Source organism: Muscardinus avellanarius, assembly GCF_963383645.1.
Source record: "Muscardinus avellanarius genome assembly, chromosome: 3".
Lineage (NCBI taxonomy): Eukaryota > Metazoa > Chordata > Mammalia > Rodentia > Gliridae > Muscardinus > Muscardinus avellanarius.
This window is the reverse complement of record NC_137788.1, coordinates 35,756,474-35,899,808: the sequence shown is the minus strand read 5'-3', so window position 1 is coordinate 35,899,808 and position 143,335 is coordinate 35,756,474. Positions and strand designations below refer to the sequence as shown.

The 143,335-nt window shown below is 46.1% G+C and overlaps 5 protein-coding genes across 5 annotated transcripts; 2 read left to right on the top strand and 3 right to left on the bottom strand.

Annotated features, from left to right (window-relative positions):
- Positions 1 to 39,295: 39,295 nt before the first annotated feature.
- Positions 39,296 to 57,268, bottom strand: ERMAP (erythroblast membrane associated protein (Scianna blood group); the record flags this gene model as incomplete). The annotated part of the gene is made up of 9 exons (XM_080691394.1): positions 39,296 to 40,008; positions 43,280 to 43,306; positions 43,785 to 43,811; positions 48,334 to 48,366; positions 49,560 to 49,592; positions 50,716 to 50,832; positions 54,726 to 55,007; positions 56,617 to 56,940; positions 57,184 to 57,268. The coding sequence occupies 9 exons, from the start codon at positions 57,266 to 57,268 to the stop codon at positions 39,296 to 39,298; spliced, it is 1,641 nt and encodes a 546-aa protein (XP_080547520.1).
- Positions 57,269 to 78,789: 21,521 nt separating this feature from the next.
- On the top strand, positions 78,790 to 86,020 carry SVBP (small vasohibin binding protein; the record flags this gene model as incomplete). Its single annotated transcript, XM_080692539.1, has 3 exons — positions 78,790 to 78,897; positions 79,382 to 79,582; positions 85,934 to 86,020. Exons 2-3 carry the CDS (start codon positions 79,469 to 79,471, stop codon positions 86,018 to 86,020), a joined length of 201 nt encoding a protein of 66 aa, XP_080548665.1. The 5' UTR covers positions 78,790 to 78,897; positions 79,382 to 79,468.
- Positions 86,021 to 91,639: 5,619 nt separating this feature from the next.
- Positions 91,640 to 102,602, bottom strand: TMEM269 (transmembrane protein 269; the record flags this gene model as incomplete). Its single annotated transcript, XM_080692686.1, has 5 exons — positions 102,520 to 102,602; positions 96,187 to 96,284; positions 95,463 to 95,606; positions 94,708 to 94,908; positions 91,640 to 91,761 (listed from the first exon to the last, which is right to left on the bottom strand). Exons 1-5 carry the CDS (start codon positions 102,558 to 102,560, stop codon positions 91,640 to 91,642), a joined length of 606 nt encoding a protein of 201 aa, XP_080548812.1. The 5' UTR covers positions 102,561 to 102,602.
- An 11,292-nt stretch (positions 102,603 to 113,894) lies between these two features.
- LOC308260059 (uncharacterized protein C1orf50 homolog) lies at positions 113,895 to 122,170 on the bottom strand (the record flags this gene model as incomplete). The annotated part of the gene is made up of 5 exons (XM_080691393.1): positions 113,895 to 114,077; positions 114,868 to 114,999; positions 117,192 to 117,278; positions 121,781 to 121,896; positions 122,107 to 122,170. 5 exons carry the CDS (start codon positions 122,168 to 122,170, stop codon positions 113,895 to 113,897), a joined length of 582 nt encoding a protein of 193 aa, XP_080547519.1.
- Positions 122,171 to 122,411: 241 nt separating this feature from the next.
- On the top strand, positions 122,412 to 143,082 carry P3H1 (prolyl 3-hydroxylase 1; the record flags this gene model as incomplete). The annotated part of the gene is made up of 15 exons (XM_080692298.1): positions 122,412 to 122,873; positions 128,981 to 129,133; positions 131,042 to 131,231; positions 131,450 to 131,581; positions 133,126 to 133,265; positions 135,325 to 135,414; positions 135,688 to 135,740; positions 135,910 to 136,031; positions 137,564 to 137,691; positions 137,841 to 137,936; positions 139,188 to 139,338; positions 141,474 to 141,591; positions 141,943 to 142,018; positions 142,431 to 142,571; positions 142,927 to 143,082. 15 exons carry the CDS (start codon positions 122,412 to 122,414, stop codon positions 143,080 to 143,082), a joined length of 2,208 nt encoding a protein of 735 aa, XP_080548424.1.
- Positions 143,083 to 143,335: the final 253 nt, after the last annotated feature.

The window sequence follows — 143,335 nt, the reverse complement described above, 5'->3', positions numbered from 1 at the left end:
TCATGGAGCTTACATTCTGTTGACTACAATAAGCACTCAACAAAATGTACAATACGATGTCAGATGATGATTTGCATTATGGGGGAAAAAGATAATCAATGGGTAGAGAGAGGATGCTGCATTGTGAGGGCCATGATGGAGGTAGTTTAAGGTAAGATCATTTGAAGACCTCCCTGAGGCATTGAAATCTGTACAAAAACTAGAATGAAGGGCAAATTACACACATATCTGGGTGAGGGGAGGGTGAAAGCCTTTTAGTTATTCAGAGATGCTAAGGCTGAACTATGTTTGGTGTATTAGAGGACCACCAGAGAGGAGGCCAGGCAGCTGGACCAGAGCAATTGTGTGTGTGTTGAGGGGTACTGGGGATTGAACCCAGAGAATTCTATCTCAAAGCTACACCCCCAACCCTGTTTTATTGTTTTATTTTGAAACAGGGACTCATTAGGTAGATGCTAGACTCACTACTTTCTGAGGCTATCCTCAAACCTGTGATCCTCATGTCTAAGCCTCCCAAGTATTTGGGGTTATAGGCATGCACCACCATGCCTGGTTTATATTTTTTATTTTGAAACAGGGACTTGCTGGGTTGTTGAGGCTGGTCTTGAACCTGTGATCCTCCTATCTCAATCTCCCAAGTACTGCAATTAATTACATGTGTGTACTGCTGCACCCTGCTGCCTTCTATTTTTGTCTTTGTAGTACTAGAGATTGATCCAGGGGCTTTCTACTGCTGAGCTACATCCCCAGCTCTTTTTTTTTCTTTAACAGGGTCTCACTAGGTTGCTGAGAGTTTCTCTGTGTCACTGAGGCTACCCTCAGAATCTGCAATCCTCCTGTCTCAGCTTCCCAAATACTGGGATTAAAGACATGTGCTGCCACATTTGACTTCTTCTATGGTTTTGAGCATTATATAATTCTATTTTCTTTTTTTGCATACAAACTATACTTATTATTTCTTTAGTAGTTTTACTTTGAGTTTGAATTACACATTTACAACTAATTCAAGTCTACTTTGTGTGAGTGTGTGTGTGTGTGTGTGTGTGTGTGTGTGTGTGTGTGTGGTACTGGGGGTCCTGGAAGCCCTTCTACCTCTGGGCTACACTCCCAGACCTATTTTATACTTTTTATTTGGAAACAGGGTCTCTTAAGCCAGCGCGGCTGGCTTCGAACCTGCACGATCCTCCTGTCTCCACCTCCCAAGCGTGGGGATTACAAGCGTGCACCACCACACCCGGCTCGAGTCTACTTTTAAATAACACTATATCACTTCATATATAGTATAAAATAGCAAAGTAGCAAAATATTTCTAATTCCTCTCATCCATTATATCATTGCCATCATTCGTTTCACATAAATATAAGCATATATATATATATATATATATATATATATGATTTTGAATGCATTGTTGCTACTTTTAGTTTGAAGAAACTATTGTGCTAGATCAATTAAGAATAAAACGTTAAAATCTTTTATTTTAACTTCACTTACCCTCTTCTAATGCTCTTTGCTTATGTAGATCCAGTTTTTGACTTGTTTCATTTTCCTTCTCTCCAGAGAACTTTTAAATTTCTTGCAAGGAAGATCTACTGGCAACACATCCTCTCACTATTGTCTTTATTTCCCTTTCCTCTTAAGTTTTGAAGAAAATGTTGCAGGATTCAGTATCCAGCAGATCCAATGCTGCTTGAAGGGACAGAAAAAGATGTTATTTGTAGCCTCTGGCAAGCACCCATTGGTAAATCTCAGTTCAGCCTTCAGGACTTTGAAACAAATCCTGCCATCATCCACAGAAAACCATTGAGTGACAATGCTCAGCCTGCTACTATACCTTAATAGAAACTGAATGCTTGACCATGGGCTACCAAGTTACTCTAATCCAGGCTACCTGTCATGAACTGGGTGTTGTCTGACTCATCAAGCCATAAAGTTGGGTGTGCACAATACTCCACTATCAGATGGAAGCCATGTGTGTGTTTGTGCCAGAGGAGGCCCTCACAGCAGAAGTGAACAACATGGGGAGACCCCACTGCCAGGGCCTCACTCCTGCCACACCGCCTTCTCTCTCCCAACATATGCCTCTTGCCTCATGGAGAGTTCCCTAGAGTGATTTGGGAGATGAAGAGAAGAAGTGGCTTTGATTTAAAGATAGTTCTTAGCCAGGCATGGTGGCACAACCTTGTAATCCCAGCGTTTAGGAGTCTGAGACAGGAGGATCGCACAGGTTCAAAGCCAACCTTGGCTACTTAGGCTCTCAGCAACTTAGGGAGACCCTGTTTCCAAATAAAGTATAAAACTGGTCTGGGAGCTGGGCATGGTGGCACATGCTTGTAATCCCCACGCTTGGGAGGCTGAAACAGGAGGATCGCACAGGTTCAAAGCCAACCTTGGCTACTTAGTGAGGATCTCAGTAACTTAGGGAGACCCTGTTTCCAAATAAAGTATAAAATTGGTCTTGGAGCCGGGCATGGTGCCACAGGCTTATAATCCCTGCACTTGGAAGGCTGAGACAGGAGTATCGTGCAGGTTCGAAGCCAGCCTCTGCTGGCTTAAGAGACTCTGCTTTTTAAAAAAGTGGTCTGGGAATATAGCCCAGAGGTTAAAAAAAAAAGCCCCCCCACAAAGCCCTTGGGTTCCACCCCCAGTACCTCAAAAAAAAAAAAAAAGGTTCTTTATGACATGCAACCAAAAGTGGACAGCTATAGCACTCTGGCTCCTATCTGCGACATCCTAAGGACAGTGATGAAAGGAAACCTTCCCAGTGGGCAGGACTTCAGGCAGTGCACCTAATTGTGTATTTTGTTTAAAAGGAGAGAGAGCCAGAAGTGCAATAATACAGGTACAGTGAATCATGGATTGTAGCCATTGGTTTGGATGGCTGGTCAGGGACCTGAAGATGATTGGAAAATTTGCAAAAAGAAATTTAGGGAAGAAGTATATGGAAAGACTTCTCTGAGTGGTAAAAGACATGAAAGATATTTGTGTCCCATGTGATCTTCACTAAGAAGAGACTTTTGATAACGTGTGAGTGGGATGGCCCATTTTGTAAATGCCAGTTAGCCTTGTTCTCCAGTCACCCCGTCATCCCCCGGTGGGCTTAGGAACAAAGTGGCCATGGTCGTAGGAGTGGCGGCTCTGCAGCACGGACTCTCTATCACCAAGTCTGGCCTGGCTGTAGCCACCTCTGAGTGCCCAATCTGCCAGCAACCGCTGAGTCCCATACTGAGCCCCTCAATGTGTACAAGTTCCTGCCACTGCCTGCAGAGAACTACAAGTGCAGAGGGATGGACAGCCGTCCTAAGCCCAAATAGAGCCACACGAGGGTTTGTGTTTGGCTGGGACAGTAGGTGTTTCCATCCTCACCCTCAGAAGAAGCCCTTCTCCCTTATCTAAGCACTGAGAAAGGAGTGTCATGGTGGGCTCTCTTCCCTCACTAGCCCCTTCCTCCAGAGAGGTAAGAGGAAAAGGGCCATGTTCTTGTGGCGTCTGCACGACTCCTCTTTTAGCTTTGTTACTGTTCTCCCACACTTCCTAAGCAGTTCTTAGCTTCCAATTGACCACATTAGATTTTCAGAGTGGGTGCAGTTTGTTATAGATAGCTTTCTGCCAGGCGTGGTGGCGCACGCTTGTAATCCCAGCACTTGGGAGGCTGAGACAGGAGGATTGCCCAGGTTCGAAGCCAGCCTCAGCTACTTAGTGAGGCTCTCAGCAACTTAGTGAGACCCTATTTCCAAATAAAGTATAAAAAAGGTCTGGGAGTATAGCCCGGAGGTAGAAAGCCCCTGGGTTCCACCCCAATACCCCCCCACACACACACACACAATAGATAGCTTTCCCCCATACAACCAAAGCAAAAGTGTAAGCAACTCTATTAAACAGAGTCTCAAGCCCACTTTCTCCCCACATGCACACACGTTCTCACTCTGGAACTCCCCTGTCCCACACCTTCTCTAGACAGTGCTGCATCCCACTGAGCGGCTGAAGTCATGGTTCTCTCTTCATCCCCATCTATTCCTGCCATCTGCAGTTTTGTGAGTACATCAATGCCTATTTGACTAGGTTTCTCACATGTTAGCAGAGTAATGGTGTGACTATTAGGTGTGACTCAGGACCAGGACCTATCCTGGGAGTCTTTCAACATACCTATCTTCATGCCAATAAACAGAAAATAAAAACTTTAAACCCAACCAGCCTCACACGGGGCAGCCTAGCCCTATCCAGTACTCAGCCCATTACTAAGGGCTCTATCTATGGTGGGCCATCATAACTTGAGCCTGGGCCAAAACCAAATTATAGTACCAATACCTTCCATCCAGTCTCTTCCTCAAGTCTGGTTGCTCTTTTGAAGCTACTGGACTGCTAACACCGCAGGGATCACCATAACAACAAAGAAGTTACCAGTAAGTGTTTGGTGAACTTGACATTTCCTCCTTACACTACAAACATACCAACCAAAATGCCTAAAAAACACTTTCTGTCTTCACTTTTCATTATTTATTCTCTGAGGTAATAAGTCCCTGACCAGGTCTTACAGGTTACTGAAGAAAGGCAGCTTTCTGGGCCATGGTGGTACACACCTATAATCTTAGTACTTGGGGGGCTGAGACAGGAGGATCATAGGTTTGAAGACAGCATGAGCATTGAAGTCAGATTCTCAGCAACCTAGCAAGACCTTGTTTCAAAACAAAAAATTAAGAGCCGGGCATGATGGTGCACGCTTGTAATCCCAGCATTCGGGAGGCTGAGACCGGAGGATCGCGGTTTGCGGACAGCCTCAGCTACTTGGTGAGACCCTCTGCAATTCAGTGAGACCAGTTTCAAAATAAAGAATAAAAAATAGGGCAGGGGTGTCGAATGCCCCTGGGATCCATTCCCAGACCCACAAAGTAAATACATAAATAAATAAAAATAATAAAACAAAAAGGATTGGGGGTATAGTTTGGAGGTAGAATGCCTCTGGGTTCAATCCCCAACACAAGAAAAACAAAAAACAAAAAAAGGAAAAGAAAAGAAAAAACAGATATCTCTGCCTTCAAAAATGTCATCATAGCCTGGCTTGGTGACACATGCTTGTAATCCCAGCATTTGGGAGGCTGAGACAGGAGGATCGCAGTTCGCGGACAGCCTCAGCTACTTAGTGAGGTCCTTTGCAACTCAGTGAGACCCTATTTCAAAATAAAGAATAAAAAATAGGGCTGGGGGGCATAGCTCAGAGGTAGAATGCCCCTGGGTTTCATCCCTAGTACTGAAAAAAAAAAGAATAAAAAATAGGGCTGGGGGTATAGCTTAGAGGTAGAATGCCCCTGGGTTTCAGCCCTAGTACTGAAAAAAAAAAAAGAATAAAAAATAGGGCTGGGGGTATAGCTTAGAGGTAGAATGCCCCTGGGTTTCAGCCCTAGTACTGAAAAAAAAAAAAGAATAAAAAATAGGGCTGGGGGTATAGCTTGGAAGTAGAATGCCCCTGGGTTCCCTAGTACCACAAAAAAAAAAAAAAAAAAAAAAAAAAGGAAAAAAAAAGAAAGAAAGAAAGAGAAAGAGAGAGAGGGAGAAAGGATGATCACAGGTTCACAGCTAGCCTCTACAACTTAGCAAAACCTCATTTCAAAATAAAAGAATAAAATAGAGCTTGGGAATATAGCTCAGAGGTAGAATGCCCCTGAATCCCAAACCCGGTACCAAAATAAAAGAGACACAGCTAAGTTATAGTGTAGTATTGCAATGCTTGCCCAAAAGCAAGTGTATATGTCAGCAATAAATGTGGAGTTTTAAAGAGCGGCAAGGTCGCCCACTGTAGTAGACATCTGTTTTTTTCCACCTGCTGTCCAATCACCATGTTCAAGGTGGAGCACTCCTTTCCTCCTCTCAGTCCCTATGTTTTTGGTGGAGTTACTCCACCCCAGGCTCCAGACGTCAACCTCTGATCCCAGTATTGACATCACCTTCCCCTGGCCTTCGGGATTAGTCTCAGGACAGACCTATGACCTAATCAGATCAATGAGATGCAATGGTTATTTTGTGCTTTATTATGCTATATATTTTGTTTTTAATACAGAATCTTGCTAAATTGCCAAGGCTGACCTTGAACCTGCAATCCTTCTGCATCAGCCTCCTGAGTAGCTGGGATTATAGGAGTGCTCCACCACCTGGGTTGCAATGATTCTTTTGTGGAAATAATTGAGATAGAGGTCATCACATCCAGCTTGTGCCACAAGCAGAAAGAAAGACTGTCTCTGAATGGAGCTAATATAGATAGATGGATCGACAGGAGGTAGGTTAGTGTCTGTAGCCACTATACCTGAAGCTGATTTTTCATTATATGCGATAACTAATTCTATTAAGCTGAAATTGACTGCCTAGCTATGAAATCAAGCTATAAGGTATATAAGCAAACTTCGATAACATTACTTAAAAAAATGTTATTTAATTGTCCCAGAGTCACCTGACTCTTCAGAGGATTGGTCAGCCATGGAGAGTGGGTACATGCATGGTGGTTAAGAGACAGGCAGACATGGATCAAGTTTATTCCAAGTTCTTAACCTTTTTGTGTTTCAGTTTCTTCACCTGTTAAATGCAGATAATAATAGTGTCAATGCAATCATTTTTATTTTATTTACTTTAGGAACTGAGGATTGAACCCAGGGGCATTGTATACTCCAACCCTATTTTATTTTTATTTTGAAATAGGGTCTTTCATTCAGTTTATGAAAATCTCACTGAGGCAGGAGCCTGGCTAGGTCCTTGGAGCTACTTTTGGCTAGAAGTCTAAAAATTAAAATAAAATAAGGCTTTTCTATAGCCATACCCCCTCAGATGTTAACAAGTAGACAGTTAAAACACAGAACAGGCTCCCTCAGATATATGCAAAGCTAGGTCTCCCTAGACCACTGGAGAGGTACAACCCAGAACCAGCCCCCTCAGATATAAACAAAGCAGAGTCCCCCTAGGCTGCTTGCAGACAAGACATAGAACTAAATATCACTACAACCATCCTGCTTCTGTTTCTCACTTATGCTAGGTGAAATAAATCTCATGTTTACCCCTTCCCTCTCAACAAATGTATAAAAACTTGTATGTTCAGTGTCGGGGCTCAGAACTGAAGCTTTGCTTACTGAGATTTCACTAGCGAATAAAGTAACCTGCTTCCCACTCCAGTCTCTGTCTCCTATCTTTGGTGACCTAGTTTCCTGCAATATCACTATATGCTAAGGCTATTCTTGAACTTGTGATCCTCCTATCTCAGTCTCTCAAGTACTAGGATTACAAGTGTGTGCCACCACACAAGGCTACCAGTGTAATTATTTTTCATGTGTGAGGAAAAATTCTGCAAATACAAAAATTACTTTCATTATCTTGGGTTTTGTTTCAGTTTTGTGTTACTGGGGATTGAACCCAGGGGCATTCTACCTCCTAATTAGCCTTTTTTATTTTTTGTTCTGAAACAAGGTTTTGCTAGATTGCTGAGGTTCTTGCAAAATTGCTGAGGCTGTCCTTGAACCTGTGATCCTCCTGTCTTAGCTTCCTAAGAACTGAGATTACAAGCATGCACCACCATGCTTGGCTTTGGGTTTTAAATCTATACTAGCCAGGTGTGGTGGCGCAACCTTGTAATCCCCGTGCTTGGGAGGCTGAGACAGGAGGATCGCACAGTTTCAAAGCCAGCCTCAGCTACTTAGTGAGGCTCTCAGCAACTTAGTGAGACCCTGTTTCCAAATAAAGTATAAAATAGGTCTGGGAGTATAGCCCGGAGGTAGAAAACCCCCTGGGTTTCACCCCCAGTACCACAAAAAATTAATTAGTTCATTAATACTAAATTTATTCATGAAAACTCAAAAATGATTTTTAAATCTTAAAAGTTCAATTTGTAAGACTACTATTATATTTATAAATATTTATATAAAATAATAACTAAGCTTAAAGGGACCTTTTATTATTATTAAAGTAATTCAGGTAGAATGATCTAAACTTATTAGACAAGCTTACTTATAAACTTATAAAAAGTAATTTCAGTAAGCATTTTATTTTATTTTATTTTATTTTGATGGTACTGGGGGTGAAACCCAGAGGCTTTCTACCTCCGGGCTATACCCCCAGACCTTTTTTTAATATTTTATTTGGAAACAGGGTCTCACTAAGTTGCTGAAAGCCTCACTAAGTAGCTGAGGCTGGCTTCGAACCTGTGTGATCCTCCTGTCTCAGCCTCCCAAGCATGGGGATTACAAGCGTGCGCCACCACGCCCGGCTTCAGTAAGCATTTTAAACTAATTTTTTGGAACTGGAGATTGAACCTGGCAGAATTCTACCTCCAAGCTACACCTCCAGCTCTATTTTTTATTCTTTATTTTGAAACAGGGTCTCACTAAGTTGCAGAGGGCCTCACTAAGTAGCTGAGGCTAGCCACAAATCTGCAATCCAGTCTCCCATATCCTGAGATTACAGATGTGCGTCACCACCACACCCGGTTTTTTTAATTTTTTATTTTTTTATAAGTGGAACATATTGAGAGTTGTGTACATTTACATTGTGCTTCATGCCCTTCCCCCTCCCTTCCCCTCCCCCCCATAGAGAGTGTCCAGGTTAATCATGTTGTATTTATGCTATTACACATATTCGTATGTAGCTCCTCCATTGAACAACCTCAGCTTTCTTCTTCTCCTATCCTTCCATTCAAGCTTTGCTGAGATTTCCCCTCCATCATCTGGAGTCCCTCTGGTATTACCACTACTCCCTAGCTTGGGCATATTAGAGAAAACATATGTCCCTTCTCTTTCTGTGCTTGACTAATCCCACTTAACATAATGTTCTCTAGTTCCTTCCATCTTCTTGCAAATGCTATTATTTTATTTTTCTTCATAACTGAATAGAATTCCATTGTGTGTATTTCCCATAATTTTGCAATCCACTCATCTGTTGATGGAGATCTAGGTTGGTTCCATATTTTGGCTATTACAAACTGTGCTGCTATGAACATGGGTATGCATATGTTAATGTAGTTCTCTGATTTCAACCCCTTTGGAAAGATACCCAGGAGTGGTATAGCCGGATCAAATGGTGGATCTATTCCCAGTTTTCTAAGGAATCTCCATACTGATCTCCATAGTGGCTGAACTACTTTGCACTCCCACCAACAGTGTAAAAGAGTTCCTCTTTCCTCACATCCTCACCAGCAATTGTTGTTTGATTTCTTTATGTTTGCCACTCTGATTGGTGTTAGATGGAATCTCAGTGTAGTTTTGATTTGCATCTCCCTGATGGCTAGTGATGTTGAACATCTTTTCATGTATCTATTGGCCATTTGTATCTCTTCTTTTGTGAAATGTCTATTCATTTCAGTTGCCCATTTCTTGATTTGGGTTGTTTTGCTAGTGTAGAGTCTTTTGAGCTCTTTGTATATTCTGGATATTAGTCCCCTATCAGAGTGGACCACACCCGGTTTAAATTAAAAAAAAATTTTAGGTACTGGGGATGGAACCCAGGGGCATTCTACGTCCAAGCGACACCCCCAGCCCTATTTTTTTTTTTATTATTCTTTAGTTTGAAACAGGTTCTCATGGAGTTGCAAAGAGCCTCACTAAGTAGCTACGGCTGTCTGCGAACCAGGATCCTCCTGTCTCAGCCTCCCAAATGCTGGGATGCTGGGATTACAAGTGTGCACCACCATGCCTGGTTTAAACTAAAATTTTAAATCTCATATCTCTCTCTCTCTCTCTCTCTCTCTCTCTCTCTCTCTCTCTCTCTCTCTCTCTCCTCCCTCTAATATTGCGGATTGAACCTAGAGGCAAATGCTTAGCTACACTGCAGCCTTTTATTTTCTAGTTTGAAACAGGTTTTACTAAGTTGCCGAGGCTGTCCTTGAACCCACGATCCTTCTGTCTCAGCTTCCCCAGGACTAGGATTACAGGCATGTGCCACTATGCTTGGTTCTCATATATTCTCTCTTTAATTGCGTGCTTATTTATTTGGGGGATGCTGAGGATTTAAGCCCGGGGCACTCTACCTCCAAGCTAAATCTTTATTTTTTTTAATTTGGAAATGGGGGTCTCACTAAGTTGCTGAGGCCACCCTTGAATCTGCAATTTTCCTATCTCAGCCTCCTAAATTCTGGGATTACAAGTGTGTACCACCATGCCTGGCTCCCTTTTTATTGGTATGTCTGGCCAGTCAGGTTTCCATCCCTAATAAGCAATTCCTTCCCAAGTACTCAAAATATACCTATACATACATATATATGCATATATATTTTGTATATCTGTATATATAACACATACAAATCTAGTTGGTCTAGCTATCAAATATTTCAATACTATTATAAGCTTAATCAAATTTCTTATACCTCTCAGTACTAATCTATCAAACTAGGCTGATCTATCAGATCTTTCAATATAACACATTATTTTAAAAATTACACTTTAAGTATGAAGCAATACACACAGTTAAACACAAAATGATTAATATGATAGGTTTATCATTTTTCTATTTAATTCTAAGTCTTTCCAGGTTTGCAAAACCCCTTAGACACTGAAGAAGTTCTAACATCTCCAGGGGGTTCAGATTACTGAGTCAACAATTCACATCCATGATAGAGTTTCCATCTCTGAGGGGCCAAGTTGAGGTGACTGGCTCAACAATTTCTGATTCTGATATAGTTTCCTTCTCGGGAAGGCTGAGGTTAATATCTTAAACAAGTTGAGGCTATTGGGTTGACAATTTATTAATACAATAAGGTCATTATCGTCAGAAATTTGACACTGGAGGGCAGGACATATGCTTTGCAAACTTTCAGGGTGACTCTACCTGAGCTACATGTGTTATAGCGAGCCCTTTTAGTCACCATGACAACAGGGAACTTCTACAGCATATCTTCCTCCTGGATTCAAATTACAGCCTTCTGCAATTCATCTGCTCAAAGTTTGCAACCTCACCCAGGCTGTAAGAAAGGAAACTTCTATCACAATTTGAGTGGATGTTTCAGCCCCTTAAGATATTTTAATGCAGTTCTTTTAAAAACTACTGAGGTCTTTCCATCTATCTTCTAAGATTCCGGTGCATACCTATCTCAAAACTTTAAACATTATACACTTAAATATATGCAATTCATTGTATATCAACTATACTAAATAAAACTGCCAAAATAAAGAACCCTTTAAAGATTTATTTCTCGATCATGCTCCATGTCCATTATGAATTGGCTAGGAGTATTATCATCTTTCTCACTCTGGGATTAGGACAGCACTAACTGGAACAGTCCTGATTGCCAAGGTGAGGAAAAAAGAGTGCATGACAAAGCACAGAGATTCTTAGAGCTCCCTACCCAGGAGTGGCAAGCCCATAACCAGCTTTGGGGGCTTTAGTCTGTGTTTTCTGAGTTTAACATAGCTATACACTAGATTTTTGGGGGGGGATACTGGGGATTGAATCCAGGTGTATTTTACCTCTGAGCTATACTGCCAGCCCTATTTTATTTTTGAAGCAGGGTCTCACTAGGTTGATGAGAGTCTCACTACTTGCTGTGATCCTCCTATCTCAGCCTCCCAAGTACTGAGATTACAGGCACCAGGGCTACACTAGATTTCCTTTTATTAGTATTTGCCTGTGATGTCGTGTGTGTGTGTGTGTGTGTGTGTGTGTGTGTGTGTGTGTGTGGTACTAGGGGTAGACCCTCCAGGCTATACTCCCAGACCTATTTTATATTTTATTTGGAAACAGGGTCTCACTAAGTTGCTGAGAGCCTCACTAAGTAGCTGAGGCTGGCTTCAATTACAAGCGTGCACCACCATGCCTGGCTTGTGATATCTTTTTAATCTTTTTATTTTTTATTTTTATTTTTTATTTTTATTTTTTATTTTTTGCAGGTCTGGGGATAGAACCCAGGGGTATTCAACCTCCAAGCTACACCCTCAGTCCAATTTTTTTTTTTTTTTTTTTTTTTTTTTTTTTTTGGTGTTACTGGGAGTGGAACCCAGGGGCTTTTCTCTGGGCTATACTCCCAAACCTATTTTATACTTTATTTGGAAACAAGGTCTAAGTTGCTGAAAGCCTTACTAAGTAGCTGAGGCTGGCTTCGAACCTGTGCAATCCTCCTGTCTCAGCCTCCCAAGCGCGGGGATTACAAGCCTGCACCACCACACCCGGCTTCCTTTTACTTTCAACACTTCTATGTGGTATAGTTTGGATCTTGAAAGCTCCCCCCGCCGCCCTCCAAAGGCTCATGTGTTTAGGACTGGTCCCCGGGATGGCACTATTGGGAGATGGTAGAACCCTTGAGGAGTAGAGCCTCACGGAAGGTCCTTAGGTCACAGGGGTATGCACTTGAAGGGGACTGTGGGGCCTTGGTCTCCCTCTTTCTCCCTTTGTTCCCCAGCTTTGGATATAAGTGATTTTGCCCCACCATGTACTGCTACCCTGGTGTTTCACCTTGCCACAGGAACAAGGGTTGAATTAGTCATGGATTAGAGCCTCCAAAACTGTTAGCAAAAATAAACCTGATAAGTCACTTGTGTTATAGTTACAGAAAGCTTATTCACACACCGTGTCCTTACATTGTGGGCATATCTCTTGTGAACAGCATGCAGCTGGATCTGGGTTGGCTTCACTGACTGATCTGAAAAACCTGAAAAACCTTTATCCGCGTGTAGTTCAAGTCCTTAACACACACACACACACACACACACACACACACACGATCATGAGAATGAATAAAAAAAATACATAGAAAGCTCTACAATACTTCATACTAATTAGTTGTGTGTGTGTGTGTGTGTGTGTATGTGAACCTTTACTATTTTATTTTATTTTATTTTATTTATTATTTATTTTAGCAGTACTGGGGATTGAACCCAGGGGCAGTCTACCTCTGAGCTACATCCCATACCTATGTTTTATTCTTTATTTGAAACAGGGTTTCTCTAAGTTACAGAGTACCTGACTAAGTAGCTGAGGCTGGCCACGAACCCAAATCCTTCTGTCTCAGCCTCCCAAGTACTGGGATTACAAACAAGCACCACCATGCCTGGCTCAACTTTACTTTTTTTTGGTAGCCATTTGCATAGAATACCTTTTCCATTCTTTCTTTCAGTTTATGTGTCTTTATACCTATAGAAATTCTCTCATAGACAGCATACAGTTTCATCTTTTACCAAGAAATATTTTAGCTATGCATAGTGGCACACACCTGTAATCCCAGTAGTTGGGAGGCAGAGACAGGAAGATTGTAAGTTCAAGGCCAGCCTCGGAATTTAGCAAGACACTGTTTCAAAATTAAAAATAAAATAGGGCTGGAAGTATATCTCAGAAGTAAAATGTTCCTGGATTCAATCCCCATAACAAGGAAGAAAGAAAGAAGAAAGAAAGAAAGAAGAAAGAGAGAGGAAGAAAGAAAGAAGAGAGAGAAAGAAATAAAAGAGAGAGGGAAAGGAAGGAACGAACGAACAAGAGGAGGAGGAAGAGGAGAAAACTTTTTAAAGAGAAGTTTTAGGTTCACAGAAAAATTGAGAGGAAAGTACAGATACATTTCCTATACCCCCTACTCCTATACTATATAACCACCTTCCTTATCAACATCCCTCCCCAGCGGGGTACATCTGTGATAAATGATGAACTACACTGATACACCATTATCACCCAGTCCATAATTTACCATAAGGTTCACTCTTGGTGGTATACATTCATGGGTTTGGATAAACGTAATGACATGTACCTACTACTAGTGTATCATACATAGTATTTACGCTAAAAATCCTCTGTGCTCCATATACTGATCCTTCCCTCCATTCTAACCTCTAGCAACTACTCACTTATTGTTGTAATTTTGCCTTTTCCAGAAGGTCATACAGTTGGTATCATTCAGTATGTATGCTTTTTAGATGGCTTCCTATACCTTATAATGTGCATATAAAGTTCTACCATGTCTTTTCATGAAAACTCATTTGTTATCAGCACTATTTGCCCTTTGTGTAGATGTACTATAATTTATTAATTCATCTACTGAAGGAGTTTAATTGCTCCAAACTTTGGCAATTATGATCAAAGTTGCTATTCACAGGTTTATGTGTAGACACATATCTTCAGTTTCTTTGGATAAACACCAGGGAGAATGATTTATGAGTGATATGCTAAAAGTGCATTTTTTTTTTTTTTTGTGGTACTGAGGGTGGAACCCAGAGGCTTTCTACCTCCGGGCTATACTCCCAGACCTATTTTCTATTTTATTTGGAAACAGGGTCTTACTAAGTTTCTGAGAGCCTCACTAAGTAGCTGAGGCTGGCTTCGAATCTGTGCAATCCTCCTGTCTCAGCCTCCCAAGTGCGGGGATTACAAGCGTGTGCCACCACGCCTGGCGTGTGCATGTTGTTTTTTAAGAAACCAAACTATCCTCTAAAATGGCGCAGCCATTTCACATTCCCAGTGGCAGTGAATAAGACTGCCTGTGTTGTTCCACATCCTTGCCAACATGGGGTGTTGTCAGTGTTTTGGATTTTGCCCAGTTTATTTTTGTTTTGTTTTGTTTTTTGGTGGTACTGGAGTTCCTGGAAGCCCTTCTACATCCAGGCTACACTCCCAGACCCATTTTATATTTTTATTTGGAAACAGGGTCTCTTAAGCCAGAGTGGCTGGCTTCGAACCTGCGCGATCCTCCTGTCTCCGCCTCCCAAGCGCGGGGATTACAAGCGTGCGCCACCATGCCCGGCAATTTTGCCCAGTTTAGAAGCTATTTAGTGGTATTACATTGTTTTAATTTATAATTCTCTAATGGGGAAGATTTTTTTTTTTTTTTTTGCAGGTCTGGGATGGACCCTAGGGGCATTTGACCATGGAGCTACACCCCCTGCCCTATTTTCATTTTCTTTATTTTGAAACAGGGTCTCACTACATTGCAGAGGGCCTCACTAAGTAGCTGAGGCTGTCTGCGAACCACAATCCTCTCATCTCAGCCTCCCGAATGCTGGGATTACAATGCGCCACCATGCCTGGTGATGTGGAAGATCTTTTCATGTTTATTTGCCATCCTTAGATCTTTAGCCCATTTTTTAATCTTTTTTTTTTTTTAAACTGGGGATTGAATCCAGGGGCATTCTACCTCTGAGCTATACCCCAGCCCTATTTTGTATTCTTTTTTTAAAATTTTTTATTAGTGCATTGTGGTCCTACATCTTAATGGGATACAAGATGGTGGAGACATACATGCACACATCACCCAATTAGCCCTTACCCAATTCCCGCCCCATTCCCTCCCCCTTCCTCCTTCTCATGTTTGGCTTAGTGATTGACTTTGATATGTTTGTTAAAGTACATCATGTGCATTAGAGAATTTCCCTCTTCCCCTCTCCCAGCCTCTATTTTTTATTTTAAAACAGGGTCTCAGAAAGTTGCAGAGGGCCTAAATTAGCTGAGGCTGGCCACAAACCTGTGATCCTCCTGTCTCAGCCTCCCAAGTACTGGGATTCCAAGCATAAGCCACAATGCCTGGCTCATGTTCATTTTTAAAATTTGAGTCTTCTTAAAAAGACTTCATTGTATTTCAGGTAGTCTTTCATAAAATGCATATTTATATACATTTTCTGTAAGTCTGTGGGTGGTCTCATTCTCTTGAACGTCTTCTTCCATAGAAAAGTTTTTAATGTTAATAAAGTCCAGTTAATGAGGTTTGTCTCACACACACACACACACACACACACACACACACACACACACACAGAGGAATAAATCAAGGGGCACTAAGCTATATCCTTATTCCCTTTAAAATATTATTTTGAGATAAGGTCTCATTAAGTTACCAAAATTGGTCTCAAACTTGAAATCCTCCTGCCTCAACCTCCCAAGTAGCTGGGATTATAGGCATACAGCACTGTGTCTGACTCAATTGTTTCTTTCATGGATTATGCCTTTAATGTTGTATCTAAAAGGTTATCATCAGCCAGGTGTGGTCGCACATGCTTGTAATCCCAGCATTTAGGAGGCTGAGACAGGAGGATCGCGGTTCACAGTTCGAGGCAGCCTCAGCTACTTAGTGAGGTCCTTTGCAACTCAGTGAGACCCTGTTTCAAAATAAAAAATAGGGCTGGGAGTGCCTCCCGGAGATAGAATGCCCCTGGTTTCCATCCCCAGTACCACACACACACACACACACACACACACACACACACACATACACACAAAAAAAGTAAAAGGTGATCATCATACCCAAGGCCACTTAAAATTTTCTGTTATCTAGCGGGGCATGGTGGCACAAGCTTGTAATCCCAGCATTCGGAAGGTTGAGACCTGAGTTCGTGGTCAGCCTTAGCTACTTAGTGAGGCTATCTGCAACTTAGACCCTGTTTCAAAATAAAGAATAAAAAATAGGGCAGGCGATGTAGCTCGGAGGTCAAATGCCTCTGGGTTCCATCCCCAAGACCCACAAAAAGAAAAAATAATTTCTATGTTATCTTGTAGGAGTTTTACAGTATTGTGTTTTACATTTATATCTCCAATGAGAGAGAGACAGAGAGAGAGAGAGAGAGAGAGAGAGAGAGAGAGAGAGAGAGAGAGAGAGAGAGAGAGAGATTGAGAATATTGAATCCAGAGGCACTCTACCACTGAGTTACACCCTATCCTTTTTTTAAGTTTTGAAACAGGGTCTTGTTAAGTTGCTGAGGCTGACCTCGAACCTGAAATTAGCCTGTCTCAGCCTCTCAAGAACTGGAATTACAGGCATGCACTATTGTGTCCATCCTCTGATTTGTTTTAAGTTAGTTTTTGTGAAATGTATAAGGCCTGTATCTAACTTAATTTTTTGTTTCCTTTTCTCTCTCTTCTTTTCTTGTTTTCTTCTCATGTGTATATCTAGTTGTCCCAGTACCATTTGTTAAGATGATTTTTTTCTCCAGTGTATATCCTTTCCTCTCTGACCAATATCGATTGACTATATTTAGGTAGATATATTTTGGGACTGTGTATTCTGTTCCATTGAACTATTTCCTATTTTTTCCTATTTTTTAAACTGTCTTGATTACTATAGCTTTATATTAAGTCTTGAATTTAAGTAGTGTCAGTCCTTCTTCAATATTGCATTCACTATATTCTTTCACCTATCCAAATAAACTTTAAAATTATTTTATCAATATCCACAAAATAACTTGCTTGGATTGGGATTTCATTCAATCTATACATCAAGTTGGGAAGAATTGACATCTTTACAATACTGAAGCTTCCTGCCCACAAAGATGTAGTATTAAAATCTCTCCGTTTATTTAGTTCCTCTTTGATTTCTTTTAAGAGAGTCTTGTAGGTTTCCTCATGTAGATCTTTTCCATATTTTGTAGACTTACACCTAACCATTTCTTCCATTTGAGGGATGCCAATGTAAATGGTATTTCCATTTTTTGTAGACTTACACCTAACCATTTCTTCCATTGAGGGATGCCAATGTAAATGGTATTGTGTTTTTTTATTATGATTATCATTATTATTATTTTGCTGTACTAGGGATGGAACCCAGGGGCATTCTACCTCCAAGCTACACCTCCAGACCTCTTTTTTATTCTTTATTTTGAAACAGAGTCTCACTGTGTTGCAAAGGGCTTCACTAAGTAGCTGAGGGTGTCCTCAAACCGCCATCCTCCTGTCTCAGCCTCCCAAATGCTGGGATTACAAGCATGCACTACCATGCCCAGCTGATATTGTGTTTTAAATTTCAAATTCCACTCATGTTGGTATGTAAGAAAATAATTGAGCAGAAGCATGGTGACACACACTTGTAATCCCAATACTTAAGAGGCTGAGACAGAAGAAGCACACATTTGACACAAGCCTCAGTTACTTAGTGAGGCTCTATGCAATGTAGCAAGGTCCTGTTTCAAAAATAAAGAATAAAAAGTAGGGCTGGGGAATAGCTTGGAGGTAGAATGCCCTGGGTTCAATCCCCAGTTCCGCCAAAAGAAAAACGATTAATTTTATAATCAAGTAACTTTGATATGATTGATATGTGTAGTTCCAAAATATAAATTTCTAAGCCAGGCATGGTGGCGCACACTTGTAATCCCAGCATTTGGGAGGCTGAGACTGGAGGAACATGGTTCGCAGACAGCATCAGCTACTTAGGTAAGGCACTTTGCAAGTCAGTGAGACCCTGTTTCAAAATAAAGAATAATGCCGGGCATGGTGGCGCACGCTGGTAATCCCCCACTTGGGAGGCGGAGACAGGAGGATCGCGCTGGTTCTTAGCCAGCCTTGCTGGCTTAAGAAACCCTGTTTCCACATAAAAAGGTAAAAAAATAGGTGTGGGAGTGTAGCCCGTGGGAGTGTATCCTGGAGGTAGAAGGGCTTCCAGGAACCCCAGTACCACCAAAAATAAAAATAAAATAAAAAGAAAGAAAGAATAAAAAATAGGGCTGGGGGCATAGCTCAGAGGTAGAATGCCACTGAGTTCCATCCCTGGTACCACCAAATTTTATATATATATATATATATATTTTTATACATTAACAGTTTTATATAATTTTAATGCTTTTAAATTCTACACCAGAAGCCGGGCGTGGTGGCGTACGCTTGTAATCCCCGTGCTTGGGAGGCTGAGACAGGAGGATTGCACAGGTTTGAAGCCAGCCTCAGCTACTTAGTGGGGCTCTGAGCAACTTAGTGAGACCCTGTTTTCAAATAAAATATAAAATAGGTCTGGGAGTATAGCCCGGAGGTAGAAAGCCTCTGGGTTTCACCCCCTGTACCACCAAAAATAAAAAATAAAAATAAATAAATAAATTCTACACCAGAATTTAAAGTGATTTATGTCATCATAATATTACAGTATTCTGTATTTGTCTACATATTTAGCTTCATAAGTGAGGTTATATTTTTGTGTTTCTGACTTTATCCTTCTGTTTCAACTCAAGGTCTCCCTTCAGCATATCTTGTAAATCTTGTCATGATAGTTAATCACTCAGCTTATATCTGGAAAGTCTTTGGGTTTTCTTCATTTTTGAAGAACAGTTTTGCCATGTAGTATTCTTGTTTGGGTGGGGGGTTTTATTCTTTTTTCAGCATTTTGAATATATTATTGTGTGCTTTTCCGGACTGTAAGGTTTCTGCTGAGAAATTCTCTGATAACCTTATGGGAGCTACCTTGTATGTGATGATTTGCTTTTCTCATTTCTTTCCATACTCTCTGGTTTAGGTAGGCATGGTGGCACACACCAATACTTGGGAACCTGGGACAGGAGAATCAAAGGTTCATGGTCAGCCTTATCAACTCAGTGAGGCCCTCAGCAACTTATAAAAAATAAAACAGGGCTGGAATTGTAGCTCAGAGGTGGAATGCCCCTGGATTCAATCCTAGTAACACACACACACACACACACACACACACACACACACACACAATTATTTGGTTGTTGGTATTCATTTATTTATTTTTAGAATTGAACACAGGGGCATTCTACCTGAGCTACACCTTCAGCCCAATTTTATTTCTTAAATGGAAACAGGGTCTCACTAAGTTACAGAGGGCCCTGCTAAGCTGCCAAGGCTGGCTTTGAACCTGCAATCCTCCTGTTTCAGCCTCCCAAACACTTGAATTATAAGCATGTGCCACCATGACTGGCTTTTTGTTTTGTTTTAGTAAAATTGCTAACAGTCTTGCTAAATTGCTGAGACTGGTCTCAAACCTGTAATCCTCCTGTCCCAGACTTCCAAGTGCTGAGATTACAGGCATGTGCCACACATCCAGCTTGACATTTTATTTATTTAATTTTTTGAGGAGGCTACTAGGAATTGAACCCAGAACCTTTTGCATGCTAGGCAAGCACTCTACCACTGAGCCACATCTAACCTCCAACTACTGACATTTTGATAGTAACTTTTCTTAGTGTGAACTTCTTTGGCTTATCTTAGTTGGCATTCTCTGAGTTTCTTAAATTTGGATATTCATTTCCATCCTAATTTGGGAAGTTTTTAGCTATTATTTCTTCAAATAAGCTCTCTGCTTTTTTCTCTTTTCTCTTCATTCAATTCCCATTATATATATATTGATCTACTTGATGGTCTCCCATAAATCACTTAGGATTCCCTCACTTTTCTTCATTCTTTTTTCTTTTTGTTCCTTTGACTCAATTACTTTAAATAATCTTTGAGTTTGCTCATTCTTTTGTTTGGTCAAGTCTGCTGTTGACACCCTCTAGTGAATTTTTCAATAAAGTTATTGCATTTTTCACTTCGATATTTGCTTCTTTTTTTATGGTTCCTGTCTCTATTGATAGTCTCATTTTATTCACACATTATTTTTATGATTTTTAATAGACTGGTTTCATATAGAGGAAAATCTTCAATAATCAACTCAGCTAGATTCTGAGTAACTCTGAATCCTTTTGGAGATGTGACTTCTCTAGCTTTATGCCTGTAATTTTCCAATTATCTGTTTGCCAGTTTCACCAGGAGTGGTGGTTTATACCTGTAGTCCCAGTACTTGGGGGAGGAGCCAGAGATAGGAGGATTGCAAGTTTGACCAGCATCAGCAACTTAGCTAGCCTCTCAGCAACTTAGCAATATACTGTTTCCAAGTAAAAAACAAGGTAGGGGGTGTAGCTCGGAGGTAGAATGGCTCTGGGTTCAATCCCCAGCACTACAAAAAATAAAAAAGAAAGAAAAAGAAAATGTTTGCTTTTTTTTTTTTTTTTTTTTTTTTTTTTAGCGGTACTGGGGAGCTACACACCCAACCCTATTTTTTATTCTTTTTTTTTTTTTTTTTTTTTTTTTTTTTTTTTTGCGGGTCTGGGGCTGGAACCCAGAGGCATTTGACCTCCGAGCTACACCCATGCCCAATTTTTTATTCTTTATCTTGAAACAGGGTCTCACTGAGTTGCGGAGAGCCTAAGTAGCTGAGGCTGTCCATGAACCGCGATCCTCAGGTCTCAGCCTCCCAAATGCTGGGATTACAAGCGTGCGCCACCACGCCCAGCTCTTTATTCTTTATTTTGAAACAGGGTCTCACTAAATTGCAGAGGACCTCACTAAGTAGCTGAGGCCTGCTGCAAATCTGCAATCCTGTTTCATCCTTCCAAGTACTGGGGTTACAAGCATGAGCTACCACACCAGGTTTGCCAGTTTCTTTTCCGAGCAGTCTCCTGCTCCCTCTGGTGTTTGTCTGTAGTACTGCAGTTCTCTGGTGCTGTAGCAGCAAGCCTCCCAGCTCTCCTTTGTGTTCAATGGCCCTTAGACACTAAAAGATGCTGATTCCCCCTCAGCATTCTGAATCAGGCACGACAAATACCAGTCCCAGCTGAGTGTGGTGGTACACACCTGTCAATCCCAGTACTTAAGAGGCTACGATAGGAGGATCACAAGTTTGAAGCCATCCTCAGCAATTAAGACAGACCCTCAGTGACCTAAGACCTTGTATGAATGAATGAGTTAAGGAATGAATGGTAGTGTATCTCAGAGGAGCATCCCTAGGCTCAATTCCCAGTACCAAAAAAAAAAAAAAAAAAAAAGAAAGAAAGAGAAAAACAAACAGAAAAAAAGGTAGTCCCTTGGGTGATTCCAAAATGGCAGAATGTCAGACACAAGGTTCTACTCTTCTCCCTTTCTCCCAAGGGAGGAGCTGCAGCTAGAAGCCTAGTTATACTGAATGTGCTGGCCTTTGTCTACCATACTGCAGGCCCTCTGGTAATATAGCAAAATGCCCCCACCCTTCCTTTAAGTGCCCCCTGCCACAGACTTCTAAACTGTTCCAGTTCTACTCACATTCCAAGTTAGGTGAGAGGGGGAAACCAGTTTTTTGGTCAGTCCTTTGAAAATCTATAATACTGGCTGCATGTTCCACTCTTCTCTTTCATCCTCAATGGAGAATCTATGGTTCAAGCTGAGCTGTGTTGGCTTAGGAAAAGGATACTCATGAATAAATTAAAATGACTTCTTACCCATTCATTGTTCTTTGCTTTGTACCTGCCTGAGGTACTGAAATATCTTAATTCTGGAAAACCTCTAGAGTTCTCATAGAGGTATTTTGGTCTATATATTGTTGCTATGTCAAGGGAATGGGGACCAGGAATTCCTAATCCACCATCCTGTTGATATCATTGCCTCATCTCTTATAATGTGATATTTTATTTCATTTAGTCTAAAATATTATTATTTGGAAATGCTAAAATGTGGAGGAAAAATGATCACTGATTATGGTAAGATACCATTTATAGTAAGATGCACCAGTCTTATGACAATCAAGGAGGGAAGGGTAAGGGCAGATAGGAAAGAGGAAAGGAAGCTAGTGACCATGACATGATGTGACCCTATCCACCCCACCCCCGCCCAATTCACACTCTCTAGGGTGGATTTTTTATTTTATATACACACACTTTTGCTTCTATGGTATGTTTACTGGGCATTGAACCCAGAGGTACTCTACCTCCAAGATATATCCCCAGCCCTTTTTACTTTTTGTTTTGAAAGATGGTCTCACTAGGTTGCTCAAAGTCTCACTACTTGCTGAGGCTAGTCTTAAACCTACAATCATCCCATTTCAGCTTCCCAAGTACTGGGATTACAAGCATGTGCAACCATGCTTGGCACTTTTTAAATTTTTATTTATTTTGGTGCTGGGGATTGAGCCAAGGGCATTTTACCTCTGAGCTACATCCCTAGCCCTTTTTATTTCTTATTTTGTAACTGAGTTTCACTAAGTTGCTGAGGCTGGCCTTGAACCTTCAATCCTTCTGTCTCAGCCTCCCAAGTACTAGGATTACAGGTGTGCACCAGGGCACCCAGATAGGGGGGACTCTAAACTTATAAAATGTTTGGTTTGACAGAATTTCTTGGGGAAGCTAATGAAAATGCTAAGTTCAATAACAGAGATAGTGGGAACAAAATAAGAAAGGCATACACACACACACACACACACACACACACACATACATATATGCCTTTCTATATACATATAGGCAAAGGAAACTGTGAAGTCATAAATCTTAATAATCTGTAGAAACTATATAGAGGTTTTGGGCTTCCCATTTTGTGTAACTGGCAAGGTTCTCAAGTGACCCTCAGAACCCTCTGTGGAAAGAAGGCCTGAGCTGGCACCTGGGTTTCACATACAGAATTTCCCAAATCACTTGACCCCCTTTAATTCATCCTCCACACTAGACTGAAGTATCCTTCCTAAAAGATGAACATTATCCTCTCATCCCTATACTTTAAAAATTATCTATTGTCTACAGTCTATAATTTCTTACAAACATCCAACACTGTTCATGAGCTGGCCCACCTTACCAACCTCTCCTCTTCACATGGGCACTCTAACTACATCAAATGTTTCATTTCCTCCAAAAACTCTTAAGTCTTCTCTTCCATCTGAAATCACCTTCCACTTTTCTTCACCTATTAAACATCCACTCATTCTTCAAGGCCAAATCCAATCATCTTCTCACCCTTGTCTTCCTTCCCCTCAGAAGAGCCAGCCCCTCTCACCTATGTTCCCCCAGTACTATGTTCAAGAGTTTCTCTTTCTCTGAATTCCTCGGAGGAAGAACTATATGTTACTCACTTCCGGGCCAGATTAAGGCCTTCCCTCAACTCCTGTAGTACCCTGTGAATGACTGTAATGACATCTGTCACCCTGAATTGTAACTTTAGGTTTCAGTTTCCCATGCCAGAGAGCAGAGGCCACACTGTCTTCACTGTCAGTATTCCCAGTTACTAGGGAAAGAAGAGGAAGGATGAAGGGAGCAAAAGAGAAGAAATGACAGAGGGAGGAAAGAAGAAAAAAGGAAGGGAAAGAAAAAGGATAGTGAAGGATAAAATAAAAAAAGGAAGTAAAAAATAGTAGGACTTGCCAGGCATGGTGACACACACTTGTAATCCCCACGCTTGGGAGGCTGAGACAGGAGGATCACACAGGTTTGAAGCCAGCCTCAGCTGCTTAGTGAGGCTCTCAGCAACTTAGTGAGACCCTGTTTCCAAATAAAATACAAAAAAGGTCTGGGAGTATAGCCCAGAGGTAGAAAGCCTCTGGGTTCCACCCCCAGTACCACAAAAAAAAAAAAAAAAAAAAAGGACTTGAAAGCACTGGCTGAAACAGAAACTTCAACCTCATGGAGTAGGTATAAAAAAGGCAAATAAGATTGGCCAGGGACTCTTGTCCCAAGATCAAAGCAGGTGTCTGGTATATTGGTCCTGGGCCTAACTGGCAGCAGTCTTTTAAAAAGTCACAGTTGTCACTAAGGCTCCAAGTCTGAAAGGATAATCGTACCAAGTTCCCTGGACTGGGAAGGGACCAGTAGACCTAGCTTGGTAGTGGGTATAGTGAAAAGCCTGGCCTTGGGATCAGACATACCTAAATAAATTCTAGCTCTGCCAGGTCAGGTGATTTAATCTTGCAGAATTTTACTTGAAAATGGGGAAACGATACTTTAGAGAATATATGGAGATCAGCGATAAAAGATGTGCAATAACTGGCACTCAGTAGGCATTTGATAGATGGTGACTTTTATTATTATGGTATGTGCCAATTTACATGTTTTAAGTATAATGACTGTATGTTTAAAATATTGGATGGGGACTTTCAAGAAACAAGAAACTGTTTATGAAATAAAAGTGCTTTGTAAACTGTAAAGGACCCTCAGACATGAGGGAATAATTTGGGAAGTCTTCTATAGCTTAAACAAAAATATAAGCTTTGAATAGAAGTAGGTTCAGTTCTTAGCCCTGCCATTTACTTGTTCTATTATTTTGAGCAAATCACTTCCTGTCAACCAATTTCCACATGTCAAATGTGGATAATTCTTCTCTGGGTGATTGAGAAATCAGTAAGATGATGAGTTCCTGAAACATCCCTTCACAGGCAAGTGGCAGGGTCTCCAACTGATAGGTCAAGTCATGGGTGGTATCAGTTACAACATAATCACATTCTGCCACAGCCTACAAATGAAGAAAGCCCCTTGCTCTTGCTCTAGAAGGCAGGGACCCAGACCCACAAGAGATAGAAAGGGGTGTTTTGCTCAGTGGTAGAACACTTGCCCAGCATGAGTCACTAGCACTGCAAAATATCTGAGTATATCTGTTAGAGGAAAACATGGAATAGTAAACTTCCATGTTTTAAACCCCCCCCAATTGAAATCTGCCATGTGAGGCTAGGCTCAGACCAGAAGAACAGGAAATTTCCCAGGCATGATTCCAATTTCCTAGCCTTAAAGATTAAACTACTGCTAATAAAGGTAAACTCTCATTGAGGGTCTAAAGATTTCTCTCATCTTATCGCATCCCTTACCCTCTACCTCCTGCCACTGCCATTTTTCCTAGCCACAGAAGAAGTGCTCAATCAATAGTCTAAAGGTTCTCAAGCTTGGTACTGACTTCCCAGAGCAAATGGTGCAGAGCCCTGACACTGACTCCCACCTCCAGGCTACCCTCCCGAGAGGCTCCTCCTTCAGAGGTCAACAAGGTGAGTGTAGTGAAAGAGCCATCAGCTGGGAAGCCACAGAGGGCCTCCACCACATATCTGCTGTGTGTCTTCACCCTTCCTCACTTCTGTGTCCTCATCTTACAAGCTTGAGGATTGCTGTGACAACTAAATGAGGCGAGGAATGTCAAGATAACCAGTAGAATCAATAGCATATAGCGGATATACTCAGTTAATGTTAGTTCCTTTCCTTTCCTCTTTCTCTCAAAAACCCCAAAGACAGCCCGTTTTCCTTTGCTTTCTGGAACAACCACCCATCTCTCTCTATTAGAATTCAACTCCCTTCCAGAACAGATATAATGGGACAGCCTCCCCAGCTCTCCTTCCCCAAATAGGTGCATAGGTCTCTTTCATTGAATCACTAACTGCTAAACACTATGGGGGAACAGATGCATGTTGGGGTAGTACAACAGGTAACAAACACAGGGAGTGTTAATATCCCTGGATCATGGATCCCTGAGGGCTTCCCTTTCATTACTAAGTCAGGACCTCAAGCCTCTTCTCAGACCAAGGCAGCTCACTCTATTAAGAGGGCTGCTCCTCCCAGCCCAGAGATCTAGAAGCAGACTTGGGTTGGGATATAGCACATGGAAATCTAGCCGCCCACTGCATGTGCCCTAAGCAGGATAATTTGGAGGCCCTTCAGTGACGCCATCTCACAAGTGGTTTCTCAAAGGCCAAAGGACTGCAGCCCCAGTGGCATGAACATGTACAGAGCCAACCCTACTTCTCTTTCAGGCCCAACAAGGTGAAGCCAGACTGGTTCCTCTGATGTTCCATGGCAAGAAACTGCCTTGGTGGATTTCTACTCAGAGTCCCTTCTCAGAACTTTCCAGGAATCCTGTCTTCAGAGGCAACGTGAAACCATTCTCCAAAGTGGGAGGAAGGGCTTGAGATTAAAGTGACAGCAGCAGATCCTAAAGGTCCTCTTCCTCCACTAGAGTGGGTCTCTCACACTCTCCACTCTAAATGGGCTTCCCCTTCAGCTGGAATCTTTCCTGGCCCGCTCACTCAAGTGGGTTTTCTGGTGGCGGATAAGATTGGAGCTCCGGGAGAAGTGTTTTCCACACAGAGTGCACCGGTAAGGCTTCTCCCCTCTGTGGGTCCGCTGGTGTGCTCCAAAGTTAGATATGTCACTGAAGGTCCGCCCGCACTCAGCACACTCGTATGGCCTCTCGCCTGTGTGGGTGCGGTGGTGCACTCCGAAGCTGGAGCTGTTGCTGAAGCTCTTCCCACACTCACAGCAGATGTAGGGCGCTGGCTCCAGGTGGGTCCGGTAATGTCCGGCCAGCGTGGCGCTCTGGCTGAAGCTTTTGCCACAGATGTCGCAGCGATACGGCCGCTTGCCCAGGTGATCCTGCTGGTGCGTGGTGAGGTCTGAGCGCCGCCGAAAGCTCTCTTGACACTTGGGACATTTGTAGTGCTTCTCTTCCAGATGGATCCGTTGGTGCCGGATGCGGTTGGAGCTTCGTGAGAAGCTCTTGCCACATTCGGAACACTTGTAGGGCTTCTCTCCAGTGTGGATCCGTTGGTGTGTTTTCAGGTTGGAGATATTGGTGAAAGTTTTGCCACACTGGCCACATATAAAGGAATTCTCCTCTGCCTCGGGCCTTGGATGGGTAATGAGGCCCTCTGGCCCTCCAGCTAGGGCAATGACTTCCTGACATGGCTCTTCGAGATGTGGTCCTTTTGGCCTCTTTGGCAGGATCTCCTGCCCATGCTTTTTCCCAGGTGGGATCCAAAACCCCCCTGAGCCATCCACTCTCCACGGCTTACACCCTTCTTCCTCAGGCAGGTGTGGTTCTGGGCTCTGCTCCTGCTCACTGCCCATCTCTGAGCCCTGAGAATGAACACAATATCCAACACCTTTATTCCTTGGGTCAGCCAGAACCATATAATTCTTGCATTCTAGTTTAAAAGAGTATACCTTTCCCATGGAACCATCTATCAGGAATAACCTATAGCTGGAATACTTGGGCAGAGTGGCTTTACTTTCAACTTTCAAGTGATAAACTTTCACAGATATTTATTTATTGGTACCGGGAATTGAACCTACAGGCATTCTACCTTCAAGTTATACCCCTAGACCAATTTTATTTCTTTTCTTTTGTGTGTGGTGAGGGCGAAACCCAGGGCTACACTTCCAGTCCTATTTTATATTTTATTTGGAAACAGGGTCTCACTAAGTTACTGAGAGCCTCACTAAATAGCTGAGGCTGGCTTAGAACTCATGCAATCCTTCTGTCTCAACCTCCCAACTGCTGGGATTACAAGCATGCGCCACCACGCCCAGATACGGATTTTATTTCTTATTTGGAAACAGGGTCTTAATAGGTTGCTGAGACTGTCCTTGAACCTTTGATCCTCATGCCTCAGCCTCCCAAGTACTAGGATTACAAGCAAAAATTTAAAGCTATGTTCCACAGTAAAAAAAAAAAAAAAAAAAAAAAAAAAGGTATTAGCTTTGTCCACCACCAACAGATGATATCTGTACAATCTGAATAATGTCACTCTGCTTAATATCACGAAACAGTTATAGTCTAGACTATAATTTGTATATAAGAAACTTTAATTTTGGGATAAGTTCAATTTTTCTGACTAACTATAAGTTAACTAAAAGTCCTTTTATATTTAATCTAGTTTGAAAAACCATCCTTAAAAGCATCAATTTACTTAACTGCTTTCAAAGTGAACATAATAGACTTTCTCAACTTGAAGCTCTCCTAGATACTTACAAGGCCCAGCTCTGAGTTTTAATGTTTTACTACCTCACTCCTCTCTAGACCTCACTATAATCTAACAACTGAAGTTTTAATACCTGGACCTCTAAGACGACCTACTATAGGGACTTCACTGTGTCTGTTCTGATTGGATAGTGTCTACCTCTACCACAGCCTGAAATATCGCACAAAGCCACACACACACACACACACACACACACACACACACACATTCACACCACACACACAGCCACATTCTTACGTCACATATACCACACAGTCCTCTCACACATTGCCACATACAACATACATGGCTATATACTCACATACCACTCACACATACACTCATACTCTCACATCATACACCGCTGCACACACACCCAAAGGCCACATTCTCACATCACACACACATACTCACACACACCACTACATACACAGCTAAGCATGTACAATGTCCAACACAGGGCCTGCTTATGCCACCACCAGCAAATACTAAGTAGCATAGACTGCTTTGGTTCTTACAGCAAAGGACAGGGAAGGGGAAGAAAAAAGTACTTCGGATGAGACAAGAGTGGTGGCATGTCTTTTGAGCCTTAAAGAAATAATAATACTTTAAATGGCAAAGAGGAACCAGACATGGTGGCACACACTTGTGATCCCAGTACTTGGGAGGCTATGACAATACGATCACAAGTTTTGGCCAGCCTCAGAAACCTAGGGAGGCCCTCTGCACCTTAGTGAGACCCTGTTTCAAAGTAAAAAATAAAATAGGGCTAGGGGTTTAGCGTAGAGGCAGAATGCCCCCTGGGTTTTATCCCCAGTGTCAAAAAAAAAAAAAAAAAAGGCAAAGTAAACTGATGAAGGGATGAAGGTGCTGTCCAGAATGAAAACAAAAGAACAAGGGAGGGAAGCACAGACTATGCTAAACAATGAAGACAGACAATGATGACTGATGATTCTTTCAAGTCAGCAAATTTATTCTTTTTTTTTTTTTCAGTACTGGGGATGGAACCCAGGGGCATTTGACCTCCAAGCTGCACCCCCAGTCATATTTCTTATTCTTTATTCTGAAACAGGGTCTCACTAAGTTGCAGAGGGCTTCATGAAGTAGCTGTGACTGTCTGCGAACCACAATCCTCCAGTCTCAGCCTCCCAAATGCTGGGATTACAAGCGTGCGCCACCATGCCCAGCTCAAGTCAGCAAGTTTAAACAGCAACAACAGAGTAAAAGAAAAGGCACTGACTACATTTAGGGTAAGATTACAATGGTGACAGACAGGTGGTCTTCATAACTCTCTACAATTTAGCCATTCTCTCTGAGCTTTGACTCTCTCATCAAACTGTGACACCTATCATCTACACTGAAGAACTTTGTATTGGACAATGTGCCTATAATACACTCGGCAGAATGTGTGACACATTTTGGTCATTCAGCAAATAGCAGTTGCTGAACAGCTGTTAAAGACATTATGCCCTAGCTTAGTGAAGAGCATACACATCAAAAAATCTTTTAAATGATTTTATTAGGAAAGGGTGTGTGTGTGTGTGTGTGTGTGTGTGTGTGTGTGTGTGTGTGTGCTCACTCACATAAGAGACAGACAGAAACACTGAGGATTGAATCCAGGGGTACTGTACCAACTGAACGATACACCCCCAGCCCTTTTGTTTTAAGATAGGACCTTGCTAAAGTTGCTGAGGCTGGACTGGAATTTGTGATTCTCCTGCTTCAGCTTCCTGAGTCACTTGAGATTATATAGGAGTATGCCACCATGCCCAGCTTAAAAAAAAGTTTTAAATAAAAACAACACAATATCATATCTAACATCCTCAAATGTGAAATCAGACAGAATATCAACTATTTGTGTGTGTGTGTGTGTGTGTGTGTGTGTGTGTGTGTGTGTGTTTTACTGGGAATTAAACCCAGGGGCATTCCACCTCCAAGCAGCACCCCCAGCCCTATTTCTTAATTTTTATTTTGAAACAGGGTCTTGCTAGGTTGATAAGAGTCTCACTACTTGCTAAGGCTGTCCTCAAACCTACAATCCTCCTGTAGGAGCCTCCCAAATACTGGGATTACAGATGTGTATCACCACACCTGACTCAAAATATCAACTATTTAAGGAGCAGAGGTCATTAAACTTTTCTCTGTAAAGAATCAGATAATATTTAGTAAATAATTTATGGCCACAGGATCAGTATTGTAACTTCTCAGTTCTGCCACTGTATCATCAAAGCAGCACAGGTACAACATAAAGGAATGAATTTGGCTGCGTTCCAATAAAACTTTATTTAAAACAACAGATGATAAACTGTCATTTAAAAATCCCTGTTGGTGTTCTCTGAAGTCTTGACAAGCAATATGAAAAATAATAGGCCTGCTTTAAGCATCAGAAAGTATTTATTCTTTGATATTTATACTTATTCTTCCCTGATTATCCTTTAAAAATTACTCCCATACACACACTAGTTCTGCTGGGCATGGTGACATATATCTGTAATCCCAATACTTAGGAGGTTTAGGCAGGAAAATAGCAAGTTCGTGGCTAGCCCAGGCAACTTAGAAAAACCCTGTCTCAAAATAAAATATAAGCCAGGCATGGTGGTGCATGCTTGTAATCCCAGCATTTGGGAGGCTGAGACAGGAGAACCGTGGTTCGAGGACAGTCTCAGCTACTTAATGAGGCCCTTTGCTAATGAGTGAGACCCTGTTTCAAAATAAAAAATAAAAAAATCGGGCTGGGAGTGTAACTCAGAGACAGGATGCCTCTGGGTTCCATCCCCAACACCACAAATAAAAATTAAAAAAAAGAAAAGAAAATATAAAAAGGGAAGGGGTATAGCCCAGTAGTAGAGCACTCCTGGGTTCAATCCCCAATACTACAAAAGAAGCCGGGCGTGGTGGCGCATGCTTGTAATCCCCACGCTTGGGAGGCGGAGACAGGAGGATCACGCAGGTTCGAAGCCAGCCGTGCTGGCATAAGAGACCCTGTTTCAAAAATATAAAATAGATCTGGGAGTGTAGCCCGGAGCTAGAAGGGCTTCCAGGAACCCCAGTACCACAAAAAAAAAAAAAGAAAAAAAAAAGAAATACTACAAAAGAAACCCATAACTTCCATGAGGGCTGGGATCTTTATTTTGCTTTATTCACTAATGTCACCTACACTTTTAGAATAGTCACAATCATAAATAGTGGATCTTAAGCTGGGCAGGGTGGTGCACACTTGTAATCCCAGCATTCGGAAGCCTGAGACTAGAGGATCGTGGTTCGCAGACAGCCTCAGCTACTTAGTGAGGTCCTCTGCAACTCAGTGAGACCCAGTTTCAAAATAAAAAATAAAAAATAGGGCAGGGGGTGTAGCTCAGAGGTCGAATGCCTCTGGGTTCCATCCCTAGACCCGCAAAAAAAAATAAATAAATAAAATTAAATAAAATAATAAATAGTAGATCCTTAATACATACTTGTTGGATGAACTGAATAAAGGAAGGTCAGACTTGTCTTTAGAACCCATTTCATGGTTGTGTCCACTCCCACTCACTGTTCCTCAGCAATCTCCTGATTCCATCCCACTCTCTCCTGTGTGCCCCAGTATGTGGTGCTTGCTTTTACAGTGATTTGCAATGACCTGTTTACATGTCTGTTTCCACTAGTGGTTTATAGGCAACTTGAGGAAAGAGACTGGGTTATTAATCTTCTGCAGCATAAGGTAGGATACACAAATGTCTTCTTAATGAATAAATAGATGTGATCTTAATTCACTCCCTGTCCTGCCCAACCCATCTAGGGCTCAGTATCTGTGAGCTAAAGGGCCTGTACTCAGTTCCAAAACTGCTATTCGGAGAACCTGCAATTTACCAAAGTCCTGCTCTACCCAAGGCTGCAATTGGGTTAATATAAGAGCAAAAGGATTTAGGATTATAATTATCACCCTGGAACACTTTATAATGCAATGTGGAGAAATAAACTATGAACTCCAGAAACTGTCATATAGTGCAGAAGGCTAAGTTCCAGAGGACTCGGACTGTGCCTTAGTCATCTATGTACTAACAGCTCAGTGTCTGGCACAGTACCTACAGCGTTATACAGGAGCCAATAATAGTTAGCCTTTTTTTTTTTTTTTTTTTTAGTGGCACTGGGAATTGAACCTAGGGGCGTTCTACCTCTGAGCTATACCCCCCAGATTTTTTTTTATTCTTTATTTTGAAACAGAATCTCACTAAGTTGCTGAGGCTGGCCGCAAATTTGCTATCCTCCTGTCTTAGCCTCCCAAGTACGGAGATTACAAGTGTGTGCCACCACCCTAGGCTTAATAGTTAACACTTCTTAAAGCTCCTACAAAGGGCTAGGCCCTGGACTCAGCACTATATATAAATTATCTCATTTCTTCTTTTTTTCTTCCTTACTTTTTGTGGTAGAGGGAATTGAACCTAGGAACATTCTACCGGAGCTATACCCCTGGCCCTATTTTAGTTTGTTTGTTTGTTTGTTTATTTATTTTTGCAGTACTGGGGATGGAACCCAGGGACATTCTATCTCTGACCGACACCCCAGGCCTATTTTGTATTCTTTATTTTTGAAACAGGGTATCACTGAGTTGCAAGGGGCCTAAGTAGCTGAAGCTGTCCACAAACTGAGATCCTCCTGTCTCTGCCTCCAGAATGCTGGGATTACAAGCGTGTGCCACCACACCTGGCTTCATTTCATTTTTACAACTATTCGCTTTTCATCCTTATTTTAGAGATGAGGAAACTGAGGCTCAGAGAAATTAAGTAACTAGTCCAAGAACACAAAGTAAGTTAAGTGGCATAACTGAGGTCTATGCCCATCACTACAAAGCCAGGGCTTTTAATCATTGTACTAGAGGGAGAAAAAGAGGGAAGGAGAGACAGAAAAGGAAAGGAAAAAAAAGTGCCAAGGGAGTTCAGATGACATAGACATATCTCCCTGAGGAGATCAGGAATGAGTAGCTTCATGAAAGAGGTAGTGTTTGAGGCAGGCCTTGAAGGATGAGTGGGTGAACAAGATTAGTACTGGTAGGAAGCTGGGCATGGCGGCGCACACTTGTAATCCCAGCGTTTGGGAGGCTGAGACCAGAGAGTCGAGGTTTGCCAACAGCCTCAGCTACTTAGCGAGGCCCTTTGCAACTCAAAAATAAAAAGACTGTTTTTATTTTTTTTTATTTTTGTTTAAAAAATAAAAAGACTAAAAAATAGGGCCGGGGGTGTAGCTCGGAGGCACAATGCCCCTAAATTCCATCCCCAGTACTGAAAAAAAAAAAAAAAAAAAAATTGGACTGGTAGAAAAAGGAGAGCCCATGGTAGAAAAAGGAGCCCATTACCTATTAAGAAGGCTCTGTAGCTAAAATTCAATCATCGTTCATATCTCATTTCAGAGAGTTGGTGAAGACAGGAGCTTATTGGGCTTGTCTTCCTAGGAGCTCAGCAGCACAGGGAAGAGCGAGAGTGAAGGGAGTGGGGAAGTGGAGGAGTCGGGTCGAAGAAGAGTGAGCATGATGGTGATCACACATGAAACAGACCAAGAGCTTAGATTACAGGGAAGAAGCCAAAATGGAATGTGGTCTGAAGGATCCAAGTTCCAGATCTGGGGCCAAAAGAGGGGCTAAGGGTGAAGGAAGGGGAAAGAACGAAGAGCTGGAAAGGCAGGAGGCAAGGTGTTGAGGCAGGGAATTGTACAGAGGAGCTACGGTCTGAGACAGAGTGCCCAAAGGGCCTGAGGGTGCGAGCAGATGGTGAGGGGAAGGGGGAGAAGGCTGCAGTCAGGTGTCGGAGGGCCAGGGCCTGGGCTGGTGACGACGGCGGGGAGAGGCCGGCGGAGGAGTCTGCGGGCACAGCCTTCTGGAAGGCAGCAGCGGGTTGACATGGCGGTGGGCTCGGGGCTGCAGGCTGGAAGGGGACGAGGGGATGACCCCAGTGACAGAAGCCTAGAGTGCTCCAAGAGCAGCAGAAGAGCGGTACTGATCGGGGCTGGGTGTGGGGGGCAGCCGACTGGCCGGGACATGGCGGGGGCGGAGGGACCACAGGGCCCCTTTGCTACCCACTGGGTCCAGGAGCCAAGCAGCAGCCCCAGTCCTCGGTGAGGGGAAGGGGCAGTGCTGAGAGCGCTCCGCGAAGCCGTGTCCGCCTCCCCCCGCGACCTCGGCCGAGCCGGGACCCACCTCGCTCCCGCCGCTCAGTCAGGAACGACGCCGCCTCGGTGGGCGGAGGAAGCAGCCGGAGCCGGAACCCACGGAGGACCCGCCCCGTGGCTGGATTGGCTCCTGGGGACGATCCCTCCTCCCCATTGGCTCTGATGGTTGCCAACACGCAAGAGACCAAGGGGAGCCGCCAGTAGGCGTTAGCCTCGCGCGTGGCAGGCTGGGAGCTGTAGTCCTGAGGAAGAGTGTCACAGCGGAGAAAACGCAGGCGAAGTTCAGAGCCCCGCGCAAGCCAGCTTCGCTTCTAAGGTCTTCGGGTGTCCTTTCTGCTTTACTTTTTGAGCTGGTGGACATCCAACCAAGCTCAGAATCTGGCACCTCACTCCAAGGTTTGTAATTTAAAATTAGAGGAGTGTGGACTGGAACGGGAGTTTAAAAATAAAGCAACCCAGTCTTCTTGTCAGAGAAACTAAACAACCTCCCAAAAGCCAAGAAAAAATAAAAAATAAAAACAAAAAACTCCCAAACGCCGTATGCAAGGAGTTTTCTGGATCCTACATGCACCCCCAGGTGCACCTTACAGTCTTTGGTCAATACAGAGACAAGACCACTGAGGTATCCAGGACTAAGATTTTATTTATTTTTCCCCAGAGACATTGTTTATATAGGAAAGTGGGAAATACTCATGCAAGGGAGAGTGCAGACTATCCCCAAAGTGAAAGAGGCCCCTTTGGGAACGCAGGACTCTTGTTTATAGGGGACTTTTGCGGGGGGTGGGCAGGAGGAAGTATGTGAAGATGACTTCAGACCAGTAGTCTCAAGTTTCACTTTAAAAGATAATAAAGGCTATTTGGGAGTGATGACACAGCCTGGGCTGTAACTCTAGTACTGGAGAGGCAGAGACTGGAGGACCGAAGGTTCAAGGCCAGCCTCAGCAATTTAACAAGGCCCTCAGCCACTTAGCAAGACCCTATCTCAAAATTAAAAATTTTAAAAAGCCGAGTGTGGTGGCACATGTTTGTAATCCCAGTATATGGGAGGCTGAGACAGGAGGATCGCAGGTTCCTGGCCAGCCTCAACTACGTAGGCCCTCCACAACTTAGTGGGACCCTGTTTAAAAATAAAGAATAAAAAATAGGGCTGGGGCTGTAGCTTGGAAGTAGAATGCCCCTGGGTTCCACCCCCAGTACCACAAAAATAAAAATAAAAATAAAAAATAGAGCTAAGGGTGTAGCTCAGAGATATACTGCCTCTGAGTTCAGCTTCCCATATCAAAGGAAAAAAGAAAAAATATAATAAAGGATAGTAATATATGCAAGCTAACTACAGGATAGTTGATATCTGCTTGGTAGTTCAGGACAAAGAAAAAAGTGAGCCCTGCTTTCAGAGCTAGGGGCACCAGGTTTAAACCCCAGCTCTACTGCCTAGCCCTTTTTCTGCTCTAAAAAATCCCTGGCAGAATTATAAAAATTAAATGAATTCATATATTAGATAGATAGATAGATAGATAGATAGATAGATAGATAGATAGATGATAGATAGATAGATAGATATTCTGCCTCCACAGTCAATTCTGTCTTCTGCTGGTAAGCTCTCTCAATGGGTGAGGCCAATGTAAACATTGTGAGTTAGTTTTAAGATTGGGATAGTCAGGAAAATATGTTTGGAACTGAATATGCATGAATAAAATACAAATACTTATACACAATTTTTTTTGTCTTGTTTTGTTTTGTTCTTGTGGCATTGGGGATTGAAACCAGGGGCATTCTACCTCTGATCTACACCTCCAGCCCTATTTTATTTTTATTTGGAAACAGGGTCTCACTAAGTTGATGAGAGTGTCACTACTTGCTGAGACTGTCCTCAAACCTGTGATGCTCCTGTCTCAGCCTCCCACATACTGGGATGACAAATGTGCCCTGCCGTGCCCAGCTTCACTATTAGTTTATAAAATGATAGAACACTAGAGGGTATACGCAGGAATAAAACTGGCTTCATTTGGAACCATAGTTAGAATTTGCTTGAGTGAATTCAAAGCTGTTTAGAAACCTAGCCTAGCGTGTGTGTGTGTGTGTGTGTGTGTGTGTGTGTGTGTGTGTGTGTATGGTACTGGGATAGAACCCAGGGACATTCTACCCTCAAGCTACACCCCCCTTTTTTTTTTTTTTTTTTTGGTGGTACTGGGGTTCCTGGAAGCCCTTCTAGCTCGTGGCTACACTCCCAGACCTATTTTATTTTTGGAAACAGAGTCTCTTAAGCCAGCATGGCTGGCTTTGAACCTGCATGATCCTCCTGTCTCTGCCTCCCAAGCGCAGGGATTACAAGTGTACGCCACCATGCCTGGCTTATCTTTTTTTTTTTAAACAGAGTCTCACTAAGTTACAGAGGGCCTCATTACATACCTGAGGTTAGCCACAAACCTGTGATCTTCCTGTCTCAGCCTCCCAAGGACTGGGATTACAAGTGTGCACCACCAGGCCCAGCTAATGTTTTTCTTCTAGCAGCCCAAAGCCTTCCCCACAACTTCTCATTTATAATGAAAATAGCACATGCCAAACAACAAATATCAAAAGTTTTATTTAAAAACTGAACAAAGCCGGGCGTGGTGGTGCACACTTGTAATCCCTGCACTTGGGAGGCTGAGACAGGAGGATCGTGCAGGTTCGAAGCCAGCCTCAGATCCTTAGTGAGGCTTTCAGCAACTTAGTGAGACCCTGTTTCCAAATAAAATATAAAAAGGTATGGGGGTATAGCCTGGAGGTAGAAAGCCTCTGGGTTCCACCCCCAGTACCACCAAAATAAATAAATAAATAAATAAATAATAAAAACTGAAAAAAGCAAACAAAACTTTCACTCATTGTGATGCCAAATTTTATATATCAGCTTTACTGGGTCATAAGATACCCAGATATTTGGTCAAACATTATTCTGGTGTTTCAGTGAAGATGTTTTTGGATGATATTAATATTTAAATCAATACACAGAGTAAACCCTAATGTGGGTGTGGCTCACCCAATCATTTGAAGAACCCAATAAAAAAGAAAAAGTCTGACACCAGGCGTGGGGGCACACACTTATAATCCCTGCATTTAGTAGGTGGGGACAGGAGGATCGCGCAGGTTTAAAGCCAGCCTCTCTGGCTTAAGAGACCATGTTTCCAAATAAAAAATATAAAAATAGTCTGGGAGTGTAGCCCGGAGGTAGAAGGGTTCCATCCCCAGTACCACAAAAAAAAAAAAAAAAAGAAAAGAAAAGACAAGAAAAGAAAAATCTGACCCTCCCCCAACTAAAACTTTGGACTGGACAGTACCTTTTTTCCCCCCACCTTCAGACTTGAACTGAAGCATTGCCTCTTCCTAGCTCCCCAGACTGCCAGCCTTCAGAATCATATGAGTCAATTCTTCATACTAAATCAATCAATCTTCATCTCTCTTTCTCTACCAACTTCTTTGAAATCAATACTTTCTGACTTAACAGGCTGATTACTGTACACAAATAGGTCATCCAGTATAATGGTCTTGTGGAAAAAAGCTTCTATGTGGGTAGTTAAAACTGCCACTTTTAAACCAGCCATGGTGGCACATGTTTACAGTCCCAGTACTTGGAAGACTGAGACAGGAGGATTGCAGGTTGGAAGCCAGCCTCAGTAACTTAGTAAGACCCTGTTTCCAAATAAGAAATAAAATTGAGCTAGGGCTATTACTTGGAGGTAGAACGACTCTGGGTTTAATCCCCAATACCATACATACACACACACACACACACACACACACACACACACACACACAAACTGCCACTTTTTCTCACTGGGGTCTCTCTGAATCTCAGGAAGGTATTTAAAAGGGCCACTGACATAGATCGACTCACCTGCTGCTGCCTGTTCACAGCCACACAGCTGAGCTGCTCTGTTTGCAGCTGTGCCCCCCAGCTTCAGACTGTGCTTCAGACATTTCTCAGGATTATGATTGCTGTGTTTAAAGCCCTATACCTGGTTATCATCAGTAGGTAAATCAGTTTTTGAGAACATGTACATTCACTCTGGATGTCTCCAAACTATGTTATAAGCAGTATCAAGAAAATAGAAAAAGAAGCTGAACACAGTGGTGAACACCTGTAACCCCAGTTCTTGATGCCTGAGACAGGAGGACTGCAGGTTTGAGGTCAGCTTCAGCAACTTACAGCCTCAGGATCTTAGTGAGACCTTGTTTTTTTTCTTTTTTTAAAAGGGGGGGGCTAGGGTAGAGCTTGGAGGTAGAGTGCCCCTGAGTTCAGCCAGGCATAATGATATACACCTATAATCCTAGTATTTGAGAGGCTGAGACAGAAGGATCCCAGGTTCTAGTACAGCCTCAGCAAATAGTGAGACTCATCAACCTAGTGAGACCCTGTTTCAAAATAAAAATAAGGGCTAGAGGTAGAATGCTACTGGGTTCAATTCCCAATACAAAAAAGAAAAGAAAATAGAAAAGTATGGTATGTTTTATACCCTAGTCCCACACCCATTGCTGAAAAAAGAAGGAAGGATGTGTAATTCAAAACATACATATTTTTATAAAGCTGACTTTGGGAGTCAGAAGCCTAAACTGAGACAGAGACAGAAGAGGAATAGTTGATAGAATGAGTAAGAAGTCAGCACCACTGGGAGCGTAACTTTACTGCTTAAAGCTCAAGCGCAGGAGGAGGCAGCAGACAGTTCTTCAAGTAAAGAGCCCTTTCCCCTGTGCTGAGTTTTGGTGACGCACATTCAACATCTCCACCTAAACCTGAATAAGCATTTGTTTTTCAGGAATTCTCCTACCAGGACAGTTGGAAATTCAAGTCCCTAGAAAAAAGATATGATTCAGAACTGAGCCCTGGGAGAAGAGTAGTGCAAACAGAAACCACGAAAGGGTCTGGATTTGGGTTAAGGAGAAGAAACAGTCCAGAATCAGGCACTGGGTCAGGAGACTGAAATCCAGGGTGTGGGGCTGGATGGTCACGGGAGCAGGTCTTGAAGTTCGCCCTTAAAAAGAAGGAGCCTTGAGCCCCTGAAGAGCTGGACCAAGGTCAGAGGACCAGGACACCATTGTGTCCTTGAGTGGGGCCTGGGGGGGTAATAAGGAAGAGTTCACTTTTAGGGACACATCTCCATTAGCGTGGCCTTTTTTTTCTGGCTTGGGGACAACTGATTCTTCTGATTTCTGGAGTTCTGAACAAATGATTAGTGGGGCTGTGTTTTTCCCTCCATCATGAAGACAAGGTTCAAAGAAGGGCCGGAGGGGGCCGGAGAAACTGTGAGTGAAAGTAAAGATGTGGGACTTATCAGTCACATTGTAGAAGGAGATGACTCCTGCTTCATAGTCCAGGAAAATCCCCACACACCTTGGAGGCTCTTTTAGGCGGAAGGAGGTCTGCGGGGACGTGAGAGCCTCATAGTCGTTCCCACGACTCTGCCGCACAAGCCAGTGTCCGTTGGCGGGCGAGGCAGTGACCTTCCCCTTCCTGCTCACAGACTCACTGCACACCCCGAGGATCCACTTGGTCTTGTCTCCCACGTACACTTCCCAATAGTGACAGCCAGCCGTGAAGTACTCAGAGCCCAGGACACTGACGACAAAATCAAATCTCTCGGGGTTGTCGGGTACCGGCTGCTTTCTGTCGCCTAGCCTCACACATCTGCGGTCCTCAGACAGGATGAGTTTAGGATGAGCTGTATCTGGGTCCAGGGTCACCGCCACTGCAGAAAAGTCACAGAGAGGTGACGTTTGGGAAGGCTCCGTCTTAAGGGATCTTTAGAAGGAATATTAATCTCTATTTAGTTTGAGTCACTGACATTGGCCCGTTTCTCTTCGTGCCTCCCCTACCCCGTCACACACATACTGGAACCAAAAAAAATGCTGCCTTTCAAAGAGTAAGTTGTCTGGTAACATACTAAGGGAAAAGAAAAAAGTTCTTCGTCTGTCTGGGAGGCGCCCTTAATCCTTAAGAAATACTATCTTTGCCTTTGATGTTCCAGAGTAATCTAATGTATGATAATAAAATAGGCTTTGATGTTAGACCCTGCAGCCACGTAATATGTTTGAGTCTCCGCTCTGCCATATACTAGTTACATGACCTTGCTATTCATCTCTAAGCTTAGTTTCCCCATCTGTAAAATGGAACTAAGAACAAAGCCTACATTGTAAAGCTATTGCATAGACTTGATAAGCTAATGCACGAAATTTTGCTACATTCCTGTGTGCTGCTCTTTCTTTTTCTTTTTTTTCTTTTCTTTTTTTTTTTTTTTTTTTTTTTTGGTGTGTGTGGTTCTGGGGATAGAACACCCAAGGGGCAGTCTACCTCTCAGCTATACCCTGAAGCCTATTTTATCTTTTTATTTGGAAATATTGTCTCACTAAGTTGCGGATAGCCTCACTAAGTTCCTGAGGCTGGCTTTGAACCTGCAGCCCTCCTGTCCCAGCCTCCCAAGTCCTGGGGTTACAGGAGTGCACCACTACGCCCAGCTGTGAAACTCATTTTGTAACTGAAAATTGTTGTTTATACTTGTCGTTTTCAAATGTTAATATAAAGGAAGAGATTCTCCTTCAAATTGTTGATTATGAAGGTCGGAGCCCAATACAGGAAACAGGCTCTTCACACAGAGTATCGAAATCCATGTTTGGTTGAGGTGGTGGGAATAAGCTAGACTGTGAAATGAGACAGGAGGGTCGACGAATTCCCAGAATGCCAAGCGAGGTGAGCCGGTGCTCTCTCAAGTGGCCAGCTCATGAATTCTATTGGACTCTGCCTGGAGGAAGAAAGGGTGAACAAGAGGGGAGTGAAGAGCCTGAAAAACTGATAAGGAGTCCATGGCAATAAAAATAACAATCCTGTTCAAATAGCAGCAAAAGTGCAAATTATTAAGGGATAAATTAAATGAGCAAGCCAGATATGGTAGCATACCCTGGTAATCACAACTACTTGAGAGGCAGAGGCACGAGCACCCCAAGTTTGAGGCCAACCTGGGTCTGGTATCCAGACCCTGTCTCAAAATAAAAAGAGCTGGAGCGGGGCGTGGTGGCGCACGCTTGTAATCACAGCGCTTGGGAGGCTGAGACAGGAGGATCGCACAGGTTTGAATCCAGCCTCAGCTACATAGAGAGGCTCTCAGCAACTTAATGAGACCCTGTTTCCAAATAAAATATAAAATAGGTCTGGGAGTATAGCCCAGAGGCAGAAAAGCCCCTGGGTTCCATCCCCAGTACCACAAAAAAATAAAAATAAAAATAAAAATAAAAAGGGCTGGGAATATAGCTCAGTGGTAGAGTACCCTGGGTTCAACCCCCAATACTGCAAAAAGAAAAGAAAAACTTAAAAGATTTGTAAATCTTTTAGAATAAAACTATGAAACATTTTTATAGCCTGTACTATCGGTACATCTGCCAACCCATGCTCTTCTCTAGAGTTTCAATCAATATCACCCAGTAAAATTGGTCAGCAGAGAAAGAAGAATGTGGCACATATGTAGAAAGAGGCAGAAGCAGCGGCTTTCTAACCAATGGTGGGGTAGGAAGGACTTCCCCAACCTGAAAGCGCCCCAAACTAAAGAGACCACACAGGAAAAGACGAGTAAATCTGACTACATAAAAAAATAAACACTCAGCTGGGCGTGGTGGCGCACGCTTGGAATCCCAGTATTTGGGAGGCTGAGACAGGAGGATTGCAGGTTTGTAGCTAGCCTAGGCTGCTTAGTGAGGCCCTCTGCAACTTAGTGAGACCCTGTTTCAAAATAAAGAATAAAAAAATAGGGCTGGGGGCATATCTCATAGGTAGAATGTTCCTGGGTTCAATCTCTAGTACTGAAAAATAAATCAAAAAACAAACAAACAAACCCTCATGCATCCAAAATACTACAAGAAAATTCAAATGCAAAAGAAAAAGAATTTGTGACAAGCGGGCGTGGTGGCGCACGCTTTTAATCCCCGCGCTTGGGAGGCTGAGACAGGAGGATCACACAGGTTCGAAGCCAGCCTCAGCTACTTAGTGAGGCTTTCAGCAACCTAGTGAGACCCTGTTTCCAAATAAAATAGAAAATAGGTCTGGGAGTATAGCCCGGAGGTAGAAAAGCCTCTGGGTTCCACCCCCAGTACCACCAGAATTTGTGACAAATATGACATGAGGTTAATATACTTTAGGAAGAACAAAACAAATCAAAAGTTAGTATAAATAGGACAGGAGCAGACAAGTTATGCAAAAATACAAATAACTTTCTGAGTGTGGTGGCAGAGTTTATAATCCTAGCATTTGGGAGGCTGAAACAGGAGGATCACAGGTTCACAGCCAGTCTTAGCTACCTAGGCCCTCTACAACTTAATGAGACCCTTTTTCAAAATAAAGAACAAAAAATATAGGGTTAGGGTATAGCTTGAAGGTAGAATGCCCCTGGGTTCAATCCCCACCCAAAAAAACAAAAGAAAGGAAGAAAGAAGGAAAGAAAGAAAGAAAAAAAGAAAGAAAGAAAGGAAAGGAAGGAAGGAAAAGAAATAAATACAAATAACTGATAAACTTAAGAAAAATCTCAAAAATCATAAAATCAAACCTAATACTTATCAGTACTCTAAAAGAGAGATTTTCTAAATCTAATGTTATCTCCTCCCCAAAACACAAAGATTTAAACATTTTTCATAAGCAGATAAACAGGTTTGATTTAAAAATTACAGTCTGTTTTTGAAAGAAATGGAGCAGCCAGGCATGGTGGCGCACGCTTATAATCCCGCGCTTGGGAGGTGGAGACAGGACGATCATACAGATTCGAAGCCAGCCGCGCTGGCTTAAGAGACCCTGTTTCCAAATAAAAATATAAAAAATAGGTCTGGGAGTGTAGCCTGGAGGTAAAAGGGCTTCCAGGAACCCCAGTACCACAAAACAACAACAACAACAAAAGAAAGAAATGGAGCAAAACCTAAGGCTACTGAGCCTTAAGGAGGCTAGACTCTGAAACGTGGATCGATCTGAGTGATGTAACTTACCAAAGTGTAGCCGGGCTCTTCTCCAGCCTAAAAGACATAAAAGAGGTGCTATGATTTGGATCTTAATTTCCCTTAGAGGCCCAGGAATTCAAGGCTTGATACCCAGCCTGTGGTGCTACTAGGAGATGATAGAACCTTTTGTTGGGACTTAGTGGAAGAAAGTTAGGCCACTGGGGGCTGTCCTTGAAGGGGATATTGGCACCCCACCCTTTCCTGGTTTTCTTTGCTTCCTGGCCACCATGAAGGAAACAACTTCCTCTGCCAAATGTTCCTGCCATGGATGGGCTCCCTCACCACAGGCCCAGAAGCAGTGGGCCAACCAACTATGGACTGAAAACTCCAAAACTGTGAGTCAAAACAAACCTTTTCTCCTTACAAGTTGTTTGTATCAGGTGTTTTGTCATAGTGACGGAAAGCTGACTAACACGAGTGGATTGTTAAAGCAGTAGATACATTGAGAACCACCCACAGGATGATAGTCAGACATGAAGAAAGTGCATCTCACCTGAGTTGGCTGCAGCTCTCTTCAACTCTATGAAAGAAGAAACAAAGGGTATGAGCTATCATCGAAAAATCTCAGAACAAAAGGAGATAAGTTGGTATGGAAGTTATAAGAACAGGAGAAACTTACTCAGTTCACTCCGGAGTTTCTCTAAAGAATAAAAATAGTTGAACAAGTCAGATGAGGACTGCAACATACCCACAAAATGCTCCATCCTACCCACATTCCTAGAGCGGATTCTCAGTAGCCAGACACTGGAACTTCCCCATGAGAGTGTCTGCAATGGCAGCAGCTCTCAGCTGTGGGCCACGGGTCCCCAGAGATAAGGCAGAAAGGCATTCCTACATGACCCAAACCTTACCTGCAGACCAAATAAATACTACTTCTCACACCTATAGGTAATGACAGTGTAAATGCATGTAGATGTGGGAAAAGAATAAAATATAAGTTCATTTAAAACTATCACTGAGAGAAAAAGATCACTGAGTCTTTCTTAGATTTTGTTCTATATGTTTTCTCCATGTAAAATAAAACAGATGTCACATTTTCCTTTTTTTTTTTTTTTTTTTTTTTTTTTTTTTTTTTTTTAGCAGGATCCCTCTTAAGTTGCCGAGGCTACTCCCAGACATGAGATCCGCCTGTCTTAGTCTCCCAAGTACTGGGATTACAGGCAGGCGCCACCACAACTAGCTAGATTTTTTTAATGCTGAAAAGATGTTCTAACAAAATGGTAGTGAAGCACTGCTCAGCATATTTGGTTTAAGGGGCTCCATCTGACCAGGACTCCATGTAAGAGAACGCCATGTCTGGGTGATAAAAGGACTTCCAGATGGCTTCATCTAAGGCAGTTGTATCTCTTCTTGGTAAACTGTTTCTCAATTTAGTGACTAGAATACAGTTGTGCAGGAAAGAGGAGCAGGGAATACTTGAGAAAAGAGGCCTCTGAGAGCCAAGAACCCCCAGTTTCGTGGCTTGAATCGTCCTTGTCTCCTCCTCTATGTCCCAGAAAGCAAAGGAAGCTTGTGCCATGGATGAGGAACAGAACTTACTGAGGGCTTTATGGAGTCTTCCTAAAAACAAAAACAAACAAAAATAAGAGTGAGTGATGGTTCCTTGCCCTTTATTTCTGGGGCCCTGGAAGGTTTACCACATGCTCCCACCATGATGTATTACCCCAGCTCCTCAAGATGAAAAGGATGATTACGTTCCCCTTGGTCCCTAATCCAACCTCATGACCCAGTGGTCAGACTCAGGAATCCAATGATGCTGACATCAACTTCCCTGATGGCTCAGCTTACCCCAGCCTCTGGTTCTTTCTTTCCCTTCCTTTTTGAGTGCCTAGTTTCATTTCTGCTGTCTGTGTCCATGTTTATTAGTGTAATACATGAGTGTATGCCTTGCTGCCCTTTTGTAGCCTACCGATTATTTGTTTTTGTTTGTTTGTTTTGCGGCACTGGAAATAGAATCCAGGGGCATTCTACCTCCAAGCTACAGTCCAGTCCTATTTTTTTAGCATATATATATATATATATATATATATATATATATATATATATATAAACGGTACTGGGGGTGGAACCCCAGGGGCTTTTTACCTCCAGGCTATACCCTCAGCCCTATTTTATAATTTATTTGGAAACAGGGTCTCACTAAGTTGCTGAGAGCCTCACTAAGTAGCTGAGGCTGGCTTCGAACCTGTGCAATTCTCCTGTCTCAGCCTCCCAAGTGCTGAGATTACAAGCATGTGCCACCATGCCCAGCTAGTCTTTATTATATTTTTTGAAACAGGGTCTCACCGAGTTGCGAAGGGCTTCACTAAGTAGCTGAGGCTGTCTGTGAACCACGATCCTCTGGTCTCCCCCTCCTGAATGCTGGGATTACAAGCATGCGCCACCAGGCTCGGCTAGCCTACCGTTTATGATATCTAAAGTGTAATACTAACGGCCTAGCTAGCATTTACTTCTTGACATAGCTTGGATTCTCAACAGTAGCTCCCCCAAAAGTTATACTTTTCACAAACTCGGAGGTTCCAGGAGGTTTGGAGACATGCGTATATGTTTCATATGCTTTGGGGGAGGACTTGTGGTGTCTCTGGAGGGCCCATCTGGCCCACACGTTTCCTTACCTGGCACTGGCCCCATCAGAGGTTTAAAGTGAGACATGTAGCCAGGCACGGTGGCGCACGCTTGTAATCCCAGCATTTGGGAGGCTGAGACGAGGATCACGGTTCACAGCCAGCCTCAGCTACTTAGTGAGGTCCCTTGCAACTCAGTGAGACCCTGTTTCAAAATAAAAAATAAAAAAATAAGGCTGGGGTGTAGCTCTACATAGGTAGAATGTCCCTGGGTTCTATTCCCAGAACCACAAAATAAATAAATAAATAAATAAATAAATAAATAAATAAATAAAATGAGACGTGTATCCACATCCAGGCATGTGCTGGGAGCTGAACAGAGTTGAGTTTAGGCCATCAGCTTTGGAGCACAGAGGCTGAAGGTGTCACAGCTCGCAGGGGGTCCATGGTTTATCGTTGCCACTTTCACTGTAACAGCTTCTGTTGGCTGTGTCCTGCTCTTACACTGAGGTGGGTGCTGAATCCTCTCCACACATAGGGTGCCTACAATTAATGAGCCTGTTTTGCAGATGGATGATCTGAGGCTCAGAGGGACGTGGAATTTGTGCAGTCACCCAGCTAGTAAGTGGAGGAGGAGTCGGGATTCAAACCCATGTCTGTGTGACTCCTGACTTGGACAACGTCGACATTACACCCTACAGAGAACAGAGAGTCTGCAGCGTGCACCCCACACTTTCACCAGCTTGGCAGGGATCTAGAGGGGGAGGAGAAGAGATGCCGACATCATTGAATGTGACGTCGTTCGAGTCAGTGACTTGTCCTCCTCGCTAGACTTCAGAAGCGCATCTAGCTTTTGCCCTCGGTGGCCCACGGTACGATTCAGTTAATGAAGATGGCATGGCAGTGAGGGAACGGAGCTCCAGCACTGTGATGATCTTTTTATTATTTATTTTTTGATTTTTTGGTGGAACTAGGGGTTGAACCCAAGGGCATTCTACCTCTGAACTATACTCCCAGCCCTATTTTTATATTCTTTATTTTGAAACAGGGCCTTACTAAGTTGCAGAGGGCCTAAGGAGCTGAGGCTGGGCTGTGAACCTGTGATCCTCCTGTCTCAGCCTCCCAAGTACCGGGATTACAAACATGCCACCACGCAGGCTTTTTTTTTTTTTTAAGGTGGTCTCTTTTAATACTGAGAACAATAAAAGAAGGGGACTTATTATCCCCATTTTACAGATGACAGATGAGGAAATAAAGCTCTCGCCAGTAGAGCAGTTCATTCATTCAGGAAGTGGCAGAGCAGCAATCTGCACTGGGTGTCCCGGGTCCAAAGCTTGAGCCTCCCCTTGTACCAGCCTCCTTCGTAGGCCAAGGTTATGTGGACTCATGAGATTCTCAAACATTCCACATGGGGCGTATTCATTTCGAGTCACCCCTCCATGCCAGTCTGGTATGGAGCTGTATTTCTATTTTCTGTATTTCTACCTTTCTAATAAACTTCTTTAAATCTTAAAAAAAAAAAATTCCACATGCCCATATTAATGTGTGTGTGTGTGTGTGTGTGTGTGTGTGAATTACTAGAGATTGATCGAACCCAGAGGCATACTTCTGAATTACACCCACTCCCAGACCTATTTTATATTTTAATTTTGAAACAGAGCCTAACTAAGTTGCTGAGTGCCCAATAAGTTTCTGAAGCTGGCCTCAGATCTGCAATCCTCCTATCTCAGCCTCCCCAATACTGGTATTATTGGCACGTGCTTTAATATACCTGCTTTAATATATTATTATTATTATTATTATTTATTATTATTATTATTATTATTATTATTATTATGGTGGTACTGGGGGTGGAACCCAGAGACTTTCTACCTCCGGGCTATACTCCCAGACCTATTTTATATTTTATTTGGAAACAGGGTCTCACTAAGTTGCTGAGGGCCTCACTAAGTAGCTGAGGCTGGCTTTGGACCTGTGCCATCCTCCTGTCTCAGCCTCCCAACCGCGGAGATTACAAGCGTGCGCCACCACACCCAGCTTTAATATACTTTTAAATAATATGCTGACTTTCTTTTCTAGTGATTGGTAGAAAGGCTGATAAAGGGAGCTTGATGAATTTTGATTATGGGTATCCCCTCACCCACTGCCACCATCTCAATAGCCCCTGACACCGGAAATTCAATTCCAGTTATATTATACTGTAGGTTGAACCCAGAGGCATCTGCCTCCAAGCTACGCTGCCAGCCCTTTTTATTTTGAAACAGGGTCTCATTAAGTGACTGAGAGCCTCACTAAGTCGCAGCAGCTGACCTCAAACCCATGATCCTCCTGTCTCAGCCTCCTAAGTAATAGTATGAGAGGTACGCGCCACCACGCTCAGCTTAAACTCCAATAATATTAAGAGACCCTTGTTAGTTATGTATAAGGACAGAGGATATGTTCTTTGTTCCCGACCCCTTACTCTTTGCATACAGTTACCTTTTTCTTTTGCATGATCTCCAAGAAGATTTTCTAGAGGAAGGAAACGAAAAGAGAATGAGACTCTTTGCCATCACCTGGGGGGTCCCTGGTCCCTCCTGCTTTTATCGATCTTACCACGTCTGTCCATTCCCACCTCCACCTCCACGATCCATGATCCAGTCCCTCATCACCTCCCATCTAGACAGACAGGAAAGGCACCCCAATTGCCCTCCAAATCATGTGTTATTCTCTCTGCTCTCTTCTCAGCGCTGAAGCCAGAGACTGATGTTTCCAAAGCACAGGTCAGATGGGGCATCCCCAGTTCATCGCTATCAGAAGAAAGACCAGAATCCTAAGGTGATCTCCAGAGCCTCTCACGACGGAGCCCCACCTCCCTCCCTCGGAAGTACTGCTCTCCTGACCACTGGCCGCACTCCCTCCTCAGGCTGTTCTTTCTGCTGCAAATGATTCCCATTCTCTCTTCACTCAGACTCCTGGCCCTTCAAGTCAGTCAAACGCTACATCCTCAGCCCTCAAGCCTGGCCGGTTCCTTCTAGTCCAGTCTTCACAGAACTGAGAACTCGTAGCATTTGTACACGTTCACTTATGTCATCATTTCATTCGTGTACTCTCCCTGGCTAAACTGAAATTTCGAGACTGGACGCTGTGTCTGACTTTGCTCACAATTGGAGCCCCAGAATCTACCATGGCCCGGGGCACGCAGCAGATATTTATCAGTTGTTTCTTGAATGGCTAAAAGCTTCCTCGTGTTTGACCCACACAACTCCCAAGGAATAAAATCAAGCAATAAGCTCACAAACTGTTACAAGCTATTACAAGAAAAAGCTACTAAAAGCTAGAGGTTATGGCTTTAGATACCATCACCACCACCAAAGACAGTTCAGTTTTGGGTGGTGATGGTATTTTGTGGGTGTGGGTGGGTCTGGGGATGAAACCCAGGGGCATTTGACCTCCGAGCTACACCCCCTGCCTTATTTTTATTCTTTATTTTGAAACAGGGTCTCACTGAGTTGCAGAGGGCCTCACTAAGTAACTGAGGCTGTCCTCGAACCACGATCCTCCCGTCTCAGCCTCCCGAATGCTGGGATTACAAGCGTGCGCCACCACGCCCAGCTTGGTGATGGTATCTAAATGGTATCTACATGATTTAGATTACTGGGTGGTGGGTGAACAGAAATCAATAAAACAGAGAAATCTCCCCCAACCCTGCCCAGGACACTTACCTACCTCCATCACTTGTTCATATAGAAGCTTCTCTAAAAGTGAAAAAGAGAGGGATCAGTTGGGCTTTTACTCTGTGTGTGCGTGTGTGTGATTGAACTCAGGGGTATTCTACCTCTGAGCTACACCCCCAGCCCTATTTTTAATTTTTTTAGTTTGAAACAAGGTTTCACTAAAGTTGCTAAGGACCTCTATAAATTGCTGAGTCTGGCCTCAAACTTGCAATCCTCCTGTCTCAGCCTCCCAAATACTGGGATTACAGGCATATGCCACCACACCCAGCTAGGAAGAGCTTTTTCTAACAGGCAAACTCTGCCAAAGATGGCCGAACTGCTTGAGTAGTACCGACTCCTTGTCACTGTGGTGGTGTGTCCGTTTGAAAAGATTAGAGGCCTTCAAATTATCAGATGGGAGAGAAGTGTTGGAATGCCTCTGGATTCAATCCTCAGTACCATTAAAAAAAAATAAAAGATAAGCTAGGCATGGTGATACACACTTGTAATCCTAGTACTTGGGAGGCTGAGACAGGAGGATCCCAGGTTCGCAGCCAGCCTCAGCTACTTAGTGAGGCCCTCAGCAACATAGTGAGACCTGTTTCAAAATAAAGAATAAAAAATAGGGCTGGGGGTATAGCTCAGAGGTAAAATGCCCCTAGGGTCAACGCCTAGTACTTCAAAAAGATAAAAATAAAAATAAATTTTAAAAAGAAGAAAAGAGACGTGAGCATTTTAATGAGGATCTTAGCTAATTAATATAATTGGATTTACTGATTTCTTAAATTAGAAGGCTATCATGGCCAGTTACTACCTTGAGCTATTTTTGTTTTGTTTTCAAGGCTTAGGATTGAACCCAGGGCCTTGTGTGTGCCAGGCAAGCGCTCTGCCCCTTAGCTAAACCCCCAACGCCATGGCATGGCCATTACTGTGTAATGTCTCAAAGGATGAGAATTCTTGGCTCTGCCCAGGGCCTTTCTGCAGTTTTACTCCCTCTGCAATATGCATCTTCGGGACATGGCTCTACCAACTTTTCTCCCAGCCAACTTGCAGGGTCTCCAACCTATAGACAAGCGTCACGCCTACATCTTCTTCCTCCTGGTCTCTTTCCAGAGTAGTCGCAGTCCCACTCCTGGCCAGCCAGGGCTCCCTTCCCACCGGTTACCTTTTGATCTTCTTTGCTTCCAGATGAGGCAAATGCCTGCCATGATGAGCAGCCCCAGGACGGGCAGGACCACAGCCAGAGCCACGGCCGAGGAGGAGAGCCTTCCTGGGGAGGGGGCTGAAACAGAGACCACGGGTGAGCACCCTCAGGGAGCGGAGGGAGAGCTGCTCCTTCCTCAGGCAGCAGGTGGCCAGCCATCCCAGCGGCCTCCATCGCCTGTAGGGAGAGACCCGGCCAAGGCTGGTGAGGCGCGCTCTTCTCTGGGAAACTCAAATCCTGGAGGACATTAAAAATCAGTGAGATGTTCACGTCTTGGGAAGGATTTCTGTGGTCCTGCCTGGAGACAAAGGTGTCAACTCAGATTCACCACCACAATCGCATCCTGCTCTAAACTCAATGGAAAAACTGTCCTGAGACTTCAAAGACCTACAAGTGCTCTCCCGGGTCCTCGCCCACAGCCTGCTCAGAGCTGTGCCTGCCGCCTCCGGCCTCCCCCTTCCACCCTCGCTCTGCCCGGGAGCAGCAGCCAGCAGCTTCGTCATCAGGGGCGACAGCAGCAAGACAACTCCGGGCACTACAGCAGCCAGTCTAAAACCTAGGCGGGAGAGAAAGGAGAAGAGAAAGAAGGGAAAGGAGAGAAGAGGGCTACGACAAGCAGTGGGGCACCACACTTGGGTGTGTGTCCTCGCTCAGCCTCTGTGACCCTGGGCCAGAGACCCAGTTTCCCCCCAGCCTGGGCTGGCTCATCTATAAAGTGGGGGTGATGAGAGTCCCCATCCTCTGGGGCTTAGGGAGGGGCAGGAGAAGAGGGACAGGATGCAGAGGGAGAGAAAAGGGAAGAGATTAGCAGATGTCCAGGAGCCCCCTCCAGCTCAAGAACCCAGCCACAGTCTATCTTTCTGGGCTCTAAAGACGACATTCACTGCCACTGTGTATGTTTCTAGGGTCTCTGAAAGATTCATATGCTAATCCATTCATCCTACTTCCAGAAACATAGTCTAAGAAATACTCAGAATCATAAGTGCAAAGATGTTCATTGCATTGTAAGTGCAATGTGGGGAAAAGTTGGAAAACATTCAGATGCCTAGAAATAGGCTTTTACCGATTTTTATTAATCTATAGTCACACAGTAAAATACTATACACCCCTAAAAGTATGTCATAGAGAATTACTTAGGGGTATGGGCAGAAAATACTCATGACAAGAAAGTGAGGGAAAAACCTGGCATAAAAATATGTACTCATAGCCAGGCGTGGTGGCGCACGCTTGTAATCCCCGTGCTTGGGAGGCTGACCACACAGGTTCAAAGCCAGCGTCAGCAACTTAGTGAGACCCTGTTTCCAAATAAAACATAAAATATGTCTGGGAGTATAGCCTGGAGGTAGAAAGCCTTTGGGTTCCACCCCTAGTACCACCAAAAAAAAAAAAAAAAAAAAAATATATATATATATATATATATATATATATATATACTCATAACACATATATATACACTACACAAAGATACATGCATACTAGAAACTCTGGAGAGAAATACACTAAAGTGTCATCAAGAGCACTCTACAATTTATGAGATTATATGCATTTTTTGGTTTCCTTACAATTTTTCTGTATTTTTCCAAGTTTTCTACAGTGTGCATACTTTATTTTTTATTTTTTGTTTATTTATTTTGTTTATTTATTTACTTTTGCAGTACCAGGGATGGAACCTAGGACCATTGTACCTTCACGCTACACCCCCAGCCTTATTTTTTATTCTTTTAATTTTGAAATAGGGTCTCAATGAGTTGCGAAGGGCCTCGCTGAGTAGCTGAGGCTGTCCGTGAACTGCAATCCTCCGGTCTCCACCTCCTGAATGCTGGGATTACAAACGTGTGCCACCTATGCCCGGCCTTCTTTTTTTCTTTTTTAACCCAAGGACGTTCTACTTCCAAGTTATACCTATAGCCCTATTTTATTTCTATTTTGAAACAGGGTCTCACTAGGTTAATGAGTGTCTTGCTACTTGCTGAGGCTGTCCTCCAACCTGTGATCTTCCTGTCTCAGCCTCCCAAGCACTGGGATTACAAGTGTGTGCCACCACAACCAGATGCTTCAATCTTAGAATTTTAAAATTTTGAAAATATTTTATTGTATATTATTATTTTTTTTGTGTGTGTGTGTGTGGTACTGGGGGTGGAACCCAGAGGCTTTTCTACCTCCAGGCTACACTCCCAGACCTATTTTATACTTTATTTGGGAACAGAGTCTCACTAAGTTGCTGAGAGCCTTACTCAGTAGCTGAGGCTGGCTTTATTTATTTATTTATTTATTTATTTTAATTTATTTTTATTGGTGCATTGTAATCATACATCACATTGGAATATAAGACTTGAGAATATATACAAGCACACATCATCCAATTAGCCCTCATCCACTCCCCATCCCATTCCCTCCCCCTCCCTGGATCCCATGCTTGTTTGGTGATTAACTTTGATACATATGTTTATGTACATCCTGCTTTTTAAAGAGGCTCCATCCTCCCCTATTCCATACCCTCTGATTGGCCACCTTAATTGCTTCACTATAGGGCCCTTTCTATAGCTCGACCACTTCTTGTTGCCCCTTTCCTCCTAGTTATTGCTGATTAGGGGAAGCATCTGGTTTTAATTTTCTGCGATATTTCTCTGTGCATGCCACGTTGCAAATACCAATCCCACTCTTGACAGCCCCATTTGTGGCCTGGCTACCCGGTGGACTGATCCAGACCTCGCTGGCTCAAGCAGCGGCCTTGCCTCACAGGAGGCACTGGTTCTGACCTCATTGGCCCCGACACTGGCCTAACCCCTCAGCTGGCTCTGATCCCGACCTCAGAGGCCCCAGCTCCGGCCTTCCTCACAGCAGGCTCCGATGTTAGCCGATGGCCCCGGCATCGGCCTAACCCCTCGGCAGGCTCCGATTCAGGCCTCGGAGGCCTCAGTAGCAGCCTTGCCTCACGGAAGGCTCCAATGCCGGCCAGTGGCCCCAGCACCAGCCTATCCTCTCAGCAGGCTCTGATCCCGGCCTCGGAGGCCCCAACACCGGCCTTGCCTCACGGCAGGCTCCAATCCCAGCCTCACTGGCCCCAGCACCGGCCTAACCCCTCGGCAGGCTCTGATCCCGGCCTCGGAGGCCCCAGCACCGGCCTTGCCTCATGGCAGGCTCCAATCCCAGCCTCGCTGGCCCCAGTACCGGCCTAACCCCTCGGCAGGCTCTGATCCCGGCCTCGGAGGCCTCAATAGTGGCCTTGCCTCACGGAAGGCTCTGATGTCAGCCAGTGGCCCCGGCACTGGCCTAACCCCTCAGCAGGCTCTGATCCCAGGCTCGGAGGCCCCAGCACTGGCCTTGCCTCACGGCAGGCTCCAATCCCGGCCTCGCTGGCCCCAGAACCGGCCTAACCCCTCGGCAGGCTCTTATCCCGGCCTCGGAGGCCTCAATATAACGGCCTTGCCTCATGGAAGGCTCCAATGCCAGCCATTGGCCCCAGCACTGGCCTAACCCCTCAGCAGGCTCCAATCCCGGCCTCGGAGGGCCCAGCACCGGCCTTGCCTCACGGCAGGCTCCGATCCCGGCCTTGCCTCACGGCAGGCTCCGATCCCGGCCTCAGAGGCCTCAATAGCAGCCTTGCCTCACAGAAGGCTCAGATGCCAGCTAGTGGCCCTGGCACCAGCCTAACCCCTCAGCAGGCTCTGATCCCGGCCTTGGAGTCCCCAGGACCGGCCTTGCCTCGCGGCAGGCTCCGATCCCAGCCTCGCTGGCCCCAGCACCGGCCTAACCCCTCGGCAGGCTCTGATCCTGGCCTCGGAGGCCTCAATGACGGCCTTGTGAGGCTGGCTTTAAACCTGTGTGATCCTCCTGTCTCCCAAGCACTGGGATTACAAGTGTGTGCCACCACGCCCGGCTAAAATTTTTTAAAATTCTTTAGAAAGTTTCCACTAGGGTGGGCGCTTCCTTTATCAGGTAGCGCACACCGGTTTTCTGCTTTCTTTTACCTTCTATAACCATGGCCGCGGTCTTCTCTTGGCCAAGGACCATGTTGCGGACAATGCAGGACACGTTCCCCAGAGTGTTATCCCTGATTCTGCTGGACACTGCAGTTCGGAAGAGCCCGGTTTCATCCACGGAGTGGGCCTCAGACAGAGATAGAAGCACCCTGCCTTCTGGGTCTCTCCATTCGGCCCAAGGCTTTGGGAACCATCCCGCCGACCTGCACACCAGCTGGATCCAACCAGCGTTGTAGCCCTTCATGTGGATGTATGGATCCGAGCCTAGAACTGGAGAGGAGAGACGGCCTGGCTGACTCAGCCCAGAAACAGGCTGAAGAGCCTCAGCCAGAGCCTCCATAACTGCCCTCTGGCCACCTCTGATGAACAGGGACATCTGTTAATGAAACTTAAATGCCTCTCCACCTCATTTTCTTCCCAGCTTTATCCTAGTGTATTTTAAAACCCACCCTTAAACCAAGTGTGGTGTCACAAGCTTGTGATCCCATTACTTGGGGGGCTGAGACAGAAGAATCACAGGTTCATGGTTAGCTTCAGCTATTTGGTGAGATCCTGTTTCAAAATAAAGAATAAAAAATAGGGCTGGGGAGTACAGCTCAGAAGTAGAATGTTCCTGGGTTCAATTCCTCCATGCCAAAAAAAAAAAAAAAAAAAACCAACAAAACCTACCCATAGCAAGAACATCAAATAATATCAATTCTCCTGGGTACCTCAATGCCTTTTTAAAAATTATTTTGTGCCCCAAAGGACTTTATGTTTGTAAAGAGTCTTTCGACCACTATTACATGTTTTTGTTATTGTTGTTTTGTGATACTGGTGATTGAACCCAGGGGCATTCTACCTCCAAGCTATACCCTCAGCCCTTTTTATTAGTTATCGTGCGTGTGTGTGTGTGTGTGTGTGTGTGTGTGTGTGTGTGTGTGTGTGACTGGTGATTGAACCCAGGGGCATTCTACTTCTGAGCTACACCCCAACCCTATTTTTTATTTTGAAATAGGGTCTCACTAAGTTGCAGAGGGCCTCACTCGGTAGCTGAGGCTGTCCGCGAACTGCAATCCTCCTGTCTCAGCCTCCCAAATATTGGGATTACAAGCGTGCACTACCATGCCTGGCTAGTTATCATTATTAGTTTTATTATCTGGCACTGGGAATTGAACTAGGGGTGTTTTACTTCTTAACTACACCCCCATCTCTATTTTCTATTTTACTTTTTTTTTTTTTTTTTTTTTTTTGCGGCGGTACTAAGGATTGAACCCAGGGGCATTCTACCTCCAAGCTATACCCCTAGCCCTATTTTTCATTCTTTATTTTGAAACAAGGTCTCACTAAGTTGCAGAGGGCCTCACTAAGTAGTTGAGGCTGGCTGTGAACCTGTGTCATCCTCCTGTCTCAGCCTCCCAAGTACTGGGATTACAAGTATGCGCCACCACTTGGCCTATTTTTTGTTTGTTTGTTTGTTTAATTTCAAAACAGGGCCTTATTAAATTGTAGAGAGCCTCACCATGTTGCTGAGGCTGGCCTCGAACCTGTAATCTCCTGTCTCAGCCTCCCAAGGATGAGATTTGGGATTACAGATGTGCGCCACCGCACCTGGCAGTAGACTGATTTTTTTTTTTTTTAATAATAAAGCCAACTGGAGAAATTTTCTACCTTCCTGGTTCTGTAAGTAGTAGAAGACCCAGAAGAGGACACATTAAGTCCTTGTCACAGCTAGGCACTCTGGCTCTGGAGATGACCAGAGCCAGAGGTAAGGCTGAGCCAGCCAGGCAGGGAAAAGCTGCCTGACATGAAACAAACATCTAGATAGGAAGGGACAAAGCACGACTACGAAGTTCACCCCAATGCCACCCACGGCAGGCCCCCGCAAACCCATTCTCACCTGCAACCTGCAGGGTCACCGTGCCCTCGCGAGTCAGGTTTCCGACCTGGATCTGACATCCGTATGGCCCTCGGTCCTCAAGGCTCACGTTGCGGATCTGCAGAGTGACACTGCCATCCAGGTCATCTCTCCTCAGCGTCGTCCTGCCCCTATATTCTGGCATCACATCTTCGTCCCGGTCCTTCCCATCCCGGAACACGAGAACAGCCTGAGAACGCCGCAGCCACCTCACCTCCTGGAGCGCCACGCCGGGCCAGAGCGAGAGGGGGCAGAGCAGCTCGGCCGTGCCCCCTAGCGGCGCCAGGTGGAACTCGCCGGCGTCCCCTGGGCCGCGCGGACAAAAAAAAAAAAAAAAAAAAAAAAAATGAAGCCAGCCAGGAGAGGGAGGGATGGAGGAGAGAGAGCTTGGGAAGGGGTGGGACCTTGGGAAGGACAGCACCTGGGAAGGCATTGGGAATGACTGGAGGAAGGACAGAACTCGAAGAGTCAAATCTCGGCCGCGCCTCGTCATTCTAGAGGCTCCATGGTCAGCCTCTCAGGCAGGGAAAGGGGTTCCTAAACTCTTACCTGACAGGTGTGCTGGCAGCTGGAGGAAGCCCAGAGCAAAGAGACAGCGAGAGAACCAGGAGCTGGAGGAGCCTGCCATCTCCATCTGAACTGCAGACAGACACCAGAAGGCGGCTGGTGAGCTCGGCAGGAGAGACATAACCCAGGACAGGCGTGGCCGCAAACCCACAAGCCTGGCTCCAAGCCAGCTCCTCCAGCCGCACCCTTATCGCACTGAGACTCCACTTCTTTGGGACCCTTTCTTCATCTTTAAAATGGGTATAATAGCCATGCCTCCTAGCGGGGTTACTGTGGAAGGAGGCAAGGCTCACACGGAGGCTGGTCTCTAAGCAGTAAGTCCTGTGGATGAGGACGACGGTGGAGACACGATGAGAGAGCCCTGATGCTATTCAGAAGACTTACGGAAGAGCCTGCAAGAACTGAACACCCAGAACTAACTACTGGCCAGAGGGCTGGGCCTCTTTTGGTATTCGGTGCCCAGGCCAGGCTCCAGAGGAACCTCTTTCCAACCATCTCCACCATGTGGTCTAGAGACTTCCCAGAGAGCCTTTCAATTTGACCCATAATAACTCAAGGCCAGGAGCTCCCTCCATTCCACCAAGGAGCTCTGATCCTACAAATCAGGAAAGACTCTGGGTTCAAGTCTTAGCACTGCCCATGTACTAGCTCCATGTCCCTAGGAAAGTTGTGTAATGTCTGTGTCTCTCAGGTTCGTGTGTGTGTGTGTGTGTGTGTGTGTGTGTGTGTGTGTGTGTGTGCTGGGGATTGAACCCAGGGGCATTCTACCTCTGAGCTATACCCCTACCCCTATTTTTATTCTTTATTTTGAAACAGGGTCTCCCTAAGTTAGGTAGGACCTCACTAAGTAACTGAGGCTGGGCTGGCCGGGAACCTATGCTCCTCCTATCTCAGCCTCTCAAGTACTGAGATTACAAGTTTGTGCCACCATGCCCGGGTGTCACTCACGTCCTTTTTTTTTTTTTTTTTTTTTTTTTTTGGTGGTACTGGGGTTCCTGGAAGCCCTTCTACCTCTGGGCTACACTCCCAGACCTATTTTTATATTTTTATTTGGAAACAGGGTCTCCTAAGCCAGCGCGCACGGCTGGCTTCAAACCTGGGCAATCCTCCTGTCTCTGCCTCCCAAGCGCGGGGATTACAAGCGTGCGCCACCACGCCCGGCTTCAGGTTCTTAATCTATAAAGGGGAGAGCCTCTCAGGCAAGTGAAAGGATTGAAGGAGAGGAAAGTGCAAAGCATTGGCCACAGAAGCCAAGCAGGACAGTGCTCAATAAATGTGCTGTTGTTGTTGTTTATATTATTATTATTATATTATTATTGTATTATTATATATTATTAATATATATTATATATTATTATATTATTATTATATTATTATTGTTGCTATAGCTACTATTTTGGTACTAGGGATTCAACATTCGATCTCTGGGCTACAACCTCAGATATATATATATATATATATATATATATATATATATATATATATTGTGTGTGTGTGTGTGTGTGTGTGTGTGTGTGTGTGTGTGTCTGGGATCCCAGGGGCATTTGACCTCCGAGATAGATCTCCTGCCCTATTTTTTATTCTTTATTTTGAAACAGGGTCTCCCTAAGTTGCAGAGGGCCTCACTAAGTAGCCAAGGCTGTCCGCGAATCACAATCTTCCAGTTTCAGCCTCCCAAATGCTAGAATTACAAGTGTGCGCCACCATGCCCAGCAGCTCCTTATATTTTGAAACAGAGTCTTACTAAATTACTGAGAGTTTTACTAAGTTGCAGAGGCTGCCCTCAAACCTGCCAATCTTGTCTGAGCCTCCCAAGTACTGGGATTATAGGCATGTGCCACTTTTAGAGATTCTTATTATTATTGAACGAAAATAAGATGATTATAGCTGGGTATGAGGTTAGGATTACATTAGGACTCCCCCCCCCATCCCACCCACTTTTCTAAAGAGTTACCAGCTAGTTAGAAACTGAACATGTGGGGCTAAGATGTAGCTCAGTGGCAAAGTGCTTGCCTGGCAAGTGCACCACCTGGGTTTGATCCCCAGTCCAAAAAGACCAAAGAATAAATAAATTAAAAGACCCCCTTTAGCCCGGCGTGGTGGTGCATGCTTGTAATACCCGCACTTGGGAGGTGGAGACAGGAGAATCGAGCAGGTTTGAAGCCAGCTGCGCTGGTTTAAGAGACCGTTTCCAAATAAAAATTAAAAAATAGGTCTGGGAGTGTAGCCCACAGGTGGAAGGGCTTCCAGGAACCCCAGTACCACCACCACCAAAAAAAAAGACCCCCTTTAAAAAAAATAAGCTAAGAACACAAAAAAAGTAGAAGAAGAAAACTGAATGTGTGAAGTAGATTAGAAAGTTCTCTGCTTAATGAATTGTGATTGAATTTAGAAGTAGGCAGGGCCCAGAATCCCCTGAGTCAGCCACATTCCCTCACACCCTCAACTTCCTGGGGTTTGAAACATACCCTAGGTCAACATGTCTAGTGTGACCCTCCCAGCTGAATGAGGGCCCTCTGAAATCAAATAAGAAGAGGCCTCTATGAGCCTCATTCCTAGGTGCAGACGACTGGTGAATGGTTGAGGGTGGGCTCCAGAGCCAGCCTGGGTTCCAGTCCAGGCTACGCCACTTCCTAGATGGTGGCGTGGACAGGTTGGCTTCCTTCTCCAAACTTTCTACTACCCCCACAGGAAATGAGGTTAATAACTGTACCCACCTTGCAGACAGAGATCAAGGAAGATACATGTAAAATGATTTGCATCTGATGCTAGAAATAAAAAGGCTAATAAAGTTCTCCTATCAGGTTGTTGCCCTGTGTAATAAGGGCAAAGTGTCCTCAGGAGGGGAGACTCCCTGAAGCACATCCCCAGGCTGCTGGGGAGTGAAAAGCTGCTTCAGGAACAGACTAACCCAGGAGGCGATGACATCAGACGTCGGGGCTCACTCCCCAGGCACCAGCGCCATGCAAGTTAAGACCACGGTGAGGTATCACTCATCTTCCTTCAGACTATCACATATTATAATAAATAAATTAATAAATAAATAATAAATAAATAAATAAATGCCGGATGTGGTGGCGCACACTTATATCCCAGTACTTGGGAGGCTGAGACAGGAGGATCCCAGTTAGCAGCCAGCCTCAGCTACTTAGGCCCGCCACAACTTAATGAGACCTTGTTTCAAAATAAAGAATAAAAAAATGGGGCTAGGGGTGTAACTCGGAGGTAGAATGCCCCTGGGTTTCATCCCCAGTTACACACACACACACACACACACACACACACACACAAATAATAATAATAATAATAATAATAATAATAATAATAATAATACCTATTCTGGGTATTATTGAGTATTTCCTCCAGCACATTCTCATGTACCTTATACTAACAGTATAGTGGGCTGAGGGAGTAGCTCAGTGGTAGAGTGCTTGCCTAGCATGCATAAAGCCCCAGGTTCAACTCCCCAGTAACACACACACCATATATTTGAGGCCCTCTGCAATTTAGTGAGGCCCTGTTTCAAAATAAAGAATAGAAAAATAGGGCTGGGGGTGTAGCTCAGAGGTAGAATGCTCTTGGGAAGCTAAGACAGGAGGATCATGGTTTGAGGACAGCCTCAGCTACCTAGTGAGGCCTTCTGCAACATAATGAGACTCTTTCTTTCTTTCTTTCTTTCTTTCTTTCTTTCTTTCTTTCTTTCTTTCTTTCTTTCTTTCTTCCTGGTACTGGGGGTGGAACCCAGGGGCTTTTCTACCTCTGGGCTGTACTCCCAGACCTATTTTATACTTTATTTGGAATCAAGGTCTCACTAAGTTGCTGAGGCTGGCTTCGAACCTGTGCAACCCTCCTGTCTCAGCCTAATCCTGTTTCAAAATAAAAATACAAAATAGGGCAGGAGGTGTAGCTTGGATGTCAAATGCCCCTGGGTTCCATCCCCAGAACCACACACACACACACAAAAAGGTGGGTAAATAAATGCATGAATGGCTGTATGCATAGCTCTGTATCATGAGTCACCAAATGAGCAAATGACTTCCTCATGTCACAGAATTATTATCATAAAATTTCTTTATCAAGGATTCCTCCTAATAAGCCGGGCGTGGTAGCGCATGCTTATAAATCCCCGAGCTTGGGAGGTTGAGACAGGAGGATCGCACAGGTTCAAAGCCAGCCTCAGCTACTTAGTGAGGCTCTCAGCAACTTAGTGAGACCCTGCTTCCAAATAAAATATAAAATAGGTCTGGGAGTATAGCCCGGAGGTAGAAAGCCTCTGGGTTCCACTCCCAGTACCACCAAAAAAAAAAAAAAAAAAGAATTCCTCCTAATAGATATGAAATATGATTTCACTTCCTAATATCTAACATACATCCCATAATTTGGAGCTTTTTCTGTCCGACTTAACCATAAGAAAATCTGGAAATTACCTGCCAACCAAAGACAAATTTTAATTATCTATAATTCCTCCACCCAGAGATAATTGTTTTTTCCAGGTCTTTTCTCTTTTTTTTCCTTTCTTTCTACACTCCCAGACCTATTTTATATTTTATTTGGAAATAGGGTCTCTTAAGTCAGATGAGGCTGGCTTCGAACCTGCGCGATCCTCCTGTCTCAGCCTCCCAAGCGCGGGGATTACAAGCATGCGCCACCACGCCCGGCTTTTCCAGGTCTTTTCTATTAATGTATGTAACTTTTTTTTTTTTTTAAGAAGAGAACCATGTTATTAGATGTATAGTTTTGACATCTGATGCTTTCAACAAGTACTGCCTTATACGCATTTTCCAATGCCATCAAATATCCTTTTAATGGCTCCAATGTTCCACCATGGGAATGTGAGAGTTTTTTGAGTGATTCCACATTGTAGGATATTTCCGCCATTTTCCAGTGTGCTGCCGTTCTGAACAGAGCTACCAGTGATGGTGGGCTGATGGCTGGAATCAGGAGCTTAGTCCTAGTGGTGGCCTGGTTCCTAACTAGCGGTGTGACTACCTTGAGCGAACCACTTAAACTCTTAGCCTTCATTTTCCCATCTTTAAGAAAGAAAGGCTTTTAATTTACCCTGCCAAATCACTCTTCAGAAAAGTCATATTCGTTTACCAAAGTATACAAAATTGATTATTTTTCCACAATCTTGCCCTCAAGTGGATATTATCAATTTTTAAAAATTTGTCCATCAGCCGGGCATGGTGGCGCACGCTTGTAATCCCCGCGCTTGGGAGGCAGAGACAGGAGGATCGCGCAGGTTCGAAGCCAGCTGCGCGCGCTGGCTTAGGAGACCCTGTTTCCAAATAAAAAATATAAAAATAGGTCTGAGAGTGTAGCCCGGAGGTAGAAGGGCTTCCAGAAACCCCAGTACCACCAAAAAATAAATAAATAAAATAAAAAATTAAAAATAAAAATTTGTCCATTTGATGAATAACAAAATGGTACCTCTTTTTTAAAAAAAAGTGATGTTGCTTCACTTTCCTTTTTATTTCTCTGATAACACATTTGTTATTTTGACTTGTTGATTGTCTATGCCCTTTGCTTTTCTTTTGGGGCATTTGTCTCTTAAGTGGTTTGCAATATTCTCTCATAGAACAGCCTTGCCTCCTCCCACTACACACTGGAAGTATTTTCCCTCCAGCAGACATTACATTTACATTTTAAGTTTGAGACCATTTATTATTTTTGTGTGTGTCATCCTGGGGATGGGACCCAGGGGCTTCTACCTCCGGGTTACACCCTCAACCTACTTTATATTTTATTTGGAAACAGGGTTTCACTAAGTTGCTGAGAACCTCACTCAGTAGCTGAGGCTGGCTTTGAACCTGTGCAATCCTCCTGTCTCAGCCTCCCAAGTACTGGGATTACAAGTGTGCGCCACCACGCCCGGCTGAGACCATTAAATTTTTAAAACGTCTAAATTGTAAAAAAAAAAAAAAAAAAAAAAAAAAGAAAAGAAAAAAGAAAAAGAAAATGGCAATATCCCCTTGCCCAAGCAGTTTAAGAAGACCCTGTCAGTCTACAAATGATCAGTTTGAAATCACATAGTGCAGGACCCAGTAAATAACATGGCTAATGCATTAGCTATAATTTTAATAATGATTACAATAATTGTCCTTTTTTTGTATGTGTGGGGGGGTTGTATTGGGGATTGAACCCAGAGGTATATTTCCTCTAAGCTACACCCCCAGCCCTTTTTTTTTTTAAATGTCTTGTCTTTTGAAACGAGGTATTGCTAGGTTACTGAGAGTCTTGCTAAGTTGTTGAGGTTGGTCTTAAACCTGTGATCCTCCTGTCTCAGCCTCCCAAGTACTGGGATTACAGGCGTGCACCGCCGTGCCTGGCTTGAGTAAGAGTCTTTAGGCAAGGCTGTCTTGTTACTTGTCCCCTTTTGTGTTCCTTAAGGGACATCTAACCATTGTCCCATTTCATCCTTTAAGATGTTACTGTAAGAAGAAAGGCGATTATTTCTCTACTGAACCTCAGGATTCTGAGAATATTAAAAGACTAAAAAGAATGAAGGGAGGGGAGAGGGAAGAGAACTCACCGCCTTTGGAATCCAGGACCCTGGTTCCTCAGCTGCAGAGCTGGAGTTTCCAAGCTGGGAGCACTTCTCGCCCCAGGCAGGGGGATCAGGCGCCAGGCAAGGCCATCAATAAGGGCCCCAAGGCGGGCCTGGGAAAAGTCATATTCAAACTTTGTTCTAAAGACCCCAAGCCAAGAGGCTCTCTCTGCCCCGCAGCCTCCCTTCTAGCTGTCCCCAGGAACAAACAAGCAACGCCCTGCCTGTCTGTCCCTGATAAAGGAGCAGAGCACAGAGGAGGCTCCCTAAAAGCGAGGGAACCAGGGAGTGCTGCTGGGTATCAGGGACTTTGCCCCTCCGCTCCCTCTTCCTCCAGTGCTGAAACTGCCATCAGTGAGCCTTCCATGTGATTTGATCCCACCGCACTCTTTCTGAAAAAACCTGCTCTCCCTTACTTTTCAAATCAGAGTAAATGAGAAGATTGGTTTAAAGACACCCACTGAGGAGCCACATTCTTGACTCATACGTTTATCTCCGGCTACACCTTGATGTGTGCTTTCTGACAAGCAGACTTGCTTACTGCCCCTCACATGTGATAAACCCTTTCCCGCCTGTCTGGCTTGCGTAATACCCATAATTACATATTCCTAACATCCACAATTTGATCCTTAACAATCCATCATATGCTTACGTGTATTTTTGAACAGAGAAATGCAAATGAATTTTGAAAGATGCACTCATCGTACAGAATTCCTCACCCTCGATTTTCTTTCCTAAACTCAGTGCTAGTTTCCGACTGAAGCAGATTTTGTGACGTCCCCTCAACTCACCCAGTTTCGGTGTAGCTGAGACTTGCAGGCAAGATGCCATATGCCACCTCGCAAAGCTTTGCTTACACCTGTGTCAGGCTCCACAAAGCCTTAGCGGGGCAGCCCAGGAGTTCACCACTTTGATAAGTCAGTGGAAAATGCTCCAACCTCACACCTGCAGAGGGACGGAGCTGTATTCTGAAGGATCCCTCCGGGAGTTCCCAGTGGGACTGAGCCCGGTAAGCCACAGTTAAAAGCAGCTCCATAGCTAAGCATTGTATCAGCTTTCCTTCCTTTTTTCCTCAGTCCCATTTCTGCTTCCTGGGATTACTTCCTAAATACACTTTCACAGTGAAGGGTTTGTCTTACATTCGGCTTCGAGGGAAGTGCAAACTAAGACATTAGAATTCTCCAGTGTACAAAGGCCCTGGATTCGATCCCCAGCACCACAAGAAAAGAAAAATGAAATTCAACCAGGTTGCTTGGCGGAGCTTATATACTTGGGCTGGATATTCCACATGGGTCAACAGTTTCTCTGGTCCCTTGTGGATAGAAATGTGCATTGTTTCTGGGCTTTTGCTCTTACCAACAGGGCTGTTCTGAAATCCCTCCTCCCCCTGGGTACTGGGGCTTGAACCCAGGGCCTTCTGCATGCCGGCAAGCGCTCCACTGCTGAGTTACATCCCAGCCCTGGAGTCCGCAGCAGAACCATTTCCCAGCTCACACATCCAGGCTCCTCTGGAGCAGCCGTTCAGTGTCTGGTCACTGAGGCTCAGGTGTCCCTGAGGCCCTTTCTGGAGGCCCACCCGGCAGTCAAAACTGCATTCACGGCACCACAGAGGTGAGGCATGCCTTTTTCACTGTCTTTATGCTTTCAGAGACACAGCAAAAGCAAATATGGGTAAAATGGCTGGTACCTTATCACATATCAATGAATGCCACACACTGCAGTCAAAGTTTTTATCTTTCTTCTGTTTTCCTTTCTCTCTCTTGTGTGTGTGTGTGTGTGTGTGTGTGTGTGTGTGAGACTGGGGATTTAACCCAGGGCATTCTATCTCTGAGCTATAACCCTAGTCCTTTTTAATTTTTTATTTTAAAACAGGGTCTCACTGAATTGTCAGTATTGGACTTAAACTTGCGATTCTCCTGTCTCAGCCTCCCAAGTACTGGGGTTACAGTTATGGGCCACCGGGCCTGGCTAAGTCACTAATTTTCTTAAATTTCATCCCTTGGGTACATAGCTTTTCAATATTCTGTGGAACAAAATGAAAAGCACAAAGCCGGGTGTGGTAGCGCACATTAGTAATCCCAGTATTTGGAAGGCTGAGACAGAAGGATCACAGGTTTGGGGCCAGCCTCAGCTACTTACTGAGGCCTACTGCAACTTAATGAGACCCTGTTTCAAAATAAAGAATAATTAAAAAAAAAAAAAAACTAGGGCTGGGCATATAGCTCAGGGGTAGAATGCCCCTGGGTTCCATCCCCAGTACTTCAAAATAAATAAATAAATAAATAAATAAATAAATAAATAAATAAATATAAAAAGGATACCATGCTGCTTCATATCAAAAGTAAAATGACTAAGCCAGGTGTAATGGTGCACACCTGTAACCCCAGTACTTGGGAGGCTGAAACAGGAGGCTCACGGATTCAAAGTCAGCCTTATCAACATAGCAAGGCTCTCAGCAACTTAGACCTTTTCCAAATAAGAAGTAAAATCAGGGTGGGGATGTAGCTTATAGATAGTATATCTCTGGATTCAATCTCCACCAAAAAAAAAAAAAAAAGTTGGGTGTGGTGGTGTATACCTGTAATCCTAGTACTTAGGAGGCTGAGACATGAGGATCGCAGGTTTGAGGACCATCTCAGCAATTTAGTGAGACTCTTTCACAATAAAAAATAAAGCCAAGGCCGGGCGTGGTGGCGCACGCTTGTAATCCCCGCGCTTGGGAGGCAGAGACAGGAGGTTCGAAGCCAGCCGCACACGCTGGCTTAGGAGACCCTGTTTCCAAATAAAAATGTAAAAATAGGTCTGGGAGTGTAGCCCGGAGGTAGAAGGGCTTCCAGGAACCCCAGTACCACAAAAAAAATAAATTAAATAAAATAAAAAATAAATAAATAAAGCCAAGCATGGTGGCACATGCTGGTAATCCCAGTACTTGGGAGATTGAGACAGGAGGATGGAAGGTTTGCGGCCAGCCTCAACTAATTAGTGAGGTGCTCTGCAACTTAGTGAGACCCTATTTCAAAATAAAGAATAAATTAAAAAATGGGGCTGGAGATGTAGCTTGGGGGTAGAATGCCCCTGGGTTCAATCCCCAGTATCAAGAAAAAGAAAGAAAGAAAGAAAGAAAGAAAGAAAGAAAGAAAGAAAGAAAGAAAGAAAGAAAGAAAGAAAGAAAGAAAGAAAGAAAAAAATGGGGTTGGAGGTATACTCAGAGGTAGAAGAATGCCTCTGAGTTCAATTCCCAGTATCACAAAAATAAATAAATTAATTAAATAAATAAAAATAAAAAGGGTTACAGTCATAACTCAGAGGCGGGATATCCTGGGTTCAATACCTGTACCAAAATAAATATGTAATTAATTAATTAAAATGGGTTGGGGTATGTAGCTAGAGGTAAAGCGCCCCTGGGTTCAATACCCAGTACCAAAATAAAAAATGCAAAGTATGATACCTTGCTTGAAGACATTGATGCAAGTCTGGACAATGTCAGGTAAAAGACTCATTCAAAATGCAAGATCAAAAGCTGGAGGCGTGGTGGTGCACGCTTGTAATCCTGTGCTTGGTAGGCAGAGACAGTAGGATCTCGCAGGTTCGAAGCCAGCCTCGCTGGCTTACTAGACCCTGTTTCCAAATAAAAATATAAAATAGGTCTGGGAGTGAAGCCTGGAGGTAGAAGGGTTTCCAGGAACCCCGGTACCACCAAAAAAAAAAAAAAAAAAAAAAAAAAAAAAAAAAGCCTGGGCATGGTGGCACACACTTATAATCCCAGTATTTGGGAGGCTAAGACAGGAGAATCACAGGTTCTAGGCCAGCCTCAGCTACTTAGTGAGGCCCTCTGAAACTTAGTGAGACCCTGTTTCAAAATAAAGAATAAAAAAATCAGGATGGGGGCATAACTTAGAGGTAGAATGCCCCTGAGTTCCATCTCCAGCCCCACAAAAAAATAAAAAATAAAAAGTAAGATCAAGTCAGGCATGGTGGCATTCACCTGTAATCCTAGTACTTGGGAGGCTGAGACAGGAAGATCACAGGTTTACAGCGAGCCTCAGCAGCCTCAGGAGGCCCTCCGCAACTTAATGACATCTTGTTTCCAAATAAAAAATAAAATAGCTCTGAGGTGTAACTCAGAGGTAGAATGGCTCTAAGTTCAATTCCCATTACCACAAAGAAAAAGCTCATTACCATGGCTTCGAAGTCCACGTTCCAGTGAACTTTTAAGAAATTCCCACTTGCGAGCCGGGCGTGGTGGCGCACGCTTGTAATCCCCGCGCTTGGGAGGCTGAGACAGGAGGATCGCGCGGGTTCGAAGCCAGCCTCAGCTACTTAGTGAGGCTCTCAGCAACTTAGTGAGACTCTGTTTCCAAATAAAATATACAAAAGGTCTGGGAGTATAGCCCGGAGGTAGAAAGCCTCTGGGTTCCACCCCCAGTACCACCAAAAAAAAAAAAAAAAATTCCCACTTGCTGAGTTTTGGTGTAGTGTCAAAGAATCTCCATGGTTATCTGAAAAGGGTGTTGAAATGCTCCTTTTGCAGTTCCTGACCCTTCTGCCAAAGGACACATGACACAGGTCAGCAGCTGGAAGCAGCGGCTGGGAGGAGGTCGCAGCTGTCTCCCCTCACACCAGGCACTTGGGATTCACAGACATATAAAACAATGCCACTTCTTATTTTTTCAGAGAATAATTGTTTTTCATAAAACATGTTGTTTATGTGAACATATAAAATATGTATTACTTTTATTTATTTTTGGGGGGAGGTACTAGGGGTGGAACCCAGAGGCTTTCTACCTCCAGGCTATACTCCCAGACCTTTTTTTATATATTTTTTGGAAACAGGGTCTCACTAAGTTGCTGAGAGCCTCACTAAGTAGCTGAGGCTGGCTTCGAATCTGTGCGATCCTCCTGTCTCAGCCTCCCAAGCGCGGGGATTACAAACGTGTGTCACCATGCCCGGCTACTTTTATTTTTAATAATAATTACATATTCTTTTTTCCGTCTTATTTTTTCTTTCTTTCTTTCCTTCTTTATTTGTTTTTTGTACTGGGAATTGAACCCAAGGGCGTTCTACCTCTGAGCTACACCCCCTGCCCTTTTTATTTTTTAATTTAAAATAGGGTCTTGCTAAGTTGCTAAGGGTGTCACCAAGTTTCCGAGATTGGCCTCAAACCTGCAATCCACCTATCTCAGGCTCCCAAGTGCTGAAACTACAGGAGTGTGTAACCATGCCTGGTTAATTTCTTTTTATTTTTAATTGGCACATAATACATGCACTTACTTGTGGGGCACAGTGTGATAATTTCATACATGTACATACTGTAAAGTGATTGAATGAGGGTAATTAGAATTTCTATCTCTTCACAGTTATTATTTATTTGTGTTGGGGAACTTCAAAGTCCTCTCTCCTAGTTATTTTGAAATTTATAATAAATTGTCATAAAATATATTCACCCACTGTGCTACAGAACTCTAGAACTCATTCCTTCTATCTAACTGCATTTTGGTGCCCATTATCCAACCTTTCTCTCTCCCTACCCCCAAGTTTTTTCTTTTGAAGCATAAGTAGACACTGTTTATTAGTCATTGTCTTTGTGCCAAGCTCTCAAGTTTGTTGTTGTTGTTGTTGCTGTTGTTTTGCAGAGCTGGGGATAAAACCCAGGGGTATTCTACCTCCAAGCTATACCCCTACCCCTATTTTTTTTATTCTTTATCTCACAAAATTGCAGATGGCCTCACTAAGTAGCTGAGGCTGGCCAAGAACCTGAATCCTCCTGTCTCAGCCTCCCAAGTACTGGGATTACAAGCGGGCACCACCACGCCAGCTCCCTTGAAGTTTGTGTGTGTGTGTGTGTGTGTGTGTGTGTGTGTGTGTGTGTGTGTGGTACCAGGGATAGAACCCAGGGGCATTCTACCTCTGAGCTACATCCCCAGCCCTCTCTTTTTTATTCTTTCTTTCTTTCTTTTTTTGAAGATTTAAAGAAGTTTATTAGAAAGATAGAAATACAGAAAAGAAATACAGCCCCATGCCAAAATGGCATGGGGGGGGTGACTAGAAATGAATATACCCTATTTATTTTTTTTTTATTTATTATTATTTTTGTGGGGGTCTGGGGATGGAACCCTGGGGCATTCAACCTCCGAGTTATACACCTGCCCTATTTTTTAATCTTTATTTTGAAACAGGGTCTCACTGAGTTGCAGAGGACCACACTAAGTAGCTGAGGCTGTCCGCGAACCGCGATCCTCCAGTCTCAGCCTCCCGAATGCTGGGATTACAAGCGTGCGCCACTACTCCCAGCTTATTTTTTGAAATAGGATTTCACTGAGTTGCAAAGGGCCTCACCAAGTAGGAGCTGAGGCTGTTTTCAAACTGTGATCCTCCTGCCTCAGCCTCCTAAATGCTGGGATTACAAGCGTGAACCACCATCCCCAGCTCCCCACCAAGTTTTAGTATGGCAAATTTCAAAAAATATATTCCGCACAACTGAAGAAGCTCTTTAAGGTAATCAATTATTTTGAAGACTATAAATAAAAAACTTAATGTAAAAAAGGTCTGGGGGTATAGCTCAGAGGTAAAGTAAAATGCCCCTGTGCTCAATCTCTAGTACGAGAGAGAGAGAGAGAGAGAGAGAGAGAGAGAGAGAGAGAGAGAGAGAGAGAGAGAGAATGAAAGGAGAGAAAAAGAAGAAAGAAAGAAAGAAAAAAAGTTTTCCTGAGACTATATATCTAGACGTAATATTGCTAGGTTATAGACGTTATCAAATTGTATTTCAAGCCAGGCATGCTGACACACACTTATAATCACAGTACTGGGAGGCTGAGACAGGGGGATCATGGTTCGCAGACAGCCTCAGCTATTTAATGAGGCCCTCTGCAACTTAGTGAGACCCTGTTTCAAAATAAAGAATTAAAAAATAGGGCTGGGGTATAGTTCAGAGATCAAATGCCCCTGGGCTCAATCCCCAGTACTGGAAAAAAAATTGCATTCCAAAGTGATTGTATCAAGTCAAAACTTAATTTTCATAACTAGTGTTTTCACTGCTTCCTCAAAAAATACTTTATCAGATAATCTAATCACAGCATAAAATGGATTTCTCCTCTGAAATTTTTGAGCTTCCAATCCCATAAGTGAAAAAAATAGATAGACATATGTGTAGATACATTTACAACCCCAGATTGTTTTTGTTTTTGTGTTTGTTTTTGCAGCACTGAGGATGGAACTCAGGGACATTCTACCTCCAAGCTATACCCCCAGTCCTATTTTGTATTCTTTATTTTGAAACAAGTTCTCACTAAGTTTCAAAGGGCCTCACTAAGTAGCTGAGGCCAGCCTTGAATCTTTGATCCTTCTGTCTCAGCCTCCCAAGAACTGGGATTGCCACCACGCCCAGCTTTCTGAAACAGTTTTGGCCTGTGTGTTTCCACACCTTTCTTCCTCTCAAATTCAGGCCATACTGTGCATAATAATAAACTTTTTATTTGATTATTTTAAAGTAGTTTCAATCTAAATAGTTATTCCTTGATTTGATCTTAAAATTTTAAATGTACTTTTTGGGAAAGTTTATAATCCTTTATTCATTAACCATAAGGCAAAATATAAAAGTCATGCTCTACTTTAAAGGAGGGGTGGCAACTCTGGACTTCCAGTTAAATAAACATGATTCATTAAACACAAATGCTTATCTCTGTCTCCTGCAATCTCACCAAAGAACAATTTTCAAACAGAAAAGGAAAATCCTATAAAAGACAAAAAGAACGGAACAGGAAATAACTGTGAAACACAGACGCAATACAGTTTTTAAATAAAGGGAAGGAGATGAATGACTCATAACTGATCTAGTAAAAAGAGAAATCTAACCCAGGTGCCTTCAGGGTTGGGGACACCAACAAGAAGAAAGCTAATTCTCAACTGAGACCTTTCCAGGCTTGGGATGGCTGGGACCAGGGCATGGGTCTACGTTATTGGGCTGTTGTAAAGATTAAATTAGTTGAAACATGTCATATACTTGGAACAGTGCTTGACATCCTATAAACGGTGGCCACTATTATTATCTAAGGAAACACTCCAACTTGAAAGCCAGAGACAAAAATAAACAAGAAGGACAAGCTAGAAAGTAGAGGGGAGAAAAAAATCAGAAAATTACAATGACTATTCTCATAAATATAAAATTAGAGAAGATCTTGAATCCATAACACAAAAACAAGAGGCTACAAGAAAGAAAGGTCAGAGAACAAAAAGAAAACACCTGGAAATTAAAATTTGTGTAGTAGAGGGGCTGGGGATATAGCTCAGTGGTAAAGTGTTTGCCTAACATGTGCAAGACCTGGGTTGGATCTATGGCAGGGGGCAGGGGCGGGAGGAGCAGGGGGGTGGGCGATGTAATTGAAAAATTGGAAAAAAAAAATCAATAGAAGAACTGGAGGATACAGTTCAAGAAATTTCTTGTCAAGTAGGAAAAATGCACAAACATATCAAAGTCAGTCACTAAGCCAAACATGAGAAGGAAGGAGGGGAGAAGAATTGGGGTGGGAATTGGGGAAGGGCTGAATGAGTGATATGTGCATGTATGCCTCTACCATCTTGAACTCCATTAAGATGTATGACTACAATGTACCAAAAAAAAAGTATAAACAAAACCAAGAAATAGAACATAGAGCATGAGAGTATTAAAAAAAAAAAAAAAGCTGGGCATGGTGGTGCACACCTGTAATCCCAGTATTTGAGAGGCTGAGACAGGAGGTTTGCAGATTCAAGTCCAGCCTCGCAATTTATCGATATTCTTAGCAAACTAGTGAGACCCTGCTTCAAAAACCAAAAATTAAAAAAAAAAAAGGACTAGGGGTATAGCTTGGTGGTGGAATGCTTTGGGGTTCAATCCTCAGTACCAAAATAAATAAATAAATCTGTTACGGATTGGGAGAATATGGTTTGAGGAAACTGTTCCCTGGGTACCCCTGCTAGGGTCTCGGACACAATTTCCCCCAACCCATAACAAAAACCCAAAATGACCAAAAACAGAAAATTACCGCGAGTTCTTGTCCTAAGCTAAGAATAAATATGCATAGCTTGGACAATTGCTAAAGATTTTGAGAAGTTTATTAGAAAGATAGAAATACAGAAAATAGAAATATAGCCCCACGCCAAAATGGCATGAGGGGATGACTCGAATGAGTACACCAGAGGGCTTACATGTGGACTCGGCCTTTTATACCCATGACCTCCATCTTGTTTGCGTGACTCTGAAGTACTGAACGTCCCTATAAAAACTTTCTTTTAAAAAAGGAGTGGGGGTGGGGAGCCTGGCGTGGTGGCCCGCGCTTGTAATCCCCGCACTTGGGAGGCAGAGACAGGAGGATCGCGCAGGTTCGAAGCCAGACGCGTTGGCTAAAGAGACCCTGTTTCTAAATAAAAAGTATAAAATAGGTCTGGGAGGGTAGCCCAGAGGTAGAAGGGCTTCCAAGAACCCCAAGACCACCAAAAACAAAAACAAAAAAAAAGGAGTGGGGGTAGTTCAGAGATAAGTTCCCCTGGGTTTAATCTCCAGTACCACAAAAAAAAAAAAAAGATAATAAGTAAAAACAAGAGAATTGATCACAGAACATTTTCCAGAATTGAAGACTGTCATTTCTGATTGAAAAAGCCACCAAGTGTCCCGCACTTGAATGAAAGGGTTTAAAGAGCACATTATTATGAAAGTTCAGAAGATAAGGATAAGTAAAATAAAAAATTAATGCGAGTAAAGCAAAAATAAGTGAGTACGGTGGAGTGTGAAAAACACGAGAGAGGTCCAGTACACGTGGCATGTAAAGTTTTAATGGCACGGCTCTCCCGGGGATCAGGGCGAGGCACCGTGGGACCCGCGCGCCTGTCCGAAGCTTGAGGACGCGGGCTCTCCTTTTCAAGATATGCATCTCGCGAGAGGAGGGTTTACTCGCGGGAACACCCAATTCTCGCGGGGGTTTCAGCCCCTCCCTTGCCCTGCAGAGGTCATGTGACACAAAGTCACATGAGTGCAGGACCCAACTTATCATCCCGGCCTTTTGATGGTAGGGATAAAGGATGACGATTGGACCCTCTAGCTTCTTCCTGCTGTCAAGGGGCGTCGTCAGGGGCCCCAGGCCGGGAGGAGTCGGGAGTCCAGTCCCCCAGAAGGAGGTGCAGGTGGGTGCATAGCTGCAGTGCGAATTGGAGGTTATCCTGGACAGCTTAGTGATGTGCGCTTGAGGAGGCTTGAACAGGCAAGGGCTATTAAAGAAAAAAAACAAATCATGAGATTGAGCAGGCGACCAAAAAGGAGACTGGCTTACTCAGTACCTGGAGAGCTACCCTGAGCTGGCAAAGAGGATGGAGGTTGAGGGATCCAGGAGCCGTCAGTCTTCAGCCAGGCTGAGTAGGGCCAGCGGCGGGGCCTGGTCTGGAAAGGTGCTCCCCCTGTGTTGAGGCACCCGGAGCTCTTCCTTTTCCAAGGGCACTGTTCCAGTGGCCCTCCTGGACGCCGGGCACAGTCTGATTGGTGGGTGTGGCTTCGCCCCACTTCAGGCAGGCTCCTGGAGGTAGTCGTCGTTGCAGTCCTCCACACCTAGGTGGCGCTCCAGAGGGCTGAACCGCCACCGCCAGCCAAAGGGCAGCTACCAGGGATCTGCTTTTTTGGCAAAGTCAAGAGTGTACACTCCATCTCCGCCTGTTTCTCTCTGGAATTAAAACTTTAGATGCCATGTTAAGGTTCTGTCAGCTGTGATGGACCTACATTCACACACAAAGAGTGCGTCCCGGGTCGGGTGTCCGGCAAGAATGGCAATGCAGACTCCCCATGGGCAAACAAAGGGTGTCGCCCCAGCCCTGGCCTGGCCCCGGCATTTCCCGCAACACCTAGGGTGTTCCCAAGCGGGCTGGAAAGGGAGCCAGAAGCCGAGCACGTTTAGGACCGTGTGGAGCGGCCGGGCAGCTGCCCAACAAAATTGCAGTCTGGTGGGGGCCAAGATGGCGACTGTGATGTCACCAGGCAGCGGCTGCACGCCATCACAAAATGGTGGCTGGTGGGAAAATAAATGGCAGCTGATAGAGGAGAGCATTTGGAGGGATACCAGACCGCTTAGAAAAGTTCCTAACTATTCCTGGGCCACCGCAACCCATTTCCCAACTCATATCAAGGCAGACAGGCTCTCAGGGCATCTGCTAGTATAAAGGTTCGACTTCCCATAATTGGTTCACGGGCGGAAACGAAGAACAGGAAATGGGCGTCCCCGATTTCCCTGCTCAATCGTTTGGAAACGGAGGTTAAGAGATAGGGAAGAACGTCTTCATTCCTTCTCAAAACCGGAGGATGACCTGGTCATCCGCAGGGTGGTCCCAGTGGACCAGGGGACAATGGGTCACCAAGCGCTTGGATTTTGGGGTCCCAGTGGACCGGAAGACCCAAGTCCGGAACCCGCTAACCAAGGGAAGGAGGCAGTTTACCGGAGTGAAGTGTTGCCAGCCAGTGCTGGCTGCGACAGAAGTGCTGAGAAGCTGCTGGGGGCGCAGTGGAGCTGGGGCACGCAGATGCTGGTGGCTGGTGTGGATGGCACTGACAGCTGGCGCAGGCGGGATCAAACGGTGGCACGCAGGCGGCATGGCTTGCCCAGTTTGCGGCGTGGAGACAAAATGGCTTCCAGGCATGCGGCAGTCGCTGAGGCTGGGCCCCGAGGAGCACCGCCAGTGAGCCTGGCTTGGGCGGGCAAAATGGAGCAGCAGCAGCGAGTAGAGCTACGCCTGGCGCGGGTGACTGTGGTGGACACCGAAGCCGGCTGTGCACCGCCCAATGAGCCTGGCTCGGGGCGGGCGGGGCAAACCGGCCAGAGGTCCCGGCGGTGACTGGAGCGCCAAGCTGGAACGGCGGTTTTAGGAGGTCCAAGCGGCAGGCAGAGGTCCTGGCCCGTGCAGGAGGTCGGCAGGCAGAGCAGGTGCCAGCATTACCCAAGGAGCCTGGCTCGGGGCGGGTGGAACTGGCAGCCTGGCGGCCGGCGGAGCCTGCACGCCCCGGCGGTGGTGGCCGCAGCCGCGGTGGCAGTGGAAGATGGCCGCCGGCGCTCCGGAAGAGAGCACGTGGGTGGGAAAAAATGGCCACCGGCTCTCAGCAGAGCGCAGGGCCAGAAAGATGGCCGCAGACTCTCAGCAGAGTGCGGGATCAGAAAGATGGCCACCGGCTCTCAGCAGAGCTCAGGGCCAGAAAAATGGCCACCAGCTCTCAGCAGAGCGCGGGGCCGGAAAGATGGCCGCGAGCTCTCAGCAGAGCTCGGGGCTGGAAAGATGGCCGCAGACTCTCAGCAGAGCCCGGGGCGGGAAGAAGGCCACCGGCTCTCCTGGAGAGTGCGGGGCTGGGGAAGAAGGCTTACGGTCCGGGCAGGCACGGGGCGGCAGCGGCGGCAGTGGTGGGAGCAACGCCTGCAAGCGGAGCGCTGGTGTGGGACCTCACAGTCGAGCTGCTGGTGGGTCGGAGAGTCCAGGGCTCAAAAAGAGAGTAAAAATAAAAAGAGAAAAAAGGAAAAAAAAAAGAAAAAAAAAAAAGAAAAAAATGGGGAGGGACCCAAGAGTTCTCCCGGGTTTCGGCACCAAATGATAAGTAAAATAAAAAATTAATGCGAGTAAAGCAAAAATAATGTGAGTATGGTGGAGTGTGAAAAACACGAGAGAGGTCCGGTACACGTGGCATGTAAAGTTTTAATGGCACGGCTCTCCCGGGGATCAGGGCGAGGCACCGTGGGACCCGCGCGCCTGTCCGAAGCTTGAGGACGCGGGCTCTCCTTTTCAAGATATGCATCTCGCGAGAGGAGGGTTTACTCGCGGGAACGCCCAATTCTCGCGGGGGTTTCAGCCCCTCCCTTGCCCTGCAGAGGTCATGTGACACAAAGTCACATGAGTGCAGGACCCAACTTATCAATAAGGATAAAGGAAAAAGAAAATCCCAAATGCTCCAGAAACAAGGAGTATTACAGGTTCCAGGGCCGCCTCAGCAACCTAGCAAGACCCTATTTCAACATAAAAAATAAAAAGGGCTGAGGGTATAGCTCAGAGGTAGAATGTCCCTGCGTTCAATCCCCAATACTCTCCTCCCTAAAATAACCATTTTAACAATTTTTAGTATGTAGTACAATTGTACTAACATTGTTGTACAACAGATCTCCAGAATTTTTTAATCTTGCAAAACAAATTCTGTACCTATTGACAGTAACTCCCCATCCCCTTTTTCCCTTGGCAACCACCATTCTACTTTATGTTTCTTAGATTCGCCTGCTTTAGATCTTCACATAGATGGAGTCATGTGGCAATTATCTTTTTGTGTACTTGTGTTTGTTTGTAAGGCGTGTGTGTGTGTTACTGGGGATTGAACCAGGGGCATTCTACCTCTGAGGTACACCCATAGGCCTTTTTATTTTTTGTCTTGAGACAGGGTAGTGATAGGTGGCTGAGAGTCTCACTACTACTGAGGCTGTCCTGGAAGCTGGGATCCTCCTGTTTTAGTCTCCCAAGCACTGGGATTACAGATGAGCAGAACCACACCAGGGCTGGTTTTTTGTTTTGTTTTGTTTTGTTTTTTTGTTTGTTTGTTTGTTTTGGTACTGGGTTGTTTTGTTTTAACCCAGGGGCATTCAACCTCCAAGCTACACCCCCTGCCCTATTTTTTTGTTGTTGTTGTTTGGGGGGTTATTTTTTAATTTTAGGCTTATTGTAGGGTTACTGCTATTGTTTGTATCTTCAGTGTCCCCCAAAGGTTCATGCGGTGAAGGGTTTGTGTCCCACAGAGGCACTGTGGGGGGAGATGTTAAGGGCTGGGCCTAAGTCTTTGGGTCACTGCCCCTGCCCTTTTTATTCTTTATTTTGAAACAGGGTCTTACTAAGTTAAGGAGGGCCTCATCTCTGCTTCACCTGAGGCTGTCCGCGAACCGTGATCCTCCGGTCTCAGCCTCCCGAATGCTGGGATTACAAGCGTGTGCCACCACGCCCTGGCACTGGGGCTGTTTTTAAAGCTTTTGACATTGGCTCAGCGTGGTGGCACATGCTTGTAACCTCAGTACTTGGGAGGTTGAGAGAAGAGGATCACACAGGTTCGAAGCCATCCTCTGCTACTCAACGAGGCTCTCAGCAACTTAGTGTGAGAACCTGTTTCCAAATAAAAAAATATAAAATAGGTCTGGGAGTGTAGCTCAAAGGTAGAAAGCCCCTGGTTTCCATCCTCAGTACCACAAAAAAAAGAAAGAAAGAAAGAAAGAAAGGAAGAAAGAAAGAAAGAAAGAAAGAAAGAAAGAACTTAAAAAATAAGGCTTTTGATGTCTCTTGCTGAACTGGCCTCCAGAACGGATGGAAGAATTTAGACTTAGATTGAAAGTATATGTGTCCATCTGGGCTACGCATTCACTGTCATTTGTTTTTATTCTTTTTTTTTCTCTTGGTATTGGAGATTGAACAACACAGGAGGATTTACCCTATTTTATTTTGAAATACGACCTTACTAAATTGTTGAGGTGCTCCCTGAACCTGTGACCTTCCTGTCTCAGCATCCCAAGTACTGGGATTACAAGTGAATGCCACCAAGGCTGGTTTATATCACATTTCTTTATCCCAGAAAAGCTTTTCTTAGAGCTATGCATTCACTGTCATTCGTTTTGATTCTTTTTTTCTATCCCCGAGTCAGAACCCCAGCCCTTTGTGGATGTGTGTGGGAGGGACTGGAGATTGAACCCAGGGGTCAGTCTACTTCTGAGCTACACCTCAGTCCTATTTTATTTTTTATTTTGAAACAGGGTCATGCTAAGGGTCTAAATTGCTGAGACTGGCCTCAAACCTGCGCTCGTCCTGTCTCAGCCTCCCAAGTACTGGGATTAGAGGCGAGCGGTTTTATACACATTTTCTTTATGGCAGACAAGCTTTTGTTAGCGGTACCCCCGCCCTGGCCCCGCCCCTGACCAGCCAGGCCCCGCCCCTCCCGCCGGGCCCCGCCCCTCCCGCCGGCCGCCCGGGCGTGCTCTGCGCAGGCGCGGAGGCTCCGGCGGGGTCCCCAGCGCTCGGCCCCGCCCCCGGGCCGGCAGCCCAGTCGGCGGCGGGCGGAAGGGGAAGGCGCGGGTGTCTCGCGCGCGGCCGGGGTCCCGACGCGGCGGAGGCCCACACCCGAGGCCCGGTAGGGAAGGCGCGGGCTCCGGGCCGCCATGGCCGCGGGTCGCTCCGGCGGGCCGGGGGCGGGCCGGGGGGCTGGGCGGCGCCGCGGAGGAGCCTGGCCCGGCGCGGCTCGGCCTCGGGGCTGCGGGGCGGGCCGGCCGCCTCTCGCCTGTGTCCCCCGCAGTAACCGTCCGGCCCTGGGCAGCTCCGCTGCGGGGTGGAGCGCTTTCGCCGGGCCTGCCTTCTGGTGCTCAGGAGGCCGTCTGGGGAGCCCAGGAAAGGCACCATTGTCCCATTTGCAGACAGAAGAGTGAGGCTCGGAGTGCAGAGGAGACTCGCCTAAGAGGTCCCCTGAGATTGTGGCGGTGGGACTCAGTCCTCCTGCCGCAGGGCTACTCAACGCCTCACCTGTCAAGGAAGGGGCTGAGCTAAGACTTAAGAGACTAGCCACTCCTCCTCCCTCCCTTTCTTACTTCCTTCTTCCCTTCCTTCCTCTTTTCTTTCAGCTTTTCCTCTTTCTTTCCTATCTTTTTTTTTCTTTGCCTCTTTCTGTGCCATCCAGGTCAGAGCTAAGAGTATTCAGAAGCCAAGCCATGGATCCACCTGCGCGTAAAGAAAAACCCAAAGTTAAAGAACCTGTCAGCAGAGTGGAGAAGGCTAAGCAGAAATCTGCCCAGCAGGAGCTGAAGCAGAGACAAAGAGCGGAGGTGAGAGGAAGGAGGGGCTCGTGTAGCCTGTCCTCTGCTGGATTAGATGCTGGGATCCCCAGAAACAGTAGAGAAAACTGTGACGGGGAGCTCCGGCTTACCTCCAAGCAAGACAGGGTCCTCCCCGCCTTAGAGGTCATAGAGGTCCACAACGGTGACGTGGCAGCCCAGAGTCACAGGCCCAGTCAGTGTCGATCCCAAACCAGCGCTAGGTCTCCATATGACTGCGGGCACGGGGCTTTTGTGGTAAGGACTTGAGGGAAGGAAGAAGAGAAAAATCCTTGCGCAAAGAAAGGGTCAGACAGACAGACAGCACTTGAGGGTTTGATACCCAGGCACACATGTTCTGGAGTTGACACAACAGTAGCTCCTCACTACCTCGTAAAGCCCCACACTTTAAACCCACCCATGTGTCCTTTGTCCTCTAAACACTTAGAATCAATCTAAGGATAAAACGCTTTAAACTGTTTACAGTGCTCATGTTGAACCACATACAGACGTATTTTAATATTTAATATCACGAAAAAATTTCTGCCTTTTCCCCTTCTTTGTTTTGTTTATCCATTTGTTTTTGAGAAATTTAAAAGTACAGAAGATGAGATTATTATAGCAAACGCGTGGTACTCAGCGCCCCAGCCAGGTAGTGGTTAGCATTTTGTCATATTTGCCTGAAGTCTATTAAAAATAAGGTAAATAAAAATCACATGTACATTGTAGTCACCTTGTCTATTTCCTGTCTTATACCCTTTTCCCCTTCCTATGGACAAGAACTGTTTTTACATTCAAATATATTAATATATACCCTTGATGTTTTAAAATTTTACATTAATAAAATTTCATACTTTTTTGCATTTTGTTTGCATTATCTTTTAGAGCTCATTCATGTTAACATAGAATCTAGCTTATTTTCCTCATTCTTTAAGTAATATATGTTATGAACCCATTTTAGTATATTTACCCGTTCCTCCAGTGATGGATATTTCAGTTATAGTTTTGCATTAACAAATGTTGCTGTAGCAAAAAAAAAAAACCGAACTTTTAGATATCTCCTTTGGCACTTGTGCTAGAATTTCTGTAAGGCATTTAAACTAAAAGAATTACTAGAGCCGGGCATGGTGACGCACGCTTGTAATCCCAGCATTTGGAAGGCTGAGACAGGAGGATCGAAGTTCGAGGATAGTCTTAGCTACTTAGTGAGGCCCTTTGCAACTCGGTGAGACCCTGTTTCAAAATAAAGAATAAAAAAATAGGGCCAAAGGTGTAGCTCAGAGGTAGAATGTCCCTGGGTTTCATCCCCAGTACCACACACACAAAAAAGGATTATTGGATACATTTTCAGTTTTACTAGGCATTGCCAGATTGCTTTCACAGGGATTGTACTAGTTTGTACTACCCACTTAGTAGTATAAGACCTTATTCCTGGGTGGGCACAATACACACCTATAATCCCAGCACTTGGAAGGCTGAGACAGGAGGATTGCAAGTTCATGGCCAGCACATAACTTAGTAAGATCCCGTTTCAAAATTTAAAGAAGAGCCAGACGTGGTGGCTCATGCTTGTAATCCCAGCATTCAGGAGGCTGAGACAGGAGGATCGCAGTTCACAGCTAGCCTCGGCTACTTAGGCCCTTTGCAACTCAGTGAGACCCTGTTTCAAAATAAAGAATAAAATATAGGGCTGGGGATGTAGCTCGGAGGTAGAATGCCCCGGGGTTCCATCCCCAGTACCGCCAAAAAAATTAAAAAGGATTAGGAGTGTAGCTCAGGTAGAAACTCCCCTTCTTTGTTGAATCCCCAGTACCACCACCAAAAAAAGACTACTTATTATTCTTTGATATTTTCAGACTTTTAATTTTATTTATACAAGCCATTTAAACAAGTACAGAAGCTCTGTAATCCCAGCAATTCAGCAGGCTGAGGCAGGAGGATTGCAAGTTCAAGGCTAGCCTGGGCAATTTAGCAAGATCTCAGCTCAAAGTAAACTAGAAGGATTGGGGATCTAGCTCAGTGGTAGGGCACCACTGAGTTCAACCCCCAGTACCACAAAATAAACAAACAAACATACAAATATTGAGTTGTTGCATGTACCAGACCCTGCTCTAAAAACCTGAGACACGTGCCTAGACAAAGCAGAATCCATGTCTTCGTGGAATTTTACACTCCAGGAAACAGTACACTTAGTAGCATGTTTGAAGTTAATCTAAATTGGAATCTAGCTCTGGATTAAGGCAAACCATCTGAAAGCTTTGGTCTTGGGTTCTAACTAATGCCTCTGCTCTTCCCTTTATCTAGCCCCCCATGGCTTTATTGCATTTTGTTTTAGCAAACAGTTTGAGCAGCTGTTAAGAAACAGCCCTGTGACATCATCCGTTGTGCACACTGTGATGATTAGAGAAGTTGTCCGTATCCTCACTGATACCCTTCCTGCAAGGTTGCACAGGTTAAAATGGTTTACTTCCCAGTTTGTCCATGTGACCTTGGATAAGATACTTAGTCCTCCATGCCTAAATTGTTAAAATGAGGGTGGGAGTTTCTACCCACAAGACTGTTACAGGGAACAGAAATGTTGCAGGTAAAGCACTTCACACTGCACCTGTCACAGAGAAGGCATTGATAAGACAGTAGCAGTCGCAGTCTGGAGACAGGGTGCTTACAAACAGTTGCCTTGCTTTCATGGTGAGGACTGTAAGTTGAACAACTGGTTGTGTTTATGCTCCCTTGCTAAAATAGAGTGCTGGGTTTCCACTCTAGTGGCAGGTGGCACTTGAGCTCTGGCGGCATGCCTGGCCCAGGCCACGCCTACACCTGTGGGCACACATGCAGTCTCCGCACCAAGGCAGGCACTATTGTTATTCTCATTTTGCCCTGTAAACCCTTCCTGGAATAAAGTAGGGCTATATAAGACACGTGACCCTGGGAGGTAGGAGGTAGTAACCTTGCTTTAAAGCAGAGCGCTGGCGTGATGTGACCAAGTCCCGCAGTCAGTGAGGGGCAGGCCTTCTCACCTCTGCTGCCGCGCGCTTTCTCTGCATCCCCTGGATAAAGCTAAAATGAGAATGGCAAGGCCCCTTGCAGGAAGAGACGGTTTCCACGCAGCTTTGCAAAGATGCATATTCCAGGAAGTTCAATATGAAGGAGAGACAGGAGGGATGAATGAGAACATGGCACATCTGCAGCTGAAGCAGCACTTGACACCAGTGACCCTTTCCTTCTCGGCCACGCTTGCATTCCTTGGCTCGATGGCCTGACCCATTTTGAGTCTTTTCTTCCCCTGCTTAGTTTATTTCTCCCTCTTACCACCCTGTCTCCCTGATTGGGAATTCTCAAGAAGCTGTTTAACACCTCTATCAGTCCTGAATGTAGCAATATGCAGATTATAAGTGCTCATCAGATAGTTAATAAGAATAAAACACCCCTGTTATCTACCACTCAACGTAAGAAAGAACATGACCAATAACTTGGAAGCTCCAAGTGCCCCTTTTTGGTCATGTCTCCAAACCTTCACACAAGCAGTACCTTCTTTGCTTAATAATTGTGGTAATTATTCCCTTGTTGTTCTATAAGAATTTACTTCCTCTGTAAGGATCCCTAGATAATATTTTGTAGTGTAACAATATATTTAGTTTTGCATGTTTCTAAGTGTATACACATGTGCGCGCACGTGCACACACACACACACACACATACACACACACACACACACACTGTGACTAGCTCTCTATTTTAATACTGGAGATTGAATTTAGGGGCATTCTACTCTGAGCTATTTCCCAACCTTTATTATCTTTTTGTGTGTGTGTGTGTGGCATTGGGGATTGATCCCAGGGGCATTCTACATCTGATCTACACCTCAGCCCTATTTTATTCTTTATTTTGAAACAGGATCTCAATAAGTTGTGGAGGGCCTCACTAAGTAGCCGAGGCTGGTCGTGAACCTGTGATCCTCCTGTCTCAACCTCTCAACTGGGATTACAAGCATGTACTACCATGCCCAGCTTATTTTTTATTTTGAAAAAAGATCTCACTGAGTTGTTGAGGGTCACATTAAATTGCTGAGGCTAGCTTCAAACTTAAGATCCTCCTGTCTCAGCCTCCCAAGTACAGTGATTACAAATGTGTGCCGCTATACCCTGCTCTAGACTTTTGATCAGGCTAAAAAAAAAAATCCTGTAAGCTAATAGTATATAAGCACTAATTAACTAAACTCTAAGATTTACTAGACTTTTTAAGAATTCAGTCCTGAAGGAAAACAGGCCTGGGGAGTAAAAGTGAGGGCATTTATGGGGTTTTTAAACTTAAAGCCACAGTTAGGTACTTGGGAGGCTGAGATAGGAGGATTACAAGTTTAAAGCCAGCCTCAGCAACTTGGGCTGTCTGCAACATAACAAGACCCTGTTTCAAAGATAAAAAGTCAGGTGTGATGGAGCACTCTTATAATCCCAGTACTTGGGGGAGTTGAGACAGGAAGATCACAGGTTCGTGGCCAGCCTCAGCTAATTAGTGAGGTACTCTACAACTTAGTGAGACCCTGTTTAAAAAAAAATAAAGACTGTGGGTCGTGGTGGTGCACGCTTGTAATCCCTGCATTTGGGAGGCTGAGACAGGAGGATAGTGCTTTGAGGACGGCCTCAGCTACTTAGTAAGGCTTTTGCAAGAGCGAGACCCTGTTTAAAAATCAAGAATAAGAAATAGGACCGGGGCCGGGTGTGGTGTTCCTCACTTGTAATCCCAGCATTCGGAGGCTGAGACCAGAGGTTTGCTACTTAGCAAGGCCCTTCACAACCAGTGAGACCCTGTTTCAAAAAATAAAAAGCCTAAAGAATAGGTCTGGAGGTTTAGCTCAGAGGTGCAATGCTCCTGGGTTCCATCCCCAGTACCCCCAAAATAATAAAAAATAAAGACTGCCAGGCGTGGTGGTGCACACTTGTAATCCCAGTACTTGGGAGGCTGAGACAGGAGAATTTCATAGGTTTGAAGACAGCTGCAACTATTTAGGCTCTCAGAAACTTAGTGAGACCCTGTTTCCAAATAAAATATAAAATAGTCTAGGGGTGTAGCCCAGAGGTAGAAGGCCCCTGGGTTCCATCCCCACTACCACAAAAAAATAAATATATAAATAAAAATAAAGACTAAAAAATAGGGGCGTGTAGCTCAGAGGTAGAATGCCCCTGGGTTCAATACCCAGTACTGCAAAAATAAAAAGTAAAATAGGGCTTGGAGGTGGAATGCCCCTGAGTTCAATCCCCAGTGCGAATGAATGAATGAATGAATGAATGAATGAAGCCAGCAAGAAGCCACAGTCCCTCTTTCCTTCCCTGTTTGTCTCCTGTTTTACTTCTTCTGTCCTTAGAACAGTCTTGCAGTTTTGGTGATCCTTTCTGTATATGTCTGGTTGTCACTTTGTTACTTTTGTGTATGTGTGTGGTGCTGGGAATTGAACCCAGAGGCATTCTACATCTAAGCTATACCTCCAGCCCATTTTTTTAGTCTTATTTTGAAACAGGGTCTAAGTTGCTGAGAGCCTCACTAAGTAGCTGAGGCTGGCTTCGAACCTGTGCGATCCTCCTGTCTCAGCCTCCCAAGTACTGGGGTTACAAGCATGTGCCACCACGCCCGGCCTTCATTAACTTAATAGTCTCACACACATGCATTATTTTACTTTTTCTACAAATTGGGAAGTTTTATGATTGGGTTCTGTTCTTTGATTTCTGTGAGGATGAAGGAACACGAGGAAGGAGGTGTGGAGGCCCCTTACCTTGGAATGTCTCTTGCCGTTTTCTCTTTGTTACATAGGTGGCCCTAGGCCAGAGTCCCACTCTTTCCTGTCTGGACTATTTTACAGACACCTCCTACGTGGTTGGTAACCCCTCCACCACTCCATCCCTCTGGCAGCTCTAGTAATCTTTCCCAAAGCACAATAGAATCGGGTTGCTCCCCTGCACACTTATCTTTGCTCGGTCTTCAAATTCTGGAGATTAGGTCTAGATTTTTTGGCATGGCATTTGAGGCCCCAACATACCTGTTTCACTTTCTCCAGCTTCCCAGCCCCACTCTGTCTTCTGTGTTAGCATACTTGAAGTTTCCAGAGCTGATTATGTACTTCTCCGTCATCCTTGTTTATGCCTCATATGTCCATCACCTATCATGTCTGATCCCTAAAGGCCAAGCCACCTGGCTCACTGCTTTCTTGATACCCCAGGGGAATTCATGCCCACCTTCCTGTTCCCAAATCACTCTCCCTGCATGACCATTTCTGGAGTGGTCAGGCATTTTCAGTTGACTTGGTCTATTGTGTCCAAAACCACGGCGAGCAGCTGCTTGCTTTGTTAACATATCTGTTTCTCCATTCAGATCTACGCCCTCAACAGAGTCATGACGGAACTGGAGCAACAGCAGTTTGATGAGTTCTGTAAACAGATGCAGCCGCCTGGAGAGTGAGCCAGCCTGTCCAAACCTGGTGGGACCCTGGTGTCGTGAGCTCGTTACCAGTGTTAAGCTGAGGCCATTGGAGCCTTACAGACTGGACATCTGTGGATGAATCTGAACTTACTCTCTGTGTAACCTCTGCTTAAGGTGCCTCTGCTCGGAATTGGCCCAGGCTTGCTGAAGAGACTTGTTTTCTTCTAAGACAGTAGATTCTTTTTTAAGACCCTTTTTCTATTGTTTAAGAAAAATCAGCGTCTCTTGTGAACTATGTATCTTCTCTAAAAATGCAAATAAAATACTAATGAGTTGTTCATTTGCTCACACTTTAGTGTGGGCGTGCCTAGCTGTAGAGAGTGGTGTCAAGGTAAGCGGGTAAGAAACAGTGAGCAGAGGCCCCTCCTCCAGGGCAGGTGGCAGGGGGAGGAGGAGCGTGACTGCTCCCCGTGTCCATTCCTCGCGGGCTTAAGCTCCGCAGACCCTGCTGATCACAGGCTTTCAGACACACAGGTAGAAACCTGAGCCAGAGTCCCACCTGAGCCAGGAGCTGGGGTCACGCTGGCAGCCAGGCTTGCCCTGGCGGCCATTGCAGAGCCCGAGCAGCAGGTGCACAGTTAGAGAGGGTGGTACAAGTGCTTTTTCATTTGGGGAGCTACTCTGTCAGGCCTAGAGATGGTCAGTCCCTCAAACACCAAATACCCACCCATCCACCTTCCATTTGTAGGGATAAAATGTAAAGTTGTTTCTGCTTCAGACATTTGTATAAGGAATAGTATTCCATGTTAGCAGAGGTTGTGTGTGTGTGTGTGTGTCTAGAGGTTGAACCCAGGGACATTCTACCTCCAGGCTACTCCCCAGCCCTTGTCTTTTGAAATGGAGTCTTGCTAGGTTGCCGAGAGTCTCACTACGTTGCTGAGGCTGGTCTCAAACCTGAGATCCTCCTGTCTCACCTGTATTGGGATTATAGGTGTAGACCACCATAGCCAGCTCCAGAATTATTTTAATTCTAAACAAAAGGAGAGAGATTGTTCTTTCAGTATATTTTCTTTGGGAGTAGGGAAAGGATTTCAGAGAGCAGAAGACAGAACGAGGGAGCTGAGGTGGGTCACTCAGCAAGGGCAGAAGAGCCCAGCACCACTGCACCTTCCCAACCTGGAATCGCCTGTGCTTTCCTGCTGTGTGGGGACATTCCAGCTGCCCCATCTGTCCCCCTGCAGTCCCTAAAGTCACCGAGAAGACTGTTCCAATGCTGTGGCTTACTTTAGGAGTAAACTAGGGAGTTTGTGGGGTGTTAGAAACTTGCTGCCACAGTGAAGATGTGTTCTTGAAAGCCCAAGTTATAATTAAGGATAATCTCTACGTAGATTATTCCCATTGGTGGGAATTGGGTTCTATAGTGTCCTGCTAAATTGGGATTGAATTTTTGTTATGTTCTTTTTTTTTTTTTTCTCTCAAACAGGGTCTCACTGAGTTGCAGAGGGCCTCACTATGTGGCTGAGGCTGTCCACAAACCACGATCCTCCCGTCAGCCTCTCAAATGCTGGGATTACAAGCATGTGCCACCATACCTGGCTTGTTTTGTGTGTGTGTGTGTGTGTGTGTGTGTGTGTGTGTGTGTGTGTGTCTGGGGATGGGGATGGAACCCAGGGGCATTCAACCTCCGAGCTATAGTCCCTGCCCTATTTTTTATTCTTTATTTTGAAACAATCTCTCCCTCTCTCTCTCTCTCTCTCTCCCTCTCCCCCCTCCTCTCCTCCTCCTCCTCCTCCTCCTTCCTCCTCCTCCTCCTCCTCCTCCTCCTCCTCCTCCTCCTTCTTCTTCTTCTTCTTCTTCCTCTTCTTCTTCTTCTTCTGGGTCTCACTGGGTTGTGGAGGGCCTCACTAAGTAGCTGAGGCTGTCCGCAAACCACAATCCTCCAGTCTCAGCCTCCCGAATGCTGGGATTACAAGCGTGCACCACCACGCCCGGCTCAAAAATACTGGGCATGGTAAGCCAGGCATGGTGGCGCACACTGCAAAAAGAAAAAACAAAACCAAAAAACAGCCCCAGTTTGTCAATCATCCTTTGGCATTTCATAAGAAGCCCGTTCTGCCGGAACTCACACCAGGGCTTCTCCAGGTTCACTCCAGTATGCAGCAGGAGTGCTTCAGGCATGCCTGCGTTTCATGCCTAGAAAGTATCAAAAAGATGGTACTCAAGGTCAAGAGTAATAAAATCAATAGCTATCACTCCTTCTCCAAGGACATTCCTAAATGAAAGCGGTTGGTTCTCTTACGGGAGCCTGCGGCCCTGACCCCCAGGACCGCCTGGCACCACACCAACATGCCAGCTTCACTTCCTCAGCAAAAACATCACCGCGGCAACATCTTAGTCCCTTCTTGAAGAGGACTGAGTAGTTTTGATCTCAAAGGGTCTCAGGAGCCCCAGGGGTTTGCAGACTGCACTGAGAACAGTCAACCTTAAGCCTGTGGGCAACCACCTCATTGGATTGTTTCTGGGATGAAGTGAGATGGTAAGAGAACAGTTCCGGGTATTAAATAACAAATGGTAATGATACAGTTAACTGTACATAGTATTAGCTATGATTACCATTTTTATTTTATCTTATTTCTGTGGTACTAGGGAATGAACCCAGGTGATCTCCACCTCCGAGCTACACCCCCAGCCCCGTTTTATTTTTTAAATAGAGTCTCGCTAAGTTGATGAGACTCTCATTACTTGCTGAGGCTGTCCTCAAACCTGACATTTTCCTTTCTCAGCCTCCCAAGTACTGGGATTACAGATGTGAGCCATCACACCTGGCTTGCATTTATTTATTTATTTATTTATTTATTTATTTATTTATTTATTTATTGTGGCACTGGGGATGAAACCCAGGGGCATTCTATCCTCAAACCTGACATTTTCCTTTCTCAGCCTCCCAAGTACTGGGATTACAGATATGGGCCATCACACCTGGCTATTATTTATTTATTTATTTATTTATTGTGGCACTAGGGATGAAACCCAGGGGCATTCTACTTCTGAGCTACACCCCCATCCCTATTTTTTTTTTTTTTACTATTCTTTATTTTGAAGCAGGGTCTCACTGAGTTGCAAAGAGCCTCACTAAGTAACTGAAGCTGGCCGCGAACCCGGATCCTCCTGTCTCAGCCTCCCAAACGCTGGGATTACAAGCGTGCGCCACCACACCCGACTTCCAGGTGTTTTATGTGTAGTATTTAGTCCATAAAACCACCCTGAGAGGAAGTGAATTTTCCACTTCACAGTAAAGAAATGGAGTTTGACAAACATTTTACTCAAGGTCACAGAGCCAAAAAAAAAAAAAAAAAGTAGTAGAATCCTCAGGCACTTGAGTGCTCAGCGGACAGAAGAGCAGTACTTCAGGTTGGGAAGACCTGACTAGGGGAACACCTACACCCCGTCCCAGGTTAAGATCAGCAGGACGGTCTTGACCCCTTGGACTTCATTTATTCATCTAGATCCATTGTCAAAGTCTTGGCTTGCTTACTTGTTCCTAAGAGGAAGCCAAGAAGAGCATTCTAAATAGAAAATAGCTGTCTAGGAATTAAAGGACTGAAGGGGGATGGTGAACCTGAGACCCCGACGCCAAGAAGTGTCACCATGCTCTGCTGGAGTGCTAGGAAGCAGCTCTCGGCTGACCCATGACTGTCACTAACATTCAAAAATTGAGGTAATGAAGTAGTAAACATTACTGTTATAAGCAAACCACAATTTATAGATCCACGTAAGTACTGTTTTACTCCCCAAAGAAGTTCTCTTGGGGACTTGGGTATTTATTTTAACTCCAGTATGTTCACCTAAAATGAAAATTCTCTTTCAGAATTGCATCTTTTTCTCTTTTTTTAATCTATTTATTTACTGGTATTGGTGATTGAATCCAATGGCATTCTACCTCCAAGATATACCCCCAGCCCTTTTTAAATTTTCTTTTAAAACAGGGTCTCACTAAGTTACTAAGGGTCTTGCTAAATTGCTGAAGTTGGCCTCAAACCTGTGATCCTCCTGTCTCAGCCTCCCAAGTACTGGGATTAAGAGCATGCACTACCATACCCAGCCAAAGTAAACATTTTTAGTGCCAAGCCCTGTGGCAGGTAGCAGAAATACATAAATGTAACTAAAGGAGATTGAAACCTAGTGGGACACTGTGTATTCTTTGATAACACAGAAATGATGTAACTGAAACACAAACAGAAAGCAGTGAGAAAGAATGCTCTGTCTGCTCCTTTATGGGAAAATCACAGTGGTGTGGGCTTCTTTGAATTGGTATCTTTAAAAATCTAATTTTAGATTTGATGTATGTTTACCACAATGTTCTGAAAATTTTAAAGTCAGCCAGGCGTGGTGGCACACGCCTATAATCCTAGTACTCAGAAGGCTGAGACAGGAGGATCGCAGTTTTGAGGCCCGCCTCAGCAATTCAGTGGGGCCTCCGCAACTTAGCAGGACTCTGCTTCAGAATAAAAAATAGTGCTGGGGGTGTAGCTCAGAGGTAGAATGCCCCTGTGTCCAACACCCAGTACCAAAAACAAACCCAAAAGACCTCAGACCTCAAAGTCAGACCTGTGGTTAAGAGAGCCCTGGCACCACTTGGGGGAGGAGGCAGAATTCCCCAGCAGCCTCTGGTACCCACTCGGTGGGCAGAAGTCAGAGACCGCGCTGGACGCTCACTGTGGTCACTGGACCCAGTTCTCTGTGAGGTACACCTTTACCACACAGTGCTGTTTATTTCTATATGATTTGGATTTTAGGAGATGACGTAACATTTGAATATCTACAGTTCAGTGTGTGAGAGTTTAGGGACAAAAACATGTTTAATGCGATCCAGAAAGCCAGATGATGCCCTGTGCTGACAGTGCAGCGAATCTATAATCAGGCAACAGGAAGAGGCTTTGAACTGTCAGAACACAGAACTTTTAAGTCACCAGGTTCCACATGCATTCAAAGCGGCTCTGAGATGAGCCAGTCTACAGGTCTCGGGCACCACAGGATGTAATTACAGTCCGGCAGGGTGGAGGATTTATCCAAGGGATGCACCTTAATGCTCTAGGCCAGCCAGCTAGTGATGGAGCAGGGACCCAAACTCAGCCCAAACTTAGCTGGGGAAAAATCTGTTCTATATGGCATGTACAAGTATTGCTTTAAAGGGAGTCAGAACCCTGAATAAAGAGAAAAAAGCAAGCAGGGCATGGTAGTGTACATCTGTAACCCCAGTACTTGGGAGGCTAAGACAGGAGGATGGCAGGTTCAAGGCCAGCCTCAGCAACTCAGCGAGACTCAGCAACCTAGCGAGACCCTCTTTCAAATTAAAAAGTTAAAAAAAAAAAAAAGGCTGGGGGCATGGCTCAGGGGTAGAATGCCCCTGGGTTCCATCCCCAGAACCAAAGGAAGAAAGGCAAGGAAAAAGGGAGGATGGGAGGAAGGCAGGCAGGCAGGCAAAACCTTCCAGCCCTTCTAGGGGTCGCCATGGTTCAAGAAAACGGAGAACACGCGTAGCGTATGACAACACAGGCACAAGGAAAGCTTTAGTCAGGATGCGGCGAGGCCGGCCACGCGCTGGCTTGGGCCCCACGGAGGCCAGCGGGTGTTGGCAGAGCTGCAGTTTCCTCGGTGCTAGAGCCTCAGACAGGTCGCCCTGCCCCACAGGGCGTCTGGAAAGAAGATGTAGGACAAGGACCACATCAGGCAGTAAAAAGCAGTGAGCGAGAACGGGGAGAAAAACAGCATGATGACACCTGCGGGAAGAAAAGCACAGATGCTTTTTTTTATGCAAGGGATGGGTACATAATTTATTTCACTTTTTTTAATGCTAGGGATTAGTACATAAATTATTTCACTTACACCTCCTAAGAATCCCATGATTTAAGTCTGTTTTTCAGATGAGGACGCAGAGGGAAATGCCTACACAAGATCCTGAACCCCTACCTTCCCAACCCTATCAACAGCAGCCTCTTGGAAATGTACCCAGCGGGGCTCCCGTGTTAAACGGGCCAGGATCCGTGAGCTGCGCTTCTCTTTACTCACACAACCAGGACAGTCCGGAAGGCAAGGGCCAAGCCCATGGTTTGTTTTGGGAAGAGGGCATCAGCAGTATCTACGCGAGCAAAGAAAACTAGAAAACTCAAGAAGAAAGACGAGGGCTTAGAATTACCATTCCCAGGACACATCTGTGCCCAAGGATTTAGATGCATGGTTTCATTTACTCTCAACAGTCAAGGTAGGGATTTTTGGCTTCATTTCATAAATGAAGAAAATTGAGCTCCTAACAGTGAGGTTTTAACCCAAGTTCCCACAATGACTCTGTACTAAAGTTAGAACTTGAAACTCATGTCTGTTAGGCCCCAAACCCAGACTCTCTTCACCACCATTCTGCTTCTGCCACCCAGGGAATAGAGGAGCCAGCCCCCACAACCTGGACAGAGTTGTTGGTGTTAGTGCTACAGAAGGAATGAACTCGGCCGGCCACGGTGGCCACACCTGTGATCCCAGTACTCGGGAGGCCGAGACGGGAGGATCTCAGGTTCAAGGACAGCCTCAGCAAGTAGTGAGATTCTCAGCAACTTAGTGAGACCCTGTTTCCAAATAAAAATAAAATAGGGCTGGGAGTGTAGGTCAGAGGTAGAATGCCCCTGGGTTCCATCCCCAGCACCACAAAATTAATTAACTAAATAATTAGCTGATTAATTAATTTTAAAATTGGGCTGGGGGTGAAGCTCAGAGGTACAATGCCTCTGGGTTCTATTCCCTGTACCCCTTCAAAAAAGGTATAAAGTTAAGGGCAAGGTCAGGACAGGAGCAAGGGCCTCCAGCAAGGGGTCGTGGGGAACACTCAGTGCCCCCCAGATGTTTCTTGATTACATACACACTTTTTTTGGTACTGGGGATTGAACTCAGGAGCATTCTACCTCTGAGTAACAACCCCAGCCCCCTTAATTTTTTTATTTTTTATTTTGTAGTAGTACTGGGAATTGAACCCAGGGATACTCCAGTTTTGAGCTTTACCCCCAGCCCTATTTTTTATTCTTTTGTTTTGTGTGTGTGTGTGTGGTACTGGGGGTGGAACCCAGGGCCTTTCTACCTCCGGGCTATACTCCCAGACCTATTTTATACTTTATTTGGAAACAGGGTCTCACTAAGTTGCTGAGAGCCTCACTAAGTAGCTGAGGCTGGCTTCAAACCTGTGTAATCCCCTCCTGTCTCAGCCTCCCAAGCGCTGGGATTACAAGTGTGTGCCACCACATCCAGCATTATTCTTTACTATTTATTTATTTATTTATTTATTTATTTATTTATTTTTGTGGTACTGAGGGTAGAACCCAGGGGCATTCTATCTCCAAGTGACACCCCCAGCCCTATTTTTATTCTTTTTTATTTTTTGAAACAGGATCTCACTGAGTTGCAAAGGGCCTCACTAAGTAGCTGAGGCTGGCTTCGAACGTGTGTGATTCTCCTGTCTCAGCCTCCCAAATGCTGGGATTACAAGCGTGTGCCACTACACCTGGTTATTTTTTGTATTTGAAACTGTCTTGCTAAGTTGCTGAGGCTGGCCTCAATCCTGCCATCCTCCTGTCTCAAACTCCCAGGTACTAGGATTCTAGGCATACACCACTATACCAGGCTACATGCACACATTTTAAAGGGAAATATATATATTCCTGGAATAAAGCCCTAAATCAAAGAAAACTCTAGGAAGACATCTGCCAGGACTTCAGTGTGACTGGAACCTCAGGGCCTGGACCTTGGCACTCTGTTACTTACACTCAAAACCTCAGAGTCATCCAGGACTCCTCATGATGACAATTCTATTTCCTCCTGTCTTAAGGCTAATCTCTTTTGCTCCTCTCCACGCCGCATCACCTCAGTCAGAACGCGGGCGGCCCCCGTGCCTCCCTGTGCTCGCCACCTGCGCCCCACGCTGCAAGTGATCGCTGGAAACTGCTGCTCTCGTCACTTGCGGCATCAGCCCCATCGGAGCTTCACATCTGCCTTTGGGGTTTGGTCCCGAATCCTGGCCAGTCTGCCTCAGTCCACGTCACTCTCTGAGCAAGCTCCAGCCGCTGTTTGGCACATGCTTCCAGCACCTTCTGGCCTCGGAGCCACCAAGGCGCACTGTCGGCTCTGCCCCTGGCACCCCTCCTCACCTGGCTGCTCCTCTTGCAGGTCTCACTCACACATAGCTCCTCACTAAGTAGCTGAGGCTGGCTTCGAACCCATGCGATCCTCCTGTCTCAGCCTCCCAAGCACGGGGATTACAAGCGTGTGCCACCACGCCCGGCTATAGACAGTTTTTTAAACTAGTACATATGAGCCGGGCGTGGTGGCACATGCCTGTAATCCCTGCACTTGGGAGGCTGAAACAGGAGGATCGCACAGGTTCGAAGCCAGCCTCAGCTACTTAGTGAGGCTCTCAGCAACTTAGTGAGACCCTGTTTCCAAATAAAATATTAAAAAGGGCTGGGAGTATAGCCCAGAGGTGGAAAGCCCCTGGGTTCCACCCCCAGTACCACCAAAAAAAAAAAAAAAAAAACTAGTACATATGTACTAGATCAGATGATAATGAATTCCATCATGAAAAATAAGGCATTAAGGTAGATGGAAGGGGCTGCTGGGGTCCGGGTGGCCAGGAGCAGCAGTCATCATCAATCGACCACAGTGACATTGGAGAGCAGTAGTTCACTCACCTCCCATATAAACCACTTTTTTCCAGTTCTCAGACTCCAGGATTTCATCATGCGGGTAGTAGCTCTGGTCTATCATGAAAAGAATCATGAGCGAGGCCATGCAGCAGAGGACGAAGGTGTTGCCTTTAGTCAGAAGGGATGTGGAAGCCAAAACACAGGAAGCGTAGGGGCAGGGTAGGCCCTTGTAGAAGAAGGGAGTTTCTGCTGAGAAAGAAAAGCATACAACTCAGCTGCCTCCTCACCCTGAGGGCATCTGAGCAGAGCCAGCCCCTCTTTCGGTCTTCCCCTCCTGAGGCCTCAAAGTCCTGGGAGCAGCAGCAGCTGTAGGTCACAGTTGCTGCGGGATTGCTGCGCGCTGGCCTGGGAGGTCCCAGCTGAGAGCTGCTCTGGGGCCTGGGTTTGAGCTCAGGCCCGAGCTTGAGCTCCCTAGCTTTACAACCCCAGGAAGGCAGCTCACCACAACACAGTTTCTCCTATTGCGGGAACTGGAATGTGACCTCCATTTCTAGAGTCCATGAAGTAACGTGTTCCACGCAAAGATCACACATAGAAAGAGACACAGCTGCTCCAGGACATGAGGACTCTGCCTCTCTGGCCAGCACTCTGCTCACCAGCCTCCGGGGAGCTGGGGCGAGGGAGAAGGGGGAGAGGGCTCCCACAAAGGAGCTGTTTCTGCAGCCCAGCCTCTGGCCTCCGCAGCGGCTGCTCCTCTGTGGCCCTGCCCTCAGTCCTGAGGAGCCCCGAGTTCCACTCACCAGATGAATAAAAACACATGCGGAAAGAGGTGGTTAACACATAGATGATGGCCAGGAACCCGTTCAGAGGCCCGTCCACACCAAGGAGCAGGGCAGAGGCCAGGCCAAACGTGGTGAAGTCAGCAAAGTCGTTCAGCTCAGTTCCTGCTCCAGAGGCCCAAGGTTAGAACTTACACCCAGAGGCTGGACCTTAGCCTCCCTGGGAGGGCAGGGGTAAGCTGGAGCGGTGACAAGAAGGGTCCTGGGGCCCCAGGCAGCAGTAGCTGCTCCCCAGAGTGGTCTGAAGACCAAAGTTTCCCACCCCCGCTCCGCCTCTGACTGGCCAAGGGGCCTTCAGCAGCAACCCTCTCCTTAGCTTTACTTGCAAAGGTGCCTCTGTGGCCCAATGCAAGCTGACAAGCCAGGGATCCTTCTTTCTTTGGTTTTGGGGATTGAACCCAAGGATCATCCCAGAACAGGGAAGCAGGGAGATAAGAACAATGAAAGCCAGGACAAGGACTGGCTGGAGGCAGATAAGCAAGCTGTGGTGGAGCCTGAGGCCGAGCCTGAGCCAGGAGCTGGCCGGGAAGGCCTGGATCTGGTGCCTGCGCTGCTTCTGCTCTTCCCAGAGACACGTGGACAGAGGTGGTGATAAATGCAGACCCGCTGGGTGTTAGAGGAAGGTTGACTACCCAACAGGGATGCTCCCGGCACCTTGGATTCGGAGCCTGAGGCCAGGACTCACCTAATTTGCAGAAGATGTTGAGGTGTCTGGTCATCGCCCCTATTGCTATGTCTAACAGGAAGCTGATGAGGAGCATCCAGGAGGCACAGTGGGGTTTCCTAAGATGCAGACCAGCAAGTGGGACAGGGAACTCCAGACGCCGCCCTACCAATGCGCTGACACTGCCCAGCATGCAGGCCCCAGCCCGCCCCCTACGCTTACCTCCTTTCTAAAGTACACCGCCTTACACACTGCCCACACACCCACAAACCTCCCAGACTCCTAACCATAGACAAAGGATCCCCATGGGAACCTCTGAGGTCCCTTCTGAGTAACTTCCAGGCGTATTTGGTGGCTCAGGGGTCCCTCTTAGGTCCTCACCCAACCTCAGCCACCATCTCACTGTGAATTCGCAAATAAATCACCACCCCCCTTTCTATGTCTCTTTTCCCACATTTGTAAAATGAGAAAAAAAAATTTTTTTTGCAGTACTGGGGATAGAACCCAAGGACATCCTGCCTCCAAGCTATACCCCAGCCCTATTTTTTTCTTCTTTATTTTGAAACAGGGTCTCACTAAGTTGTAAAGGTCTCACTAAGCTGAGGCTGACCTCCAACCATGATCCTCCTACCTCAGCCTCCCAAATGCTGGGATTACAAGCATGAGCCACCACACCCAGCTAAAATGAGGGTTTTGTGCTAATTGATTTATTTAATTGATATAAACCTATTCAGATGATCTCTTTTTTTTTTTTTTTTTTTTTTTTTGGTGGTGGTACTAGGAGTGGAACCCAGGGGCTTTTCTGCCTCTGGGCTATACTCCCAGACCTATTTTATACTTTATTTGGAAACAGAGTCTCACTAAGTTAGTGAGAGCCTAAGTAGCTGAGGCTGGCTTCGAACCTGTGTAATCCTCCTGTCTCAGCCTCCCAAGTACTGGGATTATAAGCGTGAGCCACCACACCCAGCTAAGTTCATATCTTCTAAGGAATACATCATTTTTCATCTAGACCACCAAATTTCTTTTTATTATTTTAATTTTTTATAATGTGCTTTTATTAGTGCATTATGGTTTCACATCAAAATATAAATAATGTTGCTGGGCATAATGGCGCACGCTTGTAATACTAGCGCTTGGGAGGCTGAGACAGGAGGATCGCACAGGTTCGAAGCCAGCCTCAGCTACTTAGTGAGGCTCTCAGCAACTTAGTGAGACCCTGTTTCCAAATAAATTATAAAATAGGGCTGGAGATGTAGTGCGGAAGTAGAAAGCCCCTGAGTTCCACCCCCAGTACCACAAAAAACAAAAAATGTAAATCACGTTGACAATATAGGCCATCAAATTTCTAGGCATAGAGTTGTTTGTGCTTTATTACTCTTTTAATGTCCATGGGGATCAATTGCTATGGCCCCTAATTTTGTGTGTGTGCGTGCATGCGTGCGTGCGTGTGTATGTGTGTGTTTTATTGGAAAATGAATCCAGGGGCATTTTCCCTATGACCTACACTCCCCGCCCTTTTAATTTAACTTTAAAACAGGATTTGAGCCAGGTGTGGTGGCACATTCTTGTAATCCCAGCACTTGAGAGGCTGAGACAGGAGAATCACAGGTTTGAGGACAGCCTCAGCAAGTAGTGAGACTATCAACTTAGCAAGACCCTGATTCAAAAATAAAATAGGTCTGGGGGTATATGTAGCTCAGAGGTAGAATGCCCCTGGGTTCAATCCCCAGCACTACAATAAACAAACAAACAAACAAACAAACAAGGTCTCACTAGGTTGCTGAGTGCCTTGCTATGTTGCTGAGGCTGTCCTTGAACCTCCATCCTCCTGTCTCGGCTTCCCAAGTACTGAGACTAAAAGTGTGCACCACAATGCCCCGCTCTTAAATTTCTGATATTAGTAATTTGTGTCTTCTTTTTTTCCCCTTGATTAGCCTAGCTAGAGATATAGAAATTTTATTGACCTTTCCAAAGAGCCAGCCTTTGATTTCATTGATTTTACCTATTCCCTATTTTTAATTTCTGCTCTAATTTTTATTTATTTTTATTTTTTATTTTTAATTTTTTAGTGGTACTAGGGATGGAACCCAGGGGCCTTCTACCTCCGGGCTACACTCCCAGACTAATTTTATATTTCATTTGGAAACAGGGTCTCGTAAACCAGCCGAGGCTAGCTTCAAACCTACGCGATCCTCCTGTCTCAGCCTCCCAAGCGCGGGGATTACAGGCGTGCGCCACCACGCCCAGCTTCTAATTTTTATTTTCACTTTTTTATTTTGGGGGTGTGCTGCTAGAGATTGAACCCAGGGCCTCACACATGATAGCCAAAGGCTCTACGGAGCTACATTCCTAGTCTTATTTTTTGTGATTTATTTTCTTCTGCTTTGAGTTTAATTTGCTGTTCTTTTTCTATTTTCCTAAAGTGGCATCTTAAATTATTATTGAATTTTTATCTTTTTCCTAATACAGTCATGCACCACATAATGTTACACTTTGGTCTACTATGGATCACACATACAACATATATGATGGTGGGGCCAACCAGGTGTGGTGGCTGACACCTGAAATCCCAGTGCATGGAGGATCACGGGCTGGAGGCTAACCTTGGCAACTTAGTAAGACCCTGATTCAAAATAAACAATAAAGCTGGGCTTGGGGGTAGAGCCTCAGAGGTAGACCACCCCTGGGTTCAATCCCAAGTAGTGATATAGGATACAAGAAATAAATAGGTAGAAAGGAGACAAACAGAAACAGAAAGGAAAAGTAAAATATAACCTTATATAAGAACCTGGTGCTAAAGTGTCTCAACCTTTACTCCCAAAACCAGTTTTCTTCCCCAGGCCTGTCTCTCCCAAATTCCTGGGAAATCTGTGGGTCCTAGAGTTAACTGAAAGAAACCACAATTGCCCTGTGCATTGTTAACAAGACAGATATGATATCTTGAGAAGCCTATAATTTAGGACACTCTCCAGCTTATCTGTCAATCACATAATGAAGACCTCCATGAGCCTGAGGACAGAAGGTTGACCAGACCACCAGGACCACCTGGGGACTACAGGGCTGAGGCTGTCCTCCCTAAAGCTGACCAGACCACCAGACCACCAGGAACTGGCTCCAGGACCACGGGGCTGAGGTCACCCTTACCTAGCCCAGCCCTCGTGAAAAGTCCCCATAAGAAAAAGCCCTGCACTCCCCCAAAGGTCTCTCTCCTTATGATGGCCTGCATTTCTCCTTGATTATTTTTTACTTTCCTAAATAAACCTCTGTCTATGTCTCTGACCAGCACATGCTGAAGTTATTTTTTTTTTCTGTGTGTGTGTGTGTGTGTGTGTGTGTGTGTGTGTGTGTGTGTGTGTGTGTTACTGGGAGTGGAACCCAGGGGCTTTTCTACTTTCGGGCTATACTCCCAGACTTATTTTATACTTTATTTGGAAACAGGGTCTCACTAAGTTGCTGAGAGCCTCACTAAGTAGCTGAAGCTGGCTTCGAACCTGTGCGATCCTCCTGTCTCAGCCTCCCAAGTGCTGGGATTACAAGTGTGCGCCACCACGCCTGGCATCTTAAGTTTTTTTTCATCACATTAGCCAAGGACCCCATTGATCCTGAGTTCCTGAGTTGAGGAGTGGACCTGTCACCCTAACAGTAACACACACACACACACACACACACACACACACACACAGATCACACACACACAACAATGACAAAGTAGGGCTGAGGTATGGCTCAGAGGTAAAACTCCCCTCGGTTCAATATCCAGTACACTCCAAAAAAAAATTTTTTTTTGGTGTGCGTGTGTGTGTGTGTGTGTGTGTGTGTGTGTTACTGAGGACTGAACCCAGGGGCATTCTACCTCTTACACCTCCAGCCCTATTTTTATTTTGAAACATGGTCTAAGTTGCAGAGGGCCTCACTAAATTGCCAAGGATGGCTGTGAACCTGCGATCCTCCTGTCTCAGTCTCCCAAGTACTAGGATTACAAACATGGCCACCACGCCCGACTTTTATTCTTTATTTTGAAACAGAGTTTCACAAGTTGCTCTGGGCCTCACTAAGTAGCTAAGGCTGGCTGTGAACCATAATCATCCTGCCTCAGCCAAAAAAAAAAAATTTTTTTTTTATTTGGTGGTACTGGGGTTCCTGGAAGCCCTTCTGCCTCCGGGCTACACTCCCAGACCTATTTTATATTTTTGAAACAGGGTCTCTTACGCCAGCACGGCTGGCTTCGAACCTGCACGATCCTCCTGTCTCCGCCTCCCAAGCGCAGGGATTACAAGCGTGCGCCACCACGCCCGGCCAAAAAATTTTTTTTTTAAACGGCGGTCTCATACAATCATATCACCTAGTGATGTCATCGCTTTCTTAGTTTGTGTAAGTATTTGTTATGATGTTCCTACACTAGCAAAATCCACTGCTACATTTCTCAGAACATAGCCTCCTTGTTATACAATATGTAACTGTATATGTATTCAGTGCTATGAATTGTTCCTTAATCACTTCTTTCATTGCATCTAACAAATTGTGGTATAGTATTTTCATTTTCTTTTAGGTGTGTGTGTGTGTGTGTGTGTGTGTGTGTGTGTGTGTGTGTGTGTGTTATACTGGGAATTGAATCCAGAGGCATTCTACCACGGAGTTACACCATAAATCCTTTTTATTTTTTGTTTTGAAAAAGAGTCTCAGTAAGTTGCTGAGAGTCTCACTAACTTGCTGAGACTGGCCTGGAACCTGGGATCCCCCTGTCTCAGCCCCAAATACTGGGATTTACAGGCATGTACCACCATGCCTGGCTTAGCACAGATTTTTTTTTTTTAAACAGGGTCTCCTAAGCCAGCGCACGTGGCTGGCTTTGAACCTGCGCGATCCTCCTGTCTCTGCCTCCCAAGCGCGGGGATTACACGCGTGCGCCACCACGCCCGGCCTAGTGCAAACTATTTTTAAATTTCTTTTTCTTTTTCTTTTTTTTTTTTTTTGTGGTACTGGGGTTCCTGGAAGCCCTTCTACTTCTGGGCTACACTCCCAGACCTATTTTTACATTTTTATTTGGAAACAGGGTCTCCTAAGCCAGCGCACGCGGCTGGCTTCGAACCTGCGCCATCCTCCTGTCTCTGCCTCCCAAGCGCGGGGATTACAAGCGTGCGCCACCACACCCGGCTATTTTTAAATTTCTTTTGAGACTTCTTCTTTTATCCACATGTCATTTCAAAGTGTTATTTAATCTCCAAATTTTTAGGATTTCCAGCTACTTTTCTGTTATTGAGTTTAATTCCATGTGATCTGAGATCATACTTTATATAATTTGTTCTTTTAAACTTATTAAGGTGTAGCTGGGCATGGTGGTGCATGAATCCCAGCATTTGGGAGGATGAGACAAGAGGATCATGGTTCGCAGCCAGCCTCCTCAGGTACTTAGTGAGGCTCTTTGCAACTCAGTGAGAGCCTGTTTCCAATAAAGAATAAAAAGTAGGGCTGGGGTGTAGCTCAGAGGTAGAATGCCCCTGGGTTCAATCCCCAGTAACACACCACACACACACACAGAGTCGTATTATTATTATTATTATTATTATTATTATTATTATTACACACTGGGTATGGAACCTGGCTTAAGTCATCTTATTATATAGATAAAGAGAAAATCCAGGAAAAAAAATTACTCCCTGATGGTTATAAAGAATCAAATAAATTGGGAGGCTGAGACAGGAGGATCACAAGTTCACGGCCAGCCTCAGCTACTTAGTGAGGCCCTTGCAACATAGTGAGACCCTGTCTCAAAATAAAGAATAAAAAGTAGGGCTGGCAATATAGCTTGGAGGTAGAATGCCCCTGGGTTCAATCCCCAGTACTGCAAACAAACAAACAAACAAACAAATAAATAAATAAAAATTGGGAGGATTTTTTACCTTCAAAAAGATTTATCTTTAAAGACCTAATTTCCCAAAGGCATTAGAATATGATTTAATTTATAGAAACATAAAGTGCTTATACCTTTTAGGAGGCACACGTATGTGTTTCAAACTCTCCAGAGCAGTACTCATTTCAAATATTCTGCCAGGTCATATGTTTTAATTGAGAATTGGAAAATAATCATAGTAGATAGGATCTCATGATTTTCTGACTGCCATAACTGAAGGAACGTTAGAGATCAGAATGCAAGCTGCTTGCTTTACAGAAGGAGAAATAGAGGCCGGGTGATGTAACCTGGCCAGGGTCACGTGTCAGGTACGTGGCCCCTGCCTTGTAAGTCACTGCACCCCGCCAGCTGAAGCCCGCGCACCTGGCCCTCTGCTCTCCCCTCTCCTTTCTTCATGCCCGGCTCCAGCTCTTGGCTAAGGGCGTGCTGGGCCCCAGACCTACCTGCTAAAGCTGCAGAAGATGGAGAAGAGCCCCAGGACCATGTTGGCCAGGGACAAGGCATTGGTAACATCCTTCCAGGAACATTCATTTATCTTGGAGTGGATCTTGTCATGACTCCAGGAGAAACTAGCGCTCTCACCTGGGACTCAGAAGAGAGGGGCAAGGAGTTCCCAAGGTCCAGGGGTCCCCAAAGAGCTGCCAGGGAGCCTTTGGTAGCCTCTGTGCCCCTAGACTTCATCCCAGAACTGTACCCTCTATACTCTGTTTAACTGGGGCTGGCCTAAGGACAAGAGGTAGATGAAGGGGACCCAGGAGGTAAAGACAAAGCTGCTGAAGTCAAGGATCTCATTCCCACTCGGACTCATCCCTCATCCCCTAGCACCCACACCCCCACTCCATATGTTGACCCTATGGCACTCCACGGCCTCCATCTGAGACACGGGCCCTGGTCATAGCCTAAGGGTTTCCTTGAGAAAGAATGTCATGTCAGAAGGCCACTCTGTCCCAGGCCAAAATCATCCTTGCAAAGGCTAGGGATGGCTGGGTGTGGTTGCGTACACCTGTAATCCCAGTACCTGGGAGGCTGAAACAGGAGGATCACAGGTTTGAAGCCAGTCTCAGTACTTAGTGAGGCCCTCAGCAACTTACTGAGACCTTGTTTCAAAATAAAAACTGAAGCTGGGCATGGTGGTGCACGCTTGTAATCCCAGTAAGTGGAAGTCTGAGACAGGAGGATCACAGGTTTGCAGCCAGCCTCAGCTACTTAATGAGGCCCTCTTTCAAAGTAAAGAATAAAAAATAGGAATGAGGATGTAGCTCAGAGGCAGAACACCCCTGGATTCAATCCCCAGTATCAGAAAAAAAAAAAAAAGAAAAGAAAAAAAAAACACCAAACCGGGCATGGTGGTGCACGCTTGTAATCCCAGCATTTAGGAGGCTGACACAGGAGTACCGAAGTTTGAGGACAGCCTCAGCTACTACTTAGTGAGGCCCTCTGCAACTCAGTGAGACCCTGTTTTAAAATAAAGAATAAAAAATAGGGTTGGGGGTGTATCTCAGAGGCAGAATGTCCCTGGGTTTCATCCTCACTACCACAAAAATAAATAAATAAATAAATAAATAAATAAATAAATAAATAAAAGAAAGAAAGAAAGACCCAAGATAGAAAACAATTCAGGCATGGGAAAGCTGGAAGGGAAGGGGGCAGAGGACCGGCTGTGTGATCCTCTCCATGAACTTGCAACCATCTCTCCTGGGTTTCATGGCTGACCCAGCAAGACCAGTTTCCTCCGATTCTGAGCCAGGCACCTCATCATCTACCAGCTTGGCCCTCTGCCTCCTGGAGAATGGCATCCTGGCTACCCGGCATCCCTGCCTCTCCTCTCAGAACCAGGCAGCAGGGGCTCAGAGTCAGTCCTTCAGAAACAAGCCTTGCCACTTCCCTACCACCTCACAGTTGTCTTATTTTTAATCAATAAACAATCGTGTATTATATTGTGTCTTTCACAATAATCTCCTCCGTTCACAAAGCCCTTTTATACCTAAGGTTTCCACTGGCCCTGTGAGTTCTGTCAGGCAAGGGTGATCATCCCTAGTTTTCAAGTAAGGCGCAGAAGACTCAGAGGGGACGGGAACTCAAGGTCACTCAGGGTCACGGCCTGAAGGCAGAGCAGGACTGACAGCTCCCCCTGAGTGCTCTCCCATGCTCTGCTGTGCACCAGTCAGTAGGCTGAGCGTTGTCTAACCTGGACTGAGCCAGGTGCAGGGAGAAACCTGGGCTCCGCCATCAAGGAACTTATAGCCTATCCAGGGAAACGAGACGTGCACGTGGAGATTTGCAGATGGGGAAACTGAGGTTCCAGGATACTGAAGTCATTTGTTCTAATAAATGGTGGAGCCAGAACTTGAATCGGGTCTCCTCCTTCCCAATTAAAGGCCATTTGCAGCATAATGCATCAGTGTGAAAGGATGGAGACTTGAGAGTAAGAGCTGTAGAAATCCACAGAAAGAAGGAATGATCCACTCATTCGGCAAACATGTATTCATGAGCGGGATTTGGTGCCTGGTGCTTGGGACCCAGAGATTAAGACCTAGCCCATCTCCAAGGGACACCCCTAAGCCTTGCACAAAAGGAGACACAGGCTACTGAGGGACGCAGACCAGGGACCCAGCCCGCTGGCCGGGAGAAAAAACTTAGAGAAGAGTCAGAGTCTGGGCTTTGCACACAGCCCTGGCCTGCAGGAGCAGATCAGGTCGCCCCAGACACTCGGATGCCTTGGGGATGGAGTGTAGCTCGTTCGTGTGGCACAGCTGCCCTGCTCAGCTCCCTGCTCCCTCTCTCCCGTCCCCTGGGTCCCTTCTCAGAACCTCCCCTGGGTCTTAGGTTAGGCTGCGCTGCTCTTTGGGAAACCTCTGGGACACCAACACCCCTCCCCCGGGGCTGCAGGTACTCCTCTGATGGTGCTCACCGTGTGACACTTGGCACTCTGTGTTGATGTCGCCTACCTTGTCTTCCTCCTTTGCTTTGGGGGATGCAACTTGAGTGCAGACCAGGGTCCCCTGTGCCCGGCGTGAGGCCTGACAACAGAAGGTGATCATCGTTTGGTAAATTAATGTACCCGTCACTGCCATCTTCCAGAGGCCTCCTCCCGGGCCCCATCTCCCTGGAATCTAGCCCTGTTCCCTGTGACCTCTGAGAAGCTTCTCAGATGAACTCCCGATGGCCCAGCACCCTCAATACACCAGCAACTGCCCAGTCCTTAGGGTCCTCCATTTCTTCATTTAATTTCTTCTTTCTTATTTTGTTTTACCTTTTCAAATGCCTATTCTGTGCCATACACTGTGTGCTTAGGGGACAGAGAGAACAATGCCTAGGTGGCATCCTCAAAAAGCTAGGGTCTGGTAGGGGAGGCAGCGGTGAGAAGCGGCCATGTTTAGGCCATCTCTGGATAGCCAGCAGAGGCTAAGTGGGGTGGGTTACTGGAGACATTTCCAGGGGCTCTAAGGATGAACAAGGGGCCATTCCCGGCAAAGGGAAGCGCAGATGCACAGTGAGAAGGCCGGCTCCTGCGGAGGGGTGGCTGGCAGGGCAGCCACAGATGTGACCTTGAACTGCCTCCAGGTTTAGGAAGGGAGCCCTGCCCGGCACAGAGGAGGGTGGGGAGTGGAGGGTGGAGGAAGTGGGACCCCGCGCCTGCGCCTGGAGAGTGGCGAGGGACAGGTACGTGGTGGCTCCGAGGTCTCTAGGAGCCGGGGCCGCTCTCACCCCAGTTAGACTCTCCCTCCCTGCTCCCCGCCACCCCTCCCGGAGGACCCAGAGCGGCCTCCTGGGGGCCGGTGCGGGTCTGTGGGCCGCCGCACCCGGGAGGAGGTGGAACGGGGTTGTCCAGCGGGCGCCAGGCAGGGAAGGCTCACCTGGGGACAAGACATTCCTAGATGGGGTTGGGCCCGCACTCCGCCCCCCTGCCTGTGCGGTGAAGGGACCAGCCCAGATAGCTGTGGCCGGGAGGAGGCCGGCCTCTTACCCCCAGCTCTTAGCTCACAATCCCGAGGGCCGGGCGGGGCCTGCAGGGCTGCAGGCGGGCGGGGAGAGAGGGGTGGCAGCGGAAGGGACCGCTGAGCTCGGGGAGTCTGGGGGCTTCACGGGTGATAGCCCGAGTGTGGAGCCCCGGGCCCGGTGTGGGCTGAGTGGGCAAGATGAGGCTGGAGAGGGGCGCTGGGGTTCGCAGAACTCAGCCCCCAGCTCGCGGGGTGGGCAGGGCTTTGTGTATGTCTGTTTGTATGTCTTTGTGCCTATAGTGATACTCCTCAGATGGGGGGCGAGCCACGAAATCTGGACTCAGCCCTGAAGATGTGTTTAGGCAGTGATATACACGACCTGGCCAGATTGTTTCAGAAAGATTATTCTGGACGCCACCGCGGAGGAAAGATCTGAAACGCTGCGTTAGAAGCTGAAGCCCAGAGCCACAGGCACAAATGATGAGCGGCAGGCCCTGTGAGGTGGATGCCAAGGAGGAGCTGGACCAGGCAGCACACCAGGTGTCTGCGGCTGGACGGGAACTTTTCAGTTTGGGGTGGGATTCCAGGCACCAGCTCTAAGGGAGGGCACCCACACTCCTCTGCCCCAGCCTGTATTAAGGCTAAACTACACCAGCAAAAGCCACTAGGGCAGCCGGATGAGGTAGCCACGCTTGTAATCCCAGTACTTGGGAGGCTGAGACAGGAGGATCACAGTTTCACTGTACTCTCGGCTACTTAGTGAGGGCCTCTTTCCAAATAAAATATAAAAATGGGTCTGGGAGTGTAGTCTGAAGGCAGAAAGTCCCTGGGTTCCATCCCCAGTACCCACCAAAAAAAAAAAAAAAAAAAAAAAAAAAAAAAGCTACTAGGACTCCACCGTAAAATGTGAAATGTGCACAGGAAAAGGGTAGAACTAGGAGTTCCAGTGAAAGAGAAGCACAGGAGCCGGTGTCCTGAGGGGCTCTCAGGCTCTCAGGCAGCCAGCGCAGGACCGCTGCACACATGGCATTCTCATCCCAATGAAGCTTCAACGGCCTCGGACTAATGGATAGGCAGCTGGGGTTTCTTTGGTGTGTTTTTTTTTGTTTTGTTTTGTTTTGTAACTAGAGATGGAACCCAGGGGCATTCTACCTCCGAGCTACACCCTCAACCCTGTTTTGTTTTTTTTTTTTTTTTGGTGGGGGAGAGGGGTTGGAGATGGAACCCAGGGGCATTTGACCTCCAAGCTACACCCCCTGACCTATTTTTTATTCTTTATTTTGAAACAGGGTCTCACTGAGTTGCAGAGGGCCTCACTAAGTAGCTGAGGCTGGCCTTGAACCGTAATCCTCTGTTCTTAGCCTCCTGAATTACAAACTGCTGGGATTATAAAGTGGGCCACCACACCCGCTCAGCCCTGTTTTTAACTCTTTATTGTTAAACAGGATCTCACTGAGTTGCAAAGGGCCTAAGTAGCTGAGGCTGTCTGTGAACCCTGATCCTCCTGTCTCAGCCTCCCAAATACTGATATTACAAGTGTGCGCCACCACACCCTGCTTCAGGTAGCTGATTTTATTGACAATTCTGACATTAATAACAAGTGAAGCTGGGCTGGCAGTGTAGATCAGTGGTAGATTACTTGCCCAGGCTCAATCCCCAGTAACACACACACACACACACACACACACACACACACACACACACCTAGTGGACCTGAGACTTCTGAAAGTTTTTTGGTAGTGGGAATTGAACCGAAAGGCATTCTATCTCTGAACCACATGCCCAGCCCTATATTATTCTTTATTTTGAAACAGGGTCTCACTAAGTTGCTAAGGGCCTTACTAAATTGCTGAGGCTGGCCTTGAACCTGCAATACTCCTGTCTCAGCCTACCAAGTACTAGGATTACAAATGTGCACCACTATGCCTGGTTTCTGACAAGAGTTTGACACTAAAGTCAAACCTCAGGTATTTGAGAAACTAAAAAGGAATATACTTTTTATACTTTATTTAGAAACAGGGTCTCACTAAGTTGCTGAGAGCCTCACTCAGTAGCTGAGGCTGGCTTTGAACCTGTGCGATCCTCCTGTCTCAGCCTCCCAAGCACAGGGATTACAAGTGTGAGCCACCACGCCCGACTTAGTCTTTATTTTGAAGCAGGATGTCACTGTGTTGCCAAAGGCCTAAGTAGCTGAGGCTGTCTACAAACTGTGATTTCCTGTCTCAGCCTTCCAAATGCTGGGATTACAAGCATGCTTCACCGAGCCTGGCAAGTTTCAGTTTTTAATTATTTTGTTTATTCACTTATTTGGGGGGGGGTACTGGAGATTGAACCCAGAGACATTCTACCTCCAAGCTATACTCCCAGCCCTATTTTGTTTTTTACTTTGAAACAGGGTCTCGCTAAGATGCTGAGGCTGACCTTGAACCTGTCATCTCCTGTCTCCCAAGTACTGGGATTATAGATGTGCACCACCAACCCCCGCATTTCTGTGCTTCTCTCCATTTCTGCTTCCATGTGGGCCATTAAAGGAGCAAACTAAACACTAGAGCATGATGGTTAGGATATCAGCTTTAACTTTAAGCCAAGTTTACATTCCAAGTCTAACAGCAGATGTGTAAATTTGAACATTACGTGGCTTTTATGAACCTGTTTCCTAGTCTGTAAGATGGAACTGAGAATTTAATTATATGTTGTGAGAATAAAACAATATTATATGAAGTGTTCCGCACAGAGTAAAAGTTCAGTCATCATTCCTAGTCTAGGGACACGATCACACATCTATGAGCCACAGCTTCCCTTACGAGAGGGAAGGGAAGCAGGGGTAATGGAGAACGATCTTCCTCCCCCGACCTTCTTAGTTTGCTCCTGTCGGGAATCCACTGGAAGTGAAGAACACAAAGGGCTCCAATGCGCAGCCACTAGCTGTCTGGCTATTGAGCACTGGAAACATTGCCGGTCTGCATTGAGAGGTACTCTAAGTAGAAGGCACACCAGCATGCCAGAGAGTGATTTCCCTCCCCACCCCCAGTACTAGGGATGGAACCCAAGACAGACACGGTTTCTGTCCTCCTAGAACTTACTCTCAAGTATGGGGGAGAGGTGAGAGATGAATCATTTCTGGCCGGGGTGTTCTGGAAAACGAAGCAGGATCAGGAGGTATTCTGGTGAGAAGGGTGTTTCTGATAATCAGGGGAGTGGTACTGAGCAAGGACCTAAGTGAGCAGAAGCACGGATCACACAAAGCCTGAGAGGCAGCATTCCAGGCAGACAGGACAGCAGACGGAAGGACGCGCCCAGGAACGCGCAGGTGGCCGCACGGCAGGAGGGTGGAGAGTGCCAGGCGCAGACCACGGAACCTTGGTGGGAAGTCAGGATTTTATTCCAAGTGTAGTGAGAGACTCTTGGAATGTTTTTAAATAGAGGTGTGTTATCTGATTTATTGTGTTAAAAGATGATGCTGGCGGTCACTATGGAGACAGACTGAAGGCGAGTGGGCATGGAAGCCGGGAGGAACGGCAGGAGACTGCTGAGCCAGCCCAGGCTAGAGATGCTGGGGGCCGGCAAGGGCGAGGTGGAGGTTGTGCGCAGCAGTCACACGGGGTGCATTTTGCAGATGGGGCTGAGACCTGCTACCTGGTATGGGGGGAACAAATGGATGAAAACCAAGGATGACTTGGTTTTAGACCTCAGCAACAGTGTGAGACAGGTGCTGATGGAAATAGAAGACTGCGGGAAAGGTGTGGGGAGGGGGACACAAGAGTTTAACTGTGGAGATACTGAAATGGTAATGGGGGTGAGTCAAGTAAGAGACATCAACAAGACTGCTGGACCAAGCAGGGTCCATGATAGATGGGAGGGAGCTGGCGGCAGACAGGTGAGTCTGCAGCTCAAGGTGGCATTTAAAAGCCTTAGTATAAGCTAAGCACAGTGGTGTACTCTCGTAATCCCAGTACTTGGGAGGCTGAGACAGGAGGATCACAGGTTTGCAGCCAGCCTCAGCAACTGACCATTTCAAAATAAAAAATAAAATAGGGCTGGGGGTATAGCTCAGAGGTAGATCACCCCTGAGTTCAATCCCCAGTAACATTTTCACACAGAGCATCAGGAATGGATTAAGTAAGTAGCTGGGGCTGGCTTCAAACCTGTGTGATCCTCCTGTCTCAGCCTCCCGAGCGTGGCGCGGGGATTACAAGCGTGTGCCACCACGCCCACCTTAGCCCTATCTTTTGTACACAGAATTCAATGCCAGAGATGTGGGCTCACTTGCTTATGACTTAACTTGAGGCAAGTTACTTCTCTGGCCTAGATACACTTTTGCATGCCAGGCACTAAATACTGTGAATCATTCCCATAAGATCTCATATACACATCTTACTGCATTACTTCTGTAATGTAACTGTGCACGTGTGTGTGTGGAAGGGGTACTGGGCATTGAATCTAGGGGTGTTCTACCTGTGAGCTACACGTGCAGCCCTTTTCACCTTTTTAAATTTTGAAATGATGTCTTGCTATGTTACTGCACCCTGGCCTCAAACCTACATTTCTCTCGTCTCAGCCTCCCGTATTAAGATCATGGGTGTGCGCCGCCATGTCTAGCTATAATATAACTTCTTTACATTTATCTGCCAACATCTATTAGGGCTATATTAATCCACCAAAACATTATTAAAGTCATAGCTGGACTAGAATTAAACAGGATTGTGTTTGCATCCAACCTCTCCCACTTGCTATGTGTATAACCAGGGGCCACTTTCTCACCTGAGCAGATGGTCCCACTCTGTACAACAGGAACACACCCCACAGGGACGTTGTGTGAAGATTCAACAAGATAATGGGCACACCTGTAGATAAAAGCTCCCTAGGCAAAAATTATCTCTGTATCTACAACACTAATATTCTCAATGCCCCAAGACTGATGATAACATAAATAAGGATGCGATCAAGCCCTCCTTCAGGTCCCTGGGGTCAAACCCAGTGAGCTTGGGAAGGGCCAAGCAAGGGATATTTTTGAAGCAAATATAGATCACTAATTATCCTGGAAAGTATCAGGATTGTCTTCAAATGTTTTGTTGTGGATCCACACAGATACTCAAGCCAGAAATTCAAGTATTACCCAAGAGTCCTCCCTCTTACTCCTGCCTCCACATTTATTAGTTGACAAGATGGCAACCTATTGTGCTTTCTTCTTTTTTTTTTTAAGCAGTACTGAGGATTGGATCCAGGGGCATTTTATCTCTGAGCTACACCCCTACCCCTATTTTTTATTTATTTTGAAATATGACCTCACTAAGTATCTCAGGCTGGCCATGAACCTACAATCCTCTTGCCTCTGCCTCCCAAGTACTGGAATTACAAGCATGTGCCACCATGCCTGGCTCTATTGTATTTTCAAAATGCCTTGCTTCATCAATCCAAGATGCTATCCATTGTAAGACATACCATTGTTTTATGTAGCTCTAAGAAAAAAAGAGGGTGCTTTTTTCGGGGGAGCAGTGCTGGGAATTGAACCCAGGGGCATTCTATTAGAGCTACACTCCTAGTCCTTTTTATTTCAAAACAGGGACTCAGTAAGTTGCTGATGCTGGCCTTGAATCTGTGATTCTCCTGTGTCGGTCTCCTAAGTACTAGGATTTACAGGCATATGCCACCAAGCCTGGCTAAAAACTTGCCACTAAATTATAACCTGCCATTGACTTTTAGAAACATCCAGGTTTCAAAAAAATACTGAAATGCTGGGCGTGGTGGTGCACACTTGTAATCCCTGTGCTTGGGAGGCTGACACAGGAGGATCACAAGGAAGTAGAATTCCCTGAGTTCAATTCCCCTACCCCTGCAAAAAAAAAAAAAAAAAAAAAAGAACCTAAGTGAGCTTGAAAGCAGATCCTCTCCATTTCTCCAGTGAAGCCTTGAGAACCCAACCAAGCCAATAACTTGACTGCAGCCTTGCAGGGTTTCCGAGAACCCCTGAGGCAGAAGACCTAGCAAAACTGTGCCTGCACTCCTGTCCTATAAAATCAGACTAAGAAATGTGTGTTGCTTAAACCATTAATTTGGTGGTAAGTTATTACTCAATGACAAAAGCCCCTGCTCAGAATTGTCATTCCGTACAAGTCAGAACCCTCTAAAACCTGAGAAACCTTCTGTAGTTAGAATCAACCACGAATGTCTCTTCTGCCAAAGAGACGTTCTGAGCTCATCCAGCAAGATGCTTTTTGGTCCCACAAAACATCCGCAGGTGAACTGAGTGGCAGGTAGCACCTGTGTGCACTTGTTAGCTTCTAGCCCGCTCCTTGCTGGCAGGTCCTTTAGAGCTCACAAGGAGCACGCGGATAAGGAAAGGCCACGGACATCAGCACAGGGCTAGGATGTTACCAAGTGGATCAGCTCAAGGAACTCGGGCAACTGTGGGTTCAAATACACATTTTTCATTCCTTTTATAGCTTATTCTAATAGATTATATGGCACTGAAGAAAGCCCAACCATGCTGGACATGCTATAAATTTAGTTAATTCTGCTAAACAAACAGGAAATCCAGAAGAATCCTACAAGAGCCCAGTCAGAACTAGAGCTGGGTGTGGTGGCTTACGCTTGTAATCCCAGTACTTGGGAGGCTGATACTTGGGAGGCTGAGACAGGAGTATCGTAGGTCAAAGGCCAGCCTCAGCTACTTAGTGAGGCCCTCCCCAACTTAGTGAGACACTGTTTCAAAAGACTAAAAAATAGGGCTGGGGATATAGTTCAGAAGGTAAAATGCCCCTGGGTTCAATCCCCACTACTGGAAAAAAAAACAAAAAAGCTCCCCTTCAGTCCTTGAGTCATGCCAGTCATAATGAGTTTCAGCAGGAGTCAGCTCATAGTCGGCAGGGCGGCCGTTCCCTGCTTCTCCCTCCTGCTGCCCTGTTCTCTCTGCCCTGGAATCTTCCCGTGCCATGAGTTTATGCTGTAGCAGGCAGCTGAGCCCAGAATATCATCCCAGGGGCTCGAGTGGACTCACACAATGGCAGGTGTGAGTGCATATCTCTGCGCTCAGAGGGGACCTCCCCCAAACCCGGTCTCTGCTGCAGCCTGGTTCTCCAGTCACTCTGACCATGAAGAAAGGACATATATGGGCAGGCAGCCATTGTTGGTGGCACAGAAACTCCAGAACCCCACGTCCAGCCACACCACGTTTTCATTCCCCCATCGCTCAACATTCTGGTTCTTGACTGAATTTGAAGCTGGACATGCACCAGCTGTAACACAGCTCAGCCCCGATCTGTAACAGACTGGAAGACTGAAAGAGTGCCCTGTGGAATGATCCACCATCCTCCTCTCTGTGGGAAGGTTCCTTTTTCTTTTCTTCTCTTTTTTTCTTCTTCTATGGTACTGGGGATTGAAACCAAGGGCATTTCCCAGCCCTTTCTATTTTTTGTTTTTGTAACAGGGCCTCACTAGATTGCTGAGAGTTACACTACCTGCTGAGGCTGTCCTCAAATCTCTAATCCTCCTATCGCAGCCTCCCAAGTCCTGGGATTACAGGCATGTGCCACCATGGGCAGCTAAGATTCTTCTTTCTATATGCTTTGACTCAAGGGAAGAAAGAAGAGATGAAGAAGAAAAGTACAATAGCCATTCCTCTAACTGACTGGCCAGGTATCTGTTGCTCCAGAGGATCACTCTCTTTTGGGATCCTCTGGAGCAACAGTATCTGGCCAGTGATTCTTTACCATCTCAACTAAATGGACTAATGAAACCATTTACTTCACACAGAGTCTCCTTTCGGGAAGTTCATGATTCAGCTACACGCTCTCAGTTCTCAGGACCCCAGGGCAGAGAGTGGGAGCAACAAGAAGCGGCGGAGCCTTGTCACGAGAGCCGCTGGGCAGAGTCCACGCTCAGAGAGTCAGAGAGGGGAAGGTGGGTTCGCTGCACGAGGGCAGGGCCGCTGGCTGGCTCAGCAACTTGTCCATCAGACCGATTTTGGCATCTTGCTTCTCAATGTCCTCAAACGGAGTCCAGGACAAGTCATGCTGCAGCTTGTAGGCACCGAGGAACTCATGCGGACTTGTCCCCCACTCCTAGAGAAGGCAAAGGTGTTGGTTCTTAGCAGGATAGGGTGTAAACAAACTCAGCTCTTTTCCTACTTATGCCACAATTTCTATTTTGGTTTTTCACTTCAGATTAGTCAGAATCATCCTTAAAAAACAGTTTTATATCACATCAGATCCCTCCCTTAAAAGAGATGAAATAACTTAAGCACACTTTTTTTTTTTTTTTTTTTTTGCGGTACTGGGGATGGAACCCAGGGGCATTCTAACTTTGAGCTACACCTGCAACTTTTTTTTTTTTTAATTATTTATTTTGAAACAGGGTATCACTGAGTTGCAAAAGGCCTCACTAAGTAGTTGAGACTGTCTGTGAACCGTGATCCTCCTGTCTCAGCTTCCCGAATGCTGGGATTACAAGTGTGCACCACCACGCCCGGCTTTTAAGTACACACACTTTTTTTTTTTTTCTTCCAGTACTGGGGATGGAACCCAGGGGCATTGGACCTCCAAGCTATACCCCCTGCTCTATTTTTTATTCTTTATTTTTGAAACAGCGTCTCACTAAGTTGCGGAGGGCCTCACTAAGTAGCTGAGGCTGTCCACAAACCGCGATCCTCTGGTCTCAGCCTCCTGAATGCTGGGATTACAAGCGTGCGCCACCACGCCCGGCAATCACACACTATAGAGTCACATCTGGACTTACCAGTCCTAAGTTTCTAGGAAACCATTTACCAATTCACATACCTACATTTTCATACAGACATACCAAGAATATCTCAGAGGCTGGAATAGAATTGGGGCAAAGAATCAATATTCTTACCTTTGGAGAAATCATGGAAAAGTACTGCTGGCCACTCTCCCGCTTATAGAGATAGTAAATGTTGCCAGGTTTTTTCACCATATTACAAGCTACATGGTGCAAGTCAGCGTCTCTGCGGGCATCTTCTAGTACCTGCAAACCACAAACGGAGATGTGAGGTACAACCCACACTCAGTGATCACCCCAATCAAAATGCAAAAACTAGCCAGGCACGGTGCCACATGCTTATAATTCCAGTACCTGGGAGGCTGAGACAGGAGGCTTGCAGGTTCAACACCAGCCTCACAATTTAGTGAGATGCTCAGTAACCTAGAAAGAGCCTATTTCAAAATAAAAAATAGAAAAGGGCCGGTGGTATACATAGCTCAGAGGTAAAATGGATTCAATCTCCAGCACTACAAAACAAGTAAAAACTGTTTAACGCTTCGGATCTTGCTTCCCCACAGCAATGAATTATTAATGAGATCAAAGGCTATCAAGAAATAAAAATTAGATTAGGCTACTACACTGAAAAAAAGCCTTTAGAAGAACTATATTTCAAGCTGGGCGTGGTGGTACACACCTATGACCCGAGTATTTGAGAGGCTGAGACAGGAGGATCTCAGGTTCGAGGACAGCCTCAGCTAGCAGTGAAACTCTCAGAAACCTAGCAAGACTGTTTCAAAACAAAAAAGTTAAAAAGGCTAGAGTGCAGCTTGGAAGTAGAATGCTCCTGGGTTCAATCTCCAGTACCACAAAAAAAAAAAAAAAAGGAATTCTACTTCAAAATGCTGAGTATGACTGGCTTTGGATGGCTGAGCCTCTTTCCTCTCTTAATTTTTTTTGTGGTACTGGGAATGTAACCCAGGAGCATTCTACCTCCCAGCCACACCCCCAGCCCTATTTTTTATTCTGTATTTTGGAACAGAGGCTCATTGAGTTGCAAAGGGCCTCACTAAGTAGCTGGGGCTGGCCGCGAATCATGATCCTCCTGTCTCAGCCTCCCAAATGCTGGGATTATAAGCATGAGCCACCATGCCCAGCCTCTCTTTCCTCTTTTTCTATTCTATATATGATTCTTTTTATAAATGAAAACATTTTCTTCCCTTAAAATAAGGCCACTGAACTTTCTCTTGGCACCTTTCCACTATGGTTTGGAGGTCCTTCATCCTCCAAAGGTCCATGTCCTGGGAATTTGGTCACCAGTGTGGTGATGTGAGAGCTAACAGAAGCAGCCAGGCCTAGTGCAAGGTGCTTAGGTCACTGCGGCTGCAGCCTTCAGAAGGGAATACGAATCTCCTGGACAGGTTCCTTTATGTACAGTACTAGGATTTAACCCAGGGCATTCTATTCCTGGGCTATGCCCCCAGCACTCCTGCTCCTTTTGGGGGGTACTGGGAATTGAAACCATTATTCTACCTCTGAGCAATACCCTCCAGTCCTATTTTTATTTATTTTTCATTTTTAAATAGGGTCTCACTAAGTTGTTGAGAGTCTCGCTAAGTTGCTGAGGCTGGCTTTGAACCTGCAATCCTCCTGTCTCAGCCTCCTAAGTACAAGGATTAGAGGCAGGCTATCACACTGGCTGTGTGTGTGTGTGTGTGTGTGTGTGTGTGTGTGTGTATGTGTGTGTGTGTGTGTTGCGTGTCACTGGGAATGGAACTCAGGGGCATTCTACCTCTGAGCTACATCTCAACCCAATTTTTCTTCTTTATTTTCAAACAGGGCCTCACAAAGTTGTGAAGGGCTGCACTAAGTAGCTGAAGCTGGCCACGAACTACGAGTCTCCTGTCCCAACCTCCCAAATGCTGGGATTACAACTGTGCACCACCACGCCCGGCCTCTTTTTTTTTTTTTTTTTTTGAAACAAGGTCTTGCTAAGTTACCAAGTGCTGGCCTTCAACCTGTGATCCTTCTTGAAGGGAGTTCTGGAGAGAGCATAAGCATATGCAGCAGCATGCTGCTTTAAAGCCGGAGCCAGAGCCCTGGAAATCTCTCTGGCTCTCCGCTTAGAGATGTGATCTCCGTAATGTCCTGCCGCGACTAGATACAGCCAAGAGGGCTCCCTACAGAACTGAGCCATGCCAGCGCCATGCCCCTGAATTTCTAGGACTGTGAACCAAATAAACGTCTGGTTTATAAGGCTAGCCTGCCTTAGGGATTTCATTATAGTAACACAAAATGGACTAATATAACCTCTTATATTGATTCCTTCCATTTTACTCAACCCTCTATACATCTAGGGAGTACGAAAGACAAATAAGTAACAATGATTACAAGCAACTTCAACCAATCCAGGGAGCTAAATAAAAGAAGTGAAAGCCTGCCTGAAAGTCTTTCCTTACCTTTCTGGCTTGTTCTTGCAAATGTTGGATTTGCTCAGCTATTACTGTCAGCTTGTTGGTGGCATTTGCTCGGATGAACTCATCAGCCTACAGGTGAGAGAAAACCAAATTGTGAGGTGAAAAGGGGTAACTTCTAGGATGTTCTTATATAGATCCCAATGTGAAGTTATGTCAACATTTTGTTCATGCCTGTTCTTCCCATTCTCATGACTGCCACATAAATTTCTGTCTATCTCAAGAACCAGCTCAAATAGCACTGCTTTTAAGAAGCCCACCCTGACAAGACCACCACAAAAGAGAGCTGCTCCTTGTCTACTCCCGCTGTTTTCACTCTGAACTCCAGTCACCCTGAACTTCTCTGGCCCTGCTCTCTCATACTAGATATAACGAATATGCTCTCCCCGCCACTGAATACATTCCCCCCTTGCTCTATGCGCGGCTGCCCCTATGCATTTCTTAGCTTTCCCATTTGTGTCCTGAAATTAGTGATGGGTCTGACAGTGAAAATCAAGACACCTGCCGGGTGTGGTGGTGCACGCTTGTAATCCCCGCGCTTGGGAGGCAGAGACAGGAGGATCGCGCAGGTTCAAAGCCAGCCGCACTGGCTTAAGAGACCCTATTTCAAAAAAAAAAAAAAAAAAGTATAAAATAGGTCTGGGTGTGTAGCCCGGAGGTAGAAGGGTTTCAAGGAACCCAAGTACCTCCAAAAAATAATAATATAAATAAATAAATAAATAAATAAATAAATAAAACCCTCTGCAACTTAGTGAGAACCCATTTCAAAATAAAGAATAAGCCGGGAGTGGTGATGCACATTGTAATCCCAGCATTTGGGAGGGGGAACAGGAATATCTCCATTCTTGAACAGCCTCAGCTACTTAGTGAGGCCCATTGCAACTTAGTGAGACTCTGTTTAAAAAAAAAAAAAAAAAAAATATATATATATATATATATATATATATATGGTTGGAGGTGTACCTTGAAGGTAGAATGCCCCTGGGTTCCATTCCCAGTAACGAAAAAAAAATAGTGCTGGGGGTGTAGCTCAGAGGTAGAATGCCCCTGTGTTCCAACCCCAGTATGGCAAAAAAAAAAAAATACACACACACACACAAAACATTATGATGTAGACCTGAAATGAAGTTATAATATACACAGAAAAATGCCTGGCATGTGCCAAAAAATCCAACTGAAGGCAGTAGACTTTCTTAAAATTGATCAAATAATTAAGCCAGGCATGGTGGTACATACCTTTAATCCTAGTACTTAGGAGCCAGGAAGATGGCAGGTTCAAGGACAGTCTTAACAATGTAGCAAGACTCACAGAAACCTAGCAAGACCCTGTTTCAAACTGGGATATAATTCAGAGGTAGAATTCCTAGTACAACACACACACACACAATAACTGGAAAAGCTAGGAGAGATTAGTACAAGTAGGAAGGTTTTCATTTACTGAAAAGGTTTATCACTCAGGCATCAGAAATCTGTCAAAAGATCCCTAGGTACATTTTTTTTTTTTTTTTTTTTTTTTTTTTTGGTGGTACTGGGGTTCCTGGAAACCCTTCTACCTCCAGCCTACACTCCCAGACCCATTTTATAGTTTTTTATTTGGAAACAGGGTCTCTTAAGCCAGAGAGGCTGGCTTCGAACCAGTGCGATCCTCCTGTCTCTGCCTCCCAAGCTCAGGGATTACAAGTGTGCGCCACCACGCCCGGCTCCCTAGGTACTTTCAAGAAAAGCTGGTTAACTTACAGTTGGAACACAAAATTAGGCTAAGGATAAAAAATTCAGAGATTAGCCGGGCATGGTGGTGCACGCTTGTACCCGCGCTTGGGAGGCTGAGACAGGAGGATCGCACAGGTTCGAAGCCAGCCTCAGCTACTTAGTGGGGCTCTGAGCAACTTAGTGAGACCCTATTTCCAAATAAAATATAAAATAGGTGTGGGAACATAGCCCAGAGGTAGAAAGCCTCTGGGTTCCACCCCCAGTACCACCAAAAAAAAAAAAAAAAAAAAAAAAAAATTCAAATTTAAAACATTTAAAAAATTTTTTGGTGGTACTAGAGATCATACCCTGAGACAGTTTACCTCTAAGCTATACCCACAGCCCTATTTTATTTTATATTTTGAAACAATGTCTCACTAAGTTGTGGAGGGCCTCACTAAGTTTCTGAGGCTGGCTACAACCTCTGTGGGGTCCTCCTGTCTCATCTTCCCAAATTCTGGGATTACAGGTATCATGTTACCGTGCCCAGCTAAATTGCTAAATTAAATTTAAAATTCAGTTCCTCAGCTGGTTGTGGTGGCTCACACTTGTAATCACCAGGCTGAGATGGGAGGATCAAGGTTCACAGACAGCCTCAGCTACTTAATGAGGCCCTTTGCAATTCAGTGAGATGCTGTTTCAAAATAAAGAATAAAGCCGGGCGTAGTGGCACACGCTTGTAATCCCCGTGCTTGGGAAGAGGAGACAGGAGGATCACGCAGGTTCAAAGCCAGCTGCGCTGGTGTAAGAGACTCTGTTTCAAAAAATATAAAAAAATATAGGTCTGGGAGTGTAGCCCAGAGGTAGAAGGGCTTCCAGGAACCCCAGTACCACCAAAATAAAGAATAAAAAACAGGGCTGGGGGTGTAGCTTGGCAGTAGAATGCCCCTGAGTTCCATCCCCAGTACCACAAAAACAAAAAACAAAACAAAACAGTAAATATGCTTACTTCCATTTATTTGCCTTTAGAACATTTTCTCTTCAGCTTCTCAAAGACTGACTATTTTGGAGAAATGGAGACAGTATAATATTGCATATCATATACTTCACTAGATTACAGGATGAAAGACAAACTGTGTTCCTTCTTTCTTTACTTCACACCACTGTAATAAACATGACAAGGCAACTCTGTAACACAGAAAAATGTTTATCCAAGATTTTGTCTCTGGCAGCTCCCTCTCAGAGGAGTGATCTGACTAAATAAACACATGATACGCTCCTGACCAATAAAAGGCGTACTTTGCACTCCACCTCTTTTCTTTCTTTCTTTCTTTTTTTTTTTTTTTCCAGTACTGGGGATGGAACCCAGGGGCATTCTCTACCTCAAGCTACACCCCCAGCCCTATTTTTGATTCTTTATTTTGAAACAGGGTCTCACTGGATTGCAAAGGGCCTAAGTAGCTGAGGCTGTCCGTGAACCTCGATCCTCCAGTCTCAGCCTCCCAAATGCTGGGATTACAAGTGTGCGCCACCATGCCTGGCTCGCACAAGGTCTTAATTAAGAGAGCTTTCCTAAATATTTTAATGTTGCTTAAATAAAAACAGTAGAGATGTTTAAATGAAGAAATTTGAGTACATTATCAAATATTAAACATTTAAAGAATATTTTATATTTAAAAATAATCACATTAAATATTCAATATTTGTTTTATTGAATAAATCTTATTAATTTAATATACTAAATATGTTGATTTTTTTTTTTTTGCAGTATTGGGGATGGAACCCAGGGGAATTCTACCTCTGAGCTATACCCCCAGCCCTATTTTTTATTTTGAAACAGGATCTCACTGAGTTGCAAAGGGCCTCACTAAGTAGTAGCTGAGGCTGTCCATGAATGGTGATCCTCCTGTTTCACTGTAATCCCAAATGCTGGGATTACAAGTGTGTACCACCACGCCTGGCTTGAATGTTTAGTAATTTAGTAATTACTCATTTTTGAGCAAAATAAAGACTTTTGAACATAACCAAAGACAAATGTAACACTATACACATGGCTTAGGGGAAATTATAACCTTGAAAGCAGTAGGAAGACCCTAAATTTGAGAAAACTGAGGAGAGTTTTACAACTGGAATCTAAGTAAGAGATAAGAAACTAAATTTTTCACTGAACAGGTTTTCACTTAGATCTAGGAATTACCCTACTTCAAACCCTTCATTTTAAAGTGAAGTTGAGAGTGAAGTGTTGCCTGAAGGTAATGTCAAAAGGGGATTAAGACCTATAAGTCCAAACTTTCAGGCTTTCTCCATTATTTTGCTTTTTTTCTTTATTTTACCTGTTTTGGCAATTAATGTGTAAGCTCTGGGCTTAGGAATATTGTGTCCAGCGAATGAGGACACAGAACAAAACTTTAAAAAGTCCTCCCCTCCTAGAAGAGGTCTACTTGCAGTCCACAAACTCTCAGGTAAACAGATAAAGATCTTATAGGAAGCAACTTAAAATGAGTGAACTATACGTCCCTGAAGAATTTGGGTTAGAGTCGCCTTCGTGTGTCAAATGGGAGAAAGAACTCCCATACTGCCTACCTACCTCGCAGAGCTGTCCTACGGTGCAAATGAAGTGAGTACTGAAAGTGCTATGCAAACCTTCCCCGGAAGGGAGAGTGTGGGCACTCAAACTGCAGGCTTCTGCAGCCTTTTGGTCCCAGACGATCAGAGTTCGAGTCAGGCCACTGACTCACAAAGACAGCTGGCTTCCTTCCTCTGCAAAACGGAGACAAGAACAAATGCTACCCCCACTCACTCTTAAGTGGCTGCAAGGTCCGAGCCGAAGGACGCGGGGCAAACCGCGAAGACTGTTATTCCCGTCCCCAGCCGTGCCTCCTCACCTTCTGCACCTGCTGAGCGAGCGCCACGAGGTCTAAGGGGTCCCCGACCCGGTGGGTGTGGTAAGGGCTCACCAGGGCCAGGCCGCCGGGGGCCGCGGAGCGCTCCACCAGGGCTCCTGCGACACACACCCAGGGACACAGGCTGTGAGCTCCCGCCCTCGGCCTCCCGCGGAACCCAGAGACTACCTGCCCCGCGCGGGCTTCTCTCCCATGGCCGACCTCCGCCTCCTGTACCTCCCTGACCTGCGGGCGCCTGCACTCCTTGACTGGGCGTGTGTCCCGCATCCTGCCCCGGCTCCGCAGAGTCCTCCATGACAGGACTTTACCCTCCGGGTACCCCGGCCGCGTCCGCCGGAAGAGCGAGCGCACAACGACGTGTGGGCGGAGCATGCGTATCCCCTGAGCCAATGGGCGTCAGAGATGCGGGCGTGGCCTGGTCTTGGAGGCGTGGTTCATCTGGCGCCCTGGGTGGCGCTGAGGGGCGGAGTCGGGTTGGGTGCCAGCCAGAGCCTCCTGGGCATGCGCCACCGGCTTCGGAGGCGGGGCCTGTCTCGGGGGCGGGGCCTTTCCGGGGGTGGGGCCCGGGGCTCTGCACAGGGTGGCTTGCGGTCCTGGTAGGTCTGCGGAGGCGATGGCGGCGCGCTTGTGGAGGCTGCTGTCCACACTCCTGGCGGTCGCCACTGCCTCCCGGGCCGAAATCGAGTCCGAGGCAGGATGGGACATGGCGGCGCCTGACCTGCTTTTCGCCGAGGGGACCGCGGCCTACGCGCGCGGGGACTGGGCCGGGGTCATCCTGAGCATGGAGCGGGCGCTGCGCTCGCGGGCCGCCCTGCGCGCCCTCCGCCTGCGCTGCCGCACCCAGTGTGCGGCCGACCTGCCGTGGGAGCCGGACCCCGACTCACCCCCGAGCCTGGCCCAGGCCCCGGGCGCCGCCGCCCTGCGCGACTTGCGCTTCTTCGGGAGCCTGCTGCGCCGCGCCGCCTGCCTGCGCCGCTGCCTCGGGCCGCGGGCCGCCCACTCTCTCGGCGAGGAGCTGGAGTTGGAATTCCACAAGCGCAGCCCCTACAACTACCTGCAGGTCGCCTACTTCAAGGTGCGGGCCGGCCTGGATCCCGGGAGCCGCTATCTTTCGGGAAGTGGTTGCTGATCGCCAGGGGAACTGGGGGGGCAGTTCCTCAGGGAACAGGGAACCTGGGAAGTGTTCGCAGGGTGAAGGCGTCCTCCTGGCTGGGGAGCTCATCTAGGACCCAGAGAGACTTGGGAAACCATTCAGGGGGCCTGCCTCGCCTGGTTCTTACGGGCAAAAGCTAACCCCAGATGTCCACCCTGGGATTAGGGTCCAGGCCAAGAAAAAATCAGCCTTTTGTTCGCGGAAATTCTCCTAGAGGGAATTGAAGTGGCAGGTTGGGTCTCAATCCTGATTTCATTGTAAGTGTCCAAGTGAGAAGCTAGGGGCTTTCTACAGTATCTTCCTTCCGGTTCGTTCTCTAATGATGCTTTTCCTGCTGCCGGGTCCAGCAGCGCTGTTTCAGGACGTGGGATTGCCACGTCGCCAGCAGGGGCTGCCTGGCTCCTCCCTGTGCGGGACCCTCTGACTCTCGGTTTCCAAAGAAAATTTTAGGGTTGCCACAGTACCTTAAGTCCAAGCGTACAGTCGGGCTGGAGGGCCTGGCTTGTGTGAGGATGGTAGGCAGCATGAACCTCCACGGAGTATTTTGTATTTATGACATTTATGAACTCCTTTGCCCTGTTCTTCACGGTATCCTGTGAAGTAAATGCTACTTTTAGTCCCATATTCTTGAGGAGTTGGAAAAGAAGAGCTGTGCTGCACATCTATTTATTCATAGTTTAACAGACCTCCGGTTTAACCTAAGGACAGAGAAACTCGAGAACCTCAGATTTCCACCCCTGCATGAGCATTCTGCTGGTGCAGTTCCCCTTCATCCCTCCTGGTTACTTAGAAGAGTACTGGATTTTCCAGACCAAAGTAATTGGGCCATGACTTTAATCATGTCACTTAACAGTGGTGGTGGTGGTGGTGGTGGTGGTGGTGGTGGTGGTGTGTGTGTGAGTGTGTGTGTGTGTGTGTGTGTGTGTGTGTGTGTTACTGTGGATTGAACCCAGCTCTGAGCTATACTCCCATACTTGAAACAGGGCCGTGCTAAGTTGCTGAGAGCCTCACTAGGTTGTGGAGACTGATTTTGAATCTCTGATTCTCCTGTCTCAGCCTCCCAATTACTGGGATTACAGGCATGAGCCACCATGCCCAGTTTAACAGCACTAATTAAAATCCTTTGACAGCTGGGCATGGTGGCACATGCCTGTAATTCCAGTATTTAAGAGGCTGAGACAGGAGGATCACAGGTTTTGGAACCAGCCTCTACAATGTAGTGAGACTCACAGCAACCTAACAAGCTCCTGTTTCAAACTAAAAAGTAATGGTGCATGCTTGTAATCCCAGTACTTGGGAGGCTGAGACAGGAGAATTGCAGGTTTGAGGCCAGCCTCAGCTACTTAGTGATTCCTCTACAACTCTCGGAGACCCTGTTTCAAAATAAAGAATAAAAATAGGGTTGGAGTGTAACTTGGAGGTAGAATGCCTCTGAGTTCAATCCCCAGTACCACAAAAAATAATAATAATAAAATGAAACAGGGGCCGAGAGTGGTAGCCCACGTTTATAATCCCAGCATTTGGGAAGCTGAGAGTTTGTGGCCAGCCTCAGCTACTTTGCAACTCAGGTCCTTTTCAACTCAGTGAGACCCTGTTTCAAGAAATAAAGAATAAAAAAAATAATAGGGCTGGGGGTGGAGCTTGAAGGTAGAATTCCCCTGGGTTTCATGACTAGTACCACACACAAAAAAATTAAAATTAAAAATAAAACAGGGATATCAGAGTTAGAATGCCCTGGTTTCCATCCCCAGTACCACAATCAATCAATCAGTAGGGTTGAGGTGTGGCTCAGAGGTAGAATACCCCTGGATTCAATCTCCAATACCCCCTCAAAAAAATCCTTTAACAAATATTTATTGACTATCTACTACATTCCAGTTCTTGGACAGATGATTAAAATGCTGGACTCATTTTTCTTGCTTTAGTGCTAAGAATCACTGTAGTGATTCTACTAAAAGGCTGTGTATTGTGGGAGCACAAAGGAGGGAGAATTAGGCTTTGTTTTAGAGAAATCAGAGACTTGTGACACTGAGCCTGTCCTAAATATTGCAACGAAGAGAGGAAGGATGGCTGTTCCCGTTAGAGGGAAAAGTGGAACTCACGCATCGTGCATTCTGGAAAAAGTACCTCGCCGTGACCGGCTTTTCAGATGTTTGTGGAGAGCAGCAGGAGAAGAGACAGAAAATTTAGTGAGGCCTAATTGGGAGGAGAATTCTGCAGGTTTCAGGCAGACATTCTGAGAACTGGGTTTTAGAATGCTAATTCTGAAACCCACTTGGAATAAGCCTTGGCAGGAGAAAGTGCTATCCGTGAAAACAAGAAAATTAGGAGACCTGTGCCTCTGTCACCAGTGTCCTCCAGAGAGAAGTAAGCTAGGTGCCGAGTGCCTGGGGATGGAGGCGCTTCGGAGGAAGAGTCGGGAGTGAAGAAGAATAGAGAAAGGCAGGACTAGTGCTCACATCCATGAAAGAAGAGACAAAAGTATTTCGAATTTCACAGTTAAAAACACTGAATTACAGAGATGGAGAATTATTAACCGTGGGTCACATAAGCAGGGCACTCCTTTTCGTGTGCATTTACTAATGTCAGTGATAAGAAGAAAAAAATCTTAGCACATGAAGGACTCCAGCTAGCGTTTATTAGCACCTCCTATACTAAGCTGGATACCATGTGTTCAAAGCTACATGGATATGATGGTTTCCACTCTTCCCAAAACAATCGTGAGTGCTATGGACAGATGGCGGATTAAGGAACTGAGTTTGGAGAGAGAGCTTTAAGTAACTTGTCTAAAGCCCAGCAAGTGAGTCATGAAAGTTAGCCCTGTTGCTGGTCTATGTGATGCCAACAATCCTCTAATTTACTTCAGGTGCCATATATGAACCTTTGTTCCTTTCATATGCTTGAGTCTAGTATTATGGCCTGTAGCACTTTTTTTCCTCTAGATTTTTTTTTCTTAATTACAAAGCTACTTTTAATACTTTGGGGTATGCCCCACAGGAATAAAAAACCCTGGGATGCCGAGTATGGTGGCGCACGCTTGTAATCCCCGCGCTTGGGAGGCAGAGACAGGAGGCTCGTGCAGGTTAGAAGCCAGCCGCGTGTGCTGGCTTAGGAGACCCTGTTTCCAAATAAAAAACAAATGTAAAAATAGGTCTGGGAGTGTAGCCTGGAGGTAGAAGGGCTTCCAGGAATCCCAGTACCACCAAAAAAAAAAAAACAACCCTGGGAAGGGGTAGCCCCCTCACCCCTGGGGAACGGCCCAAGAAGAGGGAGGCTGCCTGAGGGCCAGGAAGCACAAAAGGAACCCACTGCAGGCTCAGGGCAAAGGGATGCCCTGCGCAGGGACCTGTGACAGCCCCGTGGGAGAAAACACGAGCTGGTGCAAGCTGATGCATCCGGCTCTGGGCACAGGTGGAGGGAGAGAGGGTTGGACACGCAGCTGCTTTTCCTTTTTCTGCTTCTTCTGCTGCAGCATGATCTCACAGTGCCGGTACTGTGGGCAGCACCCAAAGCCTGTCATCTCAACAAAGTCTACTTTTACTTTTTTTTTTTTCAGTACTGGGGATGGAACCCAGGGGACCCTCTGAGCTATACCCCCAGCCCTATTTTTTATTTATTTTATTTTATTTATTTATTTTTTTTTTTTGCGGGTCTGGGGATGGAACCCAGGGGCATTTGACCTCCGAGCTACACCCCCTGCCCTATTTTTTATTCTTTATTTTGAAACTGGGTCTCACTGAGTTGCAGAGGGCCTCACTAAGTAGCTGAGGCTGTCCTCGAACTGTGATCCTCCAGGTCTCAGCCTCCCTAATGCTGGGATTAATTTGAAACAGTGTTTCACTAAGTTGCAGAGGGCCTCACTAAGTAGTTGAGGCTGCCTATGTACCCTGATCCTACTATCTCAGCCTACCAAGTACTGGGATTACAAGCCTGCGCCATCACACCCAGCTTGCTTTATCTATTCTTCTGGCAGGCAGTTCACACTGATTACCACAGGTAAAGGCCACAGCAGGGGCTCCAGCCTGCCTGCATTTGGGTCCCCTTGTTCTATAGGACACTACAGTCCCAACCCACAGATTTTTTTTTATAGCCATCTATTTTAACCTCATGAGCCATACATAGGCTTTGAGTCAGAAGTTACCATGAGCTGGGCATGGTGGCACATACTTACATTCCCAGTATTTGGGAGGCTGAGACAGGAGGATCACAGGTTTACAGCCAGCCTTAGCAATACAAGACCCTTGCAACTTAGTGAGACCCTGTTTCAACATAAACAATAAGCAAGGCATGGTGGCACACACTTGTAATCCCAGTATTTGGGAAGCTGAGACAGGAGGATTGCGGGTTCGCCAACAGCCTCAGCTACTTAGTGAGGCCCTCTGCAACTTAGAGCTTGTTTCAAAATAAAGAATAAAAAAGAGGCCAGTGTGGTGACGCACGCTTGTAATTCTAGCATTTGAGAGGCTGAGACTGGAGGATCACAGTTCAAGGACAGCCTCAGCTACTACTTGGTGAGGCCCTTTGCAATCCAGTGAGACCCTGTTTCAAAATAAAGAATAAAAAATACAGCCAGGCGTGGTAGCACACGCTTGTAATCCCCATGCTTGGGAGCCTGAGACAGGAGGATCACATAGGTTCGAAGCCAGCCTCAGCTACTTAGTGAGGCTCTCGGCAACTTAGACCCTATTAAAAAAAAATAGGGCTGCGGTGTAGCTCAGAGGTAGAAGGCCCCTGGGTTCAATTCCTAGTAACACACACACACACACACACACACACACACACACACACACACACACACAAGATTGTTAAGTGCTCTTTTTGCTCTATTCCTGAATCCTTGAAACCTTACACTTTCTCCTGCTCAGCCTCTACATTTGTTGGTTTTTTTATCTTTGCTTTTTTTTTTTTTTTTTTTTTTTTGTACTGGGAATTGAACCCAGGGGCATTCTACCTCTGAGCTATACCCTTAGCCCTCCTTCATTTTTGTTTTGAAACAGGGTCTCACTACTTGGCGAGGCTGTCCTCGAACCTGAGATCCTCATGTCTCAGCCTGCCGAGTACTGGTATTACAGGCATGTGCAACCACGCCGGCAGTCTCTACATTTGAGTCTTGACACGGATAGGTGGTTGTCAGTTATCATAGTCTCCCCATTACAGACACATCCCGCCGCGGTCCAGCTCTAGCAGAGTCGAGGTTCGTGTGAAGGTGAGGGGGAAAAACCGAGGCCGATGAGAGAAGACAACACACGATTCAGATTCGATCTTCTCCGTTTTATTCAGGATTTGTTACAACTTTTATACTATTTTGTTGGCAGAAAAGCAAGTGCATAGTCATGCAAGCAGGATCTTCAAGGACATGAAATGTTATTATTTACATACATCAGGGCGGGGTGTCAGACATTTAATTAGTCATAGTATGCTTTGTCTCACTTCATAAAACTGACTCAAACCTGATCTGATACAGTGGCTCAAACTAAGGTCAGTTTGAACTTAATGTTTGGCCCAATAACTTTATCCTTGGGCTTTGCTGTCTGAGTCTCTCACAAGCCGCTGCCCATCAGTTTTAGTCATAACGTTTATACGTAAAATTCCAATTATACATATTAATCCAAATAATCCTAAAATAATTTTATGAAAGAAAGGAATGCCAGACATACTTCATGGGGGATCTACGCCGTTGCGGATCCCCTGATCGAGCTTTCTCAAGATCTACATGAAATTGCTGTGGCAACATCCACTATGCCCTTTGTTTGAAAGAAGAATGTTTGTACCACTGAAGCATTACCTCTTAAATTTTGGGGAGCCGCTAAGTCTGATTTGAGAAATAGCTCCACACTGGTCCAGGCTGCACGCTCAGTGCCCCAGTATGTGGTCCCCGCCGTAGGCATGTGTTCTGGGCTGGCAAGGGCTGGGCATGCTGAGTGAAAACTCAGGCTGGGGGAGGCTGGCATTTCCTGTTTGCCATGGACATCTAGACACAAGCCTTCAGCGTTTAGAGGTGAGAATCACATTCTGTGCTTCATCCTTAGATAAATAAGCTGGAGAAAGCTGTATCAGCAGCACACACCTTCTTCGTGGGCAATCCTGAGCACACGGAGATGCGGCAGAACCTAGACTACTATCAAACCATGTCTGGAGTGAAGGAGTCCGACTTCAAGGACCTCGAGGCTAAGCCCCATATGGTGAGAAAGACTTTATCTCCTTCTCTGTCTCTGTTTGAAAAGTAACATTTACTACGATTGCTTTCTGATTACAGAAATTATGTGTATTCAATGTACAACATTAGGAAATATAAATAAGTATAAAACAAAGGAATCATTGGTAATTTTGCCACCTAAAGAAAACCAGTAGTAGCCAGGCGTGGTGGCGCACACTTGTAATCCCAGCATTCGGGAGGCTGAGACCAGAGGATCACAGGTCGTGGACAGCCTCAGCTACTTAGTGAGACCCTCCACAACTTAGTGAGACCCTGTTTCAAAATAAAGAATAAAATAGGGGAGGGGGTGTAGCGTAGAAGCTCGGAAGTCAAATGCCTCTGGGTTCCATCCCCAAACCCGCAAAAAAAAAGAAAAAAAGAAAACCAATGGTGGAAGCCAGGCATGGTGGTACACACTTATAACACCAGTACTTAAGAGGCTGAGACAAAAGGATCACAGGTTCACAGCCAGCCTCAGCTAGTTAGTGAGGCCCTTTGCAACTTAGTGAGACCCTGTTTCAAAATAAAAAATAAGGCTGGGCGTGGCAATGCACGCTTATAATCCCAGCATTCAGGAGGCTGAGACCGGAGGATCATGGTTCGTGGACAGCCTTAGCTACTTAGTGAGGCCCTCTGCAATTCGTTGAGACCCTGTTTCAAAATAAAGAATAGGAGCTGGGGGTAGTGGTGCATGCTTATAATCCCAGCATTTGGGAGGCTGAGACAGGAGGATACAGGTTCACAGCCAGCCTCAACTACTTAATGAGGCCCTTTGCAACTCAGTGAGACCCTGTCAAAATAAAGACTAAAATATATATATATATATGGCTGGGAGTGTGGCTTGGAGGTAGAATGCCCCTGGGTTTCATCCCCAGTACTGTCAAAAAAATAAATAAAAAATAAAAAATAGGGTAGGGGATGTAGCTCGGGGGTCGAATGACCCTGAGTTCCATCCCCTGACCTGCAAAACAACAACAAAATAAAGAAGAAAATAAAATAGGGAAGGGGCATCTTGCTCAAAGGTAAAATGCCCCTAGGTTTAATCCTCAGTACTGTAGAGGGAAAAAAATGTAGTACTTGGGAGGCTGAAACAGGAGGATCACAGATTTAAGGGCACCCTCAGCAACTTAGTGAAACCCTGTTTTGAAATAAAAAAGGAAAATAGGGCTGATGATATAGCACAGAGGTATAAGGTACCTGGGTTCAATCCCCAGTACCACACACACACTCAAAGTAAATGTTTGTAAATCTCAAAAGAAACACTTTTTTTTAAATTTTACAATGGGACTGTTCTAAAGCGGTCCATTATAAAGGACTTCATTATATAGCAGTCACCCAGAACCAAGCATGGTGATACATGCCTGCAATCCCAGTACTTAGGAGGCTGAAACAGGAGAATTGCAGGTTCCAGGCCAGCCTCAGCAACATAATAAAACTCTCAGCAACCTAGGGAAACCCTGTTTCAAAATAAAAAATAAAGCCGGGCATGGTGGTGCATACTTGTAATCCCAGCACTTGGGAGGCTGAGATACGAGGATTGCATGGGTTCGAAGCCAGCCTCAGCTACTTAGTGAGGCTCTCGGCAACTCAGTGAGACCCTGTTTCCAAATAAAATATAAAATAGGTCTGGGAGTAAAGCCCGGAAGGAGAAAGCCCCTGGGTTCCACCCCCAGTACCACCGAAATAAATAAATAAAAATAAATAAATAAAAAGGGCTAGGGGTATAGCTCAGGGTTCGATTCCCAGTACCACCACACAAAGAAATAGTAGCCATCCCAATCATCTCTTTCCACCTACTACTGAGAAGCAGGAATTAGGACCCTGGCACTGTTGACAGAGGGCAAGGTAGAGGGGTTCCCCTGAGCCAAGCCTGAGTTCTCCTTCTTCCCAGTAGCATGAGTTTCGGCTGGGAGTGCGACTCTACTCAGAGGAGCAGCCGCAGGAAGCTGTGCCCCACCTAGAGGCGGCGCTACGGGAGTACTTCGTGGCTGATGAGGAGTGCCGTGCCCTCTGTGAAGGGCCCTATGACTATGATGGTTACAATTACCTGGACTACAACGCCGACCTCTTCCAGGCCATCACAGGTGTGTGCACGTCAGAGTCCCACGCCACTCGGCCGCCCAGGGCTCAAAGACCAGTGTCCTGGTAACATGGACACAGCATAGAAAGCCTTCTTCCTCCATTTCTTAAGTCTGGGAATCTGACTAGAAATTGCTTCCACTTGAATTTCTTCCTGTTGACCAGAACTTGAATCCTGAAGAGTGACATCATGGTTATTCCCACATTTTTCTATTCCTATCAGATCATTATGTCCAGGTCCTCAGCTGTAAGCAGAACTGCGTCACCGAGCTGGCTTCCCACCCGAGTCGAGAAAAGCCCTTTGAAGACTTCCTCCCGTCACACTATAATTATCTGCAGTTTGCTTACTATAACAGTAAGGCCCACTTTCTTTCCTCTCTCTATTGCCTTAACTAAGAAGCGAGGCAGGCAGGCGGGCTGATAGAAGCTCTACCTCTTTAACATATCTGGCTTCTCTGGTGATCCCTATGTACTCTGTTATGAGCCATTGGTTCGGGAAGTGGGTTCTAGTGGGTTCTAGCAGCTCAAATAGCTGGGGGGGGGGGCTTGGGCCTGTGTGTGCACTCGCTCTCTCTCACACACACACACATCCTTTCAGTCACATATGTAATTTAGTTTTGCAGTTGAATTAAAAGTAATAGCAAAAGCCAGGCATGGTATTGCACACTTATAATCCCAGCATTAAGGAGGCTGAGACTGGAGGATAGCGGTTTGCAGACAGCCTCAGCTATTTAGTGAGGCCCTCTGCAAATTAGTGAGACGCTGTTTCAAAATAAAGAATAAAAAATAGGGCCGGGGTGTATAGCTTGGAGGTAGAATGCCCCTCGGTTCCATCCCCAGACCTGCAATAATAATAATAATAACAACAACAAAAACAACAACAAAAGTAAAAAGCTGAGTGTGGTGGCGTACGCTATAATCCCAGTGCTTGGGAGGCTGAGACAGGAGGATCACACAGGTTCAAAGCCAGCCTCAGCTACTTAGTGAAGCTCTCAGCAACTTAGTGAGACCCTGTTTCCAAATAAAGTATAAAAATAGGTCTGGGAGTATAGCCCGGAGGTAGAAAGCCTCTGGGTTCCACCCCCAGCACCACCAAAAAAAAAAAGTAAAGATGTAGTACTGTTTAAATCAGCTCACGGGGCTTTTCAGCCCTCATCCCTTTGCACAGCACCAGTGCTGGGGAGAGACTATCAGTATCCAGAAAGTCAACAAATTAGCAAGTCTTCACTGAGTTCCTGCTGCTCACCGAGCATTAGCATACTAGGGAGGATTCAGCTGTAACTGAGTTGAGGAGACCTAGCAACATGAACAAAAGCTGCCAAAGAGGCGATCTGCTATTGCGATCGGCCCCTCTCTGCTGAAGAGCTATAGGAAAAAGGAGGTAGGAAGACAGGGGGATGTTCCTGAGATTGTGAGGTAGGATATTGACAGGTGTTTGGATTATCTGTGAATTTTTATTTTTTATTTTTATTTTTTTATTTTTTATTTTTTTGGTAGTACTGGGAATGGAACCCAGGGGCCTTCTACCTCCGGGCTACACTCACAGACCTATTTTATATTTTATTTGGAAACAGGGTCTCTTAAACCAGCTGAGGCTGGCTTCGAACCTGCCCGATCCTCCTGTCTCAGCCTCCCAAGCGCTGGGATTACAAACATGCGCCACCACGCCCAGCTATCTGTGAATTTTTAAAGACACGGGCATGCAGAGAGTTCTCATTCTTTGCTGTTTCAATGGCAAGCAGCCTTGAGGAGAGTGAAACTGTCAAATCAGTTGTATATTCTGTGCGTTTCCACCTTGACCTGTCACCATGGCCTCGGGCTTTGCTGAGGCTGGACACTTAGGGGTTCCTGTACCCAGGATTAGGCCCTCTTCTCAGCCATTTTTTCTTTGCTTTGCAGTTGGGAATTACACACAGGCGATTGAATGCGCGAAGACCTTCCTCCTCTTCTTCCCCAGCGACGAAGTGATGAACCAGAATCTGGCCTACTATGCGGCTGTGCTCGGAGAGGAACAGGCCAGCGCCATTGGCCCCCGCCAGGTGAGAGACTTGCTTCAGGAGGGGAGGGGGCCCTGGAGGCTCAGAGAGGCACTCACAGAGAAGCATCGGGAGGATGGGAACACGCCCGCACCATCCGGGCCCAGCATACCTCCAAGTGGGCCCACAAGGCAGAACCGTGAAGGGACTGTTCTGCACCCCGCAGCACCCACTCGGGGACCCTGATGTCATCTGGCCAGGTTCAGGCCCAGTCTCCTTTATGCTAGGTTTGTTTTTCCGCACCTGTTCTGTCTCCGTTCTCCTCTCTGTCCCACCTTCTCCCTCCTGTGGTCTGTTCTCACCTGTGCTTCAGCACTTTCCCCATCTGGTTCCAAAACAAGGAGAAAAATCTATACAGCACAGACTGCTACTGTGAGGGGAAGCCAGGCTTCCTCCTTCCTGGCGTTGGAATCCTGAGTCTCCCAGGGAAAATAGTCCTCTTGCCGGCCCCTCCCATGCAGAGACCCGCTTTATGCAGTAGCCCTCTCTGGCCACTAGATGGTGGTCGTCTGGCTTTCAGATGGCACTTGTTTCTTTGTCTTGGTTGGTTAACACCTTTTTTTTATGGTCATATAAATGAATCTAGAGAAGGGAGGGAAAATTACCTATGCAGTCAGCTCTACCATTTTTAATTAGAGCTCTCTTCCTGGGAAAAGGGCAGCTACCCCATGTGGAGCCCCTGTCTGGGCGGAGCACTGTGCTGGCTGGTCTCGCCCTTCCCACTGTAGCCATGAGGGCTGCAGATGAAGTAAGGGGCGCTGTGGCCTGTGGCTGCTTCGTGGTGACTGGACTGTCCTCTGCTCCGTCCAGCGCAGGCATGGTTCCTGACACGTAGCTGGCACTCTGTAAGTCAGTGTTGCGTGAGTGACAGCAGTGGGGTTTGCTTCCAGCAGCCTTCTTGAGTCATTGGAGAGGGTTAAATGCGATGACACCAGGGCTTGGGGTCTGGCACTTGCTGAAGAAGGCCAACAATTTGAACTCCTTAGAAGGGAACTTCCATCGTCCTCTGGGTAATTGCAGTAGCTGACAGGCCTCGTGGACTCCTTCAACGCTCTCCTCCTTCACCTGCCTCGTTTGTTACCTCAACTAGTGATGTCTTCTTTTTTTCTTCCTTCCTTCTGCTGCTGCCGGGAGGCTAGCAGGGCACCTAGGGAAGAGTGACCCCGGAGAGGACTCGGTTTCTGTGCCCTGGGTAAGCCCTACCCATGGGCCCAGGTGGGAGGCCCGAGTGCCAGGCCCAGCAGTTCTGCAGCTGCGTCTTCAGGGAGGGATCGGGTCTGGCCTGCCCGAGGGGAGGCAGGTGGCAGAGTAGAAAGCACCTGGGCCGGAGGAGGAAAGACCTAGGTTTGTTCCTCAATTTTCTGGGGTGTCAACTTAAACAAGGTGCACATTCCTCCGCACCTCAGTTTGTTCAGCTGTGAAGGGAGGATAACAGTGTCCACCCAGAGGTTAAATGATGTAGCCTTTATATGATGCTGGAGCTGGGCGTGGTGGCACACACGCCTCTAATCCCAGTACTTGAGAGGCTGAGACAAGGAGGATTGAAAGCCTGCGGCCAGCCTCGGCAATTTAGTAAGACACTGTTTCAAACTAAAAAATAAAAAACAAAGAGGGCTGGGTGTGTAGCTCATAGGTAGAGCATCCCGGGTTCAATCCCAGGACCCCTCTCCCCCCAAAAAGATTAAATGACAACCAGGACGCTGGGCATGGTGGTACACACTTGTAATCCAGTGACTTGGGAGGCTGAGAGAGGAGGATCACAAGTGTGAGGCCAGCCTGGGTGACTTGGTGAGACTCTGTCTAAAAATGTTTAGAGGGCTGAGGTGCAGCTGAGTGGTACTTGCTCCTGGGTTCAGTCCTCAGTACTGGGGGAGATAAAAAGCTAACAAGGGAGTCGCCTAACACCCAGACCCCCTGCCCAAGTGCTGGGCTCCTGCAGGAGTCCAAGAGGACTTCTCCTTCTGTGGCTCGTATTTCCTCCTCTGAGGAGCATCACAGAGAGGGGAGGTGTAGAGTGCCAGGGAGAGCCACCCCAGAACTAAGGGGCAGACTGTCTCCCCAGAGCGCCCAGGAGTACCGGGAGCGCAGCATGCTGGAGAAGGAGCTGCTCTTCTTTGCATATGACGTCTTTGGAATTCCCTTTGTGGATCCGGTGAGTTAGGGCGGGAGCTGAAGGAGAGTGGGGACTGAGGAGTGGCACTGAAGGTGGGGGAACCCCGCACCCCTCTGGGGAGAAGCAGTCAGGGGCTAGGCTTGGGATCTGTGGTCCTGGAGGACGGGAGACACGCGGGGATGAAGGGGTGGGTTTGGAGCGCTCCCACCTCTTCCTCTAAAGGGAGGCCGGTGGCGAGGCAGGTTTCATCACGGACACTGGAAGGTGAAGTCATCGGCCTGCCTTGCTCACGCTTTCCTGGACCTCCTTCAGGACTCGTGGACTCCAGAAGAGGTGATTCCCAAGAGACTCCAGGAGAAACAGAAGTGAGGCCCTTGAAGAAACTGCATGATCGGATCGGTCCGCGAAGCACTTGAGGCTTCCTGCGCCAGGCAGATGGGAGCTCCCGGCCGGGGGCGGCGGGGCCAGCCGGGATGCCGGGGTGGGCACCCAGGGCTGGGCCCAGCACGGCCCTCAGAGCTGTTGTGCTCACAGGTCAGAACGGGAAACTGCCGTGCGCATCTCCCAGGAGATCGGTAACCTCATGAAGGAGATCGAGACTCTTGTGGAAGAGAAGACCAAGGAGTCGTTGGACGTGAGCAGGCTTACGCGGGAAGGTGAGAGCATAAAGCCCGGGACTTATTGGTGGTCATGGGGGCAGCGAGGCAGGTTACCCCACATGTGCCCGGCGGCACTTCCCCCAGCAGTGCACAGCTCGTAGTGGGCCGGCCTCCATGTGATGCTCGGGTATGGGGACTGAGGCTCACCACAGCCTCCTTCCTAACTCACCTGGCAAGATCGCTGAGAACTGGCATTTGGCCACCTCCCCAACTCTGACACCTCCCCACTCCGTGTCACAGTTAAGACTAGTGTATTCACTTCAGTAAGCATGTAAGAGGACAAAACTCATTTGTCCCCCACTCCAAACTCCCTCTGTCTTCCACCACTCATCTGTTACCAAGACTCAAAACCTCCTGGTGTCCATTGCTCCTCTTCCTATCTTGCCTCTCCGTCCAGTCCAGGGCAGGCCCACAGCGATGCTCCACACTGCTCTCCTTCCCAGCTCTCTTGCCTGCTTCTCTTTCGTTGCCTTGGGCCTGCTTAGTCACCTTCTCTCCACTCTCCTCACCCAGTGTGCCCTCGTCCCTCCCAGTCAGGTGCCAGGCCGGGATCCCGAAGCCAGCCTCAGCAACTTAGACTCTATCTCCAAAAAGCAAAATAAAATAAGGCTGAGGGTATAGCTTGGAGGTAGAATCCCTGAGTTCAGCCTCCTGCAGTACAGCACCACCACCACAACAAAAAGCCTCCGTTGCCCTACCCTTCCTTTTGAGCTCCCACAGGCCTTGCAGCCTGCCTTGTGCTGGTGTTGTGTGACTGTGGAAAGGTGCTGTGTCCAGGGGTTAGCCCCTCTCCTTGTCTGGCCCGGCGCCATGCACTCGCTAAGGCCTGAGCACGTAGATGGGGTTGAATGGCGTGTCTAGAAGAGTGCAGGAGACACACAGAACCAGAGGGACGAATGTTGGCCGCTGCCCTGCCTTTGCATAAATCCATGGTGGCTAGTTTAACAAAACTGCATGTGGAAAGAATTTGTCCAACATTTTTCTTTTCAGAGCACTTTCACTGTTTTTTCTCTTACTTCTCATAACTAGCCAGGCAGATTGTAAGATCCTTATTTTACATAAAGGATAGGCCCATCTGATGGTAGCCAACATTTCTGAATGTTTACTATGAGTCCAGTCAAATACTAAGCTTTTAACTTGCCTTAACATCAAATGGCATCAAACTTAGGAGGTGGCTACTGTTTGAAAGGCTTATAAAAATTAACCTCAAAGAGGTTAAGTAACTTGCTAAAGCCAGACAGCTAAGTGGGGATCCAGAAGTCTAGCCCAGTTCTTTCTGATTCTAGAGCTTAGGTTTTTCAGAACATGTGTATGATATTTACTTAAGAATTTGCGCAGGCCCAGGAGCCAGTAGCTACTTGGTGATGGAGCCAGGAGTAGGATTCGGATCTCACCTCGTCTTTTAACTCCAAGCTCTGTCCTCTGGAAGTGGCTGAGTAGGAGAGTTCTCTGGTGACTAGGGAACAACAGGGATTTCTGTTCCTTAGGAGGAGGCAGGGGACACAGCCACCTTTGCCTTTGCTTTGCAGGAGGCCCCCTGCTCTATGACGGCATCAGTCTCACCATGAACTCCAAACTCTTGAACGGCTCCCAGAGGGTGGTGATGGACGGCATGATCTCTGCCGACCAGTGTCAGGAGCTGCAGAGACTGACCAACGTGAGGGAAGCCCAGCAACCACGCCTTCCTCCTATGGTCCCAGTGTCCCCGCTTGGAACCTTTGTTGCCCCGTGCTGCCCACACCCCACCACCTTTTACCAGGCCCTCAGCTGCCCTCGCTAACCTCACCTTGTTTTGGGGGCTCATAGGCAGCAGCAACCTCAGGAGATGGCTACCGAGGCCAGACCTCCCCACACACCCCCAATGAGAAGTTCTATGGTGTCACTGTCTTCAAAGCTCTCAAGGTAAATCAATCCTAGGCAGCCCAGAGTGTGGAGAAGAGGGGAGGCTGCCCATTTGAAGGGGTGGAAAAGGAGAGGTTGAGGCTCTGGAGAGAAGTGAGGAATAGTAGTAGAAAAGGAAAAGGTGTCTTATTGGTGACATTCCAGTTGCCTCCATTGAGGACAAGTTTGTTAAATGAGATAACTTGAATCTTGGCTGTTAGACCAAGTGTCATAATAGTGAACACCAGGCATGGTGGTGAACGCCTATAATCCTAGTACTTGGGAGGCTGAGACAGGAGGATCACAGATTCGGGGCCAGCCTCATCAACTTAATGAAACTCTGTTTCAAAAGGCTGGTGGAAGCCCAACATGGTGGCGCACGCTTGTAATCTCAGCATTTGGGAGGCTGAGACAAGAGGATCTGGGTTCATGGCCAGCCTCAGCTACTTAGTGAGGCCCTCTGCAGCCTGGTGCTGCAGTGTCCCTGGTGGCCCAGAGAAGGACATTCGAGGCAGCTGACCCCCGGTCTCCTTGGCAGCTGGGGCAGGAAGGGAAGGTTCCCCTGCAGAGCGCCCACCTGTACTACAACGTGACCGAGAAGGTCCAGCGAGTCATGGAGTCCTACTTCCTACTCAGTGAGACCCTGTTTGAAAATAAAGAATAAAAAATAGGGCTGGGGGTGTAGCTTGGAGGTAGAATGCCCCTGGGTTCCATCCCCAGTACCGTAGAGGTGTAGCTCAGAAGTAGAATACCCCTGAGTTCAGACCTCAGTTCCAAAAAAAAAGTGGTGAACAAGACAAAGACTGGTACCCAGAGCTATAGGTATACTTGCTGAAAAATGGCTGATTCCTGAACAAGATGCACAGGGAAAGCTGGGCGTGGTAGTGCATGCTTGTAATCCCAACATTTGGGATGCTGAGGCAGGAGGATAGTGGGATCTTGGGTTCATGAACAGCTTCAGCTACTTAGTGAGGTAACTCACTGAGACCCTCTTTGAAAATAAAGAATAAAAAATTGGTCTGGGCATGTAGCTAGGTGGTAGAATGCACCACACACACACAAAAAAAAAAGATGCACAGGGAATTTATGATGAGTTTTAGAGGAGAAAGAGTAATATGGCAGGGGGCTGGATATAGGGAGCAGAGAGAGTGCACTTTCAGCAGCAGCTGGGGATGCTCACGTGGGGCGCTTGTGGGCAGGCCTGGTGCTGTAGTGTCCCTGGTGGCTCAGAGAGGGACATTCGAGGCAGCTGACCCCCGGTCTCCTTGGCAGCTGGGGCAGGAAGGGAAGGTTCCCCTGCAGAGCGCCCACCTGTACTACAACGTGACTGAGAAGGTCCGGCGAGTCATGGAGTCCTACTTCCGCCTGGACACCCCTCTCTACTTCTCCTACTCTCACCTGGTGTGCCGCACCGCCATCCAAGGTGGGTCCGGTCACTCCTGCAGTCTCCCCTGAGCAGCACGGTGCTGGGCCCTGAGAACAGGATGCAGCCCTTTCGTCTCAGTTGGAGAACCAGTGCAATCAACGGGGCAGCAACCAACCTCCTGAGTGCAGCAGTAGCCTGGGGAGTTACCGTCGACTGACCTGGGATCAGGAGGGCTTCCTGGGCAGACTTGAGGATGAATTCACTTGTGGAGTTGACAGGGGCTTAAAAAGATGGCAAACCAGAGAGACCAGTGGATCAGAGGAACAGAGGCATTGAACAGCCTGGGAGTTGAGGGAACTAGGAAAATTGCCAAATTATGGAGAACTACATTCTGGAGTTTGTTTTGTCCTACCAATCAGTCATGAGTGATGAGATAACTTGTTGCAAGCTCTCTATTACTAATTGTTGAATATTACTAAAATGTTGAACTTGTGAAAGAGCTGCTTAATCCACAGGTCAGAGCAGATGCGAGGTTATTCCTCATTCTGCCCCTTACCTGTCCTTTTGCCTTCCCGAGCAGGGTGAGGTGCGGCCGGGTTCAGGGATCACGTGGCCACAGCTGCCTCTGCCAAGCTGTAGTCTTGTATGCGGGAATTAGAGGGCTTTTCTCTCCCTCCGGATGTTTGGAATTCTATGAAAATCTGGGCACACCCAAGGAATCTATCAAGCATGAGAGCGTGTGTCTTGGGGACCCAAAGTGGAAGAGCGCAACCCCAGGGCAGGGAGTGGCGGAGTCATCTAGCATCTGAGGATTCCACAAGAGCTTTGTGTTTTTGTTTTTGTTTTTTGATCCTGGGGATGGAACCCAGGGGAATTCTACCTCTGAGCTACCCCCCCCCCGCCCGTTATATATATATATTTTTTTGATACAGAGTGTCACTTAGTTGCTGAAACTGTCCTCAAACCTGTGACCCTTCTGTCTCAAGCTTCCAAGTACTACAATTCTAGGAATGTGCCACCACACTTGGCTGAGACCTTTGCATTTATTTATTTATTTATTTATTTATTTATTTATGTGGTACTGGGTTGGACCCAGGAGCATTCTACCTCTGAGCTAAACCCCAAGCCCTATTTATTTATTTTTTATTATTATTTTATTTTGGGGTGTGTTTGTATGTGGTTCTGGGGATTGAACCTAGAGGCATTCTACCTTCAAGCTATACTCCCAGCCTGATTTATTTATTTATTTTACGCTACTCGGGATTGAACCCACGGGCATTCTACCTCCAAGCAATACCTTCAGCCCTATTTCTTCTTCTTTATTTTTGAAACAGGGTGTCACTAAGTTGTGGAGGACCTTACAAACCTGTGATCCTCCTGTCTCAGCCTCCCAAGTAACTGGTATTAAAAGCATGTACCACCACACCTAGCTCTATTTTTTTATTTTTAAACAGGATCTCACGCCGGGCGTGGTGGCGCACGCTTATAATCCCCACGCTTGGGAGGCTGAGACAGGAGGATCGCGCAGGTTCGAGCCAGCCTCAGCTACTTAGTGAGGCTTTCAGCAACTTAGTGAGACCCTGTTTCCAAATAAAATATAAAAAAGGTCTGGGAGTATAGCCCAGAGGTAGAAAGCCTCTGGGTTCCACCCCCAGTACCACAAAAAATAAATAAATAAATAAATAAATAAATAAATAAATAAATAAATAAAAATAAACAGGATCTCATTAAGTTGTAGAGGGCCTTGTGTTGCTGAGGCTGGCCACAACCTATGATACTCATGTCTCACCCTCCCAAGTACTGGGATTACAAGCATGTACCACCATGCCTGGCTAAAATGAATCTTTTAAAAACAAGGGTCTTGACGAGCGTGGTGGCATACACCTGTAATCCCAGTACTTGGGAGATGGGGACAGCAGGCTTGCAGGTTTGTGGCCAGCCTCAGCAACTCTGGCTTCCTGTTTCATACAGTCTAGCTGCACTCAGCCCGGAATCTGCCTCCTAAGAGCTCCACAGTCCTGCCACTACACCCAGACCTCTACATTTTGGCTTAGCCAGACAACCCCCAGTTCACTTACCATTTCCGTAGACGCAGACACATTGTGGGAAGCACCCCCATCCCCACCCCGTACCAAAAAGAGAGCTAGGTGTCTCCCAGGGTGCCCAGCACTAACACAGTTACGTTGGCCCAGAGGCCCAGGCTGAGAGGAAGGACAGCAGCCATCCCGTCCACGTGGACAACTGCATCCTGAACGCCGAGGCCCTCGAGTGCGTCAAGGAGCCCCCCGCCTACACCTTCCGGGACTACAGGTGAACGGGTGGCGGGTGTGGTGCGAGGGGAGCCCTTGGTGCCCCGCGCTCTGCCTCTCCACTTTCATGTGTGTGCACAGGGCCCAGGTGTCCCTCCGCCCCTGCCCCTGGAGTACGACAGCCCTTGTGGAGTATGGGGAGCCACTCACATGAGTGGGGCGGTGCAGAAGCACCCCAGTCAGAGCACTAGGGTCTCGGTGAGGGTGGAGGCTGTGGGCTGTGGCTTCACAGAAGCTTCTGGAAGGCATCCTTATGGAAGGCTGCCTCCAGCTGCCGGCTGGAACATGGGGAGCTGAAGGCCCCGAGGCACGGGAGGAGACGGCCATGTTCCCATGTCCCTGCCTTCCCCAGTGCCATCCTTTACCTAAATGGGGACTTTGACGGAGGAAACTTTTATTTCACTGAACTGGATGCCAAGACGGTGACAGTGAGTACTCCCTTGTCCTCATCCCCAGGAGACAGAAACCCTGTTTTCTGGAGTTGATGTCCCCCCAGGTGCAGTGCACAGAATGACCAGGCGGGCTTCCTCATGGCCCCTTCCCTAAACCAGGAGCGCTGAGACTGCTCAGCTGCTAAGCCAGGTGTGGCAGTGCATGCTGTAATGCTACTACTTCAGGAGGATTGCGGGCTAGTGGGGCCCTCAGCAACTTAGGGACCAGTAAAAAAATAAAAAAAGCTGAGGATATGGCTTGGGGGTAGAATGCTCCTGAGTTCCATCCCCAGTACCAAAGGGAAACTGGACATGTCACTGCCGCTCTAAAGGACCCTCAGCTCTGGGCTCTGCCAACCTGGAACTGCCCTCAGCTCTCCCAAGTCTTTCTCCTGTGTGCCCCCTGCAGGCAGAGGTGCAGCCGCAGTGTGGAAGGGCGGTGGGGTTCTCCTCAGGCACGGAAAACCCGCACGGAGTGAAGGCCGTCACCAGGGGGCAGCGCTGTGCCATCGCCCTGTGGTTCACCCTGGACCCTCGACACAGCGAGCGTGTAAGGACTGTCCTGGGAGGCCCGGGTTCCCCCTCCCCCTGCCCCAACCCTCAGTCAGTGGTGTAGTCACAACGGAAGGAGCCCCGGGGGCAGGACTCGGAGCTCTACACAGCCACCGTGGCTGCGTGCCGGGCCTCCCTGGGCTTCTTACTGTAGGGCGGCGGCCGAGGTAGGGAACCATGAGTCTGGGTTCCCTCCTTGGGCCCACCTCAGCTGTCTTGTCAGCGCATGGGGCCCTGGGGAGGACATGAGCTCAAGGGCCATACGTGGCACTGTCCACGTTGTTCTCCAGGAGGCTGAACCAGATGAGTGCCTGGCCCGGGCCTCTCTGAGTGGGCGGGGCCTGTCCTTGCAGGACAGAGTGCAGGCCGACGACCTGGTGAAGATGCTCTTCAGCCCAGAGGAAGTGGAACTCCCCCAGGAGCAGCCCCTGCACACTGAGCAGGGGCCCTCCCCACCTGCAGAAGAGGCTCTCTCAAGCAGCGAGTCGGGGCACAAGGACGAGCTATGACAACACCCGGCTCACTCAGGGCTGGACCATGGGACCAGTGGGGAGGAGCTCTGCCCCCCGGGCTGGCCAGCCCTCGGGGCGGCAGAGCAAGACCAGGCCGGCCAAGGAGACCTTGCCCACAGCCTTCCGCATGGTGCTACTGCTCTTGGAGTGGACGTGGCAGGACGCCACGCCCCTCTGGGCCTGGCTGAAGGCTCAGGACACAGGCCCAGACCAACCTGGGGCCCTGTACAGGGAGCCACGTGGCAGAAAG